This window comes from Oncorhynchus tshawytscha, linkage group LG05, assembly GCF_018296145.1.
Source record: "Oncorhynchus tshawytscha isolate Ot180627B linkage group LG05, Otsh_v2.0, whole genome shotgun sequence".
NCBI classification, from domain to species: Eukaryota; Metazoa; Chordata; class Actinopteri; order Salmoniformes; family Salmonidae; genus Oncorhynchus; species Oncorhynchus tshawytscha.
In genome coordinates, this window is record NC_056433.1 from 26,011,682 (window position 1) to 26,155,860 (window position 144,179).

At 43.7% G+C, this 144,179-nt stretch overlaps 4 protein-coding genes across 10 annotated transcripts; all 4 read left to right on the forward strand.

The window, feature by feature from the left end:
* The first annotated feature begins 6,524 nt into the window (after window positions 1–6,524).
* Window positions 6,525–52,585, forward strand: LOC112250387 (RAC-alpha serine/threonine-protein kinase). Of its 3 annotated transcripts, none has more exons than XM_024420479.2 (14): window positions 6,526–6,681; window positions 22,639–22,824; window positions 40,923–41,051; window positions 41,272–41,386; window positions 44,484–44,610; window positions 44,744–44,875; window positions 44,974–45,039; window positions 45,157–45,225; window positions 45,833–45,958; window positions 46,047–46,175; window positions 46,340–46,554; window positions 47,279–47,366; window positions 47,647–47,749; window positions 48,626–52,585. In XM_024420479.2, the coding sequence occupies exons 2-14, from the start codon at window positions 22,779–22,781 to the stop codon at window positions 48,703–48,705; spliced, it is 1,425 nt and encodes a 474-aa protein (XP_024276247.1). In that variant the 5' UTR covers window positions 6,526–6,681; window positions 22,639–22,778; the 3' UTR covers window positions 48,706–52,585. The 3 variants fall into 3 exon arrangements, with proteins under 3 accessions (XP_042177680.1, XP_024276247.1, XP_024276248.1); XM_024420480.2 differs by having other exon boundaries at window positions 41,275–41,386; XM_042321746.1 differs by lacking the exons at window positions 47,279–47,366; window positions 47,647–47,749; window positions 48,626–52,585 and having other exon boundaries at window positions 6,525–6,681; window positions 41,275–41,386; window positions 46,340–46,558.
* A 1,013-nt stretch (window positions 52,586–53,598) lies between these two features.
* Window positions 53,599–79,901, forward strand: LOC112250388 (centrosomal protein of 170 kDa protein B). 4 transcript variants are annotated; one of them, XM_024420481.2, is made up of 20 exons: window positions 53,599–53,978; window positions 56,288–56,425; window positions 59,846–59,935; window positions 65,874–65,952; window positions 66,087–66,145; window positions 66,314–66,431; window positions 67,770–67,886; window positions 68,048–68,560; window positions 68,687–69,972; window positions 70,318–70,506; window positions 70,695–70,836; window positions 70,936–72,726; window positions 76,336–76,591; window positions 76,728–76,899; window positions 77,173–77,211; window positions 77,759–77,896; window positions 78,128–78,216; window positions 78,357–78,450; window positions 78,554–78,605; window positions 78,817–79,901. In XM_024420481.2, exons 2-20 carry the CDS (start codon window positions 56,321–56,323, stop codon window positions 79,071–79,073), a joined length of 5,586 nt encoding a protein of 1,861 aa, XP_024276249.1. In that variant the 5' UTR covers window positions 53,599–53,978; window positions 56,288–56,320; the 3' UTR covers window positions 79,074–79,901. The 4 variants fall into 4 exon arrangements, with proteins under 4 accessions (XP_024276249.1, XP_024276250.1, XP_024276252.1 ...); XM_024420482.2 differs by having other exon boundaries at window positions 70,713–70,836; XM_024420484.2 differs by lacking the exon at window positions 77,173–77,211.
* Window positions 79,902–82,245: 2,344 nt separating this feature from the next.
* Window positions 82,246–89,514, forward strand: gpatch2 (G patch domain containing 2). 2 transcript variants are annotated; one of them, XM_024420485.2, is made up of 10 exons: window positions 82,246–82,447; window positions 82,978–83,221; window positions 83,417–83,949; window positions 84,168–84,232; window positions 85,350–85,526; window positions 85,771–85,891; window positions 86,032–86,071; window positions 86,194–86,258; window positions 86,390–86,478; window positions 87,126–89,514. In XM_024420485.2, exons 1-10 carry the CDS (start codon window positions 82,398–82,400, stop codon window positions 87,293–87,295), a joined length of 1,554 nt encoding a protein of 517 aa, XP_024276253.1. In that variant the 5' UTR covers window positions 82,246–82,397; the 3' UTR covers window positions 87,296–89,514. The 2 variants fall into 2 exon arrangements, with proteins under 2 accessions (XP_024276253.1, XP_024276254.1); XM_024420486.2 differs by having other exon boundaries at window positions 82,247–82,447; window positions 83,417–83,946.
* Window positions 89,515–100,977: 11,463 nt separating this feature from the next.
* Window positions 100,978–140,253, forward strand: LOC112250390 (estrogen-related receptor gamma). The gene is made up of 8 exons (XM_024420487.1): window positions 100,978–101,288; window positions 122,892–123,137; window positions 123,229–123,386; window positions 124,088–124,204; window positions 129,790–129,900; window positions 130,603–130,785; window positions 138,908–139,177; window positions 139,486–140,253. Exons 1-8 carry the CDS (start codon window positions 101,233–101,235, stop codon window positions 139,728–139,730), a joined length of 1,386 nt encoding a protein of 461 aa, XP_024276255.1. The 5' UTR covers window positions 100,978–101,232; the 3' UTR covers window positions 139,731–140,253.
* The last annotated feature ends 3,926 nt before the right edge of the window (window positions 140,254–144,179 follow it).

Consider the following 144,179-nt stretch of genomic DNA (forward strand, 5'->3'; position numbering starts at 1 on the left):
TTCTGGGTAGATCCAGTTTGCGCTGTTCTGTGAGGGGAGTAGTACACAGCGTTGTACGAGATCTTCAGTTTCTTGGCAATTTCTCGCATGGAATAGCCATTATTTCTCAGAACAAGAATAGACTGATGAGTTTCAGAAGAAAGGTCTTTGTTTCTGGCCATTTTCAGCCTGTAATCGAAACCACAAATGCTGATGCTCCAGATACTCAACCAGTCTAAAGAAGGCCAGTTTTATTGCTTCTTTAATCAGAACAACAGTTTTCAGCTGTGCTAACATAATTGCAAAATGGTTTTATAATGATCAATTAGCCTTTAAAATGATAAACTTGGATTAGTTAACACAACGTGCTATTGGAACACAGGAGTGATGGTTGCTGATAATGGGCCTCTGTAAGCCTATGTAGATATTCCATTAAAAAATCTGCCGTTTCCAGCTACAATAGTCATTTACAACATTAACAATATCTACACTGTCTGTCTGATCAATTTGATGTTATTTTAATGGAAAATAAAAATAAGCTTTTCTATCAAAAACTGACATTTCTAAGCGACCCCAAACTTTTGATGTGTGGGTAGTGGATAGTAACCTGCTGGTGAGTCAGTGGTGATGGGAACATTGTCTCTATTTAGTCTCATCAGACAGGCCGGTACGACTGCACCGCCATTCACTGCTGAAATAGTGGCAATGAGGCTCCTGTTTGGCCTTTTCAGGTTATCAGATTAAGACCCTTTGAAATGAAATCACAGCCACTTGTCCCTTTTACCACACCTGGTCCCCATGACCCTCCCACCTGCTCTTGAGTGTCACTCCAGAAGGCCACCGCCACCCGCTGTCACTTCCCTGAAAATAGCCAGAGACCGTGACCCAGAGATGGTCTGTGTCATTCGAAGGTTAGAGCATATTAGATACAAGCCTGCTGGAGTTTCTCATCCGGTTAGCAGGGGGCCATTGTGTCTCTTTTACTGACATTAAATCCATAGTTGCTATGTGAAAATGTTCCTGGAACTGTGTCCCTGCAGGGGAGGATCAGGAGGTATTTTCACCTGTTTCGCTACTTAACATCTCTTCCTCTACATGTACATTTATATTTATGTGTTTGTGCCTTCTTTTTTGGGTGTTTGTTGTTATCCCTGTTGTGTTCCTCTGGTCCAGCAGGAGCCAATACTAACGTAATGTTGAAGCGAGGTCATATCTTTGCTTCTGGCTTTATACTGGCTGTTGGATAACTTTTAATTACCGATATTGAGGAGGATGTCCACGTTCTTTATTTCTTGTAATGTAATTTACAACAGGCTAGAGTCTGGGTTTCAGAAGCACCTCAGAGAGATATGTACGATCTAAAATGGCTCTGATTTCAAACAAAGCCATTAAATCCCACATAGAACTTGAACAGTTGAAGCACAATACTTAAATTGAGGTGAGTTACATTGCAATTACTTTAGATTGTAGTTGCATTACTATTACATCGTTGTTGTAGATTGATACTGTAGGTGTGGCTCAATTACAATAACATTCCCAGTAGGACCCTCACTATGTGGGCAACACAGCAAAGACAGATTGGGCTTGAAGAGAAAAGGTGCTGTGTGTGGCTTTCTTTCACAGACTGGCACTCAGTATTTTGCACAGTAGGGGTGTCGCTGTCTTCTGTCACACCATCTGCCTCCAATTCTGCTGTTGCTCTATCTTTCTATTCACCTCACATTCTTCCTCTCTCTCTTGCTTTCTCTCTTTCTCACTCTCCCTCTTGCTTTCTCTTTCTTGCTTTCTGCCCCCCCTCTCTATCTCTTGCTTTCTCTCGTTCTTTCTCTCTTTGCTTCATCTGGGAAAACATCCAGTCATAATAACACTCAAAGACTTGACAGATATTAGTGAAAAATAATTTGTTGCAGCTTGAGTTAAAACATACAGTAACCATACTGTGGTTTTGCCTTGGAAATTCCTTTTTGAAGAGGTAGCAATGTGTAAAAGTGAAAGCTGTGGTCAATTAAAGTGTTAAATGACACCTAAAACAGTTCTCGGCAGGTGTCTGTTGCCTTGGGCAATACCGTATTTCTCTTTTAGAAGAAAACAAAACCTTGCATCACTAAATGTGTCATCACAAAGACCCAAGGGAGAAATGGTTATCTTCTCATTAATTGGATTTAAGAGCTCTATTTTTTTCTGGCTGTGTGTAATTGTAAGAAAAACACTTCAGGGGAGAAGAAGGTGCCAGATGCTTTGGCAATCTGACCTTTGCTTTGGGGGGCTGAGTTCTTACCGGAAAATAAATAAATAAATATATATATATATACACAGTGCATTCAAAAAGTATTGAGACCCCTTCACTTTTTCCATATTTTGTTACGTTACAGCCTTAAATTGTTTCCCCCCACATCAATCTACACACAATACCACATAATGACAAACAAAACCAGATTTTGACATTTTTACAAATGTATTAAAAAATACACTGCTCAAAAAAATAAAGGGAACACTTAAACAACACAAAGTCAATCACACTTCTGTGAAATCAAACTGTCCACTTAGGAAGCAACAGCGATTGACAATACATTTCACATGCTGTTGTGCAAATGGAATAGACAACAGGTGGAAATTATAGGCAATTAGCAAGACACCCCCAATAAAGGAGTGGTTCTGCAGGTGGTGACCACAGACCACGTCTCAGTTCCTATGCTTCCTGGCTGATGTTTTGGTTACTTTTGAATGCTGGCGGTGCTTTAGTGGTAGCATGAGACGGAGTCTACAACCCACACAAGTGGCTCAGGTAGTGCAACTCATCCAGGATGGCACATCAATGCAAGCTGTGGCAAGAAGGTTTGCTGTGTCTGTCAGCGTAGTGTCCAGAGCATGGAGGCGCTACCAGGAGACAGGCCAGTACATCAGGAGACGTGGAGGAGGCTGTAGGAGGGCAACAACCCAGCAGCATGACCGCTACCTCCGCCTTTGGGCAAGGAGGAGCAGGAAGAGCACCTGCCAGAGCCCTGCAAAATGACCTCCAGCAGGCCACAAATGTGCATGTGTCTGCTCAAACGGTCAGAAACAGACTCCATGAGGGTGGTATTAGGGCCCGACGTCCACAGGTGGGGGTTGTGCTTACAGCCCAACACTGTGCAGGACGTTTGGCATTTGCCAGAGAACACCAAGATTGGCAAATTCGCCACTGGCGCCCTGTGCTCTTCACAGATGAAAGCAGGTTCACACTGAGCACATGTGACAGACGTGACAGAGTCTGGAGACGCCGTGGAGAATGTTCTGCTGCCTGCAACATCCTCCAGCATGATCGGTTTGGCGGTGGGTCAGTCATGGTGTGGGGTGGCATTTCTTTGGGGGGCCGCACAGCCCTCCATGTGCTCACCAGAGGTAGCCTGACTGCCATTAGGTACCGAGATGAGATCCTCAGACCCCTTGTGAGACCATATGCTGGTGCGGTTGGCCCTGGGTTCCTCCTAATGCAAGACAATGCTAGACCTCATGTGGCTGGAGTGTGTCAGCAGTTCCTGCAAGAGGAAGGCATTGATGCTATGGACCACCCGTTCCCCAGACCTGAATCCAATTGAGCACATCTGGGACATCATGTCTCGCTCCATCCACCAACACCATGTTGCACCACAGACTGTCCAGGAGTTGGCAGATGCTTTAGTCCAGGTCTGGGAGGAGATCCCTCAGGAGACCATCCGCCACCTCATCAGGATCATGCCCAGGCGTTGTAGGGAGGTCATACAGGCACGTGGAGGCCACACACACTACTGAGCCTCATTTTGACTTGTTTTAAGGACATTACATCAAAGTTGGATCAGCCTGTAGTGTGGTTTTCCACTTTAATTTTGAGTGTGACTCCAAATCCAGACCTCCATGGGTTGATAAATTTGATTTCCATGTATAATTTTTGTGGGATTTTGTTGTCAGCACATTCAACTATGTGCAGAAAAAAGTATTTAATAAGAATATTTCATTCATTCAGATCTAGGATGTGTTATTTTAGTGTTCCCTTTATTTTTTTGGGCAGTGTATATAAAAATATATAATTTACATAATTATTCAGACCCTTTACTCAGTACTTTGTTGATGCACCTTTGACAGTGATTACAGTCATGAGACTTCTTGAATATGACGCAACAAGCTTGGCACACCTGTATTTGGGGACTTTCTCCCATTCTCCTCTGCAGATCCTTTCAACCTCAGTTGGATGGCAGCACAGCTATTTTCCGGTCTCTCTAGAGATATTCAATTGGGTTCAAGTTCAGGCTCTGGCTGGACCACTCAAAGACCTGTTGGAAGGTGAACCTTCACCCCAGTCTGAGGTCCTGAGCGCTCTGGAGCAGGTTATCATCAAGGATCTCTCTGTACTTTGCTCTGTTCATCTTTCCCTCGATCCTGACTAGTTTCCCAGTTCCTGCCGCTGAAAAACATCCCCACAAGATGATGCTGCCACCACTATGCTTCACTGTAGGAATGGTATTGTCCAGGTGATGAGCGGTGCCTGGTTTCTTCCAGACGTGACGCTTGGCATTCAGACCAAAGAATTCAAGCAGAGAATCTTGTTTCTCATGATCTGAGATTCCTTTATGTGCCTCTTGGCAAACTTCTAGCGGGCTGTAATATGCCTTTTGCTGAGGAGTGGCTTCCGTCTGGCCACTCTACCATAAAGGCCTGATTGGTGGAGTGCTGCAGAGATGGTTGTCCTTCTGGAAGGTTCCACAGAGGAACTCTGGAGCTCTGTCAGAGTGACCATCAGGTTCTTCTCCCCTGATTGCCAGATCTAGGAAGAGTCTTGGTGGTTCCAAACTTCTTCCATTTAAGAATGATGTAGGCCACTGTGTTCTTGGGAATGTTCAATGCTGCAGAAATGTTTTGGTACCCTTTCCCAGATCTGCGCTTCGACACAATCCTGACTCAGAGGTCTACGGACAATTCCTTCGACCTCATGGCTTTTGCTCTGACATGCACTGTCAACTGTGGGACCTTATATAGACAGGTGTGTGCCTTTCCAAATCATGTCCAATCAATTGAATTTACCACAGGTGGACTCCAATCAAGTTGTAGAAACATCTCAAGGATGACCGATGGAAACAGGATGCCACTGAGCTCAATTTCGAGTCTCATAGCAAAGGGTCTGAATACTTATACAAATAAGGTATTTCAGTTTTTTGCTAAAACAAGGTAAATGTTTTCCCTTTGTTATTATGGGGTATTGTGTGTAGATTGAGGATTTTTTCAAATGTAATCCATTTTAGAATAAGGCTGTAATGTAACAAAATGTGGAGAAAGTGAAGGGGTCTGAATACTTTATGAATGCACTGTAAAGAGAGAGAGAGTGAGAGAGAGAGAGAGAGAGAGAGAGAGAGAAAGAGAGGGCGAAAGAGAGAGAACGAGTGAGGGGGTCAATATACAGTATAATATACAGTAAAGGTTTGCTCGTTAATCCATTTCTGTTGATTACGTTATACAACAGTAATACTATGAAAGCCAAACTCTGTGTCACAAAGTAAAGAGGTATGGAAATAAACAACCTACATATAAGCTTCCTGATCTCATAACTAAACAAATTATGACTGATAATGAAAGTGTAGACATTTAAGGAAATATAGTTTCTTTTTGAGACTAAGTCTGTGAGACAGAACAGTTAGACAGCAGTAGCCTTGTTAAGCATATAACTACTCCAAATGAGGTCAATGAACCAAAGTGGTGTCACAGAACACTGAAAAGTGTCCGAGTAGTTTTCCAATAACAAATAGCTCATGAAGCACGGCTGTGTGTGTGTTTCTCGTAGTTGAGCCAGCTGAATGGAGGCCTTTTGTCCTGCTGGCAGACCCACTCTGCTCTGACTTCTTGTTTACCGGCTGAGGCTCTGACAGGGGATTTCCTCTGTGGCAAAAAAGAATCCCTAAATCTCATCATGGAGGCTTTTTACCGAAACTGTGTTGAAGTGTTGTCATTGTGGTATTACCTTTATTACACACTTACACCTTTATTACACACTTTCATGTGTACTATGAGTAGGCACACACACACTACTCCCCCACCACACACACACAAATGCTGCTCCATAATTCTAATGCACTCCCTCCCAATTATTATGGTAAATATGTGCCATTCATGTAACCTATCAAGAAAGAAGAGCCCAACTAATGGTTTGCTATACTGACTGTATACTGTAAGTAATTACCTTACATAACTAACTATTTTTCTGCATCAATTATAGACTCATAATGGGTATTAATTCTCATTTTAGCAATAATGATGATAGAATATTCTCTCAATTAAATTAAATATTCTCTCAATTACCCGTAAATACATTAGATAGATACAAAGCAAGTTGTTTCTGCCTACACTAAAGTGATCCATTTTATCATCATCATCCCATATAACGTTCTAGTTTAACAACACAGTCCCAGAAAACGTGGCATTTTGCATCTTGAGTGACACACTCAATGCAACGCACACACTGAACTCTTGAAACGGGTGAAAAGGCAAATGAGGTTACGGTACAGGTATAGGGTTGGCTTTAGGACCCAGGAGCGATTCAAATGTCGTTCAGACATAAGGCTCGGTTGGTTTAATGGGAGAAAGGCTAGACTTCTTGTGCACGAGGATACATTAACGAATACGCATGGACATATCTGCTGATAAATTGTCAAAGAGTCCAAGCAATGGCCCGGAATAACATTTGAATTGGTTAAGGTAAAGTACTGTGTTTGATTTCTTATTTTGTTGTTTCAGTCTTCAGTCATGCCAGAAAGGGTAGTTCCCATTGTAGTCAGTGGGATGCGGATATCTTCTTCACCCAATCTACTGCTAGGCCTAGAACTGTAAAAAAAACGAGCCAAAATATGAGAAATATTTACAATTCGGGATATTGTTCCACTTAGCCGACTGTGTGTAATGTGTAGCTTTGTGACGCATAGCTAATTTCCACAGTAATGCACGTTATTACATTTCTTACATTATATTTACGAAGAGTTCACATAATTACTGTAAAATCTTATTTTTTTTAGGTGTCGCGCACAGTGCTCGGGAAACTAAAGTAATTTCCCTGTCATTAATTGTTATATTAGTAGTACATTTGCTTTCATGCTGCTTGGCATCAGTTGGCCACAGCAAGGAGTGTAAATCCGCCGTACAGTGTTATTAGTGACAAGTCCAATAAGTTTTCCAACATCTTTATGTTCTTTGGTGAAGCTCAGCCTATTCACTCATTATTGTCTTGTAGCCTAATTTAGTTGAAACTTCGTTTCATTATTTTATTGATGAACCTAAAATAACTGACCTGGACTTGAAGGTTGTTCCATTGATATATTTTCTACATTGTAGGCTAACCATTGAGAATAAGGGAACCTGCTTTTTGCAGTAGGCTACACGTGTGCTGTAACCCTACTGTAACAATGGCCCCCACTTATTGCGTTATAGTGTGGAAACATTGTATCCATATCGTGTGTCAACCCTAAAAGATTGGCTGAAACGTTGTATTCAAACGGTGATTTGATTACAAAATGTATTTCATGAAAAGCAACCACTGTATGAAGTTCTAAATGACCTATTTTAGTGCATTTAAAAAAAAAAAGATTTCACACTATCTTTGCGTGATAGATTTGTGTCATGACATGCCATTTGCAAAAATGATATGATGTTAAACTGTCAGATTTACAGTGCATCTGCCTATTCTCAATTATGGATTTTGCCACAGGCGAGGAAGTGCAGTAATCACCATGATTCTTTTTGATTTTTTACTTTTACTCCATATTACTTAGAGAACAAAATATAGAACGTTTAGGAGATAGTGAGATTGTGTGTTTGTGTTGAAGCATTTCAAAACAAGATGTGATGGACAGAGGCTAGTATTCATTATCAATCTCCAGGAATAATTGATCTGAAATTATGCCTACAGCAAAAATACCTCTCAAAACACTACAATTACATAACAGAAAAATTGACTTAAAATCCTTACACTGACAAAGTGACCGGTGAAAATGTAGCAAGGCTTTCCTCTGGTACCCAACTCAGCATCTTTCGATACCAATGTCCAAGCCAAGGGCAGGGTTATTGTGAGCATAAGGAATAACACGCAAATTAAATCAGACACCACGCACACACGTTGTCTCTCTCACACAACTACTATCTCCTCTTAGACATGCTCCTAAAATCTAGTGTGTGTGGATTACCTTGAGAAGAGAGAGAGCACACACTAACAAGGAGGTCAGACAGGATTCAAGGCAGATTTGTGGTGATGCCAGGGTACCACTGACAGTTTTTCGGAGGAGGAAGGGGGAGCATATTGAGGCTTAAAACAAACAAGTTGCCATGAAAATAATCCATTCCAGTTGGGAACAGTTCTCCACTAAATGCCAATATCTTTGTTTGATCATGGTCAATACTCACAGTTGTTGCTAAACATGGCAGATAAATCATTTTGAAGCCAGAAATTAGATGGTTACGAACGTCTCACATATAACGTGTGTGCCTGGGGTTGTTTTGAGGAACAGGAGACCTAAAACATAATACAAAGACTGAAAAAACACACCAGAGGATGGAGAGTGCAAGAGACAGGCTGTGACAACTTTTTGAAGTAAGCAGTAGTGTGAACTGTTTGCCCTGTGGATGTAAATACCTCATATTTGGTTGTAGCCTGAATATGAGGAATGTCTCTGGAGTCTGCTGCTGTAGCACAGACAAGCGTATTGTGCCGGTCAGCGAGCCAAGAGGTTCAGATGTACTATCAGACAAATGGCAAGAGGAGTTGTTGTGTCAACCGCGCGCACACACACACATACACACAACCTCCAGATCTCATGACATTTTGACAAGGGGTCCACCCTCACCTCTTACAACCCTCAAAGCATTTCACTGTCTCTGTGTGTTTGGGAAAGATAACCCTTTGAATCCCATCAGAGGTCAAGGAGTGGGGCAGCATGAAGGATATCAGTCAAACAACATGTCAGTATTTGAGTCTTTCAACCCAATTTATTGTCTAGACAGATGAGGTCTGGAAGAAACGTCTAATCATGGCTACTTCTCAAGGGTTTACGAATTAACTAGCCACAACCACCTTAAAACAGACACTTCTGTTTGCAATCCATAGTCAGTCTCTTTTGAACTCTTTCTCACGCACAGACATCCAGTCAAGCTTACAGCGCCAGCCTAGTTGTTACACCCAGTAATAGTCTCTCTTAACTAAGCTGAGTGTATTTCATATGCTTATGTTTTACAGGGAGGTAAAATATGCTGTACACTAATTGCATAAATAAGCACTCTGTTACCCATCTTCACGCTCGTCAGGAAAAATGTGGCGACTCACTCAAGGTGGTCCATTTGAAAACAAGGGGGGTGGTGGTTGCTTAGTTACCTAACATAAAAACAAACAACAATCTAAACACTGTAATTCAGAGGCGAACCACCCTGTCCAAAGTCATTAGAATTCAAGGAATGGATCTGGAAATGAGTTTTATATTTGGGTCCTGTAAATGCTCCTTCTATGCTATTCACCCAATCATTGTTCCCTTTTGCTCCGTCTGTTCCCGAACATTAGCAATTAATGCAAAGGATGTTGACAGCCTACTGAATGTGAGGATGTTGAAAGTCTGCTGAATATGAGGATATTGACAGCCTGCTGAATATGAGGATATTGACAGCCTGCTGAATATGAGGATATTGACAGCCTGCTGAATGTGAGGATATTGACAGCCTGCTGAATGTGAGGATATTGACAGCCTGCTGAATGTGAGGATATTGACAGCCTGCTGAATGTGAGGATATTGACAGCCTGCTGAATGTGAGGATATTGACAGCCTGCTGAATGTGAGGATATTGACAGCCTGCTGAATGTGAGGATATTGACAGCCTCTTTTAAACAACTCTTAACAGAAGTTACCTCCACACTGATTACATGAGTAACATTTGTCACGTTTCTGTCTCAATTGATTCTGGCAGATTATGCAAAGTTGCCAGACATGATTGGAAACAACAATCAATCTGAAGAAAGTTGCACCACACAGGATTGGGGTTCTTTCTTTAGAATATTGTGTACTAGAAGGTGAGGGATCATTAGCTAACATGGTCAGTGGTCACCTGGTTAGTAACCGAACAGAACAGCAAATAAAATAGTAGGTCTGGTATGGGCAACGTGGCTGACTCTTGTATTTGCATCATTTCACCCATTTAGTGGAATGAACCTGGGGAACTCTACCTGTCAGGAACTCTACCTGGCAGAAACAGCTGCTACATGTATAAGTCGTTAGGACTAAGGGTGATTCCACATAAAAGTCCTCCCTCAGCCTTTACACTGCACACACTGGCTCATGCACATTATCTACCGTCTGCAGTTTCGGGCCTGGCAGACTTTGTATGTTAACTCAATCCATTGACAAAACTGCAGGTTTATTTGCCTGCTATCATCCTTTTCAAGGGCCAACATCTCCTGTACTTTGAAAGGCACACTTGCACAGAGCCGCTGCTGGGATGCACCCTATTCACCATAAAACCCTGCTACTCCACATGTTAATTAATGTCAAGGCATGTCCACTGACATCCCCCAAATCCCAGCTGTGGATGTGCAGCTGCGTGGCATGAAGAAGAGTCCATCCTCTTTCTTGCTGTATTTTATACACTCCCTCTCTCTTCTCTGCAGCAGCTTCCCTGGCTCCCTGACACTGGGGCGCGTGGTGCACACTCCACCATGACGAGGCCACAAATGTCGAACTAGGCGTGGCGGTGGCAGCCCTAAGGGGCCTCTGTTTTTCCTCTTTCCCACTTTCTTTCCCTCCCTCATTTCCCATTCCTCCCTCTCGTTCTCCCTCCCTCTGTATTGGTCTTTCTCTTGCTCCTACTCTTTCTCCTTCTTTCTTCCTTCTCTCCTCCCCTCCCTCTCTGGCTTGGCCACGTGACCAGCTGTGAGGGCGTTGGGTTCATTCGAGTGCTGCAGTGTGTGTGTGTGTGTGTGTGTGTGTCTGAGGGAGCGAGTGTTTTGGCCATGGGCCAAGTCTCTTTTCTCCTTAGCAGCCAGCCGGCAGTGGCGGGGTGGGCGGGTGGGGGGACGTGCAGGCGTCTTTGGGAGGGGTGGAGCGCTCTGGGCTGCAGGAGTGTGCCTGAACCAGGAGGAGATGTCAGTGTGAGGTCCTAAGGGACGTGTGTGTGTGTGTGTGTGTGTGTGTGTGTGTGTGTGTGTGTGTGTGTGTGTGTGTGTGTGTGTGTGTGTGTGTGTGTGTGTGTGTGTGTGTGTGTGTGTGTGTGTGTGTGTGTGTGTGTGTGTGTGTGTGTGTGTGTGTGTGTGTGTGTGTGTGTGTGTATGCATGAGACATTTTTGTGTGGTTTTGGTACGGTAGCATTTGTTAGAGTTATTAGTCTGGTTTTGTGTGTGCATGACATGACCATTTGTATCAACCTATAGGTGTTTTTGTGAGAATGTGTTTACTGCACATGTTTCTATGTGCTCCCATGTGTTGGGCTGCATGCTGTTGATAACGTGTGAGAGGAGTGAGTGTTTCTGTTTCTTACATGTTTTGTATGTCTGTTGTTGGATAATTTAGTGTTAGCTGTTTTGTGCATCCATGTGCTTCTGCTGGCATAATACGAGTGTGTGTTTGTGCATCCGTGTGCTTCTGCTGGCATAATACGAGTGTGTGTTTGTTCATCCGTGTGCTTCTGCTGGCATAATACGAGTGTGTGTTTGTGCATCCATGTGCTTCTGCTGGCATAATACGAGTGTGTGTTTGTGCATCCATGTGCTTCTGCTGGCATAATACGAGTGTGTGTTTGTGCTGCACGTTGGGGCAGGGGAGTTAACCACATGGGCAAGAGGGCTGTTAAAGATATCTGTCATTCACAGGAGCACTGTGGTCTCTTTCTGTGAGTACCAAGGAAATCGGAAAGGGACCATCGCGCTCTCCCAGAAGTTTGGTTGATGCGTAAAATCTGTGAATTCACAAAGCAAAAGGGTGTGATGGGTCCGCACTAAAGAATGTCACATAAAGCTTACTTCATTTTTCGAGGAGCCAGACATTAGGAATGGACATTTTACCTTTTTCAACTGTTTGAGTACTCGCACTACTTTTTTTTCTTCCAGTACTCTTAATAGTAAATAAATAAAAGCTGTTTTTAGAACACATTGCCTGCACTGGAATTTGTTTGTGGTGAATTTGTCTACATGCCTAGGTTTCCCATGCTCGGTCTTGGGCACCCAAAGGGGTGCACATTTAGTTTTTTCCCTAGTACTACACAGCTGATTCAACTAATCATCAAGCTTTTATCATTTGAACCTTCAGCAGTGTGGTGCTTGTTTGTAGGAGCCTATGGCTGTGGAATGGCATAGCCTTGTTTTGTTAATTTAACAGACAAGATGCTCTTATTTCCCGAGCCCTTATCACAGTCAAGACACATTTTCTCGTAAAAAATAGAACAGAAGTGATGCACATCTCCTGTCTGGAACACTTATTCTCAAACAGTGATCATTTGAAACTGGGCTCAATTTGGAGAGTTGAAAAATATTTTTCAGGGGTACAAACCAAAACAATCGGTCTTCTTTTCGATATACAGACATTTTGATTTAGATTATCCTGACTGTTAACAATTCCACATTGGACACCAGTGTTTGGTGAGTAGGTCTATTCTTAATGATTCTGACGAAAATATGAACTTTGTCTTCATCAAAATAATGTTTTTGCATATTTTCAGTCTGGAACCTGTCTATTTAGGGTGGTTATACCCTAGTCTAACCAATTCTAAATGGCACTAGCAGTTTGCAAAGTAGGGGTCATCACTAGCTACCACAGCCACAAAGTCATAAACAATAAATCGTTAATCATAAACCCTGCCTGTTTCTAAATCAAATCAAATCAAATGTATTTGTATAGCCCTTCGTACATCAGCTGATATCTCAAATTGCTGTACAGAAACCCAGCCTAAAACCCCAAATAGCAAGCAATGCAGGTTGTAGAAGCACGGTGGCTAGGAAAAACTCCCTAGGAAGAAACCTAGAGAGGAACCAGGCTATGTGGGGTGGTCAGTCCTCTTCTGGCTGTGCCGGGTGGAGATTATAACAGAACATGGCCAAGATGTTCAAATGTTCATAAATGACCAGCAGGGTCAAATAATAATAATCACAGGCAGAACAGTTGAAACTGGAGCAGCAGCCCGGCCAGGTGGACTGGGGACAGCAAGGAGTCATCATGTCAGGTAGTCCTGAGGCATTTCTACAATTTCTCTTTTTAAAATCAGATTTTAAACTTAACCCTGAACCACACTGCTAACCTTATGCCCAACCTTTCATGAGTTTTTCTAATATATAGACTTTGATTTTGTGACTGGCAGCTAGTGACAACCGCAAAGTAGCTGAAGCGGGAAATTACGCAATTGTTCCAAACTTGCAGCTCATTATTGTAACACATATTTCGCTACTTCAGTCAACCAGTCCATTTTACATTTGTGATAAAACTGTCGTCATCCCATCAGTTAGATATGTTTTTAAAGGCATTTATTTCTGTAGGCACACTCCAGTGTGTAGAGGGAGCGCTCGGAACACAATTGAGTGAGACACGGAGGTGTGAAGGCTTTTAGGGAGCAGAATGTGTGATGCTTGGCTTGGTTTGTTTTTTCTTGTGTCCCGCAAATGCACAGGTACAAATGGAACACTAGAGTTAAAGTAAATGAACGTTTTGGTCAAGACAACATTTTGACCAAATAGTTTTACGGTATTAGACTTTCTTTAAAAAACATTTTTTTTATTTTTTATCTCTGGTTAAATATTGAGTTTTGACGTCTGTTTGAGTACTAGATTATTCATGCCCACCCCTACCAGACATTGATGGGTGGACCATCCCCAATCTGTCATGCTGATTGAGTTCAAATAACAGACTGGAAGCTTCAAAAGGAGGGTGGTGCTTGGAATCATTGTTCTTCCTCTGTCAATCATTGCTTTGCATCATTGCTTTGCACAAAAAGGGCTTCACAGGCAAGGATATTGCTGCCAGTAAGATTGCACCTAAATCAACCATTTATCAGATCATCAAGAACTTCAAGGAGAGCGGTTCAATTGTTGTGAAGAAGGCTTCAGGGCGCCCAAGAAAGTCCAGCAAGTGCCAGGACCGTCTCCTAAAATTGATTCAGCTACGGGATCGGGGAACCACCAGTACAGAGCTTGCTCAGGAATGGCAGCAGGCAGGTGTGAGTGCATCTGCACGCACAGTGAGGCGAAGACTTTTGGAGGATGGCCTGGTGTCAAGAAGGGCAGCAAAGAAGCCACTTCTCTCCAGGAAAAACATCAGGGACAGACTGATATTCTGCAAAAGGTACAGGGATTGGACTGCTGAGGACTGGGGTAAAGTCATTTTCTCTGATGAATCCCCTTTCGGATTGTTTGGGGCATCTGGAAAAAAGCTTGTCCAGAGAAGACAAGGTGAGCGCTACCATCAGTCCTGTGTCATGCCAACAGTAAAGCATCCTGAGACCATTCATGTGTGGGGTTGCTTCTTAGCCAAGGGAGGGGACTCACTCACAATTTTGCCTAAGAACACAGCCATGAATAAAGAATGGTACCAACACATCCTCTGAGAGCAACTTCTCCCAACCATCCAGGAACAGTTTGGTGACGAACAATGCCTTTTCCAGCATTATGGAGCACCTTGCTATAGGGCAAAAGTGATAACTAAGTGGCTCGGGGAACAAAACATAAATTTTTTTGGGGTCCATGGCCAGGTAACTCCCCAGACCTTAATCCCATTGAGAACGTGTGGTCAATCCTCAAGAGGCGGGTGGACAAACAAAAACCCACAAATTCTGAAAAACTCCAAGCATTGATTATGCAAGAATGGGCTGCCATCAGTCAGTATGTGGCCTAGAAGTTAATTGACAGCATTCCAGGGCGGATTGCAGAGGTCTTGAAAAAGAAGGGTCAACACTGCAAATATTGACTCTTTGCATCAACTTCATGTAATTGTCAATAAAAGCCTTTGACCCTTATGAAATTGTCACGATGTTCGTAATAATGATGGTCGGACCAAGGCGCAGCATACTTCGAGTTCCACATACTTTTAATGAATAAAGTGAAACTTAAGCAAATACAAAACAAATAAAGAACAAACAAACCGTGACAACAATGCAGTGTGAACAGGCAACTAAACATAAACAATATCCCATAACCCACAGGTGGAAAAAATGATATTTAAGTATGATCCCCAATTAGAGACAATGATAACCAGCTGCCTCTAATTAGGAATCATGCAAATCACCAACATAGAAAATCAAACAGAACACCATATAGAAAATATAAACTAGAACAACCCTGGCCTACTCTACCATAGAAAAGAAAAGCTTTCTATTGTCAGGATGTGACAGAAATGCTTGTAATTATACTTCAGTATTCCATAGAAACATCTGACAAAAATATCTAAAGACACTGAAGCAGCAAACTTTGTGGAAATTAATATTTGTGTCATTCTCAAAACTTTTGGCCACAATTGTACAGTTAGGGGCCTGTCTGATTTGTTGAAGACTACATATGTCTTCAATGTGCCTTAAAACATCACAACGGATGTAGTCTGACCTATAGTGTGGCTCGCTGAGTTTGTACATCCTAAGGAAATGTGCGTTTTATGTTGACGGACAGTTCCCCACAAAGTCTAATCACTGAAAAAACACTGTCTCGCAATCTCCCCCTTTCTGGTTTCCTCACCTTAACCTCTGCTTAGTCCTGTCAGCATTCTTTCTGTGCTGTGCAACATGAGTGTGGTTTGACAGTGGGGCTCCATGTACTGCAAGGCAACAAGCAAAAAAGGTCACTGCAAGGTCTCTAACTTCATGTTTGCCTCAACGTAGACAAAACATGCCTCTCTGGGAGCTGTGTACGACCTCCTGGTGAACCCCTCCGGGTTTTTTCGCTCTCTCCTACAGGCAACTCATTACACGAGACATTGCATACACACAACCTCTTGACCCTTGGCTTGCCCCTTTGTACAGCACAGATTGAAGCCCTACAAGGGCTAGAGAATAACGTGTAGATTTCTAATATTTTGCAATTCACCTTTTGTTGTTGTTGTTACTGTGGGGTAGCCTAACTAGTTAGATTTGACTGGCCAATTGCAACCACCTTGCAATAGTACAGGATTTCTTCAAACTCTACCAATGGGAGATGACAGCCTTTAAGCAGCCTTGCTTGCAACCAAAAACCCACAAGAGTAAACCTGCAGATCCATCGATTTCATGTTTGCTTGATTTAGTTACACATTTTAGATGTGGACAGTTCAGGGATGTTTTATTTTCCCCTCTTGATAAGAAATTACTATTAATACAAATTATTAAAGTAATTGTCCAGTGTTTCCAGATTTCTATGAAGTTTGACTTATATGAGTGAAATAGTTTTCCTTACCAACATTTTTGGAATTATGTATGTTAAAAGCAGCTTTTCCGTGTTGGAATAGTGTGGGCGTATCCCAACAACAGAATGGTGTGGGTGTATCCCAACAGCAGAATGGTATGGGCGTATCCCAACAGCAGAATGGTGTGGGTGTATCCCAACAGCAGAATGGTGTGGGCGTATCCCAACAGCAGAATGGTGTGGGCGTATCCCAACAGCAGAATGGTGTGGGCGTATCCCAACAGCAGAATGGTGTGGGCGTATCCCAACAGCAGAATGGTGTGGGCGTATCCCAACAGCAGAATGGTGTGGGCGTATCCCAACAGCAGAATGGTGTGGGCGTATCCCAACAGCAGGATGGTGTGGGCGTATCCCAACAACAGAATGGTGTGGGCGTATCCCAACAACAGAATGGTGTGGGCGTATCCCAACAACAGAATGGTGTGGGCGTATCCCAACAACAGAATGGTGTGGGCGTATCCCAACAACAGAATGGTGTGGGCGTATCCCAACAACAGAATGGTGTGGGCGTATACTGGTCATAAATAATAATTATACTGATAGTAGGCTGATTGGCCAGCTCATCCTCCTCTGGAGTATGACATACTTGATGACATACTTGGTCTGTTTTATATACAGTTTAGGGTGTTTTTTTGTGTGTGTTTTTTCTTCAACTTATGCTTTGGCCACAAATACAGGATCAGTCAACAACATTTATATGGGTATGAGTTAACAGAATAAGAACTTTTAAAAGTACATTTTCACTGGACAGTTACTTAGCACTTGTATTGATGGTTTAACTGGAGCTCCCCTGGATATAATTTGGTGACGACCGATGGTTGCAATAGGCCTGGAGAGAGGTTTTCAAATGAAGAAATCAGAACATGGCTAGCAGCTAGTTAGTTAAACAGAAACAAATAGTCTGGTGGGCTACGATCGACTGAATGGCCATTTTGTAAACATACTTGCTCCTCCTGTCTTTCATGTCTGTTTGTTTTGGGCTTCTGAACAGTTCACTATGGGCATCTGTTATTTTTTATCCTAGGTGAAATGATACTTGATCGGTAGATCAAAAACATGAAGCTGCATAGTAAAGACAGTTTCAGGTTGTTTTATGTAATTAGCTGCTAGATGGAGCATGTAGTGTTGTGCAGTGGGGAGGGGTGTTCTGTCTGGGCTTCGTCTACAGAACTGCTGCCTCCTTCCCCAGCCCTGTGCCTTGAAGTCATTGGATGACATCTTTACCATCTCAGCACAACCACATCAACATGCTATAACCATCCTGTAATTTGTATAGACGTGCAGAAAATGTATATCTGGAATGCATCCATTTCCATACAGTTTGACAGTAGCAGTAGAAACACTTGGCATATTGCTGTGCTAGACAGCACCTGCTGTCTGTTGAAGCCATATTAAATCATGTGAACCTGCATTAACCCCTCTCTATATCGTACAGATCTTCTGCCAATGCATTCATAAGCTCTTTTCATGGCTAGTCATATCATTCTGATGAACAGGGGTGTCATTTAATATAATATCATTGGGTTGCAGTCAAGGGGCAGGATTTCAACAACCAGAGGATTAGGACAAATAAAGCTCTGCAAGGCTCAGCAGCGGTTCTCTTTATTTTTTAGCCTAGCACTAATATTAATCATGGTGATCATAGTGTAGTTATAGTACAATATTATAATTTTTAGGCCTACCAATGGAAATCTGAAATTTCCCTAATTCCTTGAATATACCTGATTTAGTTTGGTCCAACAGCAGAACACCCAACCTGTGAACCACCTTGATTATTATTTAATTTCATACAACGGGTGTTTCTAATGCTGATTGGTTAAAACTGCATTTCAGCCGGTGTCTTTTCTGTTCCATCTGACTGCACAATCCACTGTCTCATCAGCCCAGCCAGGCAATTTGTTAACTTGATCTCCACTATAAAAATACGTTATCTCACATTTTATTTTTAGACAAACACTTAGTTTTCTACAGCGGAGGTTTGTATAAACCTAGCTGTCTGGCTCTCTGACATTCGATCTCAAGCTGTCCCATAGTAATGAACGTGTCGGGATGAGACAGACAGGCAGGCAGCTTTCTTAGCCATTCGAAATCATGAAACAGCTGGCATCATTTTTATGGATATATATATATATATTTAACCTTAAATGTATATATATATATACACACAAAAAAATGTCAATTGAGAAAAAGAAAAGAAAATGAAACGAAGTGCAGCTAGCTTGTAGTCTTTCCAGCTTCAGTTTGAAGTGATTGTATTAGTTGTGTTGTTGGCTAGCTCCTCTGAACAACAGTGTCCTGATGAGAGAGCACATTTTCTATGCCAGGCGAAATCGCTCCTATGGATGCATCCAAATAAATGTCACTAAGAAACTGCTTAAACAAATGCAGCTACTGTTCTGGCTGCACTGTTTGACATGACTGTAAGTTAGCTGTAGTTGGCTAGCTAGCAAGCAATGGATAAGAATGTTGCCAGCCAGTATGGCAATGGAACATTTAGAATGAAGACCTGTGTCGCGTCCATAGATACAGAACAAAAAGACTGAACGACTGGGTCGCGTCCATAGATACAGTACAAAAAGACTGAACGACTGAGTTGCGTCTCTGGCAACCAAACCGATAGAACGAATGACCAGCTGGCTTGGGTAGCAACTCTAGTTCTGTGTCGGGACTATATCTTGTGGAAGGATGAAATAGTATGAATACATTTATCAAAATATATTTTTTAATGAAAATATGTCGATCTTTATTTGAATATGTTGGTAACTCGGTTTGCCTCCCCTCAACTTTGTCTGGGGCCTAACAACACCCGTGCCAATACAGTGCCTTGCGAAAGTATTGGGCCCCCTTGAACTTTGCGACCTTTTGCCACATTTCAGGCTTCAAACATAAAGATATAAACTGTATTTTTTTGTGAAGAAACAACAACAAGTGGGACACAATCATGAAGTGGAACGACATATATTGGATATTTCAAACTTTTTTAACAAATCAAAAACTGAAAAATTGGGCGTGCAAAATTATTCAGCCCCTTTACTTTCAGTGCAGCAAACTCTCTCCAGAACAACAAGATATCTTTAAGAAATGGCTTTCTTCTTGCCACTCTTCCATAAAGGCCAGATTTGTGCAATATACGACTGATTGTTGTCCTATGGACAGAGTCTCCCACCTCAGCTGTAGATCTCTGCAGTTCATCCAGAGTGATCATGAGCCTCTTGGCTGCATCTCTGATCAGTCTTCTCCTTGTATGAGCTGAAAGTTTAGAGGGATGGCCAGGTCTTGGTAGATTTGCAGTGGTCTGATACTCCTTCCATTTCAATATTATCACTTGCACAGTGCTCCTTGGGATGTTTAAAGCTTGGGAAATCTTTTTGTATCCAAATCCGGCTTTAAACTTCTTCACAACAGTATCTCAGACCTGTCTGGTGTGTTCCTTGTTCTTCATGATGCTCTCTGCGCTTTTAACGGACCTCTGAGACTATCACAGTGCAGGTGCATTTATACGGAGACTTGATTACACACAGGTGGATTGTATTTATCATCATTAGTCATTTAGGTCAACATTGGATCATTCAGAGATCCTCACTGAACTTCTGGAGAGAGTTTGCTGCACTGAAAGTAAAGGGGCTGAATAATTTTGCACGCCCAATTTTTCAGTTTTTGATTTGTTAAAAAAGTTTGAAATATCCAATAAATGTCGTTCCACTTCATGACTGTGTCCCACTTGTTGTTGATTCTTCACAAAAAAAGTACAGTTTTATATCTTTATGTTTGAAGCCTGAAATGTGGCAAAAGGTCGCAAAGTTCAAGGGGGCCGAATACTTTCGCAAGGCACTGTATATCCTTCAAACACCGGCTTCAAGGGCATTATCACTTAAATGTATTAAATTATCTTATTTGGCATTGCACAAAGTAGGCTATATATCCAATGGACAATTTTGGTGCAATATTTCCACTGTTGATAGATATGGAGGGATACGTGGGGATGGTAGCCGTAACAAGGTATAAATATTTGACAGCTGCTAAACGGTCTGCATAGTTCTGTGTCTTGGTGCCATCTGAGTAAAGACCCAGTCTTCTAATTTAACCAATAAGGCACGAGGGGGTGTGGTATATGGCAAATATACCACGGCTAAAGGCTGTTCTTACGCACGATGCAAAGCAGAGTGCCTGGACACAGCCCTTAGCTGTGGTATATTGGAGATATATCAGAAACCCCGAGGTGCCTTATTGCTACTATAAACTGGTTACCAACGTAATTGTAAAAATAAATATACGGTCTTATAGACCACGGCTGTCAGCCAATCAGCATTCAGGGTTTGAACCACCCAGTTTATAATTACAAATAACAGACACTTGTTCAGTAGGGTGCAACGCTACAGAAAATACAAATACCGATAGAAGTGGCAACACTACATTAATTTGTCGTTATTCATGTGTAGTAAAACTGTAATTACTCTAACATTGTATTTTGTTACATAGTGATTTAATAATTGCTTTGTAATTGTATAGTAAATTATTTTCTGGAATAATAACTGATTGCCATTTGTAGTCCTTGTTTCTTTGTCTTTTAATGTTGCTTTATCACTGCCTGTGGTGTGTTAATACAGTGGGGCAAAAAAGTATTTAGTCAGCCACAAATTGTGCAAGTTCTCCCACTTAAAAAGATGAGAGAGGCCTGTAATTTTCATCATAGGTACACTTCAACTATGACAGACAAAATGAGGAAAACAAATCTAGAAAATCACATTGTAGGATTTTTAATGAATTTATTTGCAAATTATGGTGTAAAATAAGTATTTGGTCAATAACAAAAGTTTATCTCAATACTTTGTTATATACCCTTTGTTGTCAATGACAGAGGTCAAATGTTTTCTGTAAGTCTTCACAAGGTTTTCACACACTGTTGCTGGTATTTTGGCCCATTCCTCCATGCAGATCTCCTCTAGAGCAGTGATGTTTTGGGGCTGTTGCTGGGCAACACGGACTTTCAACTCCCTCCAAAGATTTTCTATGGGATTGAGATCTGGAGACTGTCTAGGCCACTCCAGGACCTTGAAATGCTTCTTACGAAGCCACTCCTTCGTTGCCCGGGCGGTGTGTTTGGGATCATTGTCATGCTGAAAGACCCAGCCACGTTTCATCTTCAGTGCCCTTGCTGATGGAAGGAGGTTTTCACTCAAAATCTTACGATACATGGCCCCATTCATTCTTTCCTTTACACGGATCAGTCGTCCTGGTCCCTTTGCAGAAAAACAGCCCCAAAGCATAATGTTTCCACCCCCATGCTTCACAGTAGGTATGGTGTTCTTTGGATGCAAGTCAGCATTCTTTGTCCTCCAAACATGATGAGTTGAGCTTTTACCAAAAAGTTATATTTTGGTTTCTGACCATATGACATTCTCCCAATCTTCTTCTGGATCATCCAAATGCTCTCTAGCAAACTTCAGACAGGCCTGGACATGTACTGGCTTAAGCAGGGGGACACGTCTGGCACTGCAGGATTTGAGTCCCTGGCGGCGTAGTGTGTTACTGATGGTAGGCTTTGTTACTTTGATCCCAGCTCTCTGCAGGTCATTCACTAGGTCCCCCCATGTGGTTCTGGGATTTTTTCTCCCAGTTCTTGTGATCATTTTGACCCCATGGGGTGAGATCTTGCGTGGAGCCCCAGATCGAGGGAGATTATCAGTGGTCTTGTATGTCTTCCATTTCCTAATAATTGCTCACACAGTTGATTTTTTTCAAACCAAGCTGCTTACCTATTGCAAATTCAGTCTTCCCAGCCTGGTGCAGTTCTACAATTTTGTTTCTTGTGTCCTTTGACAGCTCTTTGGTCTTGGCCATTGTGGAGTTTGGAGTGTGACTGTTTGAGGTTGTGGACAGGTGTCTTTTATACTGATAACAAGTTCAAACAGGTGCCATTGATACAGGTAACAAGTGGAGGGCAGAGGAGCCTATTAAAGAAGAATTTACAGGTCTGTGAGAGCCAGAAATCTTGCTTGTTTGTAATTGACCAAATACTTATTTTCCACCATAATTTGCAAATACATTCATTAAAGATCCTACAATGTGATTTTCTGGATTTTTTTTCTCATTTTGTCATAGTTGAAGTGTACCTATGATGAAAATTACAGGCCTCTCTCATCTTTTTAAGTGGGAGAACTTGCACAATTGGTGGCTGACTAAATACTTTTTTGCCCCACTGTATATGCAGCATTGACAAATGTGTAATAGGGTGTCCTAGTTCAAATCCAGCCTGTCTCTTTGTTTTACTCCAATAGGTAACCAGTGCTGTCTGAAACCTTCCCCAGCACTAGACCGCTTCTGATTTGAGTGAAGGGGACCAGCGTGTCCTCTCCTTCTGTGGGACTCCCTCAGTGGACAGAACCTCCCCCTTACCCCCATTCCTCCGCAGACCACCATGGGCGAAGTAGTCATTGTGAAGGAGGGATGGCTTCACAAACGAGGTAAATACATATTCCCTCAATCTCCCCCACCCTCTTAACTAAGGCTTTGGAAATCACACAACCTTCCATTGATTCTTCCCCTGTTTTGATATGAAATAAGTGTAGATTTCTGGTCATTTTTGCATCTTTTTCAATTAGCCAACCTGTTGTTTTTTGACCTAAATGGGCAGATAAAGTCGTCTCACAAATTCCTGAGATTGCTTCCTGTTGTTTCAGCTCCATTCATAGATAACCAGGTCACCAATGCAAGTGATGCAATGTCTATGGTCCTCAATATTGTTTATGGTCTATAAGAATGTTTACTGTTCTGAAGTATTTAATGGCCTCTACGAATGTTCATGGTCCATAAAATGTTTGTTACTGACACCTAAGGGCTGTGAATACATCCTCATGACAAATCTGTTAGTGCACACACACTAGTAGAGGTTATATTAGGACTTGGGTGGGTGAAACAAAATATTTGCCCTTTTCTGGATAGAAATGCACTATTAACTTCAAAGGGTTGTTTTTCAACCTATCTATTGTTTTGGATTAGTCTGTGTGTAGGTTGAACTCTGGGTCTCTGCTGTGACCCAAGCCAAACCTTGTGCATGTTTTCCACTTGCACCTGCTTCACCTTTGACCCTTTCTGTGTTCTATAAACAAAGAGGATGACACCCCCCACTGTATGACTGAACTGTCGCCAGCGCACGCCGCCTCACCTCGCCACAGCTGTAGCCACGGGGAAGAACGGATTGCAAAATGAAGGAGTTCAGAGAATGACTGACAATGACAAACGATGGTTTCAGCCATTTATGTTTGTTTTCACATATGAAATCCTCTAATTGCCTACACGGGATTTTTCAGAGTGAATTCTGTTATTGGGTTGTGTACAACACCCTTTTTCAATCACAGAGGCACAACTTAACTTTCTGCAATGGAGCAGGGATAAGGGTGTGGTGGAGGGCGACAGCAGCAGTAAGACTCCTAAACACTCTGTGGAAGTTGGACGGTCGAGGAGTTTGCAAGGCCAATGGGTTATTACGGGAGAATCCTCCCTCCCTCCAGCCTCGGACAGTCGGACAGTGTAGCGCCGTGTCTAGGAGTTTGGGGGTCATCCCAGTTCAGCTATGCAGACAGACACCACCCGGAATGGCTCTGGGCCCTGTTCAAAAGGAAGGCAGCCGACGCTGGATTTGTGCCGCTTAGTGTGGCGGCAAGCCTGTTTTGCCCACAAGGGATTTGGGGGGAGATGTTTTTTCTCTCTTGATGTGGCCATGGTGACATCACCCATGGGAAACCATGAAGGCTGCAGGGTGGTGCTGTCAGGCTCTTTCAGCTCGGGGTGCATTTTAAAAATGCTCATGCTTTGCCCACCTGTCACTCTCAAACTTTATACAACAACTTTAGTTTAGGAGGGTCATGCTCATTAAAGCACTGTATGCCGTCACCTAATTTAAACATGCCAATGGGCATCATGTCTCCTCTGTATGGTTGACAATATGCTGAACTGGTTTCTATGTAATGGAAGCAAGGTATATAAATGTAGCCTGAATGACCCGATTATGCCAGGTTTCTTGCTTTCATCAGATAGGGCTGTATTTTAGCGTGAAGTGAGTCAACTATTTGAGTTTAAGCGATTACTGAAGGGCATTGGTTCCATCACTGCAGACCGAGTTTGGACTTTCCCACTGTTCCAGGGATAATCAAAGCCACAGATGGATGCTATGACGACCTCCATGGGACTCTTCACATTGAAACATGGCAGGGGCTCCAACCAAGGTGTTAGTCAACCATTGGAAAAGCTCTGAGGAAAACATCTGGACTCCCTGGAACGCATCTACCTTTCCCTTTTTTTGCCAATATCTCAGCATGGCTCGGAGTCCTCTGATTCCAAGCAAATGAGTCATACACGAGGTAGGAGAAAAATGTGGTTTGGATGTGACTCCTGGACTCAAAATGCACAACTGCAAAGGCTTATTCTTAAATCCCATCCTCAGCCTAAATACTATTTAGTGTCCTGGCAGCTGGTTGGTTCCTGATATGGCAAAGTAGCCACACCCTTTAGCCTGCGGCTATGTGGCTTGCGATGGTGTGCCTCTCTTGCCTGATCAAAGCATTCCATTCACAAACGTTGCAGAGGAGACGGGTACACCGAGATCAGTCTGTGGAGATTGGCGGTTACAGTTGGTGCAGAGGATTTGTAGGTTGGGGAGAGGGTGGTCATGTGTCAGCCAGGCCAACCAGTACCTTCCTTACCAAAAGCCTCCCCAGACCCAGTGTGGTTGAGCACACTACGGGTTCAGGTGAGGCATATTGAGGAGTGGCTGCAAGGCAGAGACATACTGGTAGTGGTGGCTCCTCTTAACACTTACATATGGATGAGAAATGTGTGGCGAGTTATCAAAGGGATACACACAGCACTTACTGTACCACATTGTTGTGTTACCGAGGCCTAGCATAAGGTTAATATTTGCTTGCAAATGGGACCGCTGACCAGAAGACGACGGGCGCACTCGGTCGTCTGTGCTTGTGCTTGAAAGGAAGAGTTCAGAGTCAGGTATGATATCTGACTGATGTTTTGACCCACTTGTCTATCTCAAAGTATAGACAGGAACTGTCTACCCTTGCATTCATTCTGCTCACAAGCAATTTGCATGGCATACTCTTTTCACAGTGATATATATATATATATATACAGTGGGGGAGAACAAGTATTTGATGCACTGCCGATTTTGCAGGTTTTCCTACTTACAAAGCATGTAGAGGTCTGTCATTTTTATCATAGGTACACTTCAACTGTGAGAGACTGAATCTAAAACAAAAATCCAGAAAATCACATGGTATGATTTTTAAGTAATTAATTTGCATTTTATTGCATGACATAAGTATTTGAAGTATTAAGTATTCTTACCAACCAGTAAGAATTCCGGCTCTCACAGACCTGTTAGTTTTTCTTTAAGACGCCCTACTATTCTCCACTCATTACCTGTATTAACTGCACCTGTTTGAACTCGTTACCTGTATAAAAGACACCTGTCCACACACTCAATCAAACAGACTCCAACCTCTACACAATGGCCAAGACCGGAGAGCTGTGTAATGACATCAGGGATGAAATTGTAGACCTGCACAAGGCTGGGTTGGGCTACAGGACAATAGGCAAGCAGCTTGGTGAGAAGGCATCAACTGTTGGCTCAATTATTAGAAAATGGAAGACGTTCAAGATGACGGTCAATCACCCTCGGTCTGGGACTCCATACAAGATCTCACCTCGTGGGGCATCAATGATCACGAGGAAAGTGAGGGATCCGCCCAGAACTACATGGCAGGACCTGGTCAATGACCTGAAGAGAGCTGGGACCACAGTCTCAAAGAAAACCATTAGTAACACATTACGCCTTCATGGATTAAAATCCTGCAGCGCACGCAAGGTCCCCCTGCTCAAGCCAGCGCATGTCCAGGCCCGTCTGAAGTTTGCCAATGACCATCTGGATGATCCAGAGGAGGGATGGGAGAAGGTGGTCTGTGGTCTGATTAGACAGAAATAGAGCTTTTTGGTCTAAACTCCACTCGCCGTGTTTGGAGGAAGATGAAGGATGAGTACAACCCCAAGAACACCATCCCAACTGTGAAGCATGGAGGTGGAAACATCATTCTTTGGGGATGCTTTTCTGCAAAGGGGACAGGACGACTGCACCGTATTGAGGGGAGGATGGATGGGGCCATGTATCGCGAGATCTTGGCCAACAACCTCCTTCCCTCAGTAAGAGCATCGAAGATGGGTCGTGGCTGGGTCTTCCAGCATGACAACGACCCGAAACACACAGCCAGGGCAACTAAGGAGTGGCTCCGCAAGAAGCATCTCAATGTCCTGGAGTGGCCTAGCCAGTCTCCAGACCTGAACCCAATTGGTAAATCTTTGGAGGGAGCTGAAAGTCCGTATTGCCCAGCGACAGCCCCGAAACCTGAAGGATCTGGAGAAGGTCTGTATGGAGGAGTGGGCTAAAATCCCTGTTGCAGTGTGTGCAAACCTGGTCAAGAACTACAGGAAACGTATGATCTCTGTAATTGCAAACAAAGGTTTCTGTACCAAATATTAAGTTCTGCTTTTCTGATGTATCAAATACTTATGTCATGCAATAAAATGCAAATGAATTACTTAAAAATCATACAATGTGATTTTCTGGATTTTTGTTTTAGATTCCGTCTCTCACAGTTGAAGTGTACCTATGATAAAAATGACAGACCTCTACATGCTTTGTAAGTAGGAAAACCTGCAAAATCGGCAGTGTATCAAATACTTGTTCTCCCCACTGTATATATACATACACATACATGGATGATCGCTCCCCCAATAAAGGTGGTGGTACTTAGTTTGAGTTGCTGCTGTTGTAGCTATTCACATTCATACAACACAATAGTGTACAGTGTTTGCCTCTTTTAGAAGAAACTGCCTATTCGAGGTGCCTGGTTACCACACTGTAGGCTGAGCTGAATTAGATTAGGGCTTTGTGTGTGTGTGTGGGTGTGTGTCCCCGAGTGGGCGTGTATCAGAGCGAGTGTGTGTGGGTGTGTGTTTCCGAGTGTGTATGTGTGGGGGAGGTACAGGAGGAAGTGGATTCTTATTATAAGCAACACAGTTCCTTTGAAACCACATCCTCCTCCTATCCCAGACTGCACTGGTATCTCTTATCTTCCCTGTCACTGCACCACTATGCTCAGCCACTGTTGACTTATGTCAGCAGTCATAGAATTGCTATAGTGCCATCCACCCTATGAGAGAACAACTGGGGCCTACCACAACCCTTACTACCACACCCTCACATCCCCTCATCAGCAGTACCACAGCTTCTCATAGTGGACCTCCCAGAATTCAGACACTCAGCACAAGAGTTCAGTAACCAGACCCAGTGTAACTCCTCACTACCCACACCAGCACATTCCCCTCGTCAGATAGGTCTGACCAGACCTCCCTTAGATCCTCACATCCCAGTCCCAGGGTGCCAGCGGAGCCATGCTGGGACCCTCAGGAGAGAGGAAGACAAGGAAAGGCCACCTGTGGTCACCACCCCACTCCAAAGAACATCACTCCAGACACCACAGCCCACAACAGCAGCACACAGTCAGAGCTCCCTATGGCTTTTATTTTGTGACTCCAATGACACATTTCTCAGAGAAACTGCTTTTCCCGAGCATGTAGTGGTTAGTTAGTGATTAACCAAATGTTTTTTTCCGGTTATTAAACAGACAATTGACCGACGTCTGATCAATTAATTACCTGAGTTCCATTTAGGTTTTTTTTGTGAGCCCAATGCGCCGTTTCTCTGGAGTGAAATCAAATCATTCACAAGATAAATTAAGTCAAGAACTATATGGGAAGCTGGGATGAAGGGAGCTGTTTTACTTGAGCAACCAAGTTCAGCAAATAAACGTGGCAATTAACTACACTAACCATAATCCATTGTGCCTGTTCTTTTCTGGCTCGGATACAGATGGATACACTTTTACGCCTGCTACTTTAGGCTACATACACACACACCACATACGCAGGCACATGAGAGGAATGTAGACAACACAACGATGAGAGGAAGGGATAGAGAGTTCATTAAATGACTGAGCCCTCTCCTGTACTCCCTGTTCACCCACGACTGCGTGGCCATGCACGCCTCCAACTCAATCATCACGTTTGCAGACGACACTACAGTGGTAGGCTTGATTACCAACAACGACGAGACAGCCTACAGGGAGGAGGTGAGGGCCCTCGGAGTGTGGTGTCAGGAAAATAACCTCACACTCAACGTCAACAAAACAAAGGAGACGATTGTGGTCTTCAGGAAACAGCAGAGGGAGCACCTCCCTATCCACATCGACGGGACAGTAGTGGAGAGGGTAGTAAGTTTTAAGTTCCACGGCATACACATCATGGACAAACTGAATTGGTCCACCCACACAGACAGCGTCGTGAAGAAGGCGCAGCAGCGCCTCTTCAACCTCAGGAGGCTGAAGAAATTCGGCTTGTCACCAAAAGCACTCACAAACTTCTACAGATGCACAATCGAGAGCATCCTGTCGGGCTGTATCACCGCCTGGTAGGGCAACTGCTCCGCCCACAACCGTAAGGCTCTCCAGAGGGTATTGAGGTCTGCACAGCGCATCACCGGGGGCAAACTACCTGCCCTCCAGAACACCTACACCACACAATGTCACAGGAAGGCCATAAAGATCATCAAGGACAACAACCACCCGAGCCACTGCCTGTTCACCCCGCTATCATCCATAAGGCGAGGTTAGTACAGGTGCATCAAAGCAGGGACCGAGAGACTGAAAAACAGCTTCTATCTCAAGGCCATCAGATTGTTAAACAGCCACCACTAACATTGAGTGGCTGCTGCCAACATACTGACTCAACTCCAGTCACTTTAATATTGGAAAAATGTATGTAAAAAATGTATCACTAGCCACTTTAAACAATGCCTCTTAATATAATGTTTACATACCCTACATTACTCATCTCATATGTATATACTGTACTCGATACCATCTACTGCATCTTGCCTATGCCGTTCTGTACCATCACTCATTCATATATCTTTATGTACATATTCGTCATCCCTTTAAACTTATGTGTATAAGGTAGTTGTTGTGAAATTGTGAGGTTAGATTACTCGTTGGTTATTACTGCATTGTTGGAACTAGAAGCACAAGCATTTCGCTACACTCGCATTAACATCTGCTAACCATGTGTATGTGACAAATACAATTTGATTTGATTTGATTCTGCAGCATACTTAGGCAGGCTAGCCTAGCTAAATAGGATGACTAAAGACAGTATAGTATGGGGAGAACAGAGATGATGTTAGATGGTTGGCTGGCTGGCTGCTAGTGCCTGAGCAGAGATGAGATGATTACTTTAAGGAATGAAAAATTATAAAGTCATCAAATAAAACTAAGTAATATACACAATTGAAATATATTTTATTTAATAGTAATTTCCTACTTCTCTATGTGGCCCTGACCGAGACAATGGAATATTTTCAAGGTTTTGGCAGTTGAATGTTCACAATTTTTGGCTTTGTTATTTCCATGAAAAAGCACTAATCATTTAAATTGAATTATTTCATAATGAATTTAATGTTTTAAAAAAATTGCATAAACCGTGATTGTTCTTTTAATGATTGAACTGAAACCAAACCGACCTTAAAAAGCACCAAGAGTTCAGCACTACTGGCATGTCAGTCTGTCAAGCAACACATTAAAGGGGGTCAAACGTATTATAATTCACACAGCTACTAGTGATTTGATGGCAATGAGAAGACATGTAGATCCTGCAATGCAGCAAGTGGCAGCCAGAGTTGGATGGATTAACTAACACAAAATCACTGTGTCCACCCTGTTGTTACGTGGAGATGTGCCCTTCCACATTTATTCAGAGCAACAATGCTGAGCTGGCTATAGGCTGTGCTCTCTTTGACAATGTTTACTGAGCAAACCACTGTGACATTCACCCCCAGCTGATGTACAACCTAGTACACTTGATCAACAGGGTGTCAAGGTGTTTGCTAGAAAACTGAAAGAAACTGCTCTGGGACAAACCAAAAACCAAAAATAAGAGGAACTTTGACATACATCCTCCAAGATCAAGACCACCCAGAGAAACAAGCACCACCCTGCACCACCAGCCCCCACCCAGGGAAACAAGCACCACCCTGCACCACCATCCCCTACCCAGAGAAACCAGCACCACCCTGCACCATCGGGCCCCACACAGAAAAACCAGCACCACCCTGCACCAATGGGCTCCACCCAGAGAAACCAGCACCACCCTGCACCATCGGGCCCCAGCCAGAGAAACCAGCACCACCCTGCACCATTGGGCCCCATCTAGAGAAACCAGCTCCACCCTGCACCATTGGACCCCATCCAGAAAAGCTAGCACCACCCTGCACCATCGGGCCCCATCCAGAGAATCCAGCTCCACCCTGCACCATCGGACCGCGGGCAGAGAATCCAGCTCCACTCTGCACCATCGGGCCCCATCCAGAGTGGCCAACACCACCCTGCACCATCGGGCTGCGGGCAGAGAATCCAGCTCCATCCAGCACCATCGTGTCCCATCCAGAGCGGCCAACACCACCCTGCACCATCGGGCCGCGGGCAGAGAATCCAGCTCCACCCTGCACCATCGGGCCCCAGATTGGACAGCACCCCCGCATCCCACTACCCCCATGCTTACAGGACAACACCCCAATCAGAAGGGACCAGCAGTCCAGAAGTGGAACGAAGAATAGAGCACCGTGCTGCAGCTGTCATGACTTCTTCCCTCTCCTTGTTCGGGCGGTGTTCAGCGGTCGAAGTTACCGGCCTTCTAGCCGCCGCCGATCCACTTTTCATTTTCCATTTGTTTTGTCTTTGTTTTACACACCTGATTTCAATCCCACTATTACTTGTTCATTATTTAACCCTCTGTTCTCCCATGGGTTTTTGTGAGTGATTGTTTATTGTATTTTCGTTCTGTCATGGTGTGCGTGTATTTGTACCTTTGTATATTTCTATTTTGAGTAAAAATACGTTGATTACTCATATCTGCTGTCCTGAGCCTGACTCTCTACACCAGCTACACATAGGACCCATTACAGAATCACTCACCTGAAGAATGGAGTCAGCAGGAGCAGACGCCCTCCCTGTTCCAGTGGAGGAGCGGATTTAGCAGCACGTGACCATGTTGCAACGTCTCGGCACTGCCATGGATCGTGTGCTGCAAACTATGGATCGTTTGGAGAGAGGAGGAGGTTTTTTTCCCCTGGTCCCAGCGGGATTCGACTTGCGCTCCCGAGGGAGTATGATGGGACGGCTGCCGGATGCCAGGGTTTTCTACTACAACTGGAGCTCTACCTGGTGACCGTCCACCTGGCTCCTTCGGGGCGTGAGAGTGTGTCCGCCCTCGTCTCCTGCCTCTCAGGCAAAGCCCTGGAATGGGCCAATGCCGTATGGTGTGAGGGAGATGCAGCGTAGGATCATTACGCAGAGTTCACCTTCCGCTTTCGGGCAGTGTTCGACCACCCGCCTGAGGGTCGAGCGGCGGGTGAACGTCTGTTCCACCTGAGGCAGGGGACGAGGAGCGCGCAGGATTTCGCCTTGGACTTCCGGACCCTGGCCACCAGTGCGGGATGGAATGACAGGGCCCTGATCGATCGCTACAGGTGGAGTTTGCGCCAGGACGTCCATCGGGAGTTGGCCTGCCAAGACACCACCCTCACATTGAACCAGCTGGTGGACCTGTCCATCCGGCTTGACAACCTGCTGACTGCCCGCGGATGTCCGGATTGGGACCTGTCAGTTCCATCCCCCAGCACCCCTGCTCCGACGCCCATGGAGCTGGGAGGTGCTGCACTTAGCGTGACTGGAGGAGGGGCTATTCCCTGCACCATCTGTGGCCGCAGAGGGCACACTGCTGGTCGGTGCTGGAGTGGTTCCTCAGGGAGTCGAGGCAGCAGGCAGGGCACTATCGTGTCACCCCAGGTGAGTCGACACCAGGCTCACCCAGAGCCCCCTGTCACTCACACGTATGTGTTTATTTCATTTCCTGAGTTTTCCCCGCATTCCCAGCATAAGTCACTAGTAGATTCAGGCGCAGCTGGGAATTTTATTGACCTTTCATTTGCTCATAGTTTAGGGAATCCCCTTGTTCCTGTGGACATGCCTTTCCCTGTGCACGCTCTAGATAGTTGACCATTAGGGTCAGGGCTGATTAGGGAGGCCACTTGACATGGTTACGCAGGAGGGTCATGACGAGAGAATCAGTCTCTTCCTTATTGATTCTCCTGCATTTCCCGTGGTGCTGGGCTTACCCTGGTTGGCCTATCACGACCCCACTATTTCGTGGCAACAAAGGGCTCTCAAGGGGTGGTCACGAGAGTGCTCAGAGAGGTGTGGGGGGTTTCCATAGGTGCGACTACCTTGGAAAGTCCAGACGAGGTCTCCATCGTGCACATCCCCTCAGAATATGCTGATTTGGCTCTCGCCTTTTGTAAGAAGAGGGCGACTAAATTACTACCTCATCGACGGGGGGATTGTGCGATAAATCTCCTAGTAGACGCAGCACTTCCCAGGAGTCACGTGTATCCTCTGTCACAGGAGGAAACGGTGGCTATGGAAACATATGTCTCCGAATCCCTGGGGCAGGGATACATTCGGCCCTCCACTTCACCTGCCTCCTCGAGTTTATTTTTTGTGAAGAAGAAGGATGGGGGTGTGCGCCCGTGTATTGACAATGAAGGGATTAATCAGATCACTGTGTACAGAGGTACAGCTACCGGCTGCCTCTCATCGCCAGTACGATCGAGTCAATGCACGGCGCGCGCTTCTTCACAAAATTGGATCTCAGGAGCGCTTACAACCTGGTGCATATTCGGGAGGGGGACGAGTGGAAGACGGCATTTAGTACCACCTCTGGGCACTATGAGTACCTAGTCATGCCGTACGGGTTGATGAATGCTCCAGTCCTACAGGCTTTGTTGACTAGATTTTCTGGGACTTGCACGAGCAGGGTGTAGTGGTGTATATTGATGACATTCTGATATAATCCGCTACATGCGCCGAGCATGTGTCCCTAGTGCGCAGGGTGCTTGGTCGACTGTTGGAGCATGACCTGTACGTCAAGGCTGAGAAATGTCTGTTCTTCCAACAGTCCGTCTCCTTCTTAGGGTACCACATTTACACGTCAGGGGTGGAGATGGAGAGTGACCGCATTTCAGCCGTGCGTAGTTGGCCGACTCCCACCACGATAAAGGAAGTGCAGCGGCTTCTGGGGTTTGTCAACTACTACCGGAGGTTTATCCTGGGCTTTGGTCAGGTAGCAGCTCCCATTACCTCACTGCTGAAGAGGGGACCGGTGCGGCTGCAGTGGTCGGCTGAGGCGGACAGGGCTTTTAAGTCACCTGAAGGCTCTGTTTACCTCGGCTCCCGTGCTGGCTCATCCGGATCCCTCTTTGGCGTTCATAGTGGAGGTGGACGCGTCCGGGGCTGGGATAGGAGCTGTGCTCTCTCAGCGCTCGGGCACACCACCAAAGCTCCGCCCCTGTGCCTTCTTTTCGAAGAAGCTCAGCCCGGCGGAGCAAAACTATGATGTGGGGGACCGGGAGTTGTTGGCTGTTGTGAAGGCTCTGAAGGCGTGGAGACATTGGCTTGAGGGGGCTAAACACCCTTTTCTCATCTGGACTGACCACCGCAATCTGGAGTACATCCGGGCGGTGAGGAGACTGAACCCTCGCCAGGCAAGGTGGGCTATGTTCTTTACCCATTTTGTTTTCACCCTATCCTACAGACCAGGTTTCCAGAACGCTAAGGCAGACGCACTATCCCGGATGTATGACACAGAGGAGCGGTCCATGGATCACACTCCCATACTTCCGGCCTCTTGCCTGGTGGCACCGATGGTGTGGGAGCTGGACGCGGACATCGAGCGGGCGCTACGCACAGAGCTCACTCCCCCCCAGTGTCCAGCTGGGCGCCTGTACGTTCCGTCTGCTGTCCGCAATCGTTTGATCTATTGGGCCCATACGTCACCCTCCTCTGGTCATCCTGGCATCGGGCGGACGGTGCATTGTCTTAGTGGGAAGTACTGGTGGCCCACCTTGGCCAAGGACGTGAGGGTTTATGTTTCCTCCTGCTCGGTGTGCGCCCAGTGCAAGGCTCCCAGGCACCTGCCCAGAGGGAAATTACAACCCCTACCCGTTCCACAACGGCCGTGGTCACACCTGTCGGTGGACTTCCTGACGGATCTTCCTCCCTCACAGAGCAACATCACGATCCAGGTCATTGTGGATCGGTTTTCTAAATCCTGCCGTCTCCTCCCTTTTCCCGGTCTCCCTACGGCCCTACAGACTGTGGAGGCCCTGTTCACTCATGTCTTCCCGTTCTACGGGGTGCCTGCAGGTGGAGAGAGAAAACCAGGATGTGGGTAGGTTTCTGCGGTCATATTGCCAGGACCAACCGGGGGAGTGGGCGGCGTTTATCCCCTGGGCAGAGATGGCCCAAAACTCACTCCGCCACTCCTCCACTAACCTCTCTCCTTTCCAGTGCGTACTGGGATATCAGCCGGCTCTGGCACCGTGGCATCAGAGCCAGATAAAAGCTCCTGCGGTGGACGAATGTTTCAAGCGCTCGGAGGAGACCTGGGACGCCACCCTGGCTCTCGACCTGAAACCTGCTCCTCTGCCTGCCCTGCCGGAAGCTGGGTCCGCGGTTTGTGTGGCCATTGAAAGTCCTAAGGAGACTGAACGAGGTATGCTACAGGTTACAGCTTCCCCCAGATTATCGTATTAATCCCTCGTTCCATGTGTCTGTCCTCAGGCCGGTGGTGGCTGGTCCACTCCAGGAAGCTGAGGTGAGGGAGGTTCCTCCGCCCCCTCTGGACATCGAAGGGACCCCGGCGTATGTTGTTCGAGCTATCCTGAACTCGAGGCGTCGGGCGAGGGGCCTTCAGTACCTCATGGAGTGGGAGGGGTACATTCCGGAGGAGAGATGCTGGCTGCCGGTGGAGGACCTCCTGGACCCTTCGTTGCTGCGGGATTTCCACCGTCTCCATCCGGATCGCCCTGCGCCTCGTCCTCTGGGTCGTCCCCGAGGTCGGTGTCGGCGCACTGCTGGAGCCACGCGTCAAGGTGGGGGGGTACTGTCACGACTTCCCCTGAAGTCTGTCCCTCTCCTTGTTCGGGCGGCGTTTGGTGGTCGACGTCACCGGCTTTCTAGCTACCGCCGATCCACTTTTCATTTTCCATTAGTTTTGTCTTTGTTTTACACACCTGATTTCAATCCCACTATTATTTGTTCATTATTTAACCCTCTGTTCCCCCATGGGTTTTTGTGAGTGATTGTTTATTGTATTTTCGTTCTGTCATGGTGTACGTGTATTTGACATTTTGAGTAAAAGTACGTTGATTACTCATATCTGCTGTCCTGTGCCTGACTCTACACCAGCTACACACAGGACCCATTACAGCAGCCGAGCTAAACCAGGCATCTGCTTAACATAATCTCCTCAAAAATCGATGAATTCCTTTTGTTAATTATCATAAATAGAATTATTAGAACTCCAACCTATTTATCATTGAGTTCAGTTTTATATAAGCTACCCCAGAAAGGATTAAAGTTAGCTCATATAAATATATCTAGCCTCATGAGATGAATAATTTGCTAATCTAAGATAAAATTTATATATTAGCCTTTTCTGAGGCTGACAGCACCTTTGATACAGCAGTAGAAATACAAGGATATAACATATACTGAATTAAAATATAAACGCAACATACAATAATTTCAAAGATTTTACAGGGTCACAGTTCATATAAGGAAATCAGTCAAAAGAAATAGATTCATTAGGCCATAATCTATGGATTTCACATGATTGGGAATGAAGATATGCATCTGTTGGTCACAGATACCTTGGAGAAGAGTAGGGGCTTGTATCAGAAAACCAGTCAGTATCTGGTGTGACCACCATTTGCCTCATGCAGCGCGACACATCTCCTTCACATAGAGTTGATCAGGCTGTTGATTGTGGCCTGTGGAATGTTTTTAGATATTGGCGGGAACAGGAACACGCTGTCGATCCAGAGCATCGCAAACATCCTCAATGAGTATGCGGGCCATGGAAGAACTGGGACATTTTCAGCTTCCATGAATTGTGTACAGATCCTTGCGACATGGGGCCATTCATTATCATGCTGAAACATGAGGTGATGGTGGTGGATGAATGGGCCTCAGGATCTCATCATGATATCTCTGTGCGGATTCAAATGGCCATCGATAAAATGCAATTGTGTTGGTTGTCCTTAGCTTATGCCTGCCCATGCCATAACCCCACCGCCACCATGGGGCACTCTGTTCACAACGTTCACATCAGCAAACTGCTCGCCCACACGACGCCATCTGCCCGATAAAGTTGAAACCCGGGATTCATCCGTGAAGATCACACTTCAACGTGCCAGTGGAGGTGAGCATTTGCCCCACTGAAGTCAGTTAAGACACCGAACTGCAGTCAGGTCAAGACCCTGGTGAGTGCAATGAGCACGCAGGTGAGCTTCCGTGAGACTGTTTCTGACAGTTTGTGCAGAAATTCTTCAGTTGTGCCAAATTCTCTAAAACGTTGGAGGCGGCTTATGGTAGAGAAATTAACTTTCAATTATCTGGCAACAGCACTGCTGGACATTGCTGCAGTCAGCATGCCAATTGCACACTCCCTCAACTTGAGACATCTCTGGCATTGTGATGTGTGACAAAACTGTACATTTTAATGTGGCCTTTTATTGTCCCCAGCACAAGGTGCATCTGTGTAATGATCATGCTGTTTAATCAGCTTCTTGATATGCCACATCTGGCAGGTGAATGGATTATCTTGGCAAAGGAGAAATGCCAACTAACAGGGATGTAAACAAATTAATGCACAAAATTAGAGAAATAAGCTTTTTGTTGCTTATGGAACATTTCTGGGAACTTTAATTTCAGCGCATGAAACATGGGACCAATACTTTACATGTTGCGTTTTATATTTTTGTTCAGTGTATATTGAAAAGACAGGAATGTCTTGGGGGGAGGTGTTGCTGTATATATTCAGAGCCATATTCCTGTAAAGCTCAGAGAGGATCTCATGACAAATGAAATAGAAGTGCTGTGATGCAGATTCACCTGCTACACCTGAAGTCTCTTATTTTAGGGTGCTGCTATAGGCCACCAAGTACAAATTGTCAGTATGTGGAGAATATGTGTGTGATGTTAGATAAGGTCTCTGATGCAAACAGAAATGTATTTTCTACCTAAAAATGGTAAAGCACCCTTTGCTGGCTGTAACAGCTGCCTGATCTTAGTAAGCTGTTGGAGAGTGTTGTGTTAGAACAAATACAATGCTAACTACAGACGCTCAGCATGCATATAGGGAAGGGCACCTAACTTGTACTGCATTCACTCAGATGACTGATGATTGGCCAAAATAAATGGATAATAAGATGATAGTTGGAGCTGTATTGCTAGATTTCAGTGTTCCGTTTGTTATTGATCCTCATTTGTTATTAAAAAAAACTCAATGGCTTTACATCACCTGTCATCGCATGGTTGGAGAGTTACTTATCCAATATAACTCAGTATCCTTCAATGGAAGCTTCTCTAACATCAGATATGTACAGTGTCGGGTCATTGTCCTGCTGGAAGGTGAACCTTCACACCAGTCTGAGAGCAGGTTTTCATCAACAATCTCTGTACTTTGCTCTGTTCATCTTTGCCTCGATCCTGACTAGTCTCCCAGTCCCTGCCACTGAAACACATCCCCACAGTCCGATGCTACCTTCACTATGCTTCACTGTAGGGATGCCATGTTTCCTCCAGATGTGACGCTTGGCATTCAGGCCAAATAGTTCAATCTTGGTTTCATCAGACCAGAGAATGGTGGTCTGAGAGTCTTTAGGTGCCTTTTGGCAAACTCCAAGCATGCTGTCATGTGCCTTTTTACTGAGGAGTGGCTTCCGTCTGGAAAAAAAAGCCTGATTGGTGGAGTGCTGCAGGGACGGTTGTCCTTCTGGAAGGTTCTCCCATCTCCACAGAGGAACTCTATATATAAAAAATGTAATATTTGGAGGATTAGAAATGATGCAGACAATTACATTGATGATCTAATACATGCATGATAGTCTTTCATGGTTGAGAAATTGACTGACTACTCTATTTTTTAAGAAGTAATTGTGTGTTGAAAATGCCTAATCACATGCATAATCTATTTGCATACACTTCAAACAGACATACAGTACCTACCCCACCAGACATGTCACTATGGCTTTCTTCACTGTACCCAAACCAAAAACAGATTTAATGCATCGCTCGGTTATGTATAGAGCCATGTCATCATGGAATGTTGTGCCACCACAGGTTACTCAAGCAAAAAGCAAGTTTAACTTTAAAAACAGATACAATATGTTTATCTTAGAGCCTCTCCTCTTTCTAAAGATCTAATTTAACTGTACTGAATATGTATACACAGTGAACAAAACATTACAAACACCTTATTATTGAGTTGCACCCCCCCTTTACCCTCAGAACAGCCTCAATGACCTCTAACCTGTACCCCCGCACACTGACTCGGTACCGGTACCCCCTGTATATCGCCTTTTGATTATTTTTTACTTTAGTTTATTTTTTAAATATTTTCTTAACTCTTTTTGAACTGCACTGTTGGTTAATGGCTTGTAAGTAAGCATTTCACGGTAAGGTCTACACTTGTTGTATTCGGCGCATGTGACAATTAGAGTTTGATTTGAATTCGTTGGGGCATGGACTCTACAAGGTGTCGAAAGCATTCCAAAGGGATGCGCGCCCATGTTGACTCCAATGCGTGCCACAGTTGTCAAGTTGGCTGCATGTCCTTTGGGTGGTGGACCATTCTTGATACAGATGGGTAACTGTTGATCGTGAGAAACCCAGCAGCGTTTCAGTTCTTGACGCACTCATACTGGTGCTCCTAGCACCTACTACCATACCTTGTTCAAAGGCACTTAAATATGTTGTCTTTCCCATTCACCCTCTGAATGGCACACAGACACAATCCATGTCTCCATTGTTTAAAGGCTTAAAACTCCTTCTTTAACCTGTCTCCTCCCCTTCATCTACACAGATTGAAGTGGATTTAACAGGTGATATTATTGTCATGGAAAGAGCAGGAGTTCCTAATATTTTGTACACTGTCAATATAAAAATATATATATATATATCTTATGGTCTTTCCTATATATAACTCATATTTATTTTGAATTGAATGTACTATCTCATGTCGTTCTTGTCTACTACTCTTCTGTACTTTGTCATGTATTTGTACGTTTTGTGGACCCCAGGATGAGTAGTTGCTGTGTAGTAGCTAATGAGGATCCCAATAAACTGAACTTCCTGCCTGCCTGGGTAGCTCTCCATCATTTATGCATTATTAGTGTGCATCTCAATTTTCTACTGCGTCTTCCTCGACTTCCCTCCTTTACCCCAACTGCACCGATCTGGCATTAGGGTGGAGGTGTATGGATGGATTGCTTTCACCTGTCCAGTTCTGTCATTAGAAATCACTGTCCTTAGAGTATCTATTTAGCAGCACACTGCACAGGTACTTAAAGCACAGTACATTATCATAGGCTCACCCACTTAAAACATGCACCTTCAAACATGTTTTCAGGCTTATGTGCTGTTTGTAAAGAAATGGGTTGGAGATGAGTGGCATTGGTGTGTGAGTCTAGACAGGCACCATGCAACAACACTTAATAGACAGAGATGGATTGACTTTATAAGTTAACAGCTTGTTCATTAGCTCACTCTTTGCCCCGGGAGCATCCTGTGCACCTGCAGCTGTTGGCTATGTGAAAACACCATCCGGTCCATGCCACGTGCATGCACACACGAAAACGTGCACAGGCTCGGTAGCATGCACACACTCCGCTGCTTTATTCATTAGGCATGCCATTGCAGTGTGTGCGTGTGAAAATAAAACTATTTTCCGAGGATTCTGATCTCATCGCACCTCCTTTGAGCGGTTAACAAATGAGTCAGCAGCAGCAGCACTGACATTAGACCTGATTGGGGTTTGTTCTTTTCTAACTGTGGTGTTTACCCATGCTGTTAGTGTGTCACTTCCTGTTTTCTAGAATCTGGTTGTTGATTACCAGAAGTACCTCTAGCCACAGTTATAAAAATAAAAAAAACTGGGTGAGACCCCGTGTTTACTAGCTGCCTGTCTTAAAGCTACAGTACAGGTTGGCAACACACACCATAATGTGTAAAGAGGAGATAAACAAACAATAATACAAATACATAAAAAGGAGAAGGAAAAGGCCTAATGAGAGAAGTTCCGTTTTCTCTGAAACCACCAGGAGAAAGGCCTCAGTTTGCGGTCAACCAGACTGTGAGAGAATCTGTCTTTCTCACACACTTGTCCAAGGTGCTATCATTACTAGCTCACCCTAGGGTTAGCGATAGCGCTGTGTTGTTAATGCTCTTCTAGGATTGCACTTTCCAAGGTTGACAGAGTATTGTCCTTTCTGATGTGATATGCACTCGCTCACTCTCTGTGTCTCTCTCTTTTGCTCTCTCAGGAGAGTACATAAAGACTTGGAGACCCAGGTATTTCTTGCTGAAGAGCGACGGTACGTTCATTGGCTACAAGGAGCGACCGCAAGACATCGACCAACTGGAGACGCCACTCAATAACTTCTCAGTAGCACGTAAGGCAACCCTATGACACTCTCTGCCCTAACCACAAAATTTTACAAAATAGTTGTGCAGTGTTTCTCAACTCTGGTCCTCGAGTTCCTCCGAGGTTCCACATTTTTGTTCTAGCCTTGCACTACACTCTGTGCATCCCTGATGTTTCACTTGACCGCATGACATATCTCTCGCTCCCTGTCTTTCTCTCCCTCCCTCTTTCTTCTTCCTTATGACCAGCAGAATGTCAGCTGATGAAAACAGAGCGTCCTAAGCCCAACACATTCATCATCCGCTGCCTGCAGTGGACCACTGTCATAGAGCGCACCTTCCACGTGGATAGCCCCGAGGAGAGGTAGGTTACACACGTGCTTCCTCGACTTCCCTCCTTTACCCCAACTGCACCGATCTGGCATCAGGGTGGAGGTGTATGGATGTATGGTGGTTGGGTCAGGGGTGTGTCCGAAGTACTTTAGCTATTTTCACAACCAGAATTATGGGCGCAGTAGCTGACGGTGTCGCGAAAGGGCTGGGTTTTGATTGATAAGTAACTTGTGGGTGTGTCTAGGCTTGATCCCTGGCTGGCCAACCAGAATGTGCTCCATGGCTAAATATGTGGTTGCTTCAAGTTGTGTATGTAAAGGATTTTATGTATTGTGTTTTCACAACTCCAATTTGAGTGTTAGTCTGTTGTAGCCTAGTTTGTTAAATAGCCTACAGAAACAAAAAAACAAAATGTAGGCCTATCCCATATTTTCGAAATATGTTGAGCATAAGAAATTGCACAGCTTCAAAATGGATTCACACTGAAATAGGCCTACTGTAAAAATGCATTATGTCTGAGCCATGGACATGCCAGACATGGTCAATAATCAATATTAAATTCATTATTGATGAGGCCTAAAAAGACAGTGAATAATTCTAATAAAACATGTTTAACAAAAAACAACAACTTGTTTTAAAAAGGCTGTCTAAATACAGTTACAGGCACCATAATTCTTCCATGTGGGCATATGATATTAGGCCTAAGACGACATAGACTATGGAGGGTTTTATACACATCCAAACTTTTCATAGGAGCTGGAAGAAGATCAACTGTAAGGAGAAAGTGGGAATGTCCACTCACTGTTATACTGCTCCCAAATATACAGTACCAGTCAAAAGTTTGGACACACCTACTCATTCAAGGCTTTTTCTTATTTTTTTCTCCTATTTTCTACATTGTAGAATAATAGAGAAGACATCAAAACTTTGAAATAACATGTATGGAATCATGTTGTAACCAAAAAAGTGTCAAAGAATATCAAAATATATTTTATATTTGAGGTTCTTCAAAGTAGCCACCCTTTTCCTTGATGACAGCTTTGCACACTCTTGGCATTCTCTCAACCAGCTTCACCTGGAATGCATTTCAATTAACAGGTGTGTGCCTTGTGAAAAGTTCATTTGTGGAATTTATTTCCTTAATACGTTTGAGCCAATCAGTTGTGTTGTGATAAGGTAGGGGTGGTATACAGAAGATGGCCCTATTTGGTAAAAGACCAAGTCCATATTAGGCAAGAACAGCTTGAATAAGCAAAGTAAAATGACAGTCCATCATTACTTTAAGACTTGAAGGTCAGTCAATGCTGAACATTTCAAGAACTTTGAAAGTTTCTTTAAGTGCAGTTGCAAAAACCATTGAGCGCTCTGATGAAACTGGCTCTCATGAGGACCGCCACAGGAAACAAAGACCCAGAGTTACCTCTGCTGAGGATAGGTTCATTAGAGTTACCAGCCTCAGAAATTGCAGTCCAAATAAATGCTTCACAGAGTTCAAGTAACAGACACATCTCAACATCAGCTGTTCAGAGGAGACTGTGAATCAGGCCTTCACGGTTGAATTGTTGCAAAGAAACCACTACTAAAGGACACCAATAAGAAGAAGAGACTTGCTTGCCAAGAAACATGAGCAATAGACACTAGACAGGTGGAAATCTGTCCTTTGGTCTGATGAGTCCAAATTTGAGATTTTTTGGTTCCAACTGCCGTGTCTTTGTGAGACGCAGAGTAGGTGAACAGATGATCTCTGCATGTGTGGTTCCCATTTGTGATGACATGGAGCAGTTGGTTGTGATGGTGTGGGTGTGCTTTGCGGGTGACACTGTCTGTGATTTATTTGGAATTCAAGGCAAACTTAACCAGCATTCTGCAGCGAAATGTCATCCCATCTAGTTTGAGCTTAGTGGGACTATCATTTATTTTTCAAAATGACAATGACCCAACACACCTTCAGGATATGTAAAGGCTATTTGACCAAGAACGAGAGTGATGGAGTGCTGCATCAGATGACCTGGGCTCCACAATCACCTGACCTCAACCAAATTGAGATGGTTTGGAATGAGTTGGACAACAGAGGGAATGAAAAGCAGCGAACAAGTGCTCAGCATATGTGGAAACTCCTTCAAGACTGTTGGAAAAGCATTCTTCATGAAGCTGGTTGAGAGAATGCCAAGAGTGTGCAAAGCTGTCATCAAAGCGAAGGGTGGCTACTTTGAAGAATCTCAAATATATTTTGACTTGTTTAACACTTTTTTGGTTAGTACATGATTCCATATGTGTTATTTCATAGTTTTGAGGTCTTCACTATTGTTCTACAATGTAGAAAATAGTAAAAAATAATAATAAAAAGCCTTGAATGAGTAGGCTTGTCCAAACTTTTGACATGTAATGTGTATATATAGCTATAGCCTATCATTGCCGTTGATATGCTTTGCCACGTGAAAGGTAAACAAATGGGCAAATATAGCCTACAAGCGGATTAAGCACCACGGACAGTGATCAGATCTCCCACAATTTGACAGTTTGGTCCGGCAGAGGAAAGTGGAAGATTTTTTGGTCAACAAAAACAATAAGCAGTCTTTTTCAATAACTTGATGTTCCTAAACAGGCTTCCTACAGTTACAGACACCTTTCATGCGCATCACACATAATGAGTCCAAACTTTTCACAGAAGCTGAAAAAAAAGAATATCCAGAATAAATATAAAAGGGGAAGTTCTGTGACTGTTTTGCTGCTCTGATATTTGAATAAAACATTAGTGATGTACACTAATGTAAGGCTACTGTTTGTGCCTCCGCTGGCAAAATCAATGCCGTAACCAATTGAGTTAGCGCTAAGACCAGATTTTGGTTAGCCTTAAATATCTCTAGTTTCACTGACCGAAATTATTATTTTATTTTTTTTGCTTACCAAAATTGGCTTATTATTTCCATCCCTCCCACCTCAGCGCAAGCGAGTTGATGTGAGACAGGTAAATTACCAAACCTGGCCTAAGGGGGGGAAAATGAAAGTGCGTCCGTTTTTACTTGACGAAATTGCAAACTAATGTTCATTTGACACGTGCGCTTCCTTAGCACCAGCCGAAAATAGAGCCCGTAGAGTCATCCCCCTCTGGTTCCTTCCATCCTTAGGGAGCAGTGGACGAAGGCCATCCAGGAGGTGGCTGATGGGCTGCAGAAACAGGAGGAGGAGAGGATGGACTCCTCACCAGACCCCATGGACATGGAGATGTACCTCACCAAACCAAAACTTAAAGTGGTGTGTACACCCAACCCTAGCCCTAACCCTTTCTACTTAGCATTTTTTGTTACTTTAATACAAGACAAATACCAGCAGCAGGGTTTTAGATATGGTCAAATAAAGTTAATCCAACTCTGTTCTCAACTCCTAGACTATGCCTGACTTTGAATACCTCAAGCTCTTGGGAAAAGGCACTTTTGGGAAGGTTATCCTGGTGAAGGAAAAAGCCACAGGAAAATACTACGCTATGAAAATCCTCAAGAAAGAAGTGATTGTGGCGAAAGTGAGTAGACGAGTGTGTGTGTGTGTCTTTGTCTCAGTTTGTGTCTGCACATACATTTCCTTTACTTGGATCATGCTCATCTCCTTACTCTTTTCTAGGATGAAGTAGCTCACACGCTCACTGAAAACAGAGTACTGCAGAACTCCAAACACCCCTTCTTAACGGTGAGAGACCATTCCATTGGTGTGCATCAGCAAATGTGTTCCCTCTGTTTACTGTTATCCTAATATAAATGGGTAGCATTGTGTTTCTTAAACGTTTTCCTTCTCCTTACCATTAAGGGTCTGAAGTACTCCTTCCAGACGCCGGACCGCTTGTGTTTCGTCATGGAGTATGCCAATGGAGGAGAGGTGAGTACTGTGTTGCATTTTACCGGGGGTATAGGTCTTATCAGTGAGGTGAAATACTCTGAACCTTGCAGATTAACTGTAATAAATAGAACAGACATGGTTCCTTAATCTACATGTAAGACAATTGATGGGAGTGAACTTAATACCGGTAAGGGTGAGGGGAAATGGGTTGGATTTATGTGACCCTAAATGTATGTAATTGGGTGCGTGCTGGTGGCAGGGAAGTCAGGCGCAGGAGAACGAAATTGGTATAAACAGAGTTATTTAATAAATGCTTACAAACTCCGAAAACCAACATACAAAATTTAAAAAAGTGGGTAAAAACCCGCCGCACACCATAACATACTTGGCACCAATACATACAACGAACAATTCCCGACAAGGACGGGGGGGAAACAGAGGGAAAATATACAATATGTAATTAAGGAATTGAAACCAGGTGAGTGTGAAAACAAGACAAAACAAATGCAACATGAAAAATGGATCGGTGATGACTTGAAGGCCGGTGACGTCGACCGCCGAACATCGCCCAAACAAGGAGAGGAACCGACTTCGGGCAGAAGACGTGAAAATGTAATTGACACAATCACCATCTCCTTCCACCTAGCTGTTCTTTCACCTATCACGAGACCGTGTGTTCTCCGAGGAGAGGGCCCGGTTCTACGGAGCGGAGATCGTGTCGGCGTTGGACTACCTCCACTCGGAGAAGAACGTGGTTTACAGGGACCTGAAGGTAAGTTAAGGAGTCGGAAAACGTTTCGCAATGGACAATAAAAATATGTGTTCTTATTGGAACCTCCCTAACTCTCTCTCTACTGTAGCTGGAAAACCTGATGCTGGACAAAGACGGCCACATCAAGATCACAGACTTTGGCCTGTGTAAGGAGGGCATCAAGGACGGGGCCACCATGAAGACCTTCTGTGGGACGCCAGAGTACCTGGCCCCCGAGGTAAACACCTACCCATCAACCCTGTTCTTCCACTGATAGAAAGCTATCATCAGTGAATCAGAACCACTAACATAGAAGTTAAGGGTTTGAAAGCCCTTCCAGAGGATCTACTAGCCACCTGTACATGACACTCATGTTCTACCTCCCCCTTTCCTAACACACAGGTGCTGGAGGACAATGACTACGGTCGTGCTGTGGACTGGTGGGGTCTGGGTGTGGTCATGTATGAGATGATGTGTGGTCGGTTGCCCTTCTACAACCAGGACCATGAGAAGCTGTTTGAGCTGATCCTGATGGAGGAGATCCGCTTCCCTAGAACCCTGGGGCCCGAGGGAAAGTCCCTGCTCTCTGGCCTGCTCAAGAAGGACCCCAAGCAGAGGTAAGACAGGGGTGTGTGTGAAGTATGTTTCTGCATGTGTATGTGGTGGCGTTACATACCCAAGCAAGAAAACCAAAAATGGTGCTAAACAGAAGGGGAACTAACAAAGAGTCACTGACCAACAACCAAACCGAAACGGGGGGTTTAGGAGCAATAACAACTGGAACCTAAAAGACGTCCACTAAATTTGCCCAAGAAAATCTTACACCAAACTTAAAGATAGGAAGCAAACAAAAAAGGTGGAGCAAAATTAGATCAGGGAAATCAGACAAATTAATGTTTTTCTAGAATAAGGAGAGCCAAATAAAGGTGTTGACCCTCCACATCTCTCAAGACAACTGGAGCGCTGGGCCAGACACTCTTAAATTGCACCTGAGCCAGCACAGATGAAACGCCTTCCCACTAACGAGATGGCAACCAGCACAGGTGTAACACTGACTAAGGTAACACCAATCGGAGCGCCCTACGTGCTGACGACCAATACGTGCTAAAGCTGTCCTCCACTCTGTATAGCACTTTGTGACATCGGCTGATGTGAAAAGGGCTTTATAAATACATTTGATTGATTGAAAGTACAACCTCAAAACACCTTGATTGTAACAATGGTCATTCAATAAATGAAGTGCTATGGCAGCCTGAAAACGAATGGCTCTTAACTATAGGTAAAGTAGTGCAAGACACTGAGTCAGTGTGTGTGTGTGTGCGTGTGCGTGTGTGTCTTTAGGTTAGGTGGAGGGCCTGATGACGCCAAGGAGATAATGCAGCACAAGTTCTTCGCTGGGATCGAGTGGCAAGACGTGTATGAGAAGAAGGTATCCTTAGCTTTCTATGTGTTCTCATCGCAGGAGGTCGGTGCTACCTTAACTGGGGAGGACGAGCTCGTGGTAATGGCTGGAGTGGAAGAAATGAAATGGCATCAAATACATCAAACACAGGGTTTCCTTGTGTTTGATGCCATTCGCTCCGTTCCAGCCTTTATTATGATCTGTCCTCCCCTCAGCAGCCTCCACTAGTTCTCATTGTTCTCATGGTTATGACAAGTGTTATGACATGTAGGTACCCACTATCATGACTCCTTCCTTTTCTTCTCAGCTGGTCCCGCCCTTCAAGCCCCAGGTCACCTCGGAAACAGACACCCGCTATTTTGATGTGGAGTTCACCGGGCAGACCATCACCATCACGCCTCCAGGACAAAGTACCCTCCCTCCCCTTATATATGTTGTATGTTAAGCATATGGGGCAGCAGGTAGCCTAGTGATTAGAGTGTTGGGCCATTAACCGAAAGGTTGCTGGATCGAATCCCTGAGCTGACAAGGTCGTTCTACACCTGAACAAGGTTGTTAACCCACTGTTCCCCGGTAGGCGGTCATTGTAAATAAGAATTTGTTCTTAACTGACTCGCCTAGTTAAATAAAGGTAAAATAAAAATCCACTCATGGAAACACAACATCGCTATCCGCGAAGATGATTGGAGAGATGGACTATCCTGCTAGAATATAGTCACTGCTTTGCCTGTCCCGTTCTTCTCATCCGCCTCTCTGCTTGTTTCGCCTGCCCGCTTCTCGCTTTAGAGGCACTAATTCATCCAATTTCAGCAAACTCTGTACACCATTCCACAAGCAAGGTGCAAAATAGCTAAAGGCAGATTTACCTAACTCTGAGATCAAAGGGATCTCCAGAGTTAGCCTGAGACGGTGTCTGATATCTGGTATTTCTGTAGGTTAACAGAGAAGTACGGTGGTAGTTTATGCAAAAAGGCTGTATAAACAAAAAACGTGCAATGCATCGATCTACAAGACTTCAAAGAGGATCAGCCTATTTTCTGATACTGAGTGCAGTAATTTGTGCCCCGGCGGGCCATATGTTTGACACCCCTGCTTTAAAGAGTTTATGGATTTATAGCACAATGACTACCCCTAGTGGGCTTAGTAGCTTTCATACTACTAGTTAAACCACAATTTGCCTTAATTGCGTTGTTGTTGAGTTTTATTATTTTGGAACATGAATGTCAGTTTTGAATTAATTTTGCTTTAACTCTCTTTCTCAAACTTGCCCTCCTTTTCCTTCCCAGATGACAGCATGGAGTCTTTCGACAGCGACAGGAGACCCCACTTCCCCCAGTTCTCCTACTCTGCCAGTGGAACAGCCTGAACCTAAACCGAAGCCTAGACCCCCTACCCTTTCCTCACCCTCTTATAGACCATACTGCTCTCACCTTAATGCCCCAATCTCTGAACAGACCTCATCCTGATAGGCCATCTAGGACCTCACTCATGTTTATCTTCTTTTTTGTCTGTTTGTTCTGTAATTGTTGGGGCACATCTCAATTGTCTAGTGTGGCTTCTTAGCCTGTTCTCCTCTTCAGATGAGTCCAGGGGAGGAGAGGAGATGAGGAGTGGAAGGCCACTTTCGACTATTGAGTCTCCCTTGTTGTCACCAGTGTTTCAAATACTGTACTTGTGTTGCTTAGAGGGGAGGAGTCGGTTGCCTGCCAATAGGAACACACTTGGACTAGAGGTCAAAAGTCACTAAGATACAGTGGTGACCGGCCAACCTAATTCTTCATGGCAACATGATTTCCTGTCAATGATACATATGCAGCTAGCCTCAAAAGAGAAAAAGAGAAGCACAGTTATAAACAATCTTTGAAAATGAGCTTTTTAAACGGTACACTATCTATTTCTACAAATTATTAGCTTTATATTTTGATGGAGCAAAAGAAACATCATAGCGTGATCTTTTGAAATTGTCCTCCTTCTTCCCATCTTCTACTAGCCACCACTGCCATTGTGCTCTCAAAGACTCACAGATATTCAGAGGTTTGTGAGAGGTAACACTAAAGCTCCACACCTGGGTTGTGTTCAGTAGGGCACCACAAAGCAAAACGTTTTGAAATAGAAAATGAAAATATGTGTTCTTATTAAACAAGTTCCCGTAGCACAGGGATGGGCAACTTTGGTGAGGGTGGGGGCCACAAAAAAACGGGACTCATCACGAGGGGCAGTGGCTCGCGGGTCTGCTTACCCAAATCCATACCCACACATGCAGTCAGTCCGGCCCTAGCCTTTTGAGGGGCCCTAAGTTAGAATTGCAATTCTACACAATTTTGCCTATGGGAGGAGAGAGAATTTTTCAGTTTTACAGCTAATTTGCTACTATTCTACACATTTTGCCATAAGGTGGAGAGAAATGTTTTTAATATGCAGTTTTGCAGTTTTTAATATATCTGAGTGAGAGTGACTAATAAAATCAATGGGGGGCCCCGGCCATTAAATTGACCATAATTACTACAAGTTTAGATAGCTGGTTAGACTAACTACCAATCTATAATATCTTAGCTGACGTAGGCTAATTGAGGGATTGTCAGTGACTGATATAACAAGAGAAACTGCTTATGCACAACCTAATTTCAAAATTGCACCTTGTGTATTCTACTATTATTACTCTAAACAATGAGATACTTTGTTTTTGGAAAGCTGCCCATCCCTGCCGTAGCACCTCCTGTTTGCTTTCTCCTATTTTGTGACTTCTGAACATGACCCTGCTGTCTCTCACCTCTCAAATGTTGATCCTCCCAAACACACACACCTTCTAGTAGCAGTGAGGACTAGAGTACTGAAATGGAGTCTATAGAATGATCTGTTATTCTACTTTTCTTCAGTGTTACTGGCCTCCCTCGCCTTCTGGCCTAAGCTTTCCTTAGTTAGAGTGACTGCAGTACAGTGAAAGTTTGGTGAACGGGGATCACACCATCTGTGAATTGGCGTGGTGCAGAGTGACATTCACAAAACGGTGTGTGGATTATAAAGGACATGTTTGTGGGGTGTTGGTGTATCTGGCTACTTTTATGATTTGGGAAATAGATTGTTTTCATGCGAATAGCAATCTTGGTATTCCGGTACAACTCAGCGGGCAAAAGTTGCTGCTGCAACCACAGTAGGGAAGATACGTATTTTCCCTGATACATATTAGGTTGTATGGTGAAATGACTGGATGTACGTACTTATTTTGTTAGAAAGGCCACTATATCCATTTACCCATTAAACAAATGGGCTCTGTTGAAATCATGTGTAAGGAACCCTTTTGTTGGTTTATATTTCTCTATCAAAGCTATAGACATATACAACTTCAAAGTACATTGAGATGAGAGAGCTAATAAAAGTCACTTTTTATATCTAGCAGAGAACCATGCTCGTAGACCTGTTAGCTGCTAGCTACATGTTGATAATAGAAATCAACTTAAAAAAACAAATGTGTTTTTCTACCAGCATGCCATTGAATGCTGACACATGCATGGCTTTAACAACGGAAGAGTCTGAAGCTCGCCTGTAAAGATTTTAAAACAATTTACCAACCAAGCAGTTGCTCCACAACTATCTGGTATTGAGAGCACAGGTCACAGTCCGAACAATGTATAACAAAACTCTTACCAGCCATGTTCCAGTACATATTCTGAAGACCCTTAGCTTGGTGGACAGTTTCTGTATACTGTGGGAAGACTACCTGGTCTAAGTAAATGTAATTGTGCAATAACATAGGGCTGTGATATGAGAGGAAAGAAAGAGCAAACATATTTGTGACTGGAATCCTCGTGAGGGTAGATGGGATAGGGGGCTGGGCAAAGCTGATACAAAATGGATGGTTTGAAATGAATGTCTTTCTTTTAGCTAGAACTGTGACCAAAGTCTTGTTTAGTTTGTGTGAGATTTACAACCTCGCCCTGACCCTTAACCTTACCGGAGTCGCACTGACTGACAACTGGGGGATATGATCTTCTGAAAGGCATGCTCATGTACTGATACAAACCTTTGGAATTGAGTGTACAAAATGAATGGTGTGAATGTTCTGTTCTACCAACAAATTGACCTTCTCTTTGCTGTTAGATTGTCAACAGGTAGCCTATTATTTGTTTGTACGTTTAATTGTTCTATTATTTTTGCGATCCTTTCCAGTTATTGGGTGTTTTCTCCCCAATGCTTTTAGCAACACCTCACTGAGGTCACTGTTACAGTACTCAACCCTTTTAGACAGACAGCTACTGTACATAGACAGTTACTGGTGCAGCAAAACACACCAAGGCTGTGACTATCCACCATCAAGGAAGGATGACTATGTATTTGTGTGTGTGTACACAAGCGATTGTGCGGACAGGTCTGTTAGGCCAACAATTCAATGCATTTGTATCAGTGATTTGTCACAAACTCACTGGCTATGTATGGTATGTTAGTCAAGGAAAACAAATGAGAATCTTAACTTTTTACATATTAAATCACAAATATTTGAGACGTAAATACCTCAATGGTCTTAATTGAATCCAAGTGAGGGTATCCACATTTTGCTAATGGTAATTTACGTTGTGTCCAGATGCCCTAGATTCTAGTTTTGTTAAGTGTTAAGGCCTTATTTAATTTGAAGTTCGTTGAAACCCCTCTGAATATAAATTATTTATTTAGGAAATGGTTCAAAATGTTCACTGAACAATACAATTAATAATTAATGTTAAAGAAATTATAAATGAATGTAAAACATATATTTAATTTTGTTGACCCATTCCAGTTTTGTATATTTACTTATTTTTTTACTTCCTTATTTTGAAATCATTGACCTAATTGTTGCTTATCGACCGGTCCTTCCCTGGTGATTCACCATGTAAGTTGGGGGGGTAAGAAAATGTTAAAGAATTTATATTTAAGTTATTTCATTCCCTTTGATGCCCCCTTTGTAGATGAGAAACTGAACAATTGAATGCACCAGCTTTTGTGAACAAAGAACCAGTGTAGGCTGCTGAAGGGAGGACGGCTCATAATGGCTGGAACGGCGCTAATGGAATGGCATCAAATACATGGAAACCATGTGTTTGCTGTATTTGATACCATTCCACTGATTCCGCTCCAGCCATTACCACAAACCATCCTCCCCAATTAAGGTGCCACCAACCTCCTGTGCAAAGAATGTTTTCCTTTGCTGTGTGGGCATAAATGTGGCATTATTTTTCATTGGGATTCAGAAATAAAGACTTTTTGGACAAATATTATGATTTTGATTTGTTCAATTCACTCAAGCTCCCCACTTGTATAAAGAGTATATCAAGTAGCCTACAAATATTGTCCAGCACATAATTTGTTGGCTCATCCTCTGGATCTCTGTATTGGGCTGACAATGGCGGCCCAGAGCCAAGTGCAGATTCCCCAGGCCAGCCCAGGATAGGGAGCAGAGGTCTAGGGAGACAAACACAGGGTTTTCGGGGTCCAGCTGTGAGTCTAGCTCGGTTCTGGAGCTCCATGTGGAGGGAGCAACACAGCCAATTGCTGAATTCTCAATTGGCCCCTAGCCCTTATCCTAAAAAAGAAACAATCCTAGATTTGAATGACATTTGGCATTACATTTGGGATGTTATTTCTTCAGCTAGTTCCTCAAGGAAATTCTATTTCAGCAAAGCCATATTTGGCATGCATAGTGCGCCATCTTCTGGCTCAAAAGGCTATGCAGTTTATTATTAAATAGTGAAGGTTGCATTATTTGCCGTTAATCTTAATCAAGATAGGCCCATCTTGGATAAAGTGTAATCATAACAAGATCACAAAATAAGAACACACATGAAAGGTTAAGCATTAGATTTTTTGGGGCACATAATGGACAAATTAAGCATCTAAATCATCCATGACATGATAGTTTTGCAGGAAGCTGATTTGAATTCATTATTTATAATTGACCATTAACAGAAATTACACCAATTTCAATAGCCTCCTGTAGGCTACTATATAATCAAGGGCGTGGATTTACAGGCTATCCAAAAGCGCGAGGTACAGACATGTAGTTTACCAGGCCTACCTGGCAGTCCGGGTGGGATGAGAAGGCACAGTCAATATCCGTAATAATAACACACTTTTGCAACATTTGAATTCGTATCAGCAATCCAAAATTCGCTGTCAGCCTACACTACAATTATTTTTTTATTATAATGAAAACAAAAGACGTGACGTCATCACATAACGGTGTCCAATGCCCCTCACGTGAATGATTTTGAAACCACATTTTCAATATCCAAAAATATTTCAGCAAGAATCTGCAACGAATCTTCGTTAGACAACGCTTGTTCATATTTATTTGGGATAGACATAGCTATATAATCCTGCATTGGGCATACATTAGAGCAGGTGCACCACCAGATAACTGAGCATCTGATATTCGCCGTTGGTCCTGCTGGGCGTTTGGAGGCGGCGCGCTGGTCAGACAGAAATGCCATAACAGCAGCATCGATATCCTCACCCGAAGTGCAAGTTGTTCACCTGGACCCGCGTAACGATCGATTTGAAGCCACATTTGACCACAGACTGGGCTGGTGCGACACGGCTGGTGCTATCTATTTGATGGTGACATCGTTTGTTGCTTTTTTGTGGGGAGCAGCATCTGGAATATTGTAGGTAGGTCGTGAGGATTTCAATATTAGAAAATTACATTATTTCATCATGCCAGTGGCCTAGGCCTATCTTATTTGGTATGGTCGACGGCGATGTATTTTGGGTTAAAACGATCAAGATCTAGCTGGTCCTCACTGAATGGGGCAGCAGCCTACTCCAGCCTTTTGGCGCTAAACGCGCCTTTTTAATGTTAGCTACATTGATTGTAGCATTCTGTCCATGGCAGTATCGACAGTTGCATCCTCTGCCTATAGCTATTAGGCTATTGCGCCCAGTCAATTGTATACGTTGTATCGCAGTAGGACTATTTGAACTAACAATAGTGCTGGGCTGGGCATATAAGGCAGACATCATCATCCAGTCGGTTTGGCTTCTCACTGACGCGAGCATCCGGCACCAGCTGCGCTGTCTGATCCGGTTATTTAATGAACAAATTAAAGGCGTTGGAGAAACTATTGAAGAAGCGAGTCAGGTCGCTTCAAGGACACATTTAGGTTGAGCTTGAATGTAACTGGGATTTCAATTATCATATAACGGTGCATGTTTCAAAGAGGGCATGCAGACATTATGTAGGCTATCACGTGCATATTATTGGCTACTGACACCGGCCTGTAAATGTAGTGTGGAAATTGATGCGATGCCTATTCTCAGTATGAATAATATGTGTGTTTATGAATCATTAAGATTTGCTTCAGAAATATGTTCCATTGTTTCCATTTGAGATGAGCCTAACATTTGCTTTCTTATAGTCAGTATGTTGCTACCTATTATGCAGTAATAATATTCATCACCATAGGCCTACATTGTTATTTCGTATGGGCAGCTCTGGTTTTGGGTGTCTGTAAGGCTTACTTAGCAGCAATAACACTTTCTCGGGTGTTCACTGTAACACGGAGCTATTCTAGTGAGGATTCTAGTTAGGGACAAACTATTGAATATGAGAAACCTCAATGAAATGTGATATTACACAAAACCGTGGTCTTAAGAAGTAATATCACAGTGCTGTAGGGATAGGGCAGGGATCTTCCATCCACGTTCTAGCTGCTATAAAGACCTCTCCATCTTCCTCTCTCCATTTATTTCTAATGTGAGCATTGTTGCCTTCGTTTTGGTATCAGAGCAACACCACCCTTGTCCATTGCAGTACATTGACCCTTTTTTAAGCTTAAACCTCCCTGTTGAAAGACAAGCATTCAGATTACAGATCAAAGGCCTGCGATGCTGTTTGCTGCTATTAAAGCCCCTCTTCATTTCAGTGCTATATCGCTATTGCCGTACTAGCAGTATCCCCCTGTCCTTTACAACCCTGATCTAATACACGTGACTCAGCATCCTGACGAGCAGCTAATGAGTTAAATCAGGCGTGTTAGAGCAGGGCTGGAACAAAAGCCTGAGCAGCCAGTAGCTCTCTAGGAGAGGGCTGGCCCTCTCTGGTCTAGGGCGTGGTTCCAGTGTTTTAGTTACAACGTAGCATCTTGGGCCCTCTGTTTCACATCCCTTGCCACCAGTCACAAAGCTTGTGGTGTCATAGCAGCGCTGACTTCTAAACAGAGGACTATGGGCTTACCTACACCACTGACTTAGCTACAGTACCATTCCCTGTTGGTGACATTGAACCATTGCAAAGGCACACTGACAGTAGTTACTGATCATTCTCACGGAATGCTTCATTAGTGTCATTTGAAAAAATACTCTCAATCTCATTTCCACCCAAGCATAAGCCTGCCTTATTTTTCACTGATTCCACCACCCTTTCTCATGTTATTTCCTGTGAATCAGCATCCTGCACGGCATGTTGGGACTGCAGTATGAATAGTCCTGTGAGTGAACAAGTGAACTCAAATAACAGGTCAATCAATTCATGCCCTGCTCCCTCAAGGGTGTCCATAGCAAGGCCTACGTTGAGCAGATCGATGTACAATGGATAGTGACAGCATTGAAATCAGCAGTTGATAGTTTGTTGGTTGAGTTGATGAATAGGTTACGGTTCTTTGACGTTTTCTAGACATCGTTTAACTCTATTTGCTGATGTGTCTACAAGACTTGACAGTGTGTTGGACTTTGTGTGTTACCACAACACTGGAGCAATGTAAATATTTTTGTGCCACAAAATGTCTATCTAATGGAGAGCTCTGCCCATTGGATGCATTTTATGATGGCAATTTATTTTTTAAACATATTTTAAGGGACAATTGGTCAGTATGATCGATTGTTCATAATTATGGTGATGGCTACCTCCCTGAATGGATACCATACTGTACATTGCACCTGTCCTACCCTGACATACTGTATGCGTCTCCTGTGTGTCCCAGGATGCAAAGGGGTTTCCCAGGGGGCCTGTGAAGATGAGCGTGACATCATGGTTCCTGGTCAGCAGCTCTGGCACCCGCCACCGTCTTCCACGAGAGATGATCTTCGTGGGCCGGGAGGACTGTGAGCTGATGCTGCAAGTAGGTGACGTGGCCGTGGCCCTGACAACCTCCTTTAAGAAGCTTCATATTGATGTTACTCTCTAATCTAATGCATCATCTTACCCTCAGGCGCAGAGAACTAGAGATACTATTGTATACCATGTAGTCCTCTTCTTCATGAGGAAGAGGGGGAGTCTGTGAGTAAAACTCAGTGACTACTAAGATCATTCAGAGATGATGTCTGTGGCTGGAGTAGGGCAGTAAATAAAACTGTGTTGTCTGTCATGCTACACGGGAAAGCGAGAAAGGCTGAAGAGGGTTGTCTGATAGGGTAGTTTACTCACTGTCCCATGGGCACCATTAGCAGAAGGTAGTTGTGCCCATGGGACAGTGAGTCATCCACCCAGTCAGAAAAGCCTCTTCAGCCCGCCTCAGCCGCTGTCTCTTTCCTGTGTAGCATGAAAGACAACAAATTGATCAACACTCAAAATATGTCAATCTATCCTCCTTCTGAAAGCATGCTCACTTTTATCCGATCATGTCAGCGTTTGCTGTCTGGAGGACCTGTGCAAGGGTTTCTACAGTGCAGTAGCATAGACTAGTATTTCTAAAATCCAATCAGAAGAGCCTTCAGGGGGTGCCCAATTTTGTTGCATCCCACTTGATTCAACTAATCAAGGGCTCAGTGATTAGTTGATTAGTTCAATCAGGTGTGTTAGTGCTGGGCTAAGACAAAATGGGAACCTCCTCAGAATCCTTCCAGAAACACTGGCTGACTATTTGTAATGGTAAAGGCTCTTTTTATGACAATCTGATTGGCTACCATACAGTAGGAAGGGGTGGCATAAAGGGGAAATGGATGTCAAACATCACAGAAATCACTGAAGGAAGCAGACGCCTCTCAACAAAGGTCTCTTATTTTGGGATGGTCAATGAGATGGTATGTCGATAAAGTTGTCATCTGGTTAGAGCTAGCACTCTTGTCTGTCGGCTGGAGATCACTACCTTCCTTATTGATGTGTGGGTGGAACAGCAACGTAATTTTACATACAGATATTTATAGCCACATTGATGTACCATTTCACTGCATAGTTCAGATGACTGTAACGTTACTCTGAACAAGACGACTGGCTATCTACTATTGGTGTCTGGCTTTGGCCAGTCAAAGCCTCAGCCCTTGATATGACAAAAAGCAACACCTAGATACACTCTGATTTGCTACTAGAGGAAGCCCTCAGTTATCAACAAAAGTCTGAAGTGAAAAAGAGGCCGTTTAGAGCGCTGGGAGTTATTAACCTTGGCATGTTCCAAAATGCGGCCTATTTTTTTTAATTTTATGTACAGTATACTGTATATAGTTCCTACCAGTTGCCGTGGCGCCAGCTCGGAGATCCTGATGATGCAGAGCTGTCTGCCCCACAGTGTCTTCCGATGTGGCCATCTGTTGCCAATAGCAACAGCTGAGATGGACTTTTTCCTCACACGGCGAATGGTTGGCCTGTTGCCATCCGGGAACAATATTGTGTTATAGGACTAATGCTTTCTCACCCGCTCCTTCAATCTAAACCCAATTTGTTAGTATACCTTCACTTTAAAGTTAGTCTCATTATCCTCCCGAAGCCCTCTGAAGGGGACAAAGGTCTTCTCTTCTCTGTGTTGTGTGTAACTTACACTTCCTCCATATTGTTGGCCACAGATAACAGGCCTTTGTCCTTCCTACCTGCCGAGCCACAGCAGTGTCTCTGACTCCAGCAGTATTTATCACCTTTTTTTATTTGTTTAGTGGTGCAAGTTACCTCATACATCTGGCAACAATGATGGTATTGCGTAGCTCCAAACACTATTTTGAATATATGACACTGGTGCAACTACACCATTTTATTGAACTGGATTATTTGTAATGATGTTATTATTAATTGAAAACGGATACAATGCTTGTACAAAGCTACTGTTTTGATAGTAGACTGCCATTGTGGCCCTTAGCCATTTTAGTGCCATTACTGCCATAGAGTATTTTGTTCAGTGGTATGGGGCCCCCACCTGAGGTGGTTCATGACTGAGTTGGACTACCACCCTTTGTCTCTTGTATCAGGCTTCAGTATCACTAGGTCTTTCATCATTATGTGTTTAACAGTGATTTTTGCACTGAACTAGCCTAGCAACTTGGCTAGGCAGAATGCTTTTGGTCTCTGTCTGAAGCACTCTGGATACTTGTCTGGATGGTGGCTCCTGTCATGATGTGGTTGAGTTTCGTCTCTGACCCATTTCACTTCCCGGATGTAACCACATTGGAACATTTCCCTCTAGCCTTCTCCCCTGTCATAGTAGGGAAATCCTTTTCAACTGACATGGCCAACTTTTTAGTAACTGTACCCATTAACTTGTTTTGTGAGCGGGAAATGTATTGAGAAATGGATAGAGAAACACTGCTCTTTAGTAGTGACTGTCAAGGCAAACGCCTGCCATCGTGTTAGTGTACTCAGCACAGGCATGTTCAAGGCAGTAGTGAGTAGGAGGATGGGAATGTAAAGTACATTTTCTTCTGCTCATCATTCATACAATTCACCAAATACAACTAGATGCTATTAATTATCTAGTGAGTCATTCTCCAGTTCCCTTGCATTTGTATAGAGGCCTGTTGGACATGCATCGGTCAGATTCCAGAGACACACGCTTTTAGATAGTCTGGTGGGATTGAATTATTCGTCTTTTAAATGGTGTTTAGAGTGTTCTAACGTTTGCGTAGTCGCGTCCCACCAGAAAAGAACCCGTGTGGTTAATGGAATCCACGTGGCTTAGTTTGAGGAGTCTTACGGTGAGCCGTATTGAATTTAGCTCGTGAAGTCTTTCCTTCACATGTAGTCGAGAAACAGGAGTTCGGCTACATGTCGTCTTGGCAAGAGTTTGCACTTTTGGTTCTGTTCCGTTGGTTCCCATAGGGACTGAATCAAGTATTTGACATATGCGCCTGTAACCGTTAACTTCCTAGCATGAGGGTATAGAGTATCATACACAGTATTGACATGTTGCTTACTTCATATGAGTAATGGAGGTATTGAAAATAGTCTTGCAAATTGCATCACTGCAGATTGTAAATTATAGGATTTACAGTCACTGTCATGTGTAGTAATGGTACATCTTAAGGTACAGGTGTAGGATCTTAATTTGAGCCAGTTTTCTACAGCAGGAAAATAATCTTGTAGCAAGATAAAATGTGGATTATAATTCATGGACATTTTTGTAGGGGTTGGTACATTGTTTGTCAGGGAAAATTAAGTATTTTTAAACCTCAAATGCACTACAAGTTGAGCTTTTTCTGCATTGCAGGAAATGTATCCTGCAATAGGGTGATCAAATTAAGGTCCTACATCTGTAGTATGAAATTTATTTAAAAAGAGATTGTAATTGTAGGACACAGTGGAAGTAAACCATCCATGGTTCTCTCCTTTTCTTTTCCAGTCTCGAAGTGTGGACAAGCAGCATGCCGTCATCAACTACAACCCTGCTACCGATGAGCACCTGGTCAAAGACCTGGGCAGCCTCAATGGAGTGAGTACCCAGGGGAGGGAGGGGTAAAGAGGAAGGTACAAGCTAAAATACTTTCAATAGAAAGTTAAACGGTCTTTGGTACAAGGACTCCCCTTACTACACACAGAGATAAAAAGGCCCTAGATGTTTCAGTGTTCTGTTAAGTAAGTTCTAAGCTTAGCATAGTAGACAAGTGCCATTACGTGCTTGCTTAAGCTGGTTATCTATTTTACATGGGTGTGTTAATGCTAGCTAAAAGAAGCAGAGAATTATGAATGGTTAAGAGCTGTCCTATGACGTTAGAAACACAGAAACTATCTGCTCATGCTGTATGTAGGCTACTGTGCAGTGACAATGTAAATGCTAGTTCTAAGCTTAGCATAGTAGATACGTTCCATTAAGTGCTTGCTTAAGCTGGTTATCTATTTTACATGGGTGTTTATAAACTGGACGGTTAGAGCCCTGAATGCTGATTGGCTGAAAGCCGTGGTACGGTATATCAGAAAACTTTGAAATAACTTTTTTACTAATTATGTTGGTAACCATGTAATAACAGCAATAAGTCACCTTGGGGGTTTGTGGTATGGGGCCAATATACCACAGCTAATGGCTGTATCCAGGCACTCCACTTAAGAATAGCTCTTAGCCTTGGTATATTGGCCATATACTACACCACTTCGTGCCTCATTGCTTAAAATATACAGTGCCTTCAGAAAGTATTCAGGCCCCTTGACTTTTTCCACATTTGGTTATGTTACAGCCTTATTCTAAAATGTATTAAATAAAAAATGTTCCTCAGCAATCTACACACAATACCCCATAATGACAAAGTGAAAACAGGTTTTAGACATTTTTGTAAATGTCAGAAATATTTTATTTACATAAGTATTCAGCCCCTTTGCTATGAGACTCGAAATTGAGCTCAGGTGCGTCCTGTTTCCATTGATTATCCTTGAGATCTTTCCACAACTTGATTGGAGTCCACTTGTGGTAAATTCAATTGATTGGACAGGATTTGTGAAGGCACACACCTGTCTATATAAGGTCCCACAGTTGACAGTGCATGTCAGAGCAATAACCAAGCCATGAGGTTGAAGGAAGTGTCTCTAGAGCTCCTAGACAGGATTGGCTCGAGAAACAGATCTGGGGAAGGGTACCAAAAAATTCTGCAGCATTGTATGTCCCCAAGAACACAGTGGCCTCCATCATTCTGAAATGGAAGAAGTTTGGAACCGTTCCAGACGTTCTAGACGACGACCAATTCTTATTGCTTTTAGCCGCACCCTTATTCTACTCCTACTCTGTTCCTCTGGCGATGTAGAGGTGAATCCAGGCCCTGCAGTGCCTAGCTCCACTCCTATTCCCCAGGCGCTCTCTTTTGACGACTTCTGTAACCGTAATAGCCTTGGTTTCATGCATGTTAACATTAGAAGCCTCCTCCCTAAGTTTGTTCTATTCACTGCTTTAACACACTCTGCCAACCCGGATGTTCTAGCTGTGTCTGAATCCTGGCTTAGGAAGACCACCAAAAATTCAGAAATTTTAATTCCAAACTACAACATTTTCAGACTAGATAGAACTGCCAAAGGGGGCGGTGTTGCAATCTACTGCAAAGATTCTGTCCTACTATCCAGGTCTGTACCCAAACAATTTGAACTTCTACTTTTAAAAATCCACCTCTCTAAAAACAAGTCTCTCACCGTTGCCGCCTGCTATAGACCACCCTCTGCCCCCAGCTGTGCTCTGGACACCATATGTGAACTGATTGCCCCCCATCTATCTTCAGAGCTTGTGGTGCTAGGCGACCTAAACTGGAACATGCTTAACACCCCAGCCATCCTACAATCTAAACTTGATGCCCTCAACCTCACACAAATTATCAATGAACCTACCAGGTACCTCCCCAAAGCCTTAAACACGGGCACCCTCATAGATATCATCCTAACCAACTTGCCCTCTAAATACACCTCTGCTGTTTTCAACCAAGATCTCAGCGATCACTGCCTCATTGCCTGCATCCGTAATGGGTCAGTGGTCAAACGACCTCCACTCATCACTGTAAAACACTCCCTGAAACACTTCAGCGAGCAAGCCTTTCTAATCGACCTGGCCGGGGTATCCTGGAAGGTTATTGATCTCATCCCGTCAGTAGAGGATGCCTGGATATTTTTTTTAAATGCCTTCCTAACCATCTTAAATAAACATGCCCCATTCAAGAAATTTAGAACCAGGAACAGATATAGCCCTTGGTTCTCCCCAGACCTGACTGCCCTTAACCAACACAAAAACATCCTATGGCGTTCTGCATTAGCATCGAACAGCCCCCGTGATATGCAGCTGTTCAGGGAAGCTAGAAACCATTATACACAGGCAGTTAGAAAAGCCAAGGCTAGCTTTTTCAAGCTGAAATTTGCTTCCTGCAACACTAACTCAAAAAAGTTCTGGGACACTGTAAAGTCCATGGAGAATAAGAACACCTCCTCCCAGCTGCCCACTGCACTGAAGATAGGAAACACTGTCACCACTGATAAATCCACCATAATTGAGAATTTCAATAAGCATCTTTCTACGGCTGGCCATGCTTTCCACCTGGCTACTCCTACCCCGGTCAACAGCACTGCACCCCCCACAGCAACTCGCCCAAGCCTTCCCCATTTCTCCTTCTCCCAAATACGTTCAGCTGATGTTCTGAATGAGCTGCAAAATCTGGACCCTACAAATCAGCCGGGCTAGACAATCTGGACCCTTTCTTTCTAAAATTATCTGCCGAAATTGTTGCCACCCCTATTACTAGCCTGTTCAACCTCTCTTTCGTGTCGTCTGAGATTCCCAAAGATTGGAATGCAGCTGCGGTCATCCCCCTCTTCAAAGGGGGGCACACTCTTGACCCAAACTGCTACAGACCTATATCTATCCTACCATGCCTTTCTAAGGTCTTCGAAAGCCAAGTCAACAAACAGATTACCAACCATTTCGAATCTCACCATACCTTCTCTGCTATGCAATCTGGTTTCAGAGCTGGTCATGGGTGCACCTCAGCCACGCTCAAGGTCCTAAATGATATCTTAACCGCCATCGATAAGAAACATTACTGTACAGCCGTATTCATTGATATGGCCAAGGCTTTCGACTCTGTCAATCACCACATCCTCATCGGCAGACTCGACAGCCTTGGTTTCTCAAATGATTGCCTCGCCTGGTTCACCAACTACTTCTCTGATAGAGTTCAGTGTGTCAAATCGGAGGGTCTGTTGTCCGGACCTCTGGCAGTCTATATGGGGGTGCCACAGGGTTCAATTCTTGGACCGACTCTCTTCTCTGTATACATCAATGAGGTCACTCTTGCTGCTGGTGAGTCTCTGATCCACCTCTATGCAGACGACACCATTCTGTATACTTCTGGCCCTTCTTTGGACACTGTGTTAACAACCCTCCAGGCAAGCTTCAATGCCATACAACTCTCCTTCCGTGGCCTCCAATTGCTCTTAAATACAAGTAAAACTAAATGCATGCTCTTCAACCGATCGCTACCTGCACCTACCCGCCTGTCCAACATCACTACTCTGGACGGCTCTGACTTAGAATACGTGGACAACTACAAATACTTAGGTGTCTGGTTAGACTGTAAACTCTCCTTCCAGACCCATATCAAACATCTCCAATCCAAAGTTAAATCTAGAATTGGCTTCCTATTTCGCAACAAAGCATCCTTCACTCATGCTGCCAAACATACCCTTGTAAAACTGACCATCCTACCAATCCTCGACTTTGGCGATGTCATTTACAAAATAGCCTCCAATACCCTACTCAACAAATTGGATGCAGTCTATCACAGTGCAATCCGTTTTGTCACCAAAGCCTCATATACTACCCACCATTGCGACCTGTACGCTCTCGTTGGCTGGCCCTCGCTTCATACTCGTCGCCAAACCCACTGGCACCATGTCATCTACAAGACCCTGCTAGGTAAAGTCCCCCCTTATCTCAGCTCGCTGGTCACCATAGCATCTCCCACCTGTAGCACACGCTCCAGCAGGTATATCTCTCTAGTCACCCCCAAAACCAATTCTTTCTTTGGCCGCCTCTCCTTCCAGTTCTCTGCTGCCAATGACTGGAACGAACTACAAAAATCTCTGAAACTGGAAACACTTATCTCCCTCACTAGCTTTAAGCACCAACTGTCAGAGCAGCTCACAGATTACTGCACCTGTACATAGCCCACCTATAATTTAGCCCAAACAACTACCTCTTTCCCTACTGTATTTAATTAATTAATTAATTTTGCTCCTTTGCACCCCATTATTTTTATTTCTACTTTGCACATTCTTCCATTGCAAATCTACCATTCCAGTGTTTTACTTGCTATATTGTATTTACTTTGCCACCATGGCCTTTTTTTTTTGCCTTTACCTCCCTTATCTCACCTCATTTGCTCACATCGTATTTAGACTTGTTTATACTGTATTATTGACTGTATGTTTGTTTTACTCCATGTGCAACTCTGTGTCGTTGTATGTGTCGAACTGCTTTGCTTTATCTTGGCCAGGTCGCAATTGTAAATGAGAACTTGTTCTCAACTTGCCTACCTGGTTAAATAAAGGTGAAATAAAATAAATAAATAAAAAGAGTGGCCAGACAGAAGCCACTCCTCAGTAAAAGGTACATGACAGCATGCTTGGAGTTTCCCAAAAGGCGCCTAAAGACTCAGACCATGAGAAACAAGATTCTCTGGTCTGATGAAATCAAGATTGAACTATTTGGCCTGACTGCCAAGCGTCACGTCTGGAGGAAACATGGCACCATCCCTACAGTGAAGCATGGTGGAGGTAGCAGACTGTGGGGTGTTTTTCAGCGGCAGGGACAATCAAACATCTCTGGAGAGACCTGAAAATAGCTGTGCAGCAACGCTCCAACCTGACAGAGCTTGAGAGGATCTGCAGAGAAGAATGGGAGAATCTCCTCAAATACATGTGTGCCAAGCTTGTAGCGTCATATCCAAGAAGTCTCAATGCTGAAATACGTATGATATACGTAGGGTCTGAGTACATTTGATATTTCCATTTTTAATACATTTGCAAAAATGTCTAAACTGTTTTTGCTTTGTCATTGTGGGATATTGTGTGTAGATTGTTGAAGGGGGGACAATTGAATACATTTTAGAATAAGGCTGTAACGTAACAAAATGTGGAAAAAGTCAAGGGCTCTGAATACTTTCCAAAGGCACTGTACCAAGGCTAAGAGCTGTTCTTAGTCACAACGTCTTATTGCTATTCTAAACTGGTTTCCAGCATAAATAGAACAGTAAACAAGTATTATTGTGTCATACCCATGGTATATTGTCTAATCAGCATCCAGAACCCAAACTACCCAGGTCATAATGACATACAACATGACAACTGTAGACCAACAGTGCTGCTGAGGCCATTTTACTGAGTAGTCAAGCAACTATTTTCCCTTTCAATTGTGAAAGCCTCTGGATACTGCTGTGAAATGGGAAATTGGTGGTTCGGAGCGGGAGATTAGCTCTTATATAGTTCACTGAACTGTTTGTTGTGCAGCTGATGCAGACTTCCCTCAGTAGTAGGTGGGCAACATGGACACTTTCCAAGTAGCTTCCACTAGACTGGATTGATCATGTCAAATTAGCCCAGCGCTACCGTTAGGCTAAGGGCTTGTATCTATGCGTTGTTAAATCTCTAGCAAACATCTCCTCTTTGCATCCAGGTTGTTTTCTCTTCACATATGGTCCAGTGGGCCGTGCCACTAGTTTACCCTCGCCTTAGCCATACAGTTGTTCTTCTGTACTGGACTGAAATACCACTGAAATTCTTGCTCTTGTGTTGAAGGTGGATGAGTTGGTGCACAGTGTTTATCCCAGGACCTGGTGGAGACTCATGTTACATGTGATCCTTCAACATCTCCTGTTTACAGTAACCAACTATGTTGTGTTCCCCTCTAGACCTTTGTGAATGACCTGAGGATCCCAGACCAGATTTACATTACCCTCAAGCTGTCTGATGTCATTCGCTTCGGATATGATATCCTTTTTTTCCCCTCACGTCATCAGTGCATAATTCTTGTGCCATATATGCGTAATCAACATTGGCTTTGGAATTTGGTTGAAATTGCTTGTCTGTGATGTGATTGGCTATTGCCTTAACCTAGTATTTACATTCCCATGTGTACGTCCTGGAGAAGAGCCAACACAAAGTCCCAGAGGAGGCACTCAAGGTCAGCTTTCTATGCTAATGCAAACCTCAACTGTATTCAACAATAAACCCTAACCCGGACTAGCTTTTCAGACCGTACTGGTCTACCATCGCATCATTTAGCTGGAGCTCTCTTCGGCAACTTGAGTGTGTTGTTTTTTGAGTTGTGTTGCGCCTCCTGCTGTTTCAGCATGAGAAGTACACCAGCCAGCTGCAGATGGGTCTGAGAGCCTCAGAGGGGAAGAGGGCTGAGCTCCTGGATGACAGGTCCAAGCTAGAGAAGACGGACAGGAAATCTCTGTCTCAAGGTGAACGTTAGCGAAGGCTTCAAACCTGTTTAAATGCTCTTCCACTGTATATTTCCACGGTATGTGTTTTTTTTTCTCTCATAAAACAAAGCTCATTAGTAGGAGGTCTAGATACATGTCGTGCTCATATTGATAGACCTGTTTGGATAACTACATGATGTGATAGAGGCTTTCAGCTCATGACAACTCCGGGAATTGGGACATGGTGGGTTGCTCTCTTTTCATTTATCTCACTGATTAATCCTTAAGATTGCGTCAATCTAATGAACATAATATTTGATTTTGATTTAATACAAAAATCCCCATCGAAATCCGTCAGCTTAAGCTAGAGATCTGTTTTTGGGCTGCGTCTCAATCCACTGCATCCGCTGATGTCGCCCCTCCGTGTCTGCTGTGGAGGGACATGGTGTGGTTTTGGGCATGCGTCTCAATCCACTGCATCCGCCGATGTCGCCCCTCCACGTCTGCTGTGGAGGGACATGGTGTGTTTTTCTATTTCTTTTGGGATGACACTAACACAGCTGTTTAACTTGGCTGAATGATCCAGGATTATTCTGATTTATAAACTGTGACTCTGTAATATCTGGAAGGGTATGGTGTGTGAGGATGATGAGTATTTGAACTTTGCTCTGCTCCTCAATAATAAATAAATGTCCCTCGACCATGATGTCAGCATCAGCTCATCCTATTTCAACATGCTCCCCCTCTTTGTCACCCCTCTCTCTCCCTCGTCGGCGGCTGCATGCGGACACCTCCAGTCTCCATGGTGATGGCTACTGCACCCATAGTCTCAGCTCAGCACTGATGGCCTGCTTGATTTTTTTTTTGCTCTGTAATTCACACTGGCATCCCCACTGCCAATTGCTCTGCCAGAGAGTAATCCTTACGTCATAAACAGGTCACGATCAACTATCTATCGACTAAAGGCTTTATAGGCTGCCTGCGTTGTGACCTCTGGCTGATGAGTCCCTGATACTTTATGCTTTTCCTGCGAGGCTGTGACGGCATGAGTATAATCCAGTGGATAACAACTGAATCTATCAAATCAACACACAATTATTCTCCTCGTTTACTGTAGCCTCGGCAGTAAAAACCTTGAACGAGCGCTGCCTCGAGATCAACTGGATGTGCTGGACACATTGGATGTAAATAACAAGCTTTATAAATAAATAACAAAAATAAATAACAAGCTTTATGTGTGTCTGATTTGATGTATTCTAGTGGGCTAGAGACAAACCTTGAATATTCTTTCTCTAAACTCCCAGTGGACCAATAGTAGATGATGACTGCTGCAGAGAAATGAGTCCTCTCGTGTGTGTGTGTGTGTTGCGTGTTCAGAGACTCCAACCTCCCGGCCCACTCCATTGTATGGCCAGCCCTCATGGTGGGGGGAGGAGGATGCGGCCAGCAAAAGACAACACAGTGAGGGACATCGGTCAGAGGAGGGTCACCCAGGTCAGTGAATCTTCGATTCACACCATTTTCATTTGGGAAATATCATGTAAAAATGTTTGCATTTCCTTTTTTAAAGAATAGAAATGAACAAAATGGTTTATGCTTGTCTTTTCATTTGCTTGTGTAGCCTCATTGGTGCTTTCATACCTATCCATTTGCAGAGATTCCTAAAGAAGGTTCAGCGTTAGATTCAGAGGTGAATGGCTCCCTGTTAGAGTACAGGGACGCCCAGGGCAAGTCCAGCTTCTCCTACCATCGGGAGCCCAGCTACTTTGAGATCCCTACCAAGGAGTTTCAGCTGCATCCCAAGTCCCCGGGGGCAGAGCTCCACGAGATCCCTACCAAGGACACGCCCCATGCCCCTTCCACCCCCACCTCGCCCACTCCCCCCGTGGTGCAGAGCCACGCCTCCTTCACCATAGAGTTTGACGACTGCACCCCAGGCAAGATCAAGATCAAGGACCATGTCACCAAGTTCTCCTCGCGCCAGAGGAAACAGCAGCAGGTGTCCGGCAAAACTCTGGCCACCACGCCCACTGAGGAGATGTCAGCCGAGTGCAAGGTAGCAGATTGGTTGGTGCACAGTGATGTCAGAATGATGAGAAGGCGTCCCACGTGTGAGGATGTTTACAGTGTCAAGAGTGACCAGGCCGTAAACATCAAGAGCCTCAAAGGTAAGAGAGTGGTACTTTAAAAAAGACATGTTCATAGAATTCTGTACGGTGTTGGGAGGTTTGGGAAGGGGCTGTGTGTGTGTGTTTTCTGTCCCTCATTTGTGGTCTGAATGTATCTGTTTCTAGGACACCAGCATGACGATGGGACCCAGAGTGATTCTGAGGACCCGGTTTTAGGGAAAGGGAAGCAAAGCAAGTCACACCACCGGATCCAGTCGCAACATTCGATCCAGTCTGAGCTTTCGCTGTCAGAGCTGTCAGAACCGTCACAACAGACTGTGCGGTCATACCAATTAGTTCCGTCACAGCAGACAGTCCAGTCGCACCATTCAATTCAATCTGACCAGTCAGTGCCGTCACAACAGACAGTGCTGTCAGTCCAACCACACCAGACAGTCCAGTCAGTTCCATCACAAATGTTACTCCAGCCTCAGTTTTCTCCTCCCAAACAGACCCCAGTCTCTCCTGTGGTTCCTGAGAGGCCCCTGTCTGAAAGCCCGTCTGAGGTTCGCTCCCCCACCATGGGCCCCTCTAAGCCCGACCCCCAGGAGCCACTCAGCCAGCAAGCATTCATCATTGAGTTCTTTGATAACCCGCGCAAAAAACGCTCCCAGTCCTTCACGGCCAACCCCGCCCACGCAGACTCTTACTCCACCCTCAAGGCCAAGCTGGAGCGGCGGAAGGGCGGGGAGAGGCCAAACTCCATGCACGGACACATCCCCCCCACCCAGCAGGTGACTGTTCCTCTGAAGGGCCAGGGCCAGGGCCAGGGCCATGGCGGGCCTCTGAGGTCGAGCTCCCTGAAGAGGGAGAAGACAGAGGAGCCCTTGAGTGGAGGTAGTGCCTCCTCTTCCTCCGGTTCTGGGCCTTCCTCTCGTGCTTCTTCTGGCATCACCATCAAGCTGTTTGGCAGTGTGGGGAAGAAGTCCAAGCTGGCCCAGGAGTTTGCAGCAGAGTTCCTGATGAAGGATGCAGCCCACATAGCATTGTCCCCCACCAGAGATAAGACGTCTCCTCCCATGTCCGCTCCCCCGGTGATGATGATGTCACCCTCTCGCACCCGCATTCCGTCTCCCTTAGACCCCCCGTCCTCTGTTTCCTATCCCTCCACCCCCTTGCAAACTACAGCACCACGTTCCTACTCTCCAACTCCTGCCACTCATTCCCCAGCCCTAGCCCTCTCTCAGCCCCCGTCCCGCAGCCCTGTCCAGACTGCCTCTCCAGTTCGCTCAGCCGTCCCCTCCACGACCCCTCTAATGCCGCTGGGTCTGGGGGTGTGTGGGGTGGACCCAAAAGCCTCCAGGGTGGTGAGGAACGAAGAAGAGGACAGTCTGAGTGATGCCGGCACGTACACCATTGAAACAGAGTCCCAGGACAAAGAGGTAGAGGAGGCACGCAACATGATCGACCAGGTGAGATTGTAGCAGCCGGAGGTTCACCTTAAACATTCTCAATTTTTAAAGTCTGTCACCACCATGACTTCTTTGGTGGGATGGTGGACCTTTTCACATGCTGCGTATAATTATTGTACTGTATCTTCTCCACTGTTTGGATTGCTACAATTCTAACAAGTGGTATAGTTCTAGAATAAACGATACGATACCTTAATAGGAATACCTTGAGGGACGCATGCTGAGAACTTCCTCTCCTTACCCAGTATCCCCTTTCACCCCGTCCTTCCTTCTTTCCCTTGCAAAGTCCCATTGTCCCTTCTCTTCTCCTACCTACCTCATGCATGCTCTGTCCCTCCCTGACAGGTGTTTGGTGTCCTCGACTCACCGGAGTACAGTGGTGCCGGAGTGTATAGACCCATCATTAATGATGGCAAGGACGAGCCGGCAATGCTCCGGCCTAGTGACGCTAGCACTGTGGATCAAATGAAAGCAGTGTCTATGCATGGCTTTAACCCAGCCGCTCTCAGTGGGGCCCCCTCAGGCCCCTTCCAGGTAACCTCACCGTCCTACGCTACTGGAGAAATAAGGGACTTAATAAGTTTATTATTTGTCCTTCCTTTACTCCCTTTGGCTTCTACAGTGTCTCTCCTTACAATGTTAGGATTGTTCTTGGAAGGAGTTTATAATGGTGGGTATCCTTCGACGTTGTGCTCTGTATAGCTGCATCTAACCCCTCATAGTTTCCTACACGGTTTCAGGTGCCGTCTTCTAACACTGCAGCGCAGGAGGAGGGGCCTAAGTGGGTTTCTCGCTGGGCCAGTCTGGCAGACAGCTGTGCAGAACCAGGCTGTACTCCACCTCAAGGGAAATTTGCAGAGGGAGGTGAGTCGTCTGCACCCACTGACCGCTCTGCTCAGAACTTATGTGAGCCAACTGGAATTAAAATATGTTTCTGAATTTAAATATGTTTCTCTTTCCTAGATTTACGATTGATGAGTCGGTTGATGCCTAGCCACAGCGTGGATAACTCTGAGTCAGAGGGGAGCCAGAGTTGTAGGATCAGGAGGCTGCTTCCCCAGGTTCCCCCTGGAGATGGAGACAAGCCAGAAAACCCCACCCCCAGCATCCTGATCCGCCACGAACCCCCCTACCCAGGCCCCGAAACCCCCCTGGAGAGGAGTAGTGGTACGCCTCGGCATCAGGACTCCACCCAGAGGCTGTGCATCCAGGATGATGTAGACCCAGACAGCTTGAGTGATGCCAGCCGCTCTGACGATGGCTCTGTACTGGAGAGGACCAGGAAGAGCCAGGGGAGAACGAGTGGCGCTACCTCGCCCGGGGACGCTGGACCTCAATATAGGGGTCAAGATAAGCTATCTCCGACTCAACCTACCAAGTCCACCTCTTTTTACATTGGTTCTGAGGAATGCAGCTTAGGCAAGCCGGACCTGGCCCGAAGCCCTTTTCTGTCTCAGGGGCCTGATAGGGGGCGAGATGCCCCTGCCAAAACCTTCCCCACCACCGTCCTTATCAGGCACCTGAGCAGCCACGAGCCCCGGAGGTTGGGCATCAAGCCGAACAACTCAGCGCCCAACCTCCACTCTCAGCAGGACAAGGAGTCTAAAGACCCCAGTAAAGACTCTCTAGGGACTTCCTCGTTCGTCAGGCAGGAGAGCTTCACCAAGGAGCAACCCAGTGACGACATCCAGATTAAGAGGCTCCCCCACATCTCCAGTCACCCCACCCTGAGGGACATGGAGCAGAGGAGGGAGACTGCAAAGGACCCACAGCCCTTCCTCCGGGAAGCAGCAGACGCCTCTCTCTCCTCCCTGGAGGTCAAGTTACCCTCCTCAGGCTCCGGACACAGTTCTAAGAGAGGAGGTTCCTCCAGTCACATGGACGACTCTCTGTCTGGGGAATCCGATGTGGATACAGCCAGCACTGTCAGCCTGGTCAGCAACAAGAACACCCACGTCACCACAGGCCCCAAGAAGAGGACGGCCGCCAGGTCCTCCTCCAGTCCGTCTGTCCAGGAGAAGGGCCACCGCCAGCCCACGGCCCGCGAGCGCCTGTCAGAGAAACGCCGCAATCACGCAGCTCCCGGTGATAACTCCAGCAGCAAGGCCGAGCAGGCCAAGCGCTTCCAGATGCGGCGCAGCGCGGGGAACTGCGGTTCCCTGGAGCTATCAGAGGACCAGCAGAATTCTGGCCAGCACTGGCCTGACACTGCCTCTGACCATGAGACCGGCTCCCGGCCCACCAGCCGCAACAAGAAGCTCATAGCTCCCCTACAGAAAGAGGACAATGGGAAGACCCCCAAGAGTGCAGCACAGCAGGCACTGATCCGCTCCAACAGCCTGTCAGCACCACGGCCCACCAGAGCATCCATGCTGCGCAGGGCGCGCCTGGGAGAGACCTCTGACAATGATGGTACTGAGACTGACCGGGGATCCCAGAACTCAGACCACATCGTTGCTCCCTCCAAGGTGTCTGCTGACGGGAAGAAGCTCCTCTCCAGACTGGACATCTTGGCCATGCCCAGGAAGCGAGCAGGCTCCTTCACTACGCCTAGTGACAACGAGTCCTCCATCACCACCCCTTCAACCCGGCCTGGCTTCTCCAACCGGAGTGCAGAATCAACTGGGCCGGTCAGGAAGACATCAGTGGGTGAAGCAGGGGCAAAGCAGGGGGTCACAAGAGGTTCTGGTGCCCCTGGGAAGCAGGCCCTCACCCGCACACGCTCCAGCGGGACTAAATACTCCAGCACAACCAGTGAGTATTATTGAAGTTACCATTGAGTAACTTCTCAATCTGCATAGCCATGCTATTTGCTTGCACAAAGCAATGCAGAGAACACGTTTTTGTATCTTGAATTGTAATTTGTGATTTAAAAGTCATAGCACCTTTTTTTTGTAAGAGTGTATCTAGAACCTGAAGGATTCTTCAGCTGTCCCCATAGGAGAAACCTTTGAAGAACCCTTTTGGGTTTTACCTGGAACCCCAAATAATTATACTTTGGACTAAAAAGGGTTATCTTATGGGGATAGCCAAAGAACCCTTTTTTCTAGAAGTGTATACAGTATGATCAAATTTAAGACTGACTGGGGATTGTCATGATACAAATTCATATTTTTATGATACTGGGATGTTGTGTATGTGTTCTTAATTACTGTTTTAAGGTTACTGCTTTTCAGGACCATAACTGTCTGCCTGCCACTGGCTCAATACAGACTTTCTCTGCAACTGTCAGTGCAACAGACACCTTTCCACATTACACTAAAGAATTGTTAATCATGATTTAAAAGTCCTACAGTGTGTCACGTTCTGACCTTAGTTCCTTTGTTTTGTCTTTTGTTTTAGTATGGTCAGGGCGTGAGTTGGGTGGGTTGTCTATGTTAGTTTGTCTATGATTTTCTATTTCTGTGTTTGGCCTGGTATGGTTCTCAATCAGAGGCAGCTGTCAATCGTTGTCCCTGATTGAGAACCATATTTAGGTAGCCTGTTTTCCATTGTGTTTTGTGGGTGGTTGTTTTCAGTCTTTGTGTGTCTGCACCAGACAGACTGTTTCAGTTGTTTTGTTATTCAGTGTTCAGTTTACTTTATTAAGAAGATGAACACGTGCTGCGCATTGGTCCTCACCTTCTTCCCGCGACAGCTGTTTCACAGTGCTGTGAAAAGGGATTTGCCCCCGTTCTAATTTTCTCTACTTTTACATATTTTTCATGCTGAATGGTCTACAACCAAAACCAAATATTAGATAAAGGGAACCTGAGTGAACAAATAACACCAAGACATACTTATTTAATTTATTTCATAAACTAAGTTATGCAACACCGAATGCCCCTGTGTGAAAAAGTAATTTCCCCATTACACTCAATAACTGGTTGTGCCACCTTTTATCTGCAATGACCGCGTACACAAGCTTCCTGTAATGTTTTTGGTTTTGCAGCGTTTGGTTTTCGCCAGGCATAATGGGACCCATGTTGTCCCAAAAGTTATACTTTTGACTCATCTGTCCATAAAACATTCTTCCAGGAGTTTTGATGATCATCCAGGTGCTTTTTTGGCAAACTGGAGTCTACTTTTTAGGTGACATGGGTCCAATTATGTCTGGCGAAAACCAAACCCTGCATTCCAATGGTCAAGCGTGGTAGTGTGATGGTTTTGAGAATGATTTGCTGCCCCAGAACCTGGATGACTTGCCTTAATAGAAGGACCCATGAATTCTGCTCTGAATCAGAGAATTCTACTGGAGAATGTCAGGCCATCTGTCTGTGAGCTGAAGCTGAAGCGCAGCAAGACAAATGATCCAAAACACACAATCAAGACTACGTTAAAATGGCTAAAAAGCAACACATTTGAAGTTTTGGAATGGCCTAGACAATGTCCAGACGTGATCCCAATTGAGATGTCGTGGCAGGATTTGAAACGAGCAGTTCCTGTTTTGAAACCCTACAAATGTCACTGAGTTAAAGCAATTCTACATGCAAGAGTGGACCAAAAATTCCTCGACAGTGATGTGAGAGACTGATCAACTACTACAGGAGGCATTTGGTTGCAGTCATAGCATCTAAAGGTGGCAGCACAACCAGTTATTGGTTACGTTGTTATGCAACACCAAGTATAAAAAAGTATAAGTATAAAGTATAAAAACCAAGTATAAAAAAATGTAAACTCCGGTTCCCTTTATCTAATATTATGTTTTGGTTGAAGATCTGATAACATTCAGTATTAAAAATTTAGAAAATCAGAAAGGGGGAAAATACCTTTTCACGGGACTGTATATGATCAAATTTAAGATTTGAAAACTAATTCAGGTGCACACAAAAACACAGGGCCACTGAGTATTGAAACAAGGCCTGACAATGAGTTGAAGTGACCTTTTCCACCCTTCATAGTGAATGTGTCTCAGTCTCCCTTTTGAGATGCATGCTGGTAGGCTGTATTTTGGCTTGTCCTGTAGGAGCTCAGTGTAGTTGCTACGAAGCAGTGTGATGATGCCCTCTGCTGCCTGCTTCCGTTTCAATAGAAACACAGCCTCTGGTGGAAGCAGACTGAACCAGGTTTTCCTCTAGGATTTTGCCTGTGCCGATCTCCATTCTGTTTATTTGTTATCCTGAAAAACTCCCTAGTCCTTAATAATTACAAGCATAGCCATGACATGATGCAGCCACAACTTTGCTTTATATGGAGTGGTACTCAGTAATGTATTGGATTTGCCCCAATCATAACACTTTGTATTCAGGACAAAAAGTGAATTGCTTTGCCACATATTTTGCAGTATTACTTTAGTGTCTTGTTACAAACAGGATGCGTGTTTTGAAATATTTTGTTTATTTTTAGACTTCCTCCTTTTCACTGTGTCAATTAGGTTAATATTGTGGAGTAACTACAATGTTGTTGATCCATTCTCAGTTTTCTCCTAACACAACAATTCAACTCTAACTTTTAAAGTCATCAATGGCCTCATGGTGAAATCCCTGGGTGGTTTCCTTCCTCTCCGGCAACTGGGTTAGGAAGGATGCCTGTATCTTTGTAGGAAGGATGCCTGTATCTTTGTAATGATTGGATGGTGTATTTTTTTTGACCCGTCTACCAATAGGTGCCATTCTTTGCGAAGCATTGGAAAACCTCTCTGATCTTTATGGTTGAATCTTTGTTTGAAATTCACTGTTCGACTGAGGGACCTTTATAGATAACTATGTGTGGGGTAAAGAGATGAGGTTGTCATTCAAAAATCATGTTAAACACTATTGCACACACACAGTGAGTCCATGCAACTTATTATGTGAGTTGTTACTAAGCACAATTTTACTGAACTTATTTAGGTTTGCCATACCAAAGGGGTTGAATACTTATTGACTCAAGACATTTCAGCTTTTTAATTTTAAATAATCTATAAAAAATCAGAAAACACAATTCCACTTTGACAAAGAATGGGATATTGTGTGTAGGCCAGTGGCACAAAAAAAACTCTATTTAATCCATTTTTTAAATTTAAGTCTGTAACACAGCCAAACATATAAAAAGTCAAGGGGTGTGAATTTCTGAAGGCACTGATAATTAATGACCCATATTATGCAGAGCTGGTGTATTGCGTTTTTAATATTGTGGTGTAGTATTTGCAATCCCAAGGGTCTGTCAATGACTAATGTTGTTCATATTATAAAGGTGGTGCTGCTGGGAGTCCCTATTTCTGCAGAAAAACTATGATTTTTTTTAGCTGAAATGTTTTTATTTATTTTAAACACCTTTCCCCTGGAGCAAATTAGGGTTGCCGCACTTCATGGCTGACCCTTTAAAACAAACAAAAAAAATGGTATGTATCCTGTTACTGCATGAGATATGGATCAAATGAAAAACCGTGCTGTTATCTGGTAGGTTCCCGTCAAAGGCAGAAGGGTTCAGACTACACCTCCACATCTGAAGAGGAATATGAGGCCAGCTCTGGAACCCCCAAACACAAACGCTCCTCCCACATGTCTGCTGCCACACAGACCCCCCGGGCCCAGAAGGAGAAAGCGGCTGCAGAAGTTGCCCGGTCCAAGTCCGGCTCACTGGAGTTGGAGGAGGACGAGGTCCAGAATGAGGATGACCACTACCAGAACTGGACCACACACAGCGCCGAGATAGCAAAGTAGGGTGACATAATGGCACTATGGATCACCTGGCTGAAACCACATATTGAGCCTTATGATTGGCAGCTGTAGAACATGCATTCTGTACGTATGTATTTTTTTATGTGGTCGTGACTTGTGTTTCTGTCTTCCCAGGCTCAGTCAGGACTTGGCCAAGGACCTTGCCATCCTGGCCCGTGAGATCCATGACGTGGCGGGGGACGGGGACTCTCAGAGTTCCTCTGGAATGGGTACCAACCCCTCCCCCAGCTCTGCACCCAACACGCCCGGGCCCGCATCCACCATCCCCATTTCTAGCCGGGAAGAGGTGAGCCCGCCCACTACCCATAATACACTTCAAACATGCACCTGACCTGCACCTCACGCTATGTACAGTTATTTCCATCCCTTTGTAATGTTCTAATGCATAATACAACTGCACTGGAGCCTGTGGGAATTTTCTTCCCTCTCTATAAGTTATTTTAACCATGTGCCACTAAGATCTTACATCAAAATGATGTACAAGTCCAGCGACGCGTGCAAAGGATCCCTTATCATTTTTTAGATTATCATGAGCATGTTTCTGTTCTCTACTGTACAGAGGCCATGTACATCTTTGCGAGGGGTCCTCCCATCTCAGGTGCATACCTCAGATACGTCTGTGTCTGTCTCTGTCTGTCTCCTGCAAAGGTTGATATTTGTTTCCTTCACCTCCCACACTCTTCAGGCTATCATCACTAATCCAAACACTCGTATGCTGTTGGATTTATCATACTGTGATGTTCTATGTGTTCTTAATGAGTTTTTATGGTGACAGATTTTCTGGACCATAATTGCTTCCCACTGACTCACTTCAGACTTTCACTGTCACTGCAACAGACACCTTTTCTCCTTCCACTAATGTCGCTTTTTTTCATGGGCTTGTATCCCAGCAAAACTAAAATTCACTGCTCACAGTTCAACTGCTCTCACTCCTGCATGTTGCCTTGGTGCATGCAATCACAAAGCACTAGTCACACTGGTCGATTTTTCTCTAGTACAGAATAACCGAGATATTGTAACTTCTTATTCTCACTGTGCCCTTGAAGTACAGTAGAAGGCTTTGAGGCACTGACTCCCTCAGTAGTCATGGCCATGTCAGTTGTTCAGAACGTGCGGACCATGCACTGATTCTATTCTCTTTCCAGCTGGTCCAACATATTCCTGAGGCCAGCTTAAACTACCAGAAGGTTCTACTATCGCCAGGTTCTACTGCTGTCATGGACCTGGATCCTAACATGAATGACCAAGACCCAAGCTCTAAGCCACGGTGGAACCGTGAAGAGGTCACTTTCCTGTCACCCTTGTTTCTCCTCCCTTTAGAATTGCACTTTCACTAATTATCAATGATTTGGAAACTTAGGCTCACTCAGAAACAAACTGGCACTCAGGCTACACAAAATGAGCTGTTGCAGTTAATTTTGGTCTTCTGGGAATTAGACTTAAGTATATTAATGTGTGTGAAACTACTTTGCGAACACTTTGGGTGTTTGACATTCACCATTTTCTCCCTCTAGGTGATTTTAGACAATCTGATGTTGAACCCTGTTTCTCAGCTCTCTCAGGCCATTCGGGAGAACACAGAACAGCTGGCTGAGAAAATGAAGTAAGGGAACTTGATGTACCTTGGCTCTTACCTTGTATAATTTTAGCATTGTATGTTAAATGGAAAAGAGCTAGTCAATGTATTCCTCTCTGCCTGGCTCTGAAGGATTATACAATATATATATATATTTTTTCTGTCAGGGTTTTATTCCACAACAAGACTGAGGCCTGGGAGGAGATCGAAGCGAAGATCAATGCTGAAAACGAAGTCCCCATCCTCAAAACATCAAATAAGGTACAGAATTGGTAGACAGTCACATCTTACGTTGATAGTGTAAAACTGAGGACATTATATGGGAAAATGTGTAATCGTAATCATTTTAATTCTACTGTCACAGGAAATCTCTTCCATCCTGAACGAGCTGAGAAGAGTACAGAAACAACTAGAAAGTAAGAGTTACACATGGGTTTTTCTTTGTAGATAAAAAAAATAATAATAATCTTCCTAAAAATGTACTGGGAATGAGATGTTGAATTGCTTTTCCTGAACGGCTTCATGTCTGCATGACCTATTCAGGACATCTAAATAAAGCTGAACACATATGATCCAGCAGGCCTACGGAATCTAATAGAACATGGAATGTTCGCTTTGTTGTTGTAGTGATCAACAGCATTGTGGAACCCGGTGGAGCTGGCAGTGGGAACCCAAAGGTGGCAGCATTGGCTACTGCTGCTTCAGGAGGACAGGCCACCAGGTCCCCCTCGCGGCAGAAGAAATCCCCCAGTAAGCCCACTGGGCCTGGGGACAGACAGCGTGGTGCTGGCCCTTCAACCAGCCCCACCACCTCCAAACCCAACGCCAACGAAAGCACCAAGAGGACCACTCGAGGCCCCAAAGGGGCAAACTTTATGGCCTGATCAGAGTTCCCAGGTTTCTGTAGCATCTGCTGGTGGCGACTGCCTCCCTTCACCACACTGTCATTTGTAATGTAAAACTATCATGATATACTGTATCTGTTTTGACTGGTAAAGGTGTACTGTAATTGAGTACCGCTGTAACCGAGTACCACTGTTTAGAATGGCTTCTTCCACATTTGTACAAGCTCAACTAAAAGTAGGCAAAGCTGAGTAAAATAAGTTGTAACTTGTTGCTTTAATAAGTGGATTGTGTACAAAATAATGTCCATATGCCTTGTCTACTTGTCCTGTACAATGTGTAGTAGCTCAGTACTGTAGGCTTGGCCAGATGCCCAAGATAAGACAGGCTACATTCTTGCACCAACTTTGTTACCATAGTAATAATCTTGATGAAAACAGTCCTAGGTGTCCATGAGAACATGTGATGGACTACTTCAATGACATGGCAAAACAGAGCAGCATTAGAGAGGTTGGTTGCAGTGTTCTGTGCTTGTCTTGTAAAATATGATTCATTGAATGTTCCTGAATGACTTGGATATTTTACTGCTTGGAAAAAAAGCTACTGAATGAACTGACGGACCACCAGTCTCCCTTTTCTCAACTTGATTGTCTGGTATTGTGAATAGGCTGAAGATTTGTTCTATATGAATGCTGTGCGTACAGAATGTTAGGATGGTGTGTCATACAATGTTCCAGATTCCAAATAAATGCAGTATACACTATACAGCATCAGAAAGAGGGGAAAAAGCATACTTAGAAGGCCAGCATCCCAGAGTCGCCTCTTCACAGTTGACGTTGAGACTGGTGTTTTGCGAATACTATTTAATGAAGCTGCCAGTTGAGGAATTGTGAGGCGTCTGTTTCTTAAACTAGACACACTAATGTACTTGTCCTCTTGCTCAGTTGTGCACCGGGGCCTCCCACTTCTCTTTCTATTCTGGTTAGGGCCAGTTTGTGCTGTTCTGTGAAGGGAAGATCTTCAGTTTCTAGGCAATTTCTCGCATGGAATAGCCTTCATTTCTCAGAACAAGAATCGACTGATGAGTTTTTGGCCATTTTGAGCCTGTAATCGAAACCACAAATGCTGATGCTCCAGATACTCAACTAGTCTAATGAAGGCCAGTTTTATTGCTTCTTTAATCAGAACAACAGTTTTCAGCTGTGCAAACATAATTGCAAAAGGGTTTTCTAATGATCAATTAGCCTTTTAAAATGATAAACTTGGATTAGCTAACACAATGTGCCATTGGAACACAGGAGTGATGGTTGTTGATAATGGGCCTCTGTACACCTATGTAGGTATTCCATTTAAATATCTGCCTTTTCCAACTACAATAGTCATTTGCAACAATAACAATGTCTACACTGTCTTTCTGATCAATTTGATGTTATTTTAATGGACAAAAAATGCGATTTTCTTTTAAAAACAAGGTCATTTCTAAGTGATCCCAAACGTTTGAACGGTATGGAACAAAAGAGCAAAGCCTAGGTCAAATCTTAGATTGTTCCTATGCTTCAAATTAGTAAATTGGCCCAAGATGACTGTAGGCCGTCTCCTAAATTGACTGTACTGTAGTGTGCTAGTAGCTCTGTAAAGGTAGAATGGAGCAGTTCCTTATTATACCCACTGTGTGTGTGTGTGTGTGTGTGTGCACTAAGAGCGCCTGTGAGTTATGTAGCTGTTGTGGGCTAAACCAATGTCACAGTTTACTCCCTCCATCTGCAAAGGCAGCAGGGATATGTGGGATTGTGTGTGAGGAATCCTGTATAGATGTAAGTTAAAGAATAAGAACAGACAAAAAAAAACTATTTTAAAACTATTTTGTGAAAGTGCATGTGTAACATAATTATATAGTTTAGTTGGGTGAGAGTTCAGGCTAGTTTGCCAAATGTGCACTTTTTCATTTTGAGATACACCTCATAAGCCATGCGTGGAACTGAAAATAAAGCAGTATGTTTAATTAAGCAGTAAAAACAATGACTTGTAGCTGAAATGTAGGTTTAACAGGCTGTTTTAGAGTATTGCTTATCAGTTTGATATCTGTCAAGTACTTAAGCCTACAACAGATCATATCTATGCTAAATGCAAAGCTTTTAAAAAAATTTTTTACAGTCATCAATGGTGCCATGGTGTTCACTGACCCTAAAGCTATTGAGAATGTATGGATTTGTCACCTACCCAGAACAGACATCTGACTGGCTATTGGTCTGACTATGTCACCACTGCTGCTAAGGGTGATGTCAGCTTTGGGCTACTTCTCAATATTAATTTTGTTTTTGCTACAATGCATGTAACTCAAGTATAAGTGTATAAAAAATACTGCAAAGTGCTAACCAAACTGTACGTGAATATCTGGTGGTATACATCAAAAACATGTTTGTTTTTTATGACTTTGAGGTTATGTTCACACTGTTCTTCCAAATTATTTATTTAATATTTGTGTTGTACTGAATATATTTACAGATGTTATGCCATGGATTTTACATACCAGTTTGTGCATCATCATGAACATTGATTTGTACCATTATATAATTTGTAATAAACTGATTTCAGTCATAAATGCTTTATTTTATTCTAGATGTTACACTTAACAACAAAAAATCTGCATCATGGTGTTAGTCTCTAGACAGCTGGGCTGCCTCCCACAATGTACCAAATACTGTTTGAGCTTATAGTGCTGAAACAGTGCTGTTGCTGCCCTAGGTCTGGGATTTCCGAGACTGTCACGTTGTGGGTAGGCCTACACTTTGTTGCTGCCCTAGGTCTGGGATTTCCTAGACTGTCACGTTGTGGGTAGGCCTACACTTTGTTGCTGCCCTAGGTCTGGGATTTCCGATACTGTCACGTTGTGGGTAAGCCTACGCTTTGGGAAGGAGTGAAGAGTTTGGAACAAAAGAGCAAAGCCTAGGTCAAATCTTAGATTGTTCCTATTCTTATCACTGTGGCTTGTCGTAAACCAGACCCACACCAAGTCTCTACATTTCTGCTATGTGACAATATTTGAAGACTGCTGTCCAACAATGATCCCCAACCAAACATATTTTGCAATTTTGTCAAGAACTTCAAGAATGAATAGCCTAATGTTGCCTCTGATGTACAAAGCATGTACTTCCACAAAGTTGCTGAAGAGACACTTTAGTCCAGTAGGTGGCCATAATGCACCATTAATGTTGGTAGCCAACCACAACAACACCGCAGAAGAAAAAGTGTTTCTTCTGGGCTTTCGCAGATTTGTTAGGCTAGCTTTGTAAAAATGGTTACTCCCTTATTTAGGCGTGTTCCCGTCATTTTTGGTTAAAAGTAACAGGCTTTGGGGGGCTTTAATGTCAGGTGCAGCTAATTTAAAGACCTTTAGTAAAGCGGGAACCAGCTGGTAAGTAAATCTCTGAGAAAATTGCTAGCTAGCCAGCCGATTAGCCTAGCTAGTTACCTGACTGGACAGCTGCTTATATTTTGAAGACATTACAACGTTAATCGGCTACCTAATTATCAGATGTTTACATTTTGACAGCAAAATGGGCCACTAACGTTAGCTAATAAATAGTGTGTCCGCTAACTAGCTTGTTTTTCTTTTTTGGATTAGCCAACTATGCTAGCTAGCTTTTAAATGTAGGTCAGGTCTCCATGGATTGGATTAACACATTGGCAGTGCCTGGGTCGTTTAGCCCAAGCTCTGCGTGGAAGTTCATCCAACATTTGGCTGCAGTTAATACTTACCTAAGCAATAGCTAGCTGGCGTTAAGATGGTATGTACACAGATACTACTATTAGATTGATGCCAGGTCTTATACTCATGCCAAGGGACAGTTTTCCAAACACACACGATTTGGGCTATACACACACATTCATATATTCTTCACTGTTTGAACCACACACTCACACCCCCTTTCTCTCCTTCCCCAGGCACTTTAGCCGGACGATGGACGAGCTGGTCCATGACCTGGTGTCAGCGCTGGAGGAGAGCTCGGAGCAGGCGGCGCGGGGGGGTTTTGGGGATGGGGGGGACCACGCGCTGGCTGTGGGCTGCCTGCTGAAGAGACAGGCCCGGAAACGCCGTGGGAGGAAGAGACGCTCTGACAATCCCCACCCGCCCTGGGAGACTGGCCACCTCAGTGAGGGCTCCGAGTCCAGCCTGGACGAACATAAGGTGGGGAGATGGTCTCGGACGGTCCAGGTCCTCAATGAACCTCGCATATCTTGTAATTGTAAAGGAACAGTACCTTGGTAACTGTACAGTAAGAAGATTCCTTAAGAGCACAGATACTGTCAGTTTAACTGTCTAAACATGTGTTGTAACTGTTTGTCTTAATCTATTTCTCTTCCCTCGCTCCCTTCCTGTCAGGACTACCGTGCCACCACAGGCAGCGTTGCCAGCAGTAACAGCCACCCCCGTGACAACAGCGACTCTGACGAGCAGCTAGGGCCCAAGCGCCGTACCCCTCTGAACCCTGACACAGGACGTGGCAAGCGCCCCCTCTGGCAGGAGGACCTTGGAGGAGTGGGGAGCGTGGAGGGGTCCCGCAGTTTGAGACGCCGCCGCAAGGTCAAACGCATGGCTGTCGATCCCCCTCTGGAGGCAGTGACCTCCAATAGCACCACCCCCATGCTAGGTCCCCCGCCTGTCCCCAAGCCCCACGGAGGGTGCAGGATCCCTGGGGTGAGTGCAGCTGAGGGCAGGGCAGGGATGGAGCTCACTGTTGGCGGGAAGTGCAGGGTGAAGAAGAGGAAACTGGCAGCCCACAGGCTCGGGTTGGAGGCGACTGATGAGGGCGTATTGGTGGAGCGTGGGGACGCCATTATGAGGCAGGCGGGGCCCAAGGACAAGATGGAGTTTGAGGAGCAGAAGGGCTCGGACGAGGACATGAGTGACAGGTGGTTAGTGTTTCCCTGCTCCTTTGTGTATGCCTATACGTTCACAGGTACGCTCACCTGGTTGAAAGCAGGGTTTAGAAGGCTTGTTTAAGGTCTCCTACCTCAGAGGTTTCGCTTATGATGGACACTGAAAATTGACTTCAGACTTTTCCCTTCTTCTTTTCCCATCTCTCCTTACACTCCTGTCTTTTATCGCTTTCTTTCTATCTCTCTTTTATTAGTGAGACCAGCAGTGTGAGCAACAGTAGCGATGGTGGATTGTACACCAATGACGAAGGGAGGCAAGGTAACCATCTATTTGACCAAATCTTGTCATTTACAGGGACTGGTGGAAGAAGGGGTGCGGCTGCACCCACTGGTCTACCACACCTTTCAACTTGAGTTTCATCATTACCTTAAATGTGGACAGTGACTGTAGGCCTATAACCTCTCACATGTAGACTTATGTCAACTGAATTTGTGCAGAATTTAGTATTTCTTTCAGTGCAGTGATACACGTAATGTTAATTTTGTCTCTGGAACAGAAACTTTGAAATATATCTTTCAGCATCTCTTGAGCGAATGCAAGTGGCCTGATACGTTATATGCAATTGACACTTTTCATAAAAGCAGACCGTATTAAAATCACAACATTATGCATCCAAGACGAGCGGAAATCTAATTTGAAACATGTTGGATCGTTGTACAGCCTTCAGCAAGGGAAGAATCATTACCTTGTGTTAGAGCTTTTCTCCCATTCCCTGGATGTCTCACGCTGTGAGAGAAGCAGTAATGGATCAGACAACTTTACCGACGTCAACTATATTATTGATGCATTCATTCTATCAATTTGTAACATTTATTGTTGTGAGTACTGATTTTTATAGGTCAGCGAGTTATGACCGAAGACAAGATGCATGTATCTAATTATAAACAAGCTGACTAACAAATATCCTTTCAAATATCTGAAATGTATAAGCAGAAACACATTTTAAATTAGGCTTTTAAAAAAACATTTCCCGTACCCACTAGGGGAAAGGGGGATACCTAGTCAGTTGTGCAACTGAATGCCTTCCAACTGAAATGTCTTCCCGCATTTAACCCAACCCCTCTGAATCAGAGGTGTGGGGGGATGTCTTAATTGACATCCACGTCTTCGGTGCCCGGGGAACATTGGTTTAACTGCCTTGCTCTGGGGCACAACGACAGAGTTTTACCTTGTCAACTCTGCGATTCGGTTACTGTCCCAACACTCTAACCACTGGGTTAACTTCCACTATGTATGTAATTTATAGCAGTGTTATCAACAAGAATAAAACATGTCTTATAAAAGGTTAGTCCAAAATCTAAATAAGTAAATGTTTTGTATGGAACCTTTTTTCTCAGCCCTGATCTTTAACCTCTGCCCCCTCCCGATCTCCCAGGTGATGATGAGCAGAGTGACTGGTTCTATGAGGGGGAGCCAGGGGGGGCGTGTGGGGTGGCGGGGGTGATTCCCTGGTGGGAGAGGGAGGCAGGGGAGGAACTGGACCTGGCTGACCCGGTCTTCAACAGCATCCTCACCGGATCCTTCCCCATCATGAGCCCCGGAGCACAGAGAGGTAGCTGGACCCAGACCTGTCTGTTTATATATCTGCCTGTTTGTTTGAATCTCGGCCCAGTCCTGCTTCTCTCTCTTTCTTTACATGATTGTAGAATTTGTTTTATACAACGAGTTGTGATCTCTCATATGGCCAGTAGGGGGCATTTCCTGCACAGGGTTTGTCATTTAGCTTCTACAGCTGCCATAGTGTTTCTCCTATTCCAGTCTATGACGTGTGCGCTCTGCTGCCTCTCCTGTGTTAGGGTTCCAGGCCAGGCTGAGCCGGCTTCATGGGGGGCCCCAGGGCCAGGCTTCTCAAGGCAGCCCAGGACAAACCTTCAACGAGCGACTGGGACGACACCACCAGGACCCCCACTCACACGAGTCAGTCTCCCTTACCTCCCTCGCAGTTACCCGACTTGTAGAATATCTGTCTATACATTTAATTTTTCCCTCATTCTGTATTTTTCTCTATTTGAATTGACTGTGTGCAAATAAACTTAACAAATCTGTGTCCTCCACAGCCTATGGTTTAGTCCGGGATCTAGAAGAGAACATGGACAGGTAAGACATGTTTATCACTTAGCTGCACTTTCAGAACAGTACCGGGTATTATACATTTGTGGTTGATAATGCCCAGATGCATTTTACATTTGCTAATGGCTTTTCATTTGTTCTCTCTCTAGATGCACTGGGACTCACGGTCAGACAGAGGCCATCGGAGGAGCTGCTCAGTAAAGACTGCCAGCAGGTACAGGAGGAATGGTCCAATCAGCGAAGGATGTAGCAGACATATGATACAGTTGTTCCATCCACAACAGCACATTGTTTCTAGAATGTTGCCAACAGATAGATGCTTATTTCCTGGTTGTGGTTCTGCAGGCAGACGAGTGGTCACCTGGGGTCTCTGTGTACGGGGGATGTCAAGAGGAGACGCAAAGCAGCACCCCTTGGCTTACCTCCGCCCACAGGTAAACTCTTTGACACACCACTGTACTGTCACACTCCTGACTCACCCATCCATCCCCTGTTAAATCCATCTTTGGCTCTCAACCCTCCTCTAATATGGATTGGACAGCAGTCAGTTGGCAGGCTCTGCAGTCACAGAGAGATACCAGATTAACCCTAAGCCAATGACGGCTGTGTATCCCAAACCACACCTGCTCCCCTCCCACCCTTCACCTCTACCTCTTAAGTTGTGTGTTTGATGAGAATGAGGAATTAAAGGGTTAATGGGTCATAACCAGGTACCCATATTGGTTCCAGGAAGAGGATATGAAGGTATTTACCAATGGCTACAATAGGAAGTGATGCAACTGGAGTCTGCTCTACTGCCCTCATCTCTCCTTGCTACATAAGAGCAAAGGGAAAGGAAGAGAGACGAGATGTCTATTGTGACCCAGTCATTGTAGAGCAGACAAGGTGCTAAATCATTAGGTTGGAGTGGTAGAGGTCAGGGGTTAAATACTGTAGCTCCGTCGGCCCATTGAGCCAAATCAATAAGCCATCATCAAGATCATCTGCTCGTATCTCTTTCCGTCTCCCCTTCCTTCCTTCTCTTGTCTGTCTTTTTCTCTGTTGTAACTGTGTTCCTGTTCTTTTATCTCTCCTTCTCTAGGGTTGGTAGGTGAGAGTGCGGGGCCCATCCCAGAGACCAACATGGGCAACCGGATGCTGCAGAGTATGGGCTGGAGCCCCGGCATGGGCCTGGGTCCGGAGGGCAGGGGCATCACCGAGCCCGTTCGGGCCACACACAGACCCAAGGGAGCGGGTCTGGGTTTTAAATGAGCCTCAGGCTTTAGGCCCCAACTGAACAGGCCAGTAGGCCTCGATGGAGATGGACCCTACCGACAGCAGGGAGGACTGTGGTCAACTCTCTCTGGGAAAGAAACTCTGATGGAGCAGCAGAGCTGGAGGAAGGAACGGATGCAAGTCGGCAAGAACAGTTTTAACTAATAGGAAGACCGAAAGGATAATCTGAGGTGGGAACCCCAACGCTCCATGCACTTCCACTCTTAACCAGGGCCGAAACTCATAAGGGAAGTTTTGACCCTGGTTAGGGGAAGTGCATGGAGCGTTTGGGTTCCCACCTCAGATTTGTAGTTGGGATGTCCAATGTTTCTACCAGGGAAAAGGGAAGGAATGGAAGAAAAGACCCAGGCGTTGTTGAGTTTGATTGTACGAGACTAGCCAGGTTGTGTAGTTGGACTGTGTGTACTGCACAGCACACTAAATGGCTCAGTTTCACAAGAATATGATTTCTCTTCAATCAACGGTTCTGATATTGCACAGTATGACAAAAAATATATTTTAGGTGAATATCACTGTATGCATCAAAATAATGTGTGTGGTAGAAGTTTATATTTGATTTTAAATATGTTTTGCGACACTACATTGGTGTTATTCCAGGGTAGTTATAATGGAATAACATTACTCCTGTGGCTTAGTACAAAAAGGTGATGGCTGAAGTGTTAGCAAAGTACTGCATTAGGTTAAGGTAATTACAATTATATTACTTGCAGTTTCTCTGGTATAACGCTAATGTAATGTAACTGGCAAATGTTTTCTTAAATGGGTCTATATGGTTCAATTTGGGATATCGGGCAGTGATATTTGATTGTAGATGACGGTTATTGGTAAAAAAAATAAAAATAATAAGATGCCAATTTTTCTCCTCTCTGCTCCTGACTGCATGTGCTCCCATAGAAACAGAATGAATTGGACGGGCATCCCCATTCAAGTCAATAGTGGCATAATGGGTTGACTGGCTAGCATTGCAAGTGTACCCATAGGAGCAAAGTAGGGAGTGTACCCATCAATTTGTGGTGCGATTTGTTTTGATTCAACTCAACCGATTACAAAGAAATACATTCCATTAGCCACATCAGTTAACATAAATGCAATGAATGTTCTACATCAGCATTGAAATGATTGAATACAGTACTAGTCAAATTGCCAGGGTTAGAGGTTCCCAAACTGCTCTGCCCCCCCCAAACCCCCGGGTGCACATTTTGGTTTTGCCCATTTAGGTTTTGCCTTAGCACTACACAGCTGTTTCAAACAACTCATTATGCTTTTTTTAAAATTTTATTTTACGGTTATGACATTTATTTTGTTTTCATGATGGTGTTCATCCATAACCGGTGGTTATATGGTAATTGTGTCGGCGTAAAGATGGTATTCCTGAGGGAAGTGGGAATAATTCAGGAAATGAATCTTGAAATAAAATCATTGTATGTATGGTATTGAAGTAGAATGTTCAACCCTGAACACTCCAGAATAGTGTTTATTTGATTAAAAAGGCAGTGCAGTTAACTTGATTTCCTGTTTTTTGTTTTATGACATTCAATTAACACTTGGAAATTGTGAAAATGATCATATTGCCCTTTTTGTGTAAGAGCTGTTTGAAAAATAATTCCAGGAATTTCAGCCTGTTCAAGTGGTGTGGAGTTATTGGACAAGATCATGACATTACAATCTGATCTGATTATTCTGACCAATGACCAGTCATCTTTTATTTGCGTGCCTATCCTACTTTGAAGGGATTAGCGGGGTAGGCTCTGGCCAAGACGATCCTATCCGCCAATCAGGGCTGTTGGGCGATCAGACTGAGCATTTCAATGGCAAAAGGAGGCGTAGTTATTTTGCATTAAATAAATACAGTGTTTTATTAGACATACAGTGATAATTTAAACGTAACAAAAAGACTGCACGGGGGGCTTTAAAAAGAAGCCAAACAAAATTCTGTTTCCCAATCATGCTGTACTTGCTATGTATGTGTAGCAACCATCTCATGGCAATGTCTTTACAATAACAATTCCCACAGTGTACAGTAGACCGTAACATGTTTTATAAAGTGAAAAAATGATATTGGTTACACTTTACAGTCTTCTATTTACCTGGTAAATAACAACTGAAATAGGTTTGTAAAAAAAAGTGTTACCGTTGCCAATGTAATGTTCATTAAACTTGAGGGCCTGAGTGAAACAATCTCCCTGGTATGAGCAGATTCAGTTTGTCTTACCATGTCTCTCTTTCTTGCTCTCTCAAGCAAAAAGCAACAGAAAAATACTCCCTAAGAAAACATCAAAATAAAAAATATTTAAAAAACACGCTTCATAAATAGTACTCTCTCACAAACTCGATTGATATACACAACATGACCAAAAGTATGTGGACACCTGCTCGTCGAACATCTCATTCCAAAGTCATGGGCATTAATATGGAGTTGGTCCCTCCCTTTGCTGCTATAACAGCCTCCACTCCTCTGGGAAGGCTTTCCGCTAGATGTTGGAACATTGCTGCCGGACTTGCTTATATTCAGCCACAAGAGCATTAGTTCGGTCGAGCACTGATGTTGGGTGATTAGGCCTGGCTCGCAGTCGGCGTTCCAGTTCATCCCAAAGGTGTTCGATGGGATATGTGCAGACCAGTCAAGTTCTTCCACACCAATCTCGACAAACCATTTGTGTATGGACCTCGCTTTTTGCACGGGGACATTGTCATGCTGAAAGGAAAGGGCCTTCCCCAAACTGTTGCCACGAAGTTGGAACCACAGAATTGTCTAGAATGTCATTGTCTGCTGTAGGGTTAAGATTTCCCTTCACTGGAAGTAAGGGGCCTATCCCGAACCGTGAAAAACAGCCCCAGACCATTCTTCTCCACCAAACTTGACAGTTGGCACTATGCATTCGGGCAGGTAGCGTTCTCCTCGCATCCACCCTACCCAGATTTGTCTGTCGGACTGCCAGATGGTGAAGCGTGATTCATCACTCCAGAGAACGCGTTTCCACTTCTCCAGAGTCCAATGGCGGTGAGCTTTACGCCACTCCAGCAGATGCTTGGCATAGCGCATGGTCATCTTAGGCTTGTTCAGCCATAGAAACCCATTTCATGAAGCTCCCGGTGAACAGTTATTGTGCTGACGTTGCTTTCAGAGGCAGTTAGGAACTCGGTAATGAGTGTTGCAAACAAGGACAGACGATTTTTACGATCTTCAAAACTCGGCGGTCCCGTTCTGTAAGTTTGTGTGGCCTACCACTTCGCGGTTGAGCCGTTGTTGCTCCTAGGCGTTTCCACTTCACAATAACAGCACTTACAGTTGACCAGGGCAGCTCTAGTAAGGCAGAAATTTGAGGAACTGACTTGTTGGAAAGGTGGCATCCTATGATGGTGCCACTTTGAAAGATACTGAGCTTGTCAGTAAGGCCATTCTACTGCCAATGTTTGTCTATGGACATTGCATGGCTGTGTGCTCGATTTTATACACCTGTCAGCAACTGTGTGGCTGTAATAGCCGAATCCACTCACTTGAAGGGTTGTCCACATACTTTTGTATATGTAGTGTACTTGCATCAAACTCACATGCTGACAGAGAACCTCACTAAAACATGATGCTCTTGCCTCTCTCTTTCCCTTCCTCTCCCTCCCCTTCGCAAGGCTGCTACAGCGATCCCTGTATCTATGGCAAATGCAGAAGAGCTGTGTCCTCTACTTCCTCTCTATCCTCTTCCCCTATCACACACACACACACTCAGGACTGAGTGGGGTACGTGAACTCAGCGCTGGTCCAGAGGAGAGGAGAGAAAAGTCTGTGCTGCTGCATCGCTGAGCCACAGAGAGGAGAGGAAGGAAGAGAGCTGGGTAGAGCTGAAGGCACAGAGAGGAGAGGAAGGAAGAGAGCTGGGTAGAGCTGAAGGCACAGAGAGGAGAGGAAGGAAGAGAGCTGGGTAGAGCTGAAGGCGTTTGTCCTTGAGACTGACTGACTGCAGCTGGCTGCAGGGCTCTGGAGGAAACAGGGAGAGTGAGTACTGAGTCGGACGGGGCAGGGGCTGGATGGGATGTTAAAATATGTTGTTGTGGGGTATTTAGACTGGGGGCATTTAGAGGGTATTTGAAAGTGTGTATCTAGAGTGGGGTATTTTGACCAGGGCAGTTGACTAGAGGGCATTTGGGCTGGGATAGAAATGTTTGTGTGAGTGTGTGTGTGTGTGTGTGTGTGTGTGTGTGTGTGTGTGTGTGTGTGTGTGTGTGTGTGTGTGTGTGTGTGTGTGTGTGTGTGTGTGTGTGTGTTTGTCCAGGTGGGAGAGGTCTGTCCTGTACTCAGGTATATCCACCTAACTTAGGTTTCTATCGGCTTCCTGCTCTCCCAAAACAGTGTGTGCCACTACCCACAGTTAGTTTTGAGAATAGCTATCTTATTGCATTCCTCAATCTTCCGCCTGCATTCTAAGGTCAAGTTGGTCAGTGATGAGTTGTTCTCTGTCATTTTTCCAATACATGTTCATCCTTCATTCCATGTCGCATGGGTTAAGTAAACATTTCTTTACAGAGCTTTACTCTCCCCGTCCCTCCATCCCTCTACTGCCTCCCTTTCTTTAGTGTTGACAGATCGATAGTTATACATCTATAATTGGAAGACATCAGTTATGGCGGTCCTCCAAAGCCAGTCATTATCGTGTGTAATCTTGGAGTGGTGTTCCTGGCGTAGCTGAGACCCACTGGTCTGGCTGATTGGCTGCTGCTCAACCGATCCACCTTTATAGGAGAGAGAGGGAGGGGGTGGGGCGAGGTAGAGGGCATAGAGAGAGAGACAGGTATGTGCGAAGGAGGAGAAGTAGGAGGGACAGGAGAGGGGAGAGAAAGGAGAAAGATGGAGAGGAATTGGGGGAGAGAAGGAGAGGCAGAGAGAGGACAGGGGATAGAGAGAACAAGAATGAGAATGAGGGAGATAAAATGGAAGAAGGAGAATGGGTATAAGAACTGGAGAGAGTGAGAGAGAGGAAGAACAGAAGAGAGGTGGGATGAAGTGGGAGGAAATTTGCACCTAAAAACCCTGTGTATTAAGTCGACTGCCAGACAGAGTAAGATTATACCACCTGTGGAGAGAGAGGTTAACTGTGAGGTGGTAGGCCAGGTAATCCGATCTTTAGAGTGTGTCTGCCTGTTTGTCTGCCTGCGTGCGTGTGCGTGTGTGTGTGTGTGAGGTTCCTGCTGTCGTCAGCAGGTGTCTGAGTTTGAGACATCATGCTGAGAGGGTCAGGTGCTGACTAACAGTATTCCACCTGTGTAAGCACCACCCTGGTGGCTTCACACCTGAGATGTGCCCCGTGATAGGCCTGGGAAGCAGGTGTGTGTATACAGAAAACACCAGATATAAGGATGACAAAGAATACAACAGAGATAAGGTGTGAAGAGCCGTGGTGACCTTGGTGAATCTTCTCCCTCCCTCTTTTTGTTTTGTTTTCTCCATATCTCTGTTCATCATTTGAGGAGAGAGGTGAGCAGACAAGAAAGAGAGATACAAAGAAAGAGAGAGAAAAGGAAGAGTATTAAGGATTAGGAAGGACAGGAAGACAGAGACAAAAATATATGTAATTTAGAGAGATATACTACATGACCAAAAGTATGTGGACACCTGCTTGTCAAACATCTCATTCCAAATTCATGGGCATTAATATGGAGTTGGTCCCCCCTTTGCTTCTATAACAGCCTCCACTCTTCTGGGAAGGCTTTCCGCTAGATGTTGGAACATTGCTGCGGGGACTTGTTTCCATTCAGCCTCAAGTGCATTAGTTCGGTCGAGCACTGATGTTGGGCGATTAGGCCTGGCTCGCAGTCAGCGTTCCAATTGATCCCAAAGGTGTTCGATGGATTTTGAGGTCAGGGCTCTGTGCAGGCCAGTCAAGTTCTTCCAGACCGAACTCAACAAATCATTTCTGTATGGACCTCGCTTGTGCACGGGGGCATTGTCATGCTGAAACTGGAAAGGGCCTTCCCCAAACTGTTGCCACAAAGTTGGAAGCACAGAATTGTCTAGAATGTCATTGTATGCTGTAGGGTTAAGATTTCCCTTCAGTGGAACTAAGGGGCCTATCCCAAACCGTGAAAAACAGCCCCAGACCATTATTCCTCCTCCACCAAACTTTACAGTTGGCACCTTGCATTTGGGCAGGTAGCGTTCTCCTGGCATCCGCCAAACCCAGATTTGTCCGTCGGACTGCCAGATGGTGAAGCGTGATTCATCACTCCAGAGAACGCGTTTCCACTGCTCCAGAGTCCAATGGCGACGAGCTTTACACTACTCCAGCCGACACTTGGCATTGCGCATGGTGATGTTAGGCTGCTTGGCCATGGAATCCCATTTCACAAAGCTCCCAAAAAACAGATCTTGTGCTGACGTTGCTTCCAGAGGTAGTTTGGAACTCGGTAGTGAGTGTTGCAACGGAGGACAAACTATTTTTATGTGCGATGCATTTCAGCACTCGGCGGTCCTGTTCTGTGAGTTTGTGTGGTCTCACTTAGCAGCTGAGCTATTGTTGCTCCTAGACGTTTCCACTTCCCAATAACAGCACTTACAGTTGACCGGGGCAGCTCTAGCAGGGCAGAAATTTAACAAACGTACTTGTTGGAAAGGTGTCGTCCTATGACGGTGCCACGTTGAAAGTCACTGAGCTGTTCATTAAGGCCATTCTACTGCCAGTGTTTGTCTATGGAGATTGCATGGCTTTATGCTCGATTTTATACACCTGTCAGCAGCGGGTGTGGCTGAAATATTAGAATCCACTAATTTGAAGGGGTGTCCACATACTTTTGTATATATAGTGTGTCTGTACATAGGGAGATAGATAAAGGGAAGTGAACTTGTTAATCCTGTGCCCCTTGCTGAGAGGACATCCCATCTGTAATCATCCAGTGGTTAAAAAAGGTCTGCTTACATGACCAGCTGAAAATACAGGTTGGTGGGTTATCTGCTAAACACAATGACAGAGGGAAAGAGAGAGAAAGAAGGTGGGGGGTAGAAGGAGAGGGAGGGAGAGAGAGAGGTTATACCTGTCATAGGTGAAAGCAAGTGTTGTACTTTATAGTTTCAGATCAGTGATTACTCCAATGAATGGGGGAAGAACGTATGTTGGCTTTATAGGACTCCACTAGAGGGCAATCCAGACCAAAGTGTTTAGGGACAGCTGCAATAGGCTGGCTATGGTCCCGCAGTCACCCAACAGTGTTTTTTCCTTCCCTCTGTATTCCAAACGGGACCATACAGGGAGGGTCGTGTGAGCAGTGCAAACCATTTAAAACCATTGATTAGTTGGTTGTCACCATAGACTAAGTAACAGTTTTATGGTCAGTGGCATGATCAGGTGGTCCCAGAGGTTCTACTGCAGTTTCCCACACAGGGAGGGAACAGCCACTGGTGGCAAGGCTCTGATAGTGAATACATCCTGTTTCCTGATCAATATTTAATGTGTGAGTGACTGATCAATATTTTGACCAATCTGCTCATCCTGGCACTAAACTATCAATCTCTCAGTCTATCTATCCAAAGACCCATCCATATAGTCTCTCCCTCCCTCCCTCTCTCTTCTCCTACTCCTTACCCATTCCTCCAGTAATCCTCCCTCTATCTCTCTCTCTGGCTGTCTATCTCTCTGTCCCTAGCATATACTATATCTGTGCAGTGAGACGATAGTGTTTGCCTACAACATGTCTAAGTAATTGATGGATTGCACTGAGTTGGACGATAGCTAAACTCATTATTCTCAGTGCGTCTCGCAGTGATGATGTCAGAAGTACCAGAGGAAGAATGATGAGGTGAGACAGTAGGGGGTTGGGGACACCAGAGAGAGACGCTCTTGGTTTAGAACTCAATCTGACAGCTGTCCCTATAGAGAGGGTGCTGGGATTGGGAAGGGAGTACAGTAAATCAAGGTGAGTTGAAATCACTGAGTAAAAACAAATAGAGTTAAATTGACCCCACTGGAGTTAGTGTTGATAACTGGAGTTGAATGGGATGGAGTACTTTTAACTCCATTAAGAGTAACCAGAGACAGGGAGTTAAAACTATGGAGTGTCTACATATGTGGGAGGGACATCATTGTCATATTTCCCAGCATGCTCTGTTTCAGGTAGATTTTTAAAAATGGTTTGTTTCAATATCTGTGTTTTCACATGTACATTGATTGTTTTTGATCTTATGCAACACAATGATATGTAACATACATTTTCTAAACTAAACTAAGCTTAATAAGTGGTTGGATTTATTGGAACCTTTACTGAAAAGGCTGTTCCAGTTTACATGATGTACTGGGTAGTCTGTAACATCTGTTCTCTCATATCTCCTCTGACATGCATTCTGAGTGTAAGTCCTGGGTGATTGCTGGATAGCCTCCCTCTGAAATTGATACAAATAGTGACTGGATGTCATATTGTAAACCACCATAATATGACACAGAAATATGTAAATGAGACTTTACACCTCAAATGGGACTGTATAAATCCCAAAAATAGTGTTGAGTTTGTCTCAATAGGAGTTTAAATAACTATTGTGATTATATTGTGAGAGTAAATGTTACCCTAAATAATTAACTCTAGAATACTGATCAACACTGCAGAGAGTTAAACAAGTCACAGGGTTATTTTCCATTAATACCGTACAGAGTGAAACCCAATGACGCAGAGTTAAATATCAACACTAAATATGAGCAGATACAACTCTAAAAAAATAACTCTGTTGCCAGAGTATGTTTTACTATTTTTAGACTGGGACCAAATGTTAACTGTAGCAGAGTTAAATCTTCTTCAATTAAAGTCAAATTTACTCTGCCGTTTTTTATTGTGTGAGGTTTGAGGGTTGCTTCCTCCACTCTCTCAGATTGAGAAAAACGGAAGTAATCCATACTATGGTCAATGCTGACTGCTTAGTTTTGTGTTACAGGTCTCTCCTTTTCAGAGCTTTGAGAAGGTAGGCTACATAGCATCGACCTCTGGGTAGAGAGCTTATCGAACATGAGAAAGTGGGACCTTTATTTTAATAGATTCCCCAAAAGTCTTGTCAATCTTCCTTGAAAAAGCCAATCTATTTAATATGCTGGACATACATTTTCATGAGGCTCATAAAAAATTACATTAAGCTTAGGGCACCAAATACAGAACAGCACCCCGGGTTTGTTTCATATGTTTTTTTTCTTTCAGAAATGCATTAAAATAAATGAGTGTCTTAAAATCACAAAGTGAATAGGAACGGTCTGGTAAGGTGATGCAGGTATTGTCATTAGAGCGGACAAACTCATTTCCTGTGATATTAAACTCAAGTGGCTAACAAGAGGCCACTGTGGCCCTGCTCTTGTGTGTCTCACTGTTATGGTATTCCATCCCAGCATGACTGCTTTGTGCCATAGAAAATGTCAATCTTGCTCAAACAACGACTTAATTGATCAAATAAGTAATATTTGCTCTCCTCTCCTTATTAAATGTGTTTATGGCTTTGTACCTGAATCAGCCAAAGTGTACGACCGAACTAATCAGGCTATAAAGAATCTATTGGTAGTAACAGCTACTAAAAGCTATTAGGGGAACTTCTCATACATAAACCGTATTCTTCCTAAATGGTTTATTGAAGATCATTTCCCTGTGTTACATGTACGTTGGGGATTAGGTTGAGATTTGGTGATTGTATATGATAGCAGCACTGAACACAGACACAGATATTTTGACACTATGGTCATATGACACGAAAATAGAGGTCTTTGGCCACATCAGCAGTGGGTTTGACGTTTCGAAAGGACAATGCATTGTGTGACGGCCCTGAATTTTTCTGAACCGTCTCAGTGCTTCTCCTTCCAATAGGGCGCTTCCCCTTCAGTTCCCAATTAAATAGTGCTTCTGCTTCCAATAGGGCGCTTTCCCTTTAATTCCCAATTAAATAGTGCTTCTGCTTCCAATAGGGCGCTTTCCCTTTAATTCCCAATTAAATAGCCAGCATCAAGCTGCGCAAAAGTGGGGTTGTGATGGAGACGTGAATGAGGATGTGGGCAACACTCAGTGACAAAGCTTCGCTATTCCGTTTGTTTTGTAGCTTTGTAGCCTAATAGAGTTTACCCAGGATCGGATCCACTCTTTGCGTCCGTGGACTACACCTCTCCGTTGCCTTTCTCCGCTGGAGATCTGTTGACAGATTGGATTGTCTGACTGACTACAACCTTTTTGTATACGGTATTTCATTTGTTTTGATGTGATGTATACTGTGATGATTTATGTAGTTAGTTGTAGTTGAGGACTTAGTAAGAGTTGATACTCTTTAAAGTTGTGTGGTAAAATAATTGTTATTGGTTGTATGATTAATACTGGGTTTACGCTACACTTGAATGAACGGACAAACATTGCGTGACAAAGGTCACTTGAGTTCCCTGAACTCCTTTACCGGGCTGGACTCTTAATTATTTTTTTATTTTTTTTAATTATATTTTTTTTAGGCTCAAGGTACAGGACATTTCTGGAGGAATCAGAACGCATTGTGTTATTATTATATGTGTGTGTAATCATTTGTTGGTAATACAGCCTATGCAAAATAATACAGTTGTTTTTGAAGTTCTTTCCAATGTTTTAAGGGTTTATGAAAAGTTTATTTCCATCCTGACTTTTACATAAGTCCTTTGTACCAAGTGTAGACTTGACGGACCAGATGGGACTCATTCCCTCCTAAACCAAAAGGAGAAACCAATGTTTTCTCTGGTAGGCACAACCTACCTGGCACCCCTATAAATAATAACCTCAAGTCAAAACCGTTACAATATGTAGAAAATGCATAATCCCTACTGTAAAATATGGTGGTGGATCTTTGATGTTATGAGGCTATTTTGCTTCCACTGGTCCTGGGAACTTTGTTAAGATCAGTTGCACAATCATGAACTTTACCAAGGACCAGGACATTTCAGGCAAAACCTGGTTGTCTCTCCCAGGAGGCTAAAACTTGGCTGCAAATAGATCTTCCAGCAGGACAATAACCCCAAGCACACATTAAAATCCATAAAGAAATGATTAATTGACCAAAAAAATAAACATTTTGCAATGGCCATCTTGGTCTCCGGACTTGAAAACCTGTGGTTTGAATTGAGAGGGCAGTCCATAAGTGCAGACGAAGGATATCAAGGATCTGGAAAGATTCTGTATGGAGGAATGGTCTAAGATCCAGCCAAATTTGTCCAATATCATAAAATACAGGTATTTTAGGAAAAGGCTCAGTGTTGTTATCCTCACAAGGGGAGGGGGCTAGGGAATTGAAAACAGGGGATCCAATATTTTTTTTGTATTACTTGCTAAACAAAATCTTTCTCTGAGAAATTGTATAGGTATAAAAATATGTATTTTTAAAATGTTTTGAGCGTACAATACAGCTCATTATTCGTGTTATTTATTTTACAGGTCTTTTTTTTGCTCATCTTTATCAAGGGACGCAATAATTCCGAACACCACTGTACATTGTGTGCGTATATATGTGCAGGTGTGTGTGTGTTTTGTGAGGTGTTTTATGCGTCATATGTGTGATTGAGGTGTTTAATGTGTAGCTCATTAGCTGTGTGATAAGAACCACTCCATGGAGTCTGGTGTTTGGGGATTAGCAAAAAGCAGATAAGCAAAGCGATTTCTCCTTGCTTAAGTTTGTTTTTCCAGGGGTCGCTTCAGAACATGATATTGTGTGTTGTACAGCATGTGCGTATGAAAGAGAGGGGGGCGAGATTCACTTCAGAACACGGTACACTACTCAGACTACCTAGATTTGAATCTGAAGTGTCCGTTTCCACTGATTTGATATCAAGACCACAGAAACCCATACTGTATGCACACTTACTGTTCACCCCTGCATCACCTTCCTTTGTGTTAGATGACCAGCTAATGAAATTAGAAAAGACAATTGGAAACAGTCATTGTAATCTGGACATGCGCTCCACCTCTTCCTCTCTTTTCTCCATCCGTCTCTTACCTTCTCTCCCTTTCTGTGGTTTTGTGTGTGTGTGTGTTTTGTATTCCTCTCTCTATATTCTTTCCTCTAAGCCTTTCTGATACAGTAATCCATCTGAGAGGCTTTGTGGGGTGATTTGGCCGCTGGCTGATCGCAGGCAATCTCTCTGTTAAGTGATTCACCATCCAATGATCAGAGATTTCCTAAGACTCAGCTGGGACATGCTGAGGACTAAAGAGGGTCCTGAGTTCTTTAGTAAAGGAAAGAAAATGAAAATATGTACCTTGTAGAGAAGACATGAGTGGAGTGTCTTCAAAGTATGCTGTAAGCATGCAGGCATAGTAATGTGTTGATGGTCTTATTTTTCACATCAAGTCAGTGTGCTCCAGTGGGAATTCTAACACTGCTTTTCACCCCTTGAACATTGTTGCTCCTCTTTGATACCTGCTTGTGTGCCAGAGGTGGCAAGTTGCCCAGAGTCACACTCCAGCGTGTGTGTGCTTGTGTGTGTGTGTGTGTGTGTGTGTGTGTGTGTCAGTCAGGGAGAGGTCAGAGCTTCTGATTAGGCACATTTTAGTGACAGATCCAGGTTTGGTGCCGGGGGATCTGTGAGTTACACAGTTAGGGAGGCTTGCATCATTGAGTTACTTAATTTATGTCAATCAGGGCTTTTAAATAAAGGAAATCAACGTGCGTGTGTGTGTTTGGGGGTAGGGGTGGTTGGAGGGAGTGCTGTGGCACCTGTTGTTCAGTAGGACATGGACACAACCTAGATAGATGTATGTATAGAATGTCCTTAAGGATCAGGTATCATCACAGTAGGACAAAAGCTTTCAGAACTCACTGGCCTCACTACAAACAGGCAGGGATGAGTAGGTTACTTTCTAAATGTAATCCGATACAGTTACTGGGCACAGACGTCAATTCAACGTCTATTCCAAGTTGGTTCAACGTAATTTAATTGCAATGACATTGAAACAATGTTGATTCAACCAGTGCCAAGGGGGTAGTTACCTGTCCAAAATTGTAGTCAGTAATGTAACTTTTGGATTACCCAAACTCAGTAACGTAATCTGATTACTTTCAGTTACTTTTACTTTCCCATTAAGAGGCATTAGAAGACAAAAAGGACTCATCAAATGCATTTGGTTTGTCATCATAGTGGTCTCTGACTTGTGGTCAGACTCATTCAGGTGGAAGAAACTTAAACTTGTGCCTTTTTTCAATGCTGAATTCAATGTCATTGAGAAAACAAAGGTAAAAAAAATGGCAAATATGCTTTATCAATTTAAAAATAATCCAAGATATAATAATCACATTTTTCAAAAGTATCTGTAAACTGATTACAATATTTATGCTGGTAATGTAACTGAATACATTTTCTTTTAAATCAGATTATATGTAACTGATTACATGTAATCGGTTACCCCCCAACCCTGCAAATACGCACGAACACACACATCTCAACTGCAACTCTATTCAAATGCAACAATTAATTTAAATGGCTAGCCTCCCAGGCTGTAATGTACTAATGGAAAATGTTTTTATTAGGACAAAGAGCGAGATCCTTACCAGAAATTCCGATTTAGAGTCTGGCCGGCTCTCATTGGAGTAGACGGTGGCCAATCAAATGCCGACATTGTGGTACAGGGGGAGGGGCATGCAAAATACTTCCTGGATATTCATGAGGGCCAGCCCTAGCTTAGAGTGCTCTATCATAGAGCGAGCCACAACAGTTAAGACCTCACTGGCTGGAGTGTCAACACTGCTGCTAGAGGGAAGTCAGTGAGCGCATGAGAAACAGAAACAGCGAGGGAGCGAGAGAGAGTGACTGTTGCTCCAGTGAAAGTGTGTGTGTATACGAGAAAAACAGAGATTGGTAGAGACACAGAGAAAGAGTTGTAGGGAGACACAGACCAACTAAAGAAAGAAAGAGGAAGCTGACAGGGATTGTTGCTCCTCAGAGTATGGTGTCAAAGAGCACATGGATTTAGTAGAGCTGTACCTCCCTGAGTGTTTCACCTATCACCCTGACACTGAGTAAGTACATGGACTATTCTGATCCATATTCTGTATGTATACAAACTGTCGGTGGAGTGTAAAGAAAGTTAGCACAGTGATGTTATTTAGGCATTGAACAGTGTGCATGTGCACTACGACTTGCTGTCTCGTTCTCTAATGAAGACCTTACTTTGGGTGTTTTTATTTGCTATTTGGTGTGGTGGCGTCTTCTATGTCAGTACAAGCACATCTGTGTGAAACAAAGGTAGTGGGCTGTCATATGTAGTAGTTATTTAGGGAACAAGTGTACCTCTTGGATTTTTACTGAAAAAGAGAGTATCTGAATGAGAGGATAACTTTGACGGATGAAACCCACATACCTGAGCTGAGGGACTAGGTCTGAGAGGGAAATAGAAGGTGGGAGGGAGAGGAGCAACAGGGCGTGAAAAGGGAGAGTTAGAAGTGGCCGAGAAAGAAGATTAGGAAGTAGAGAGAGATGAGGTGAGGAAAGCAGCGAAATGTGTGGTATCTTACCCCCTGCAGAGCAGTGAGGATCAGTAAGGGTCCATAAACTGCTGCAGACTCTAGTCTACAGTCGTTCCACTAGTATGCTGGTGCACTGAAGTATTGTACTTACAGTTATGATGGCTTTTGCCACAATTTTTTATACTACTGTGTACTCTTGAACTTTTTTTTATCACTGAATATTCCAACATTGTACAAGTGGAAAAATAACACAACTGTCCAAATTGAATATTTTTCTTACTCCCTGTAACAGGTTACTTAATTGATCATTCATAATTGTTAAATGAATTACCATTATCATTTTGTTTACATGTTGTTTGTTATCAATCTGCATTGTGTTGTGTGAAGCATTAACAGTGCAGAGAGAGGTACGCTTCTGTAGGTTGGTGTTATTAGCTATTTGTTGCAACACTGAAAAGCAAATCCTGTTAACCCTGTGATAATACAGAACTAGACAACAGCTCAGATAAGACCCTAACCGGAGGATAACAGGATATTAGACATTGAGGAAGAGAGACTGACAGAGAGAGGGAGATGGAGGAGGGGTGAGTAGAGGATGCAGAAACATGGTGCGCTTTTATGTTTTGTGTAACTATGTGTTGTTGATAGTGTAATTACAGTGGAAATATATGTGGTCCTCTGTAGCTCAGTTAAAGCTGCAATATATATCTTCTTGGGTGACCCGACCAAATTCACATTGACAGATATATAACACACATTTCTTTCTCATTGAAAGCAAGTTTAAGAAGCAGTAGATCTGTTCTATGTGCACTATTTCTATGCTCCCCGTTCTTAAGTTACGTTTTAGCGTCTTTTACTTTCGGTTTTGTACACCATATTCAAACGGCTGAAAATACAATATTTTTGGTTATAGAATATATATTTCACAACAGTTTAGATGGTACAATGATTCTCTACACTATACTTGCTTGTTTTGTCACATAAACTGACATTAAGTGAACTATTCAAATTTTTTGCAACCAGGAAATGGAGCGATTTCTGCATTGTGCATCTTTTAATAGAACATGGCCCTTGCATGGCGCTAGTGTGTTCGATTCCCGGGACCACCCACACATAAACTGTTTGCACGCATGATTGTAAGTCACTTTGGATAAAAGTGTCTGCTAAATGGCATATATAATATACAGGTATAGGAGAAGTGTTACCATGTTTATCCCCTTCCCCAGTCTGTCGAGACATAGGCTGTCATTGTAAAGAAGAATTTTTGACCCAACAGGTCCAGCCCTTAACTGGGTTAACCCAACATCTTCAGCACCAACTGATTTGACCCAAGCCCTTTACACACTTAAACTAAGAGTCATCAGTGACGCTAGTGTTTCAGCTCCGGCCTGATACCTCGTCTCCTATTGGCCCATTAGGAATCACCATGTACAAGACTCCTTTGACCCAAATCACTGACAAGGGGGTTAGAGGCTAAATGAGCAAGTTAAGGAGGATGCATAGCTAGAGTAACCTAAATCCACATCTACCAATACTTGACATCTTTGATAATCTTTTAGGTATGTGTTATATATATTTTTTCAAAACTGACTACTAAACGAATGGGCACAAAAACAAAATATACCCAAATAATAATTTAAATGACACTTGAATGTATGGTTGTTCTACCTGCATTTTAGTCCTGCAAACAATTGGACACATTCCCTCACTCTACCTCTTTTTCCTTCCCTGTGTGTCTGTGTGTGTCCCCGGCTCTCTTGTCCTTTTGGTCATCGTCTGTATTGTGACTGCTCATTTGAGAGTGAGTGTTGCCTCCTCTCGTTGCTTTTTCCTTTATTTCTACACACCCCGGGTTAATGGCCCAGCGATTGAGCCCTTTCTTTCTCTCCCTTTCTGTTTTTCACATTCTCTCTATCTGTCTGCTCCCATCTTTCTGTCTGACCGTCAGTCGTTTCACGCTGCATTTTGCTCTTTGTTTCCAAGGTGCAATTAGAGTTGTTTTGGATACGAACACACTCTCACACACTCACACACAGCCTGTTGCTTTATAATGTTCCTCCGAGTCTGTGATTTTTACACCCAGAGTCTATGGGAACTGCGCTAACAGGGCTTTGATGAGCTTTTTTGAAGAGCTATAGATTATAGATCTGTCAGGTTTAGATACCACACCATGTTTTACCATTCCACTGTAATGCTAATGCGTTATGGGGAAATTCCGACCCGAGTTAAGTGCGAGTAAATGGAACGTAATTCCCTTTTTATGCACTTTTCTCTCTATGCATACTTAAGCATGAGAATAGCATATTCACCCACTATTCATTTGCGGTGGAGATCACAGATATGGAGGTGTGGCTGAGGTTTCGACAGATAAAGCCGTATTCTGACCTTGATTTAATTCCATAATTATTCCACCACCTTTTAAGCGCGAGGAAACCATGAATAAGGTCGAGCGAACCTGCCGGTTCCATGAGGAAAAAGCATCTACTATCTTTTTTTCCGATAGAAATAATACCATTCTCCTTGCACTGTAATTTATGTATTGATAAGAGCTATTGACAAGAGCTGGGAAAATGAGTAATCCGTTTGGAGAAGGGGATTGTAAATTCACATAGCAATTGTTTTAGATTATTTTTCTTCACGATCCCTGGAGACTAATGTGAAACCAGTCATATTGAAGCAAACCAGGGGTGAAAGTAAAACGTAAAACAAAATGTCAAGAAAACTGTTAGTTATTATACTATAATTTATCATTACCGCATGTCAGAGGCATGACAAATATGTGAATGGACTTAAACGGGTGGTATAGCCTACGCACCAAAATGCGATGTGGTTCGACAAGAACACTGACATTTTGCCAAGGCAGAGATGGGTGGCCGATACGAAGACGCACGAAAAATAGTGGACGCATAAATTATAGCCTAATAACAATTACCAAATGTCATTAGGACTACACGTTTTGTGTAAATTATGCCTCTTTCCATTCACCACTCTTTGGAGGCTGGAAATATGCTGTTAGTGGACGAACATGCATTGGTACGCTAGTAAAGGAGCCCTTTGAAGTTATATTTATATATTTTGTAAAACTAAAAATTCCCTGTTAGGTCAATTAGGATCACCACTTTATTTTAAAAATGTGACATGTCAGAATAATAGTAGAGAAAATGATTTATTTCAGCTTTTATTTCTTTCATCACATTCCATCAGAAGTTTACAATACATTCAATTAGTATATGGTAGCATTGCCTTTAAATTGTTTAACTTGGGTCAAACGTTTCGGGTAGCCTTCCACAAGCTTTCCACAATAAGTTGGGTGAATATTGGCCCATTCCCCCTGACAGAGCTGGTGTGACTGAGTCAGGTTTGCAGGCCTCCTTGCTCACGCATGCTTTTTCAGTTCTGCCCACAAATGTTCTATAGGATTGAGGTTAGGGCTTTGTGATGGCCACTCCAATACCTTGACTTTGTTGTCCTCAAGCCATTTTGCCACAACTTTGGAAGTATGCTTGGGGTCATTGTCCATTTGGAAGAGCCATTTGCAACCAAGCTTTAACTTCCTGACTGATGTCTTGATGTTGCTTCAATATATCCACATAATATTCCACCCTTATGATGCCATCTATTTTGTGAAGTGCACCAGTCCCTCCTGCAGCAAAGCACCCCCACAACATGATGCTGCCACCCCCGTGCTTCACGGTTGGGATGGTGTTCTTTGGCTTGCAAGCCTCCCCCTTTTTCCTCCAAACATAACGATGGTGATTATGGCCAAACTGTTCTATTTTTGTTTCATCAGACCACAGGACATCTCTCCAAAAAGTACGATCTTTGTCCCCATGTGCAGTTGCAAACCATAGTCTGGCTTTTTCCCGGCGGTTTTAGAGCAGTGGCTTCTTCCTTCGAGCGGTCTTTCAGATTATATAGGACTTGTTTTACTGTGGAAATAGATACTTTTGTACCTGTTTCCTTCAGCATCTTCACAAGGTCCTTTGCTGTTGTTCTGGGATGGATTTGCACTTTTCGCACCAAAGTACATTCATCTCTAGGAGACAGAACGCGTCTCCTTCCTGAGCGGTATGATGGCTGCGTGGTCCCATGGTGTTTATACTTGCTTACTACTGTTTGTACAGATGAACGTGGTACCTTCAGGCATTTGGAAATTGCTCCCAAGGACTTGTAGATCTACAATTTTTTTCTGAGGTCTTGGCTGATTTCTTTTGATTTTCTCATGATGTCAAGCAAAGAGACACTGAGTTTGAAGATAGGCCTTGAAATACATCCACAGGTACACCTCCAATTGACTCAAATATTGTCATTAGCTCTCAGAAGCTACTAAATCCATGACATCATTTTCTGGAATTTTCCAAGCTGTTTATAGGCACAGTCAACTTAGTGTATGTAAACTTCTGACCCACTGGAATTGTGATTTAGTGAAATAATCTGTCTGTAAACAATTGTTGGAAAAATTACTTGTGTCCAGCAGAAAGTAGATGTCCTAACTGACCTGCCAAAACTATAGTTTGTTAACAAGAAATTTGTGGAGTGGTTGAAAAACCAAGTTTAAGGACTCCAACCTAACTGTATGTAAACTTCCAACTTCAACTGTGTGTGTGTGTGTGTGTGTGTGTATATATATCAGTCAAACGTTTGGACACCTACTCATTCAATGGTTTTTCTTTAATTTTACTATTTTCTACATTGTAGAATCAAATGAAATGAAATCAAATGTATTTATATTGCCCTTCGTACATTAGCTGATATCTCAAAGTGCTGTACAGAAACCCAGCCTAAAACCCCAAACAGCAAGCAATGCAGGTGTAGAAGCACAGTGGCTAGGAAAAACTCCCTAGAAAGGTCAAAACCTAGAAAGAAACCTAGAGAGGAACCAGGCTATGTGGGGTGGCCAGTCCTCTTCTGGCTGTGCCGGGTGGAGATTTTAACAGAACATGGCCAAGATGTTCAAATGTTCATAAATGACCAGCATGGTCGAATAATAATAAGGCAGAACAGTTGAAACTGGAGCAGCAGCACGGCCAGGTGGACTGGGGACAGCAAGGAGTCATCATGTCAGGTAGTCCTGGGGCATGGTCCTAGGGCTCAGGTCCTCCGAGAGAGAGAAAGAAAGAGAGAAGGAGAGAATTAGAGCACGCACACTTAGATTCACACAGGACACCGGATAAGACAGGAGAAGTACTCCAGATATAACAAACTGACCCTAGCCCCCCGACACATAAACTACTGCAGCATAAATGCTGGAGGCTGAGACAGGAGGGGTCAGGAGACACTGTGGTCCCATCCGAGAACACCCCCAGACAGGGCCAAACAGGAAGGATATAACCCCACCCACTTTGCCAAAGCACAGCCCCCACACCACTAGAGGGATATCTTCAACCACCAACTTACCATCCTGAGACAAGGCTGAGTATAGCCCACAAAGATCTCTGCCATGGCACAACCCAAGGGGGGGTGCCAACCCAGACAGGATGACCACAGAATAAGAGTGAAGACATCAAAACTATGAAATAACATAGATGAAATGGCTGATTCTTTTATAGAATATCTACATAGGCCAATAGAGGCCCATTATCAGCAATCATCACTCCTGTCTTCCAATGGCACATTGTGTTAGCTAAACCAAGTTGATCATTTTAAGATTTCAAGAATTCAAGATCTCGCACAACGCTATGTACTACTCCCCTTCACAGAACAGCGCAAACTGTCTCTTACCAGAATAGAAAGAGGAGTGGGAGGCCCCGGTGCACAACTGAGCAAGAGGACAAGTACATTAGTGTCTCGTTTGAGAAACAGACGCCTCACAAGTCCTCAACTGGCAGCTTCGTTAAATAGTACACGCAAAACACCAGTCTCAACGTCAACAGTGAAGAGGCAACTCCGCGATGCTGGCCTTCTAGGCAGAGTTGCAAAGAAAAAGCCACATTCCAGACTGGCCAATAAAAATAAAATATTAATGTAGGCAAAAGAACACAGACAGTGGCTAGAGGAAGATTGGAAAAAAGTGTTATGAACAGACTAATCTGAGGTATTCGTATCACAAAGAAGAACTTTCGTGAGATGCAGAAAAAAATAAAAGATGCGTGAGGAGTGCTTGACGTCATCTGTCAAGCATGGTGGAGGCAATGTGTCAGTCTGGGGGTGCTTTGGTGGGGGTAAAGTGGGAGATTTGTACAGGGCAAAAGGGATCTTGTCACGAGAATTATGTTCTCAATGTTCATAACCAAATCAATTATACTACTCAGTCTGCAACCCATAATTTGTAGGATACTGTTTGAATGAAACAGACAAAGGCCCAGCTAAAATAGTCAAAATGTTTATTCACAGGCGTGCAAGTTCATTGTATTAAAAACATAAATTTTATACTAGCTCCTTACGCACATACTTTTGCACACAAACATAATTCATATGCACATACATTTGCACACAAACAGTAGGTATCCTACGTACATACTGTATCAATACCCAGCCGACAAAGATTAGGGACCGTGAGAAGCACTCACTGCCCTTTCCAAATCTCTGTGGCCCCTAGCCAAGGTCTGCACCAAATCTTGCTCAGACAGTCTGTGTTTAAGATACTATAGAGACATATTGTACAGATACACTAATTCTGACTAAAACTACCCACACAATTTATTATAAGGTTACTGACAGACTACACACATCAATAATAAGTGGATGATTCTAATGTATTTCATTGATGATTCTAATCAACTACATACAATTATATAGTTTCAGGGTGGAACATTCTGTTCATTCATTTAAACATATAAATTCCACCAACAATCCACCCTTAATGACTAAATAATACACCCTGATACATCAATTGTATACAAGGATAATCCAAACCAATACTTGTATGTACATTCGATATTCATCAATGACTGTTATAGGCCTATATCCGTTAAAAGAAACGACGCCATCTCCTAGGCCTGGAGGCCTGTATTCGTCATCCCACTGATGCTCGGAATCGGTCCTTACCTCACCATCTGTTGCGTCATTGACCTCTCCAGAGTCCTGGTGATCAAACCTCTCATACACGGAATCAAATAACATCCACACAGAACCAAAACACTCATACAGGTGAAAGTTGCCCACAACACAGTGATTATGACATTTTTCCATTTCTCAAACACACTGTCAAAACAATTTGTTAGAGACTTATCCACCCCTGAGTTCTCTGCTAATTCGTGAGCTAATGTGGTCAACTTGTTATGGCTGCAATCCCACTACCGGGATCAATATGACAACTACCAGTGAAAATAGAGGGCGCCAAATTCAAACCACAGAAATCTCATAATTACAATTCCTAAAACATACATGTGTCTTATATCGTTTTAAAGTTAATCTTGTTGTTAGTCCCACCAAAGTGTCTGATTTCAAATAGGCTTTTCAGCGAAAGCACTACAAACAATTATGTTAGGTCTCCACCAAACCACAATAAGCACAGCCATTTTCACAAAAAGCAGAAATAGAGAGAATTCAAGGTTAGTGATTAATTTTATCTTCATCAGATGACATTCATAGGACTTCATGTTACACAATACAGGCATATTTTGTTTGATAAAGTTCATATTTATATAAAAAAATCTGAGTTTACATTGGCGCATTACATTCACTAGTTCCAAAAACATCAAGTGATTTTGCATAGCCACATCGTTTCAACAGAAATACTCATCATAAATGTAGATGATAATACATGTTATACACATGGAATTATAGATATACCTCTCCTTAATGCAACCACTGTGTCAGATTTTTTTTAAACATTACGGAAAAAGCAACCCATGCAATAATCTGAGACGGAGCTCAGAACAATAGCCAAATTAGCTGCCATGTTGGCGTCAACAGAAACCAGAAAATACATGATAAATGTTTCCTTACCTTTGATGAACTTCATCAGAATGCAGTCCTAGGAATCCCAGGTCCACAATAAATGCTTGATTTGTTCCGAAAATGTCCGTTATTTATGTCCAAATAGCTACTTTGTTTAGCGCGTTTGGTAAACAATTTCAGTCACAAAGCGCATCCACTATAACGTGACGAAATGTCCAAAAGTTCTGTAACAGTCAGTAGAAACATGTCAAACGATGTACTAAATCAATCTTTAGAATGTTTATATACATCTTGAATAACGTTCCAATCGGAGAATTAGAATGACTTCAGATGAGCGGTGGAACGCAGGTCCTTCCCATGTGAACGCGCATGGTGAAAGCATGGTCAACTCGTGGCAGTGATGACCTATTTCCTGTCTCATTCGACCCCCCCTTTCACATTAGTCATCAGACAAAGTTCTATTGACTGTTGACATCTAGTGGAAGGCGTAGGAAGTGAAAACTCATCCATATCTTGCTGTAATTTCAATGAGAGCTTGGTTGAAAATCTGCCACCCCCTGAAAAAATACAAACAGGAAGTGGAATTTTTCAGTTTTTGCCTGCAATATGAGTTCTATTATACTCACAGATGTAATTCAAACAGTTTTAGAAACTTCAGAGTGTTTTCTATCCAGTACTAATAATACTATGCAAATATTAGCAACTATGACTGAGGAGCAGGCCGTTTACTATGGGCACCTCTCATCCAAGCTACTCAATACTGCCCCTGCAGCCATAAGAAGTTAAACCAGCCAGGGCCTTGGTCACTGATCGTCTGGAGCTGTGTTATCAAAAAATAAACATACAGCAATGAACCCCAATCATTCTACATACCCTGCCCTTTTCTGCCAATTAACATATCGAGAGTCAGTCTATTTTACCAGGTCATGAGGGAGGTGGCAGATAATTGGTCAGAGAACCCCTTTACTGCATCCCCAGTATCATTCACGAATCTCTGTTGATTATAATAGATGTCATTAATCCAATCCACATTTTAATTTATTATCAACCACCAAAAGAACGTAGTGGTAAAGTCTTCACCAATATGATTCATAGCTTTGAAGAAGGAAGGCTGTCACTCTATTTTGCAACGCCATGCCATACCCCGCCATGCCATACCCCGGATGGCGCTTAATTGTAGCCAATTTCCTCCTACAATAGGACAATGACCGAAAGCACAGCTCCAAACTATGCAATAACTATTTAGGGAAGAAGCAGTCAGCTGGTATTATGTCTATAATGGAGTGGCCAGCACAGTCACTATTGAGCTGTTGTGGGAGCAGCTTGACCGTATGGTACTTAAGGTCCCTTCAAGCCAATCCAATGTGTGGGAGGTGCTTCAGGAAGCATGGGGTAAAATCTCTTCAGAATACCTCAACAAATTGACAACTAGAATGCCAAAGGCCTGCAAGGCTGTAATTACTGCAAATGGAGGATTCTTTGACTAAAGCAAAGTTTGAAGGACACAATTATTATTTCAATTAAAAATCATTTTTTATAACCTTGTCAACATCTTGACTGTATTTCCTATTAATTTTGCAACTCATTTCATGTATGTTTTCATGGAAATCTAGGACAAAACTAGGACAAGTGACCCCAAACGTTTGAACGGTAGTGTATATACACAGTGCATTTGGAAAGTATTCAGACCCTTTTCCATCTTTACATTTTTTTAGACTTGTTTTAAAATGGATTAAATAAAATGTTTTCCTAATCAATCTACACACAATACCCCATAATGACAAAGCAAAAACAGGTTTATCAAATGTTTTGCAAATTTGATCAGAAATATAAAAAACTGAAATACCTTATTTACATAAGTATTCAGGCCCTTTCTTATGAGACTTGAAATTGAGCTCGGGTCAAATCAAATCAAATTTTATTTGTCACATACACATGGTTAGCAGATGTTAATGCGAGTGTAGCGAAATGCTTGTGCTTCTAGTTCCGACAATGCAGTAATAACGAACAAGTAATCTAACTAACAATTCCAAAAAAAACTACTGTCTTATACACAGTGTAAGGGGATAAAGAATATGTACATAAGGATATATGAATGAGTGATGGTACAGAGCAGCATAGGCAAGATACAGTAGATGATATCGAGTACAGTATATACATATGAGATGAGTATGTAAACCAAGTGGCATAGTTAAAGTGGCTAGTGATACATGTATTACATAAGGATGCAGTCAATGATATAGAGTACAGTATCTATGTATGCATATGAGATGAATAATGTAGGGTAAGTAACATTATATAAGGTAGCATTGTTTAAAGTGGCTAGTGATATATTTACATCGTTTCCCATCAATTCCCATGATTAAAGTGGCTGGAGTAGAGTCAGTGTCATTGACAGTGTGTTGGCAGTAGCCACTCAATGTTAGTGGTGGCTGTTTAACAGTCTGATGGCCTTGAGATAGAAGCTGTTTTTCAGTCTCTCGGTCCCAGCTTTGATGCACCTGTACTGACCTCGCCTTCTGGATGACAGCGGGGTGAACAGGCAGTGGCTCGGGTGGTTGATGTCCTTGATGATCTTTATGGCCTTCCTGTAGCATCGGGTGGTGTAGGTGTCCTGGAGGGCAGGTAGTTTGCCCCCGGTGATGCGTTGTGCAGACCTCACTACCCTCTGGAGAGCCTTACGGTTGAGGGCGGTGCAGTTGCCATACCAGGCGGTGATACAGCCCGCCAGGATGCTCTCGATTGTGCATCTGTAGAAGTTTGTGAGTGCTTTTGGTGACAAGCCGAATTTCTTCAGCCTCCTGAGGTTGAAGAGGCGCTGCTGCGCCTTCCTCACGATGCTGTCTGTGTGAATGGACCAATTCAGTTTGTCTATGATGTGTATGCCGAGGAACTTAAAACTTGCTACCCTCTCCACTACTGTTCCATCGATGTGGATGGGGGGGTGTTCCCTCTGCTGTTTCCTGAAGTCCACAATCATCTCCTTAGTTTTGTTGACGTTGAGTGTGAGGTTATTTTCCTGACACCACACTCCGAGGGCCCTCACCTCCTCCCTGTAGGCCGTCTCGTCGTTGTTGGTAATCAAGCCTACCACTGTTGTGTCGTCCGCAAACTTGATGATTGAGTTGGAGGCGTGCGTGGCCACGCAGTCGTGGGTGAACAGGGAGTACAGGAGAGGGGTCAGAACGCACCCTTGTGGGGCCCCAGTGTTGAGGATCAGCGGGGAGGAGATGTTGTTGCCTACCCTCACCACCTGGGGGCGGCCCGTCAGGAAGTCCAGTACCCAGTTGCACAGGGCGGGGTCGAGACCCAGGGTCTCGAGCTTGATGACGAGCTTGGAGGTTACTATGGTGTTGAATGCCGAGCTGTAGTCGATGAACAGCATTCTCACATAGGTATTCCTCTTGTCCAGATGGGTTAGGGCAGTGTGCAGTGTGGTTGAGATTGCATCGTCTGTGGACCTATTTGGGCGGTAAGCAAATTGGAGTGGGTCTAGGGTGTCAGGTAGGGTGGAGGTGATATGGTCCTTGACTGGTCTCTCAAAGCACTTCATGATGACGGATGTGAGTGCTACGGGGCGGTAGTCGTTTAGCTCAGTTACCTTAGCTTTCTTGGGAACAGGAACAATGGTGGCCCTCTTGAAGCATGTGGGAACAGCAGACTGGTATAGGGATTGGTTGAATATGTCCGTAAACACACCGGCCAGCTGGTCTGCGCATGCTCTGAGGGCGCGGCTGGGGATGCCGTCTGGGCCTGCAGCCTTGCGAGGGTTAACACGTTTAAATGTCTTACTCACTTCGGCTGCAGTGAAGGAGAGACCGCATGTTTTCGTTGCAGGCCGTGTCAGTGGCACTGTATTGTCCTCAAAGCGGGCAAAAAGTTATTTAGTCTGCCTGGGAGCAAGACATCCTGGTCCGTGACTGGGCTGGGTTTCTTCCTGTAGTCCGTGATTGACTGTAGACCCTGCCACATGCCTCTTGTGTCTGAGCCGTTGAATTGAGATTCTACTTTGTCTCTGTACTGACGCTTAGCTTGTTTGATAGCCTTGCGGAGGGAATAGCTGCACTGTTTGTATTCAGTCATGTTACCAGACACCTTGCCCTGATTAAAAGCAGTGGTTCACGCCTTCAGTTCCACACGAATGCTGCCATCAATCCACGGTTTCTGGTTAGGGAATGTTTTAATCGTTGCTATGGGAACGACATCTTCAACGCACGTTCTAATGAACTCGCACACCGAATCAGCGTATTCGTCAATGTTGTTGTCTGACGCAATACGAAACATCTCCCAGTCCACGTGATGGAAGCAGTCTTGGAGTGTGGAGTCAGCTTGGTCGGACCAGCGTTGGACAGACCTCAGCGTGGGAGCTTCTTGTTTTAGTTTCTGTCTGTAGGCAGGGATCAACAAAATGGAGTCGTGGTCAGCTTTTCCGAAAGGGGGGCGGGGCAGGGCCTTATATGCGTCGCGGAAGTTAGAGTAACAATGATCCAGGGTCTTTCCACCCCTGGTTGCGCAATCGATATGCTGATAAAATTTAGGGAGTCTTGTTTTCAGATTAGCCTTGTTAAAATCCCCATCTACAATGAATGCAGCCTCCGGATAAATCGTTTCCAGTTTGCAGAGAGTTAAATAAAGTTTGTTCAGAGCCATCGATGTGTCTGCTTGGGGGGGGATATATACGGCTGTGATTATAATCGAAGAGAATTCTCTTGGTAGATAATGCGGTCTACATTTGATTGTGAGGAATTCTAAATCAGGTGAACAGAAGGATTTGAGTTCCTGGGTGCATCCTGTTTCCATTGATCCAAAGCTGTCTGCCCGGCCAAACTGAGAAATCGGGGGAGAAGGGCCTTGGTCAGGGAGGTGACCAAGAACCTGATGGTCACTTTGACAGAGCTGCATAGTTCCTCTGTGGAGATGGGAAAACCTTTCAGAAGGACAACCATCTCTGCAGCACACCACTATTCAGGTGTTTATGGTAAAGTGGCCAGACGGAAGCCACTTCTCAGTAAAAGGCTCATGGCAAAAGGCACCTAAAATACTCTAAAACCATGAGAAACAAGATTCTCTGGTCTGATGAAACCAAGATTGAACTCTATAACCTGAATGCCAAGTGTCACGTCTGGAGGAAACCTGGCTGGAATGAATGGAGAAAAGTACAGAAAGATCCTTAATAAAAACCTGCTCCAGAGCGCACAGGACCTCAGATTGGGGCAAAGGTTGACCTTTCAACAGGACAACGATCCTAAGCATACAGCCAAGACAACGCAGAAGTGGCTTCGGGACAAGTTTCTGAACGTCCTTGAGTGGGCCCGGACATGAACCGAATCGAACACCTGAAAATATTTGCGCTTCGACGTTCCCCACCTAACCTGACAGAGCTTGAGATGATCTGCAGAGAAGAATTGGAGAAACTCTCCAAATACAGATGTGCCAAGCTTGTAGCATCATACCCAAGAAGACTTGAGGCTGTAATCGCTGCCAAAGGTGCTTCAACAAAGTACTGAGTAAAGTGTCTGAATACCTACGTAAATGTAATATTGCAGCGTTGCGTCCTGCCTAAGAACAGCCATTAGCCGTGGTATATTGGCTATATACCACCCCACCCCCCTGTGCCTTATTGCTTAAATAGTTATATTTTGTTTGTTTTTATTCCTATCCTTCTGCTACCCTCAACCTCTCTCATCTATTTCTGAAGACCATCCAGTTTGATTTCTATTTGCCATTTATTTTTAACTGTGCTGTTTCACAAAAGTTCTGAACCTATATACATTTTACAGACACAGTATATTTGACATTAGATATCTTGTTGTTATTAGTCCCACCCTTCAACTCCACTCAATCCCTCACATCTGTCTCTCAACACCATCCATATTGGATTGTTTCACAAAAGTTCTGAACCTTTCTATTCTCATAGTTTCTACAGATGGTAAATTAAAGAAACATTTATGCTAAAAGTGTTATATTATTGATCAATTGACAATTACTTTTCAAATCAGCAAGTACTCTATCTGCAGAGTTAGCTCCAGGTAAATGTTGCAATTCTTCGGCCATTCCTGGACCTGCGTTCAAAAACAAGCTACATATGGACAGTACCAAAGCAAATGATCTAATGATTCTGTCTCTTCGCAGAAAAATCTGCGGAGCTGAGATGGTTGTATCCCCATATTTAACGTTCTATTGGCTGACAGAAAGAATTCTTAGTTTTGAATCCGGCGTCGTTTTGTTAATCAGTTCATAAATCATGTACCATGGAATCGGTACATCGCAAATCTCTTCCCAACTATTTTGCAATCTATATGGCACAGCGGTCCATTTTGGGTCATTAAATTAAATTGTTTTTTAAATTTTATATATTACAATTTTCATTAACTAATTTTGGTCTTTTAATGCAGGGCCAAGAGACAATTTTCTTACTTTCATCCCTTTCCACTTGCCTCTTCCATTTGTGCGGTAATGCCTCAATTTGTTGGTTTTAATTCTGGATTCCAGAGACATTTCCATATAATTTTGTTAGCTGCACCAGTCCTATTTATGATGATAGAATGTACAAAGATATATTTTTTAACCTTTTTTCAAAAAAGTTGTTTTATTTTTTATGAATTAGTTTATTTCAGTTTAACCACAATATGTGTTGTATTATTTGTTTTGTCTTTTCTGGTGGATAAATCTGAAATTGCAACCAACTTTCTATGGCTTGTTTAGAAAATAGTGTTAATTTGGAGATGATTTCATTTTCATATAAACGAAAGTGAGAGGTTGTTATCTGAATAAAGGGGAAAAGGCCATTCTTGAACATGTGGTGAGACATTCTTACTAATCTACTAGAGAACCAGTTTTGGTTTAAGTATACATTTTGTATGGCTGACACCTTTAGTGAGAGGTCTAATGCTTTAATATTTAATCATTTCTGCCCTTCAAATTTATATTCATTATATAAATAGGCCTGTTCAATTTTGTCTGGCTTGCCGTTCCAAATAAAATCTAATTTTATTTGCTAATATAATTAATAAAACAGTTCGCTAGGTGTAGGCAAGACCATAAGGTAAACTGGGAAATGACTAAAGAGTTAATCAGGGGGATTTTTCCACAAATAGACAGGTATTTTCCTTTCCATGGCAGCAAGATCTTATCTGTTTTGCTAACTTTCTATAAACATTTATTGTTGAGATTTTTTTTCTTTCGGAATATGTATACCGAGTATGTCCACATCACCATCAGACAATTTTATTGGTAAACTACACAGTAATGTAAAAGTTTTTTTTTTTTTGTGATCCAATACGTAATCTCATTTATCATAATTTGTTTGTAATCCAGAGAGGTTAGAAAAAGTATCTAGATCCTCTATGAAGCTGTGGAGGGATCCAAATTGTGGATTTAAAATAAAACGTGAATCACCAGTGTACAATGACACCTTTTTGTTTTTAAGCCCTGCATTTCTAACCCCTTAATATTGTTGTTGGATCTGATTTTAATAGCTAACATTTCAATGGCCATAATAAATATATATGCCGATAGTGGACAACCTTGTTTTACTCCTCTTGACGGTTTAATACTTTCTGAGAAGTAGACATTATTATTTACTATTTTACACCTAGGGTGCGGTCATCCCCCTCTTCAAAGGGGGGGACACTCTTGACCCAAACTGCTACAGACCTATATCTACCCTACCGTGCCTTTCTAAGGTCTTCGAAAGCCAAGTCAACAAACAGATTACCGACCATTTCGAATCTCACCATACCTTCTCTGCTATGCAATCTGGTTTCAGAGCTGGTCATGGGTGCACCTCAGCCACGCTCAAGGTCCTAAACGATATCTTAACCGCCATCGATAAGAAACATTACTGTGCAGCCGTATTCATTGATCTGGCCAAGGCTTTCGACTCTGTCAATCACCACATCCTCATCGGCAGACTCGACAGCCTTGGTTTCTCAAATGATTGCCTCGCCTGGTTCACCAACTACTTCTCTGATAGAGTTCAGTGTGTCAAATCGGAGGGTCTGCTGTCCGGACCTCTGGCAGTCTCTATGGGGGTGCCACAGGGTTCAATTCTTGGACCGACTCTCTTCTCTGTATACATCAATGAGGTCGCTCTTGCTGCTGGTGAGTCTCTGATCCACCTCTACGCAGACGACACCATTCTGTATACTTCCGGCCCTTCTTTGGACACTGTGTTAACAACCCTCCAGGCAAGCTTCAATGCCATACAACTCTCCTTCCGTGGCCTCCAATTGCTCTTAAATACAAGTAAAACTAAATGCATGCTCTTCAACCGATCGCTACCTGCACCTACCCGCCTGTCCAACATCACTACTCTGGACGGCTCTGACTTAGAATACGTGGACAACTACAAATACTTAGGTGTCTGGTTAGACTGTAAACTCTCCTTCCAGACCCATATCAAACATCTCCAATCCAAAGTTAAATCTAGAATTGGCTTCCTATTTTGCAACGAAGCATCCTTCACTCATGCTGCCAAACATACCCTTGTAAAACTGACCATCCTACCAATCCTCGACTTTGGCGATGTCATTTACAAAATAGCCCCCAATACCCTACTCAACAAATTGGATGCAGTCTATCACAGTGCAATACGTTTTGTCACCAAAGCCCCATATACTACCCACCATTGCGACCTGTACGCTCTCGTTGGCTGGCACTCGCTTCATACTCGTCGCCAAACCCACTGGTTCCATGTCATCTACAAGACCCTGCTAGGTAAAATCCCCCCTTATCTCAGCTCGCTGGTCACCATAGCATCTCCCACCTGTAGCACACGCTCCAGCAGGTATATCTCTCTAGTCACCCCCAAAACCAATTCTTTCTTTGGCCGCCTCTCCTTCCAGTTCTCTGCTGCCAATGACTGGAACGAACTACAGAAATCTCTGAAACTGGAAACACTTATCTCCCTCACAAGCTTTAAGCACCAACTGTCAGAGCAGCTCACAGATTACTGCACCTGTACATAGCCCACCTATAATTTAGCCCAAACAACTACCTCTTTCCCAACTGTATTTAATTTTAATTAATTAATTTATTTTGCTCCTTTGCACCCCATTATTTTTATTTCTACTTTGCACATTCTTCCATTGCAAAACTACCATTCCAGTGTTTTACTTGCTATATTGTATTTACTTTGCCACCATGGCCTTTTTTGCCTTTACCTCCCTTCTCACCTCATTTGCTCACATTGTATATAGACTTGTTTATACTGTATTATTGACTGTATGTTTGTTTTACTCCATGTGTAACTCTGTGTCGTTGTATCTGTCGAACTGCTTTGCTTTATCTTGGCCAGGTCGCAATTGTAAATGAGAACTTACCTACCTGGTTAAATAAAGGTAAAATAAATAAATACATAACTTTAACCCATTTTATAAGAGATTCTCCAAAATTGAAAGATTCCAGGCATTTATATAGAAATTCCAGTCGTACTTTATCAAAAGCCTTTTCAAAATCGGCTATGAGTACCAGGCCTGGTTTCACAGATTTTTCATAGTGTTCTATTTTTTTCCAGTACTTGTCTTATTATCTCCAATGCATCATCCATGTAAAAAAAACTGTCGGATTAGGATGAATAATATCTGACAATACCTTTTTTAGTTCTATGCGCTATGCATTTTGCTATCATTTTTGCATCACCACACTGAAGTGTAAGAGGCTGACAATTTTTTAAATGGACTGGATCTTTATATTTACCACATGGATCCTGTTTTAGTAATAATCAAATCAGACCTTCTTGTTGAGTATCTGATAATCTACCATTTCTATAAGAGTGGTTAGGAGACCCAAGATATAGGCTTCTGTAGGGCTGAACACATTCAAATGTTATAATCATATATGCCCTGGATTTTCTATCATGTTAATATTTGCCACTATCGGGAGCCACCATCAGTAATAGCCACATGCATTTATAAGTGTCACTTTATTTTTAATTTCCTCCATTTTATAGCCTATATTTTGCGTTGTTCCATTCCATTTACCTTGCTTTCCTATGTCATGTCCGTGCAGTTGTTCCTGGGGGTCGCTAGCATTAGTAGATCATATTAGGCTAAAGTTGGTCAATAATTTGGGACATGTAGACTTTTTTTCACCTTCCAATATTTAATGGATGTAACAATTGAATATGGCAATTTACAGGATGAGTCAAACCACTATTTTTGATTCACCACTATAATTTGTGCGTAAAGGTTCTCCAAACTATTTATTTATTCATAAATACTTTCCTATTTATGAATACTTTCCTAACCCTAAAAAATATACAAGATCTAAGTATTTTTAAATCTACCAATTACAGCTAAAAAGGAGATAAATGTGTGTTTTTTTTATATGGCTATCTTTCATTGATTCCTAATATTCTGAACCATTCTCTCCATATATTCTAGTGAGAAAATTCAAGGTACACCAAATTTAAAGGGATGGCTTTAGATGAAATTGACTAAAATCCTATTGAATGAAAACTCCACGAGAAAATCTATTGGCCAGCAAGTAGGAGGTTTTCCAGTGGTTTAATTACATGTATTCAGCGCGCGCAAGGGAACCATGCCTGCAAAGCCAGTTAAGCAACTTCATAAGGTAAGTCGGAATTCCAACTACCGAGAAGTGCAATGGAAAGGCATGTGTAGGAAAGGCGTACATTTCTTAAGTCTGAATCGGGCCTTTTGAAAGAAAAATCTATGGCCACCAAGTAATTTGAGAATGCCTTAATTCAGGTCTATGGGAAGCTGACACAGCAATATCTACCTGTGTGATGGATAGCTGATGAGAGAACAAACTGGTCTCTTCACAGTCCATTGTACTCTGCCAGCTTTGTTGGACCACTTTGGAGGCAACAATATATTAGTTAATCCAATTTAGAGCTGAAGTAGAATAAGGTTAAAGTTTGAATGACAGAGGTCTCTCTCTCTCTCGTTCTTTCAATATCTCTCTTTTTCTTTCAATATCACTCTCTGTGGATTTCAAGGGGCGATAGAGCGTGGTCATGGTTGATTCTAGTGATGTTTAGGGCAGCCAGATAGTTTGCCTACCAAATGAGTGGTGGTCATTACCGTGCGGATTTACATGGCAGGAACAGAGCTTGGGTTCCACCACACAGACAGGGAGTGTGTGAGTGATTTTAAAGAGCCACTTCCTTTGAAAAGCAACAAATCCCTTTGAAAATGGCCTATGTGGCATCGATATGGGTCAGAAACATTTATTCTAGTGTCAAAATTGACTACATAGTATAAATAGGATAATTTTGGTAATGAAGTCGGTCTCATCTAAAACGGAATAAACGAATAAATGAAGGTTGGGTTTTGATTTGACAATGTCCATTGCCCACTAACATGGGGTGAACAGCTGCGGTGATTGCTCACTATCCAGTAGCATAGACAGTGAGGCAGACCTGTCCAGCACCTCTGACTTTGTTTTATAGGAGACAACACGTCGCAAATGTCTTTATTTCTGGAATACTGCACCAAAGACCTTTTAGATAGATGTAAAATTGCTCAACTAAAACATCCTCGGCAAAAACATCAAAATGTATTACAGATTTCTTGAGTCATCTTAGATTCATATAGTACCACAGTATGAGTCATAAAACCTAGTGGTCAAACAAGGAAATGGTTCCAATCATTTTTCCCAAAGTGGTTTTTGGAAAAACTTAAAATAAGGGCTGTGTTTTGTATAGGTTTACCCTGGTATGACATTTTGATAACTGTACATCTCTTTCAGACAAGGTGACTTTTATCAATATATTCGCCTGTATTCCCCCCCAACCCCCCCACCCCAAATTAAATGCTAATTAGCTCCTAATGTGGCTATCATAAAGAACTACAAATGCCATTATGATCTGGATGAGACTGCTGAATCGAGGCAAAGGTAAGAATCTCTGGATTAACTATCTAATGCCTACTTTGATGCTAATTAGCATTTTAGAATTTGAGAGTAAATAGAGCCAAATATATCGATAAAAGTCACCTTGTCCGAGAGAGATTTCCATGGTTATCAAAACGTCACACCAGGGTAAGCCTACACGAAAGACAGCCCTTATTTTCAGTGTTTAAAAAATTCACGATAGGAAACATGAATGGTGGAGAAAAAAAATTGACCGCTAGGTTTTATGGGTATTATGACACCTCCACTGTGGGGCATTATTCAGGGAGTGAAATAGGCTTCCCCTGTCTACTCTCATGGGGGACAAACATCCATAACCAAATGCAGAATCTGTCAGGAAATACACTTCCAAGACTGAAATCTTGTTTTTCTAATGAGCAACAGAAAAACACAATCGCCAATCGGCATGTTCAGTGGCTCTAAGAGTGGGTATGGCAACACACAATAGTGTGTGTGCTAACCTCCGGCCACATGGGTCAGCACAGCATTTACGTGTGCATGTAAACACCATACATTTTGGAATACTTTCACGTGCAATGTAGGTATCAGTTCGTCTACAATAATTATACGTGTGCCCAGTTCCTGAACCACATAACAACATTAGTGTCTATTCTGCTCTTATCTCTCACATGGGCAGGCCCATCTGTGCATTAACATGCATGAATGTAGGGGGATGAACACAAATCCATACAGTAGAATGTGAAAACACATGGCTTACAGTTTGAACAATGCCATTAACATACAGCACTAGCATAGAAACATTACATTCCCAAAATTAATACCTCTACAACTCTAAACTTGACAGAGCTGGAATTCTGATAAAAGGACTTGGCTTCTGGTAACTGAACACAATGGGTGATATCTACTACATCATACCTTCACCAAGAGATCTGTGAGAATAAACCTCTGAGCCAGAATCTTTGTTTTGATTTCCATATGTTTGCCTACGCAATCTCCTGTTGTCATAACAAGTTGGTTTAATAGACCTCAGCTTTGCATATGTGGGAAACTGCAAACGGCTGGGTGGGTGAGCGTGGAGATGGATGGATAGATAAACGGATCAGGAGAGGGGGATAGGGGTAGGAGGCACAGAGGAAGAGGCAGAGAGTGACAGAATGGAGAAAGGGGAAGATGGTTCCTACCCTTTTTCTTTTTGAAAGGGATAGAGGAGGGATAAAGGAGGTTTTGGTAAAACATCGGTGCTGGAAGACTGTTGGTTATCAGTGTGTACGGTGTCAGAACAGGTATAAGGTTGTATCGGTATGCATGGGTAGGTGTATTTGTGTAGGTCTGCATAAACGTCAAGTTTTCTAACTGACCGATAGATCTAGACAGAAAGGACATCATACACACATCCAAGCCAGTGTACCGCCCATTATGTTACGAGATGTTACCATAAATGAATCCTATGCACTGAACCCCTCCCCCTCCTGTCAGTATCCTGGGCAGGATGTCGGTGAGGGGCTTGGACACCTCCTGTCCCCCCATAAAGTGCGAGCCCTCCAGCCCCAGCCCCAGCTTTCAGGGGGACAGCCCATCCCAACCCAGCCCTGAGGGCTCCTCCTCAGACACCAACTCCAGCTTTGGTCTCCTGGGCAAGAGTCACAACCACACCAACGGCTTGGACTCACCAGGGCTCTACGGACACACAGCGGGCATGGGGAACAATGGAACAGCCAACAGGTGCGTGTGTGTAGGGGTTTATGCTTGGGTGCATGTACCATACAGTATGTGTGTCTAACCCCTTTCTCTCTCTCTTTCTCTCTTCCGCCAGGCGGTTTGGTGGTGAGGATGGCCAGGTGAAGTGTGAGTTCTTGCTGGATTCTGTGGCTAAGAGGCTGTGTCTGGTGTGTGGAGATGTGGGGTCAGGGTACCACTACGGAGTGGCCTCCTGTGAGGCCTGCAAGGCTTTCTTCAAGAGGACCATCCAGGGTAAGACACTTACAATAATTCACATAAACAACGGGGTTAAGAGTTCACCTGAAGTGCCCACGTGTGTTACAGTATATATGGACAGTCACCAGAGGTGTATGGCTTTGTACTGGTAAACCTCCAGTGGGCTCATAAGTTCCTAGTTCCTGTTTTAGTATCAACACCTGATCAACTCTAAGGACGCAAGCTTACAGGTTTCCTTACAGTGTGTGTTTGTATGTGTGTCTCATCCATATGTTTGCAGCATGTTGTGTGGGTGTTTTAACGTGATTGTCTGTGACTGTGCCTGTTCCAGGGTCATGGCCCTCATTTAGTTTAGGCTCCTTAAGCCTCCTCCGCATGCAAATGGACATACCCAGGCTCAAAGTTCATACCTGGATGTCTGTCAGATAACATTTTTTATATTAGATCAGGTGATCAGATGTGTCCTGATTTTAATAGGATGTGGCAGCTCAGAGTGCTGCTGATTAGCTGGCTTCCAGGAAATATTCATAGTTTTCCTCATTGGAGTTTCCTGTCTTTTCAGCATCTTGTTTGTTTTGAAGTGGTTTAATGAAAAGTTTAAGAAGTGACAGACAAAATTGTCCCCTTTTCTTGACTGGATTTTTGTCTCGCCATCTCTCCCTCTCACCTCTCTGTCTTTACTTGTTTCTCTATATTTCTCTCTATCTATCCCCCTCTCCTTTCTTTCCCACCCACAGGTAACATCGAGTACAGCTGCCCGGCCACCAGTGAGTGTGAGATCACCAAGCGGAGGAGGAAGTCGTGCCAGGCCTGTCGCTTCATGAAGTGTCTCAACGTGGGAATGATGAGAGAAGGTGAGGAAGGAACTTCTCTACGCCTCAAAGCCAAATAAATGTACTCCTATGTACCTTTTAAAAATAAACTGAGAGTAGAAAACCTTGTTAATTCCACTTCAATTAGTGTAGATGAAGGGGAGGAGACGGGTTAAAGAAAACAACTTGTTAAGCCTTGAGAATATTGAGACATGGATTGTGTCTGTGTGCAATTCAGAGGGTGAATGGGCAAGACAAAATACTTAAGTGCCTTTGAACGGGGTATGGGAGTAGGTGCACCTATTTTAGTGTACAAAGAACTGCAACGGTGCTGGGTTTTTCACTCTCAAAACTTTCCCGTGTGTGTCAAGAATGTTCCACCACCCAAAGAACATCCAGCCAACTTGACACAACTGTGGGAAGCATTGGAGTCAACTTGGGCCAGCATCCCTGTGGAATGCTTTTAACACCCTGTATAGTCCATGCCCTGACAAATTGAGGCTGTTCTGAGGGCAAAGTGGGGGAGGGGGTGAAACTCAATATTAGAAAGGTGTTCCAAATGTTTGATATACTCCGTGTAAACAATCCATGTCTCAATTGTCTCAAGACTTAAAAATCCTTCTTTATCCTGTCTCCTCCCTTTCATCCACACTGATTGAAGTGGATTGTAACCATCAACATAAATAAGGGATCATATTTTTCACCTGGAATCACCTGGTCAATCTATGTCATGGGAAGAGTAGGTGTTCAGAATGTTTCTGTATCAAAGTGGATCTTTATCGGTTCAGTACTAGAACAGTGTTTTAATTCAATGAAGAAGAACTACACATCCGGATCTAGAATGTCTTTGTGGATCCAGACTCCCTCTACACAAATAGATTTGCCAACATATGGAGACCTGTTGTCTTAACTTCAGAGGGAAATGTAATCCCTTTGCCTGTTTAACAGGTCCAGCCCCTTAGTGCCTGCTAGCATTACTGCTCACTGCTCAGTATTCATGTATGGTGTTAGCAGAACAATGCCCAGTATCTTTATAGGACGCTACTGGCTACGGTACCTCCGAAATAGAAAATGGCTATCTGCCAGAGTATGTGTGTGTGAACATGTCTCTATCCTCTTTCTCTCAGACATACAGTCTCTTTTCCAATGTGTCACACTACTCACACATGCGCAGAATAGAAATAGATGATCTAGAAACAACAGACATATCTTACATTCTACATCTATAGCCCCTAGAGACTCTGGAGAGTTTTATAGTGCGTGTCTGGGGCAGCGGTCCCATGGTCTTGTGGTCAGGACTGGAGTGTGTGGCTGCCGGTGACATATTGTTGGCCAAATATAGAAGAGACCCAAAAAGGCAAAGCTTCACTGTATGAACCACTTATTGAAGGCTGTGTGTGAGCAACCGACACCTGTTTATCAAAAGGAGAGAGGGAGAGAGGGAGAGAGAGAAGGAAAGAGTTTACTGCTACCTGCTCCCTCCCCCTTCAGCTCATCAGCTTTGATTTAATCATCCCCTCAACCAGGGTGAGAAGATCAAGCATCTGTCTATAGTCACCCCTTGTGTGTGTGTTTGTGTGTGTGTGCGGGCGGGCGTCTGCTCGTGCGTGTCTCCTTTTTTAATTAGCTTATTTTTAATAGGGGAAGGGCATCTCCAGCACCCAGCTCTGGCTCCTATAGCAATTCACCCCCCTCGTAAATTCCACCAGATGCCTTGTGGGGTTTCTGGACCTCCATGAAATGTGAACCGCTCCTCGTAACTCCCGTCGTAACCCCCCTGGTAGCGGTTCTCACAACGTGCCTCATCGTGCCTGGTAACACCCCTCTTCCTCTGGGGGGCTGCAGTAAAGGTAGAGACTGGGTGGTGTGACTTTTAACTGAGAGAGAGGTCCATGTCAGCACAACACACAGCTAATGGACAGAGACCCTTGGTCTAGAATAAAATTTGATTGAGCACAGAATGAGTGTTCCGTTTCACAATTCAGTAGGGCTGTGGACTAACAAACATTGTAATTGTTCCACTACTTGGAACACTGGTCTTACCTCATGTGGTTGAATCAGAAAAATGACTTTCTGCATAGTCTCCCCTGAGCAGTGTGCATCTATCAGGTTTTTCCTTGCGTGTCAAAGAGGATATGGCAGCTAATCATATCACATAGCACTAATCACATGGGAGACTTAATATACGTTTTGGGCACACTGTTGAAATAGAATGAGTAGATTTCTAATTATATAGGTAAGGACTTATTATATACCCCAAAATAGCTCCATTCTTTAGTTTGTTTATCTCTTTAAAGAATAAGAGCTTTTGACATCCTTTCATGACCCAGTGCCTGACTAACAAGCTTGCAGTAGGCTAATAAGTAAGGGCATTCGATGACATCAGACCATTATCTGAGGCAGCTTAAGATAGTCCCCTGTCAGTGGCTTTTCTACTACACATACAGTACATGCAGATGGCTATGTGTCAGGTCTCTCCCAGGGGGAAATTATGTCATGTAGAATGACGATCCGGGTAAGTTTTCTTGTGCTCAGTGGACATCCGTGCTCTTGATCCCGTTGGGTGTGTTTTGGGAATGTGTAAATCCCCCTTCGAAAGGTGCAGGGGACTTCAAACAGGGGTGAGGGCAGAGGGGGAAGGGGGGGGTGACCCAACACCCGCCTCCTTATCGGAACCCTCAGATCTCTCCGACACAGAGAGGTGTGTGTGTGTGTGTGTGTGTGTGTACACTGTTATCCTCCAGGGCTATTCTTGTCCCTTTGGTTGTCAGCACATTCCTCTCTGAAGAGTTACACTTAGCTCAGATGCCTATGAGTAACTCTTTGACCATCCACACACACACACACACACACACACACACACACACACACACACACACAGAACAAACCTTACTGCCTCTAATACACCTATTGCTCCTTTGCTTTCATATAATCCAATGTGTGTCAACACAGTGAAATCCTTCCCTACACACACTAATCACCTGTCACAAACCGTAGCACCTGCCAACCGTTAGACTAATCCAGACTGTGTTTCCGACCACAGTGGAAGGACTGACATCACTAAGGTCCAGGGGTCCTAGTTTACCCATCTGTCCAATCCTTAATACCCCTCTCATCTTCCCAGGCCTCCATGTCCAATCCTTAATACCCTCCCTCACCCCTTAACCCTCGCCCCTCTTATCTTACTATTGAGGGACTATTGATGTGTTAGGAATCTGAAACCCCTGACCCTAGCCCAAACCCTAGCCCCAACCCTAACTCTAGCCCCAACCCTAACTCTAGCCCCACGTCCATATCCTGGCTCAAACCTAACTCTCACCTCAACCGTAACCCTCACCTCAACCCTAACCTCAACCCTAGCCTCAACCCTAACCCTAACCTCAACTCTAACCCTTCCCCCTCATGCTAATAAAAGCTCTCTCAAGTCAAGATTCTCTTTGGAGGCGTATAGGGTATCACTGGATGGTGGAATGTGAGTATGGTATTGGCACTGACCCTGGAACTGATCCTGTATATAGCTTACTTACTTTCTCGTGTTCTTCTTATTCCTATTTCTCGTGTGTTTTTGTTATACTTTACTTTTGTTTTTATAGTACTACTGCAGTGTTGGGAAAGAGCTAGCGAGAAAGGAATTTCCCTGTACTAGTGCACGTGACATAAACCATTTGAAACGTGAACTATGTGCGTGTCCGTGTGTGTTGGTGTGTGTATGTAAAGGGTCCGCTGTGACCAGCCCACACCATGTTTCCCTTCTTACCCCCTAACCTTGCTGTTAGCTCCTCATCTCCATGGCGATAAGGTTACCGCTGAGCTTGTTAAGATGACCCTGTAACATATTGTGTTACAGGGTTGATGTTGCTATGCCAGCAATGTGACTTCTCTCTAAGGCTCCCTATAATCTTAGAGATGTCACGAGGGAGAAATGTCAATCAAATGAACTTGAATAGTGCATCACTCTCCTGGTTTTGACATTGGGGTAGTCTGCTAAACAGGAGTACTGTGTTTTAGTGTACAGTCATGGCCAGAAGTTTTGAGAATGATACAAATATTAATTTCCACAAAGTTTGCTGCTTCAGTGTCTTTAGATATGTTTGTCAGATGTTACTATGGAATACTGAAGTATAATTACAAGCATTTCATAAGTGTCAAAGGCTTTTATTGACAATTACATGAAGTTGATGCAAAGAGTCAATATTTGCAGTGTTGGCCCTTCTTTTTCAAGACCTCTGCAATCCACCCTGGCATGCTGTCAATTAACTTCTGGGCCGCATCCTGACTGATGGCAGCCCATTCTTGCATAATCCATGCTTGGAGTTTGTCAGAATTTGTGAGGTTTTGTTTGTCCACTCGCCTCTTAAGGATTGACCACAAGTTCTCAATGGGATTACGGTCTGGGGAGTTTCCTGGCCATAGACCCAAAATGTAGATGTTTTATTTCCCAATCCACTTAGTTATCTTATGGCCTTATGGCAAGGAGCTCCATTAGGCTGGATAAAGCATTGTTCGTCACCAAACTGTTCCTGGATGGTTGGGAGAAGTTGCTCTCGGGGGATGTGTTGGTACCATTCTTTATTCATGGCTGTGTTCTTGGGCAAAATTGTGAGTGAGCCCACTCCCTTGGCTGAGAAGCAACCTCACACATGAATGGTCTCAGGATGCTTTACTGTTGGCATGACACAGGACTGATGGTAGCGTTCACCTTGTCTTCTCCGGACAAACTTTTTTCCTGATTCCCCAAACAATCGGAAAGGGGATTCATCAGAGAAAATGACTTTACCCCGGTCCTCAGCTGTCCAATCCCTGTAACCTTTGCAGAATATCAGTCTGTCCCTGATGTTTTTCCTGGAGAGAAGTGGCTTCTTTGCTGCCCTTCTTGACACCAGGCCATCCTACAAAAGTCCTCACTGTGTGTGCAGATGCACTCACACCTGCCTGCTGCCATTCCTGAGCAAGCTCTGTACTGGTAGTGCCCTGATCCCGCAGCTGAATCAACTTTAGGAGACGGTCCTGACGCTTGCTGGAATTTCTTGGGCGCCCTGAAGCCTTTTTCACAACAATTGAATCGCTCTCCTTGAAGTTCTTGATGACCCGGTAAATGGTTGATTTAGGTGCAATCTTACTGGCAGCAGTGTCCTTGCCTGTGAAGCCCTTTTTGTGCAAAGCAATGAAGATGGCACGTGTTTCCTTGCAGGTAACCATGATTGACAGAGGAAGAACAATGATTCCAAGCACCACCCTCCTTTTGAAGCTTCCAGTCTGTTATTCGAACTCAATCAGCATGACAGAGTGATCTCCAGCCGTGTCCTCGGCAACACTCACACCTGTGTTAACAAGAGAATCACTGACATGATGTCAGCTGGTCCTTTTGTGGCAGGGCTGAAATGCAGTGGAAATGTTTTTGGGGGATTCAGTTCATTTGCATGGCAAAGAGGGACTTTGCAATTAATTGCAATTCATTTGATCACTCTTCATAACATTCTGGATTATATGCAAATTGCCATCATACAAACTGAGGCAGCAGACTTTGTGAAAATGTGTGTGTGTGTGTGTGTGTGTTAAATTTACCTTAATGTGTGTGTCTCTCTCTATTTTTTCTCTCTCTTTTTCTCTCTCCTTTTCTCTCTCAGGTGTGCGTCTGGACCGGGTCCGTGGGGGCAGACAGAAGTACAAGAGAAGGATAGACTCTGAGAACAGCCCCTACCTCAACCCTCAACATGGCCTGCCACAGAAGAGAACATGTAAGAATCAACGGTGGAAAAGCACCCTATTGTCAGACTTGAGTAAAAGTAAAGATAAGTTAACAGAAAATGACTCAAGTAAAAGTGAATGTCACCCAGTAAAATACTACTTGAGTAAAAGTGTAAAAGTATTTGGTTTGAAATATACTTTGGTATCAACAGTAAATGTAATTGCTAAAATATACTTAAGTGTCAAAAGTAAAAGTATGAATCATTTCAAGTTCCTTATTTTAAGCAAACCAGACAGCATCATTTTTTTGTTTATTTAAATTGACAGATTGCCAGGGGCACACTCCAACACTCAGACATCACTTTCAAATGAAGTGTGTGTTAAGTGAGTCCGCCAGATCAGAGGCAGTAGGGAGGACCAGGGATGTTTTCTTGATAATTGTGTGAATTTGACCATTTTCCTGTCCTGCTAAGCATTCAAAATGTAACAAGTACTTTCTGGTGTCAGGGGAAATGTATGGAGTAAAAAGTGTATGTGGAGTAAAAGTACAAGTTGTCAGAAATATAAATAGTAATGTAAAGTACAAAAAACTACTTAAGTAGTACTTTCAAGAAAAGAAAACACTCTCCCCTTTCTTTTTTACTCTCTCACTTTGCTCTCACTGTCTTTGTCTCTAATGACATTCTCACATTTATGCATTTAGATATTAATAAAGTATATTTTAAATCTCTCTCTCGGTCTCTGTCTTTCAGTTCCTCTAGGTGGTCTGGTAGAGAATAAGGTGGTCTCTCTCCTGCTGGTGGCTGAACCAGAGAGTATCTTTGCCATGCCGGACCCCACCGTCCCCGACAGTGACATCAAAGCCCTGACCACACTTTGTGACCTTGCCGACCGTGAACTGGTGGTCAACATCGGCTGGGCCAAACACATCCCAGGTAGGAAAACACACAGACACGCATACATGGGTATACACACACACACACACGGGCATAAACACACATCATATTCAATATAAGACTCTTATCAGCTCAGAGTGGAGATTGTTGTGTCCTGTGTTGGATTAAGACTTTAGTCGAGAAAGTGTGTGTGTGTGTGTGTGTGTGTGTGTGTGTGTGGTCTGCTAAGCGAAGGTAAGAATGTGGTACTTGAACATGCGCCAGAGTCTAGTGCTACCTGAAAGTATTAGCAGTAGTTTCCTTCAAAACCTTAATGTGGTAGTGTCGCCATCTGTTTGACAAGAATACTCTTCGGGCCAGACATCACTGTGGACAAGGGCCCACAAAACATGCAATGTTGTTATGATTTTCAGTTTGCTTCCATACGACTGGGTTCACATTTGTCTCCAGGGATCATAAGGCAAAATAGGATAAAACAATTGCTATGTGTATTTACAGTCCCTTTCTCCAAACGGATTACTCATTTACCTAGCTCTTATCGATAGCTCTTATCAATGTATAAATTACAGTGCATGGAGATTATATCAGAAAAAAAGATAGTAGATGTTTTTTCCACTTGGAACCGGCAGTTTCGATAGACCTTATTCATGGTTTCCTCACGTGTAAAGGTGGTGGAATTATTAGGGAATTAGGTCAAGGTCAGAACACACCGTATCTGTAGACCTCCGCCAGACCTTCATTTTATTAAATCTCCACCTCAAATGAATAGCGGGTGAATAGCATGCGATTCCCATGCTTAAATTCAAGGTCAGAATATGTGGAGAGAGAAAGGTGCATACAAATGGAATTAAGTTCCCTTTACGCCTGCTCAACTTGGGTCTGAATTACCCCCTTAATGTTTCTGCCCTTCGTCCCAAAGGATATTCCTCGCTGCTAAGAGAAGTCTTTGGGGAGAACTTCTAGATTAGGGTTCTCCTGGATGGAAGCTTTGGAAGCAAGAGAAGCTGTTTAAACCTATTACGATTAAGTTATGGTTTAGTTGTGTAGTGACAACACATATGGACCGTCGGACACACACTGATGGTGGAGATAAAGAGGAAAGAGGCCATCTATCTTCAGCCCCTTTGTTTAGTTTGCATTCCAGTTTGATGTGGATACATGGTTGAGCTTGTGACAGCACCCTGGTTTCTCTCTCTCTCTGTCTCTCTCTCTCTCTCTCTCTGTCTCTCTCTGTCTGTCTCAGTCTCTGAATTCAATTCAAAGGACTTTATTGGTATGGGAAACGTGTTTACATTGCCAAAGCAAGTGGAAAAGACAATAAACAAAAAGGGAAATAAACAAGGGAAATAAACACAAGTTTATATTATATTATTATTGTCTATGTACAGTGCATTTGGACAGTATTCAGACCTTGACTTTTTCCACAATTTGTTACGTTACAGCCTCATTCTAAAATGGATTAAATATACATTTTTCCTCATCAATCTACACACAATACCCCGTAATGACAAAGAGAAAATAGGTTTTTAGAGATTTTTGCAAATGCATTAAAAATAAACAACTGAAATACCTTATTTACATACAATACCAGTCAAACGTTTGGACACCCCTACTCATTTAAGGGTTTACCTTTATTTTTACTATATTCTACATTGTAGAATTATAGCGAAGACATCAAAACTATCAAATAACACATATGGAATTATGTAGTAACCAAAAAAGTGTTAAACAAATGTAAATATGTTTTCTACAGTTGTTGTTGGAAGTTTACATAAACTTAGGTTGGAGTCATTAACTCGTTTTTCAACCACTCCACAAACTTCTTGTAAACAAAATAGTTTTGGCCTCATTTTGAGTCAATTGGAGGTGTACCTATGGATGTATTTCAAGGCCCACCTTCAAACTCTTGCCTCTTGCTTGACATAATGGGCAAATCAAAAGAAATCAGCCAAGACCTCAGAAAAAATATTGTAGACCTTCACAAGTCTGGTTCATCCTTGAGAGGAATTTCCAAACGCCTGAAGGTACCACGTTCATCTGCACAAACAATAGTACGCAAGTATAAACACCATGGGACCACGTAGATGTCATACCGCTCAGGAAGACGATGCGTTCTGTCTCCTAGAGATGAATGTATTTTGGTGTGAAAACTGCAAATCAATCCCAGAACAACAGCAAAGGACCTTGTGAAGATGCTGGAGGAAACGGGTACAAAAGTATCTTTCCACAGTAAAATGAGTCCTTTATCGACATAACCTGAAAGGCCGCCGCTGCTCCAAGGAAGAAGCCACTGCTCCAGAACCGCCATAAAAAAGCCAGACTACGGTTTGCAACTGCACATGGGGAAAAAGATTGTATTTTGGGGGGACAAAGATCAAACTTTTTGTCCTCTGGTCTGATGAAACAAAAATAGATTTATTTGGCCATAATGACCATCTTTATGTTTGGAGGAAAAAGGGGGAGGTTTGCAAGCCGAAGAACGCCATCCCAACCGTGAAGCACAGGGGTGGTAGCATCATGTTGTGGGAGTGCTTTGCTGCAGGAGGGACTGGTGCACTCACAAAATAGATGGCATCATGAGGAAGTAAAATGATGTGGATATATTGAAGCCACATTTCAAGAAATCAGTCAGTAAGTTAAAGCTTGGTCACAAATGGGTCTTCCAAATGGACAATGACCCCAAGCATACTTCCAAAGTTGTAGCAAAATGGCTTAAGGACAACAAAGTCAAGGTGTTGGAGTGGCCATCACAAAGCCCTGACCTCAATCCTATAGAACATTTGTGTGCAGAACTGAAAAAGCATGCGCGAGCAAGGAAGCCGACAAACCTGATTTTGTTCTTGCCATAACATGGACTTGGTCTTTTACCAATTAAGGCTATCTTCTGTATACCACCCCTACCTTGTGACAACACAACTGATTGGCTCAAACACATTAAGAAGGAAAGAAAGGTGCACCTGTTAACTGAAATGCCTTCCTGGTAACTACCTTATGAAGCTGGTTGAGAGAATGCCAAGAGTGTGCAACGTTGTCATCAAGGCACACACCTGTCTATATAAGGTCCCACAGTTGACAATGCATGTCAGAGCAAAAACCAAGTCATGAGGTCGAAGGAATTGTCCGTTGAGTTCCGAGACAGGATTGTGCCGAGGCACAAATCTGGGGAAGGATACTAAAATATTTATGCAGCATTTAAGGTCCCAAAGAACACAGTGGCCTCCATCATTCTTAAATGGAAGACGTTTGGAACCACTAATACTCTTCTTAGAGCTGGCTGCCCGGACAAACTAAGCAATCGGGGGAGAAGGGCCTTGGTCAGGGATGTGACTCTGACAGAGCTCGAGAGTACCTCTGTGGAGATTGGAGAACCTTCCAGAAGGACAACCATCTCTGCAGCACTCCACCCCACTTGAAGTTTGCCAAAAGGCACCTAAAGACTCTCAGACCATGAGAAACAAGATTATCTGTTCTGATGAAACTAAGATTGAAATCCTTGACATAAATGCCAAGCGTCATATCTCGAGGAAACCTGGCACCATCCCTATGGTGAAGCATGGTGGTGGCAGCATCATGCTGTAGGGATGTTTTTCAACCGCAGGGACTGAGCGACTAGTCAGGATCGAGGGAAAGATGAACAGAGCAAAGTACAGAGAGATCCTTGATGAAAACCTGCTCCAGAGTGCTCAGGACTGGGGCGAACGTTTACCTTCCAACATGACAACGATCCTAAGCACACAGCCAAGACACCGCATGAGTGGCTTCGGGACATGTCTCTGCATATCCTTGAGTGGCCCAGCCAGAGCCCAGACTTGAACCCAATCTAACATCTCTGGAGAGACCTGAAAATAGCTGTACAGCAATGCTCCCCATCCAACTTGACAGAGCTTGAGAGGACCTTGACAGAGCTTGAGAAGAATGGGAGAAACTCCCCAGATACAGGTGTGTCAAGCTTGTAGTGTCATACCCAAGAAGACTCAAGGTTGTAATCGCTGCCAAAGGTGCTTCAACAAAGTACTGAAGGGCCTGAATACTTATGTAAATGTGATATTTCTGTTTTTTTATTATTTTGAATACATTTGCAAAAATGTCTAAAAATCTGTTTGCTTTGCCATTATGGGGTATTGTGTGTACATTGATGAGGGGAAAAAACTATTGAATCCATTTTAGAATAAGGCTGTAACGTAACAAAATGTGGGAAAAGTCAAGGGGTCTGAATACTTCTTGAATGCACTGTACAATGTTGTAACAATGTGCAAATAATTTAATTATGAAAGGGAAAATAAATAAACAGTTAAATATAGGTTGTATTTCTAATGGTGTTTGTGCTCTATCGGCTGCCCTTTTCTTGTGGCAACGGTTCACAAATATTGCTGGAAATCTCTGTCTGTCTCTCTCTCGCTCTCTTTCGCTCTCTCTCCTCCCCTCTGATTTGATGTACAGTATACATGTACATTGTGGATACATGGATGAGCTTGTGACAGACCCCTAGTCTCTCTGTCACTTTATTTATGTATATTTACATTTGTCTCTCTCTCTCTCGCTCTCTCTCTGTCTGGTAATTCTGTGTTTTGGAAAGGCCCTTGGGCTTCGGCCAACTGTGTTGATCTGGGCTAACTGGGAAAACTAGCCCCTCCCACAACTACACCCATGGTCATGCTCCGATAACTATCTAACTGTCCTGCCTCTGTTGGCCAAACAACGTCAGATCCCTTTTAATATACTTTAGGAATATTTAATTTTCCAGTTGAATTTCCATTCATAAGTACTGTTACATAATTTGTCAAGGTACACAAGCATTTAGAAATCGAATGACTTTCCCCAAAAAGATGACAGCCAAGTAGATAGCAGTGGAGGTATATATGGCCATATGTGGCTCAATTCAGGAAGGTGAACTTACATGTATGTCGAATTTTCAAGATTGCCTTATTTTGTAACATTTTATAAAAGTACAAACTCAGAGCTTCAAAATGGTATAACATACACTGCAGTTGAGGGGGGAAATGTCAATGAGCTAAACTTGTTATCCCACTTTTGAGACTAGTAGGAGACAAAATGCCCTTGAATGATTTTCACGTTTTCTAGAGAACCCTTCTTTGTTTCCGCTCATTCAGGATCATTCATACCCTCTTAAGCCATAGCCCCACCCATCTCTTTTAAGAGTTCACATGTAAACACATGAGTGAGCATGGCATTGTCCTCCAGAAAGTAGTCTGTCTAATATCCCCCTGCATTATCTCAGCTAATCATGGATCCTGCCTTTCTCCCGATTTTACTGTAGCTCGGTGCTTTCTCCTTGGCTAAACTAGGCTATTTACTAGGTCTAACTAAGCATTTTGATTCACATTTATGGATCCCACACAAGTTTGTAATTCAGGCATATGAAAGACCAGTCAAAAGATTGGACACACCTACACATTCAAGGGTTTTATTTATTTTTTTAAACTATTTTCTACATTGTAAAATAATAGTGAAAACATCAAAGCTATGAAATAACACATATGGAATCATGTAGTAACCAAAAAAGGGTTGAACAAATCAAAATATATTTTAGATTTTTCAAAGTAGCTACCTTGTCACAACACAACTGATTGGCTCAAACCCATTAAGAAGGAAAGAAATTCCACAAATTAACTTTTAACAAGGTGCACCTGTTAATTGAAATGCATACCAGGTGACTACCTCATGAAGCTGGTTGAGAGAATGTCAAGTGTCATGTGTGCTCCCTCTCCGGCCTCTAGGTCACCAGGCTGCTTGTTATGGCGCACACCTGTCACCATCGTTACGCGCACCTGCGCGTCATCAGACTCACCTGGACTCCGTCACTACCCCGATTACCTTCCCTATATATGTCAGTCCCTTAGGTTCCGTCCCCAGGCGTCATTGTTTCTGTTCCAGTGTCATGTCTGTGTGTTGTTTGTGTTTCTTGTTTGTATTTAGTTGTTTATTTATTAAAACACTCACTACCTGAACTTCCTGACTCTCAGCGCACATGTTACACCGAGAGTGTGCAAAGCTGTCATCAAGGCAAAGGGTGGCTACTTTGAAGAATATCAAATATATTTTGATTTGTTTAACACTTACTACATGATTCCATATGTGTTATTATTCTAAATTGCAGAAAATAGTATAAATTAAGAAAAACGCTGGAATGAGTAGGCGTGTCAAGTTTTGACTAGTACTGTATATGTAATTAACATCCCTACTGTGAAGTAGGAAATGGCGTTAAACGTCCCCAATCCTGAATCCGATCACACATATCCAGTATCTCTTCCTTCACATGCTCTCTTTCCACAAGCTTTTTCTCTCTCTCACTCAGATGAGTCTTTTGGCTCTATCAGCAGTTAATGTCCTGTTCACACCCAAAACATCACCAGGGAATCACCTGTGTTTTTGTTAACGCTTGTCCAGTAATGCTTACACAACATGCTGCCTAAGCAGGTGTGTCTGTGTGTGTGTCTGTCTTTCCTGATCAGCACTTTCTTCGTTCTCAAAGAAAGAACGAAGAGCAACAAAGCGTTCCCCTCCTGAATGCCTTGAAACTCTTCTTCTCTGCTTGTCACCAGTGTTTACTGTCAGAGTGGGAGTCTAACCTAGTCAGTCACATGGATGTGTGTATTTGTAGCCCTTTGCCAGTGGAGCGTTTGTCTGTCTGTCTGGAGTGGGGCAGCCATGGGAAACAACCACCGACACAGACACACCAGGGACCCACTTGAGGGGATAATGGAGAGAGAGAAACTGAAAGAGAGCGAGAGAGAGAAACTGAGGATGAGAGAGTGGGAGGCCGATAGCGAATGAGCAAGAAGGAGAGAGAGTCAGCGAGATGTTGCGAGAGGGGAAGAGAGATACAGTAGATAAGGACAGAGTGATGAGGGACACAGAAAGAGAGAGAAAGTAGTCTCAGCTCTAGACCCCTGGTAGCACCGTAATGGTGGTGTCACATCAGCTCTGTTTGAGTGGCAGGCTACGGCCCATGGCTGGGGGAACCAGTGGTCCTGGCAGAGGGGCCCAGGCTGTCTTTGCTACTGCCCTGGGGGAGGTTAGTCCAGCTCGGCCACTCAGCACCCTGTCCCCCCCGCCCCTTCCCCTGTCTGGTCCTGTCATGGAGACTGACGTTGATTCTGTCTGAGGGCTATGCTGGGAGGAGATGAGCTTGGCTTAAGACCCTCTCTCACACCACACTTTGGCCTTTTTTAGGCTGCTGTAAGCTGGCTGTGAAGTTATTATGTGTGTGTTTCTGTAGGGGCACAGCTGAACCCTTCCAGCCCAGATAACCCTCTCAAATTGAAGCCTGTACGCCTGTATCATTGTTCCAAGCGCTCCTCATACCCTAACCCTTAACTACAGCATTGAGAATGACATCCCATGGACTAACTGCTCTGGGTTAAGTAAGAGAACCTCTTTGTCTCTGCCGGCTTTGTCTTGTCTCTGCGGAACAGAGGACGTCTCTGATGCTCCTTTATGTGTCCCCTTGTGTGTGTCCATGTAGAGGTGTCCTCAAAGACAACGACACACACACAGACTCACACAATGCTTCTCCTTCTCCTCTGCTGAACGATCGTTCTGTACCGGAATGCTGATCCCTATCAACCAATGAAAGAGTCTGCAGACAGCGTTCCAATCAATCTGGGAGAGATAAGAGAGGAGCGGGAGCCACAGGCGTCCACATGGCAATTGTAAAAGCACCCGACCCTGATAAGAATCACTGATTGTGTGTAAAAAATAAAAAAAAGCCTTCCCCTCCTACTCCTCTTCCTTTCCCTCCATTCTGTAAAACTAATCTTCTGGTTTTTAATTATGGTGTGTGTGTGGAGACTACATATTGAGTGGATATAATCATGCTCACATGGGGGTGTATCTGTTTGTCAAAGGGAGTGTCTTTATTGGATTGACAACTTATGGGCTTTCACTATTCAACTGTTCCACACCGCTGCCTCTCTAGGCTTAACTGACCTCTCATCCGATGACCCTTCGGTTGACCTTGGTCTAATAATTCCAATGGGTCCAGCCATTCTGACTAAAACCATCACAATTCTATTTTCAAATGCCAATGTTTTTATTTTTGGGTTGTATCTTTTTGATTTAAAATTGTCCTTCCCCTCTTTGGCCTCCCTAATTAGACCTAGCTAAAAACTCCATCTCTCCTCCATCCCCCTTTCTTCAGGTTTCCCCTTGCTCTCACTGGCAGACCAGATGAGTCTACTGCAGAGTGGATGGATGGAGATTCTGATCCTGCGTGTGGTGTTTCGCTCGCTGGCCCTAGAGGATAAGCTGGTGTATGCTGAGGACTACATCATGGATGAGGAGCAGTCCAAACTGGCAGGTGTACTGGACCTAAACAACACCATACTGCAGCTGGTGAAGAAATACAAAGCCATGAGGATTGACAAGGAGGAGTTTGTTGTCCTCAAGGCAATCTCACTGGCTAACTCAGGTATGGAACTTCACTGTGTTGGTGTAATTGAGGTTGAGTTAGGCATGTATTTTCCAATGGCTCTATGTCTTTGCTAGCGTTCAATCTCTGCATATATGCCAACATCATCTCACAATATCATCCTTGCCCTGCCCTATCTATATTCCTCCCTATCCACCTGCCTTCCCCTGCTCCCTCTCTCCCCCTCCCCCTCTCCACTGCTCCCTCTCTCACGCTCCCCCTCTCCCCTGCTCCCTCTCTCCCCCTCTCCACTGCTCCCTCTCTCCCTCTCTCCCCCTCCTCCTCTCCCCCGCTCCCTCTCTCCACAGATTCCATGCAGATAGAGGACGTGGAGGCAGTCCAGAGTCTCCAGGATGTGCTCCATGGGGCCCTGCAGGACTACGAGAGTGCCCAGCACACGGAGGACCCTCGGCGGGCAGGCAAGCTCATCATGACCCTTCCCCTGCTCCGGCAGACGGCCGCCAGGGCTGTGCAGCACTTCTGCAGCATCAAGCAGGACGGCCGTGTGCCCATGCACAAACTGTTCCTGGAACTGCTGGAGGCCAGGGCCTGACCAGCCACGTGGGACTAGGATCACATAGAGGAAGGATAGGGTAGTGATGTCATAAAGGTCAAGATTAATGCAGGAAGTGGTATTGTGCTGGAAGAACAGAGTGAACAGCAATGAGTGGACCTGAACGGAGACAAAATGGCTCCTCTGTGAAGTTCCAGATGCTCTTCTATTAATAAGTCATTGTTGTCCAATCCTTCTTTATGTCATTCTGGGACTGTTGTGAGTTTGACAAGGCTAACACAGCCCTGCTCGCCATTACAAACTCAGGAGGAGAGGAGAGGAGGAAGGACTGACATCACCTTAGTGACAGGGATAACTGCCTTATGAGGGATTTTGATGGCAGTTCTTAATATAAACCTAAACAGTGCTAGTGAAATGAAGAAAGACACCCAAAACTTGAAGATCCTCTAGGATTATTATTTGTGTGAAACCAGCTCTAAGCCTGTTCATCTTGCATTGTAGTGCTTGAATAACTTTTCTTTTTTATATAAAATGAACTGTGGACAGGCTTGCCAAAGAATGGTGTGACACACTTAGTCAAAGGATGCAGCAAGCGGTCACAATAACGTATGTAAGGCACTCACCTATAATAAGTTAGGGAACTTTATTTCATTAAGTCACTAACTTTTTTTTTTAAAAACCTTTATTTAACTAGGCAAGTCAGTTAAGAACAAATTCTTATTTTTGATGACAGCCTAGGAACAGTGGGTTAACTGCCTTGTTCAGGGGAAGAATTACAGATTTTTACGTTGTCAGCTCGGGGATTTGATCTTGCAACCTTTTGATTACTTGTCCAACACCCTAACCACTAGTCCACCTGCCGCCCCAATGATTATGAAGGTGAGGGGAGATATTGAAAAAAGGCCTATATTCAATCAGCTCAAGAGTTAACCGCGAAAGCAGACACCCGCATAGCAGATGTTTTGGTGGAGTCGGAGGTGGAACTCTCAAATCGGTGAGCAGCTGCTCTTCCAATCATTGTCACGAAGCCACACCCACTGGCGTTAGAAGTTCAGAAAGAAAACGTGTCGAAAGCTATATAGAAATAATGATGCTCGAATGTAAAAATCATTCAACTAAATAATGAGGGTTTCTATCATCCTAATGGAGGTATAGATTACATCTCACATTCCAGTGTTGAACTTGTAAAGAAGGCTGCATGGGTTTTCATATAATGTGACTCGGTGCAGCCAATGGCAGTGTCCGATTTAGGTATAATGCCCGGAGCCACTTGTGGATTTGACAGCTCTTAGCGCAGTTCCAACACCATCAAAACAGCCGCTACGCAGATGTCAGCTAAAGCAGATCTGATTGAATAGAGCCCTAAAAATGTATTTATTGTTGGCTTGATTATTTTGTTTTTTCGTTTTTTTTATTTACCAGTGTGGCATTAACAAAGAATATTAAAGGAATAAATACAGATAATTTTCTAAAGATGAAGTCATTTTGTTTTAATAAGTAAATAAAACGTTTTGTACTAGCTTCACTACTTCACTCATGGCACTGATACCTGTACTATACCATAGCATCTAAGGCGATATAATAACGTGATGTACAGTACTTGATGACATTGAACCATGCATTGAGTTGTAGATTACACACTGTGCAAAGCACCTTTCTTTCTTATGATGAACATCTGGTGGTGGTATTTCAAACGTGTCTCTGTGTTTCTGTTTCAGAAAGTAGAAATCTTGGAAAATCACAAATGGTCAAATTAATGGAAACTAAATCGCTAGGAATGTGAAAACAGCTTTTAAACTCCCCGTACATTACAAACAACTGTATTTTTATTTGCTCCAACTGTGCGGAATAATCTGTATATTTTTGTGACAAAGTATATCATAAAGTGTGATCCAGCAATACTGTGTGAAGGGGGTGTAAATGTATGTATTCTGTATATAAAGTTCAGCGCCAACTGAGTTGTAACCCATGTTCAGATGAGATGTACACTACTACTACCATTCTCAGGACGATTCTAGGGCAATAAAGATGCTTCCAGTTCCAGAAAGAGTCTTCGTCTTTCTATATGTTATAGGTTTATGACACAATCACATGTCCCAGTCAGACTTTTGGGAAAGAGGGAGGCAGAAGGGGAGATGTCCTTGTTGATAAAGAGAGGGGGAATGAAAGGAGGGAAGAGAATGGGGAACTAGTGAAGCAATGGAGAGGGGTAGACGTGAATCAAGAGAAGATCATTGCGGTGGAGAGGTGGCGTAGGGAAAGATGCAGGCACTCTGCCTGACGTTACAATAAATAATGGACACCCACATGCTTCCGCAGTGACTTGTTTCAGAAAACAGACTGCTGTCACTTTGAACGATTGTCTATGACAGGCGCCTCGTTTCTCAAGGTGGCCATAAATGTTGGCTTGAGGTGTGTCTATTGGACAGATGAGTAGGAAGTGTCGGGGCTGGTAGGGGGACGGTCCCATATGAGAGGATCCATAATTAACGACATTATTTGAATGAAGTCTAAAAGCGCCGCTGGGAACAGATTGTCAAGGTTGTTGAAATCAAGCACCTGACTTCCTCTCAGTCAAAGGTTGTGATTGCCTGACAGGATTATTGCCTTTATGAGGCAGAGACAATCACGAACTGTGTCTTTCAGCACAAACCTAACAGGGAAAACTAGGCACATATAAAAAAAAAATGTCCTTAAAATATCAACCTGATTTCAAATTGCTTCAGTACAAAAATATAAGACGGAATGATTGCCATTAAAGGAAAAATCCACTCAAAAATGATATGACGCACATTTTTTTCATTAGTCCACTGTTGCTTCAGTCCCAAATGTTTTGCATGTCAAGTTTTCAAGAAATGATTCAAAATCAGGTGGATATTTCAAGGATTATGGTCTTATTTGTGCGTGTGCTATAAAATACACACTCTGTGATAGTCTCTGCCTCATAAAGGCAATAATCCTGTCATAATCCTGACTGAGGGGGGTATAGCTTCTATATGGTGGAGATTTATTAGATTTTTATAATAATGAAAATGTGGCTCTGTTGATAGAGACCTAACTTGCGTCACTACAGACCCTGGTTCGATCCTGGGCTGTATCATAACCAGCCGTGATCGGGAGTCCCATAGGGCCGCGCACAATTGGCCCAGCTTCGTCCGGGTTAGGGGAGGGCTTGGCCGGGTTAGGGGAGGGCTTGGCCTGGGTAGGGGAGGGCTTGGCTGGGTTAGGGGAGGGCTTGGCCGGGTTAGGGGAGGGCTTGGCCGGGGTAGGGGAGGGCTTGGCCGGGTTAGGGAGGGTTTGGCCGGGTTAGGGAGGGCGTGGCCGGGTTAGGGGAGGGCTTGGCCGGGGTAGGGGAGGGCTTGGCCGGGTTAGGGGTTTCTTCTTAACTGTCTTGCCTAGTTAAATAAAAAAATACAAATGTGTAATGCTAGTTCTGAGTTGTAAGGACCTCTATGATTCCATCAAAGGAAAACTAATTGAATTCCTAGTTTTTAATTTATTTTATTTTACCAGTTAAGTTGACTGGGAACACATTCTCATTTGCAGCCACAACCTGGGGAATAGTTACAGGGGAGAGGAGGGGGATTAATGAGCCAATTGTAAACTGGGGATTATTAGGAGACCGTGATGGTTTGAGGGCCAGATTGGGAATTTAGCCAGGACACTGGGGTTAACACCCCTACTCCTACGACAAGTGCCATGGGATCTTTTAATGACCTCAGAGAGTCAGGACACCCGTTTAACGTCCCATCCAAAAGACGGCACCCTACACAGGGCAGTGTTTTTTTTAGACCAGAGGAAAGAGTGCCTCCTACTGACCCTCCAACACCACTTCCAGCAGCATCTGGTCTCCCATTTAGGAACTGACCAGGACCAACCCTGCTTAGCTTCAGAAGCAAGCCAGCAGTGGTATGCAGGGAGGTATGCTGCATGGTATGCTGCTGGCTAGTAAAAACATTCTCAGTATGCTTTAATTCTTTTGATACAGCACAATGTAACTAAATTAATGACAAATCAACACTCAAAAGGATGAGTATAGATGTTTATTACAGAAAAAAAGAAATTGGAGAATTACAATCATAAATGTTGTTGGTTTTTCAGAGTACAGATGACTGGGGCAAACCTTTCAATGATTGTGTTCAGAGTCAATATGGGAAGCATTCGCTACAGCTGCATGGCTTTCAATATAAATATATAATTGCTGGTTATTACACAAATACAGTTGGCACTCATTACATCTAGCCTACGCACATCTTCTAGTGGTTGATCAACTGTATTGCAAGCATATGGGTAGGCTACAGTATTGCGATAGGTGCGATAGGAGATTGACATCATATCCGTTTTAATTTCAGAGCCTTTAGAGTACCACAGTATGAGTCATAATACCCATATAACCTAGCGGTCAAACAAGGAAATGGTTCCAAACGTTTTTCTACCAGTCATTTTCCCCATAGCGGATTTTAGAAACGCTTCAAATAAGGGCTGTGT

What these genes read in the sequence shown, in the direction of transcription:
- LOC112250388 (XM_024420481.2), top strand. Translation starts at nt 56,321, where the DNA reads ATGAGCGTGACATCATGGTTCCTGGTCAGCAGCTCTGGCACCCGCCAC. An exon ending in AAACATCAAGAGCCTCAAAG is followed by an intron (nt 68,561 to 68,686) that starts GTAAGAGAGTGG and finishes ATCTGTTTCTAG; the next exon opens with GACACCAGCATGACGATGGG. An exon ending in GAGGGGTCCTCCCATCTCAG is followed by an intron (nt 77,212 to 77,758) that starts GTGCATACCTCA and finishes TTCTCTTTCCAG; the next exon opens with CTGGTCCAACATATTCCTGA.
- gpatch2 (XM_024420485.2), top strand. Translation starts at nt 82,398, where the DNA reads ATGTCAGGTGCAGCTAATTTAAAGACCTTTAGTAAAGCGGGAACCAGC. An exon ending in AGTAAAGCGGGAACCAGCTG is followed by an intron (nt 82,448 to 82,977) that starts GTAAGTAAATCT and finishes CTCCTTCCCCAG; the next exon opens with GCACTTTAGCCGGACGATGG. An exon ending in GAGCCCCGGAGCACAGAGAG is followed by an intron (nt 85,527 to 85,770) that starts GTAGCTGGACCC and finishes CTCCTGTGTTAG; the next exon opens with GGTTCCAGGCCAGGCTGAGC.
- LOC112250390 (XM_024420487.1), top strand. Translation starts at nt 101,233, where the DNA reads ATGGATTTAGTAGAGCTGTACCTCCCTGAGTGTTTCACCTATCACCCT. An exon ending in CTTCAAGAGGACCATCCAGG is followed by an intron (nt 123,387 to 124,087) that starts GTAAGACACTTA and finishes TCCCACCCACAG; the next exon opens with GTAACATCGAGTACAGCTGC. An exon ending in CTGGGCCAAACACATCCCAG is followed by an intron (nt 130,786 to 138,907) that starts GTAGGAAAACAC and finishes CCCTTTCTTCAG; the next exon opens with GTTTCCCCTTGCTCTCACTG.
- LOC112250387 (XM_024420479.2), top strand. Translation starts at nt 22,779, where the DNA reads ATGGGCGAAGTAGTCATTGTGAAGGAGGGATGGCTTCACAAACGAG. An exon ending in CCAAACCAAAACTTAAAGTG is followed by an intron (nt 44,611 to 44,743) that starts GTGTGTACACCC and finishes CTCAACTCCTAG; the next exon opens with ACTATGCCTGACTTTGAATA. An exon ending in AAGAAGTGATTGTGGCGAAA is followed by an intron (nt 44,876 to 44,973) that starts GTGAGTAGACGA and finishes ACTCTTTTCTAG; the next exon opens with GATGAAGTAGCTCACACGCT.